We start from the raw sequence: 144,179 nt of genomic DNA, 5'->3' as shown, positions 1-144,179 counted from the left end.
ACTGGATTGGAGAATCCAATAATTGCTGGATATTGTGTTATTAAAATCATTCACCATCCCTGGTTTCCTATCTACTCAGGGTGGGTTGTTATGGGAATAAACCTACTTACTTTTTTGTACACCAGCGTTGGTGGAGGTAATATCTTCATCACTTTTTTCCCTCTTCAAAACAATTAGCACTATTATGCCATGGCACGTTACTGTTTCTCCACGGTCTCGACCTGCTTTTTCTCTTCTTCCCAAATGTCCAGGAGATCCAAAATGTGCTGCTAGGTTGCTTCTTGCCTGGTACCCCTTTCATAAGACTTTCATGAGATTCAGTGATCAAAGATTGGTGATCTGCAACCTGTTCCAGAAAGGGCTATTTCTCTCTCACACACAGCCTTAGCTGGTATGAGGAAAATTATTTTCTTCTCATTGCATCTGAAGAAGTGAGCTCTGACTCATGAGAACTCATGCTGGAATAAATGTTGTTAATCTTTAAGGTGCTGCTGGACTTCTGTTTTATTCCACTACAACCATCTAACTAAGTTACTTCTCTGGAGTTAGCTGGTAGGCCTCTCCTTGCTTAAAGACCGCAATTTAGTTTAAAACAATGGCTGCATCCTTGCTCAACAGCAGCTTAAACCCTCCCCACAAACCCTAACAATCACAAAGAAAAATAAATGCAGCAGCAGCATCCAGGGCTGCCATGGTTTCCATAGCAATGGCTCAGCTCCTTCGCCAGCCACGGATGCCCCACTCAGACAACTCCCTTAGCAACTCACCAGCCGGCAGCTGCATTACCCTCACAGGGCCTGGAAACACTTGACCTGTTTCTTTCCTCTCACCGGAATATCTCATTTTCCTCCTGTCACCAGAAGGGAAGAATATTTGTTCAGTTTGCTAAAGACGGATGTGAGCATGAAGCCGTTTTTTGGCTCGAAGAAGGAACGTCTGAAACAGGGGTGTCAAACATCAAGCCCGAGGGCCGGATGTAGTGCCCTAATTAACTTAGTTTATAGAGAAAACATATATGCTGTCACATATATGCATATTCACATAGCATAACACACACACACACATATATATTCTTATATACAGATCTAGAATCACGATGCATTATGGGTAACCTGTATTCTTTGGTCAACAGACATTTCCTACTGTAAGGGAATTGGGTCAGAGTGACCTGCAACTGTTTGCAGGCAGCTGACTAGGTGAGATCATTCCCTCTTGGTACAGGCAAGTTCCTTAATTAAGCCTGGAGCTTTGATTTAAGACAAGACATGTCATCTTGGAATGTGAAGTTGTGCCTCCTCATTAACCATTAGGCAACGCCTTGAAGAGCATTTTCTATTGGATATGCAAATAATTGCTTATACGTCCAAAAGGTTTATTGGACAGTTCAGTCTTACGTGTGTATTACGTTTCTGTAACCACCCATCATCAAAGTCTATATCCATGCTTGCAACCCTTTGATGTGCGTGGAAATTGCTCTGCGCTTTAGGCAATTTTCACCAGCATCTTGTATATTGGCCAATAAAACAACCTGCTTTGAATCTTCAGCTTCCAACTGTTTTATTGTGATTGAATATTAATACAATAAGGCAGGAAGACACTACACGGATCTGAAGGGGGTTGGCGCAGTTGCCTGGCATTCTGGGTTTCCTTGGCACCACCCATCTCCTGTGCTTTATGAGAACCAGCATGGTGTAGTGGTTACCGAGTGACTGACTCTAATCTGGAGAACTGGGTTCGATTCTCCTGCTCCTCCACATGAGCAGTGGACTCTCATTTGGTGGATGGGGTTTCCCCCCTCATTCCTCCGCGTGAAGCCTGCTGGGTAGGGTTCCCACTCACCTTCGGCGGGAGGTTTCTGTGCAGATCTTGTGTGCGCACGTGTGTGTGCACGCGCGCCGACACAGCACTTCCGGTTTGCAACCAAAAGTGCCGCCTCGCAAGGAGCCTTAGACCACTCCTTGCGAGGGCCGCAGCAACCCTTTACCACTCAAACTGGTCTAAGGCTCCTTGCAAGGTGGCACTTACGGTTGTAAACCGGAAGTGCCTCGTCGGTGTGTGCACGCACGATTGCCCGCCGGCCCTCAGCTGGTTGGCAGGCAGAGGGGCACATTACCAGGGGTTTGCCCACCACCAGCTGGCACCTGGCAACCCTACTGCTGGGTGACCTTGGGCCAGTCACAGTTCTCTCTGAACTCTCTCAGCCCCGCCAACCTCACAAGATGTCTGTTTGAGGAGAGGAAGGGAAGGAGTTTGTAAACCAGTTTGATTCTCCTTAAAAGGTAGAGAAAATCGGCATATAAAAACCAACTCTTCTTCTTCTTCTTTTCAGGTTCTGCTTAAAAATCGGAAATTGAATATAGTTACCTCATTACACTACATGATCTCCTACATTATGTTTTGTATTGCCCTCTTTAGTCTGAACCTAGATATACATTTTCTCACGGCTATTTTAACCCATTTAAACTTGAGCTAAGTGGTGCAGAAAATAATTTACTTATTATCCGATACAGATCCCTATGTAGCTCACATGGTCTTGTTCCATGCAGTGGCAGCTAAGAAAATGAAAGCAAACAAACGTTTAATTTTTGTGGTTGTTTTTAAATCATAATTTTTTATGTTTCAATTTTTTTTAAAAATCACTGTTGGGTCAACGGCGTGATGGCATTTCTAGGGAATATCCGTGACATCATGCCTCAACAGGAATATCTGGGAACTTTATTGTTTTTCCATAGAGTTTCTGGTGATTCCTAGCAAGGTGTGACATCATTTCTGGGTATCCCCCGGAAGTGACATCACACTGTCAATGAAGGTGCCCCTCATGTCCCCACCATCCCCTGGACAACCTCCCCTGCCTGGCAACCTACATATAACCCACATGGAAAAGCTGTAGACATTTAGGTGCAGCTCTTGATTCTGAATAGGCTGGAGAAGGAATAGGGTTGCCAGGTCCCTCTTCACCACTGGCGGGAAGTTTTTGGGGCAGAGCTTGAGGAGGGCGGGGTTTGGGGAGGGGAAGGGCTTCAATTACATAGAGTCCAATTGCCAAAGTGGCCATTTTCTCCAGATGAATTGATCTCTGTTGGCTGGAGATCAGTTGTAATAGCAGGAGATCTCCAGCTAGTACCTGGAAATTAGCAACCCTAAGAAGGAAGGAGTAACCAACTCTAAATTTGCTTATAACACTGAACCTTCTAGGAAAAAAGTTCAGGGGGAGAAAAATCACCTAATTTGCTGAAAGGAATTTATTTTATGCCAGCTTCTATAGTAGACCCTTTATCCTTGATGTATTTGATTTCCATAATTTTTACATGGGAAGTGTCACAAACCTTTTCCACTTCCCCTTCTGCAGCCTGCAATCTGAAGCGGTACAGCTAGGGTTGCCAACCTCTAGGTACTAGCTGGAGATCTCCTGCTATTACAACTAATCTCTAGCCAATAGAGATCAGTTCCCCTGGAGAAAAAGGCCGCTTTTGCCAGTAGACCTGCAGTAGACCTGGCATATATACTTCTTGAGAAAGACCATTTATTGTGGAGCTCTTGACTTCAATCATTGTAGATAACTACAAAGTCCAACAAAATATCAAAAAACTGTGTGTGTGGGGGGTCTTTTATGCTCATCCTGGCACTGTGTGCGAGGGTTGGGGGTACGGGCATGGGGAGCACGATGATGGTTGCGTATCTATGTCACTTTCAGGGGAAACCCAAAGGTTATGTAATGTAGTTCTAGGAATCACTGGAAACCCTATGGTAAAACCATAGAGTTTCCAGTGAATCCTAGAGCTACCCTACATCACTTCTGGGTTTTCCCTGGAAGTGATGTAGGTACGCAGCCGTTTGACTTAAAAAAATTCTCCCACCACTGCTTGTAGTGGCAACTAGGTCTGCCGGGAGGAGGCCTGGAAGCCCTAGTCAGTGAAGCTAACTGTTAATAAATAGGGTTGCCAGGTCCCTCTTGGCCACCGGTGGGAGATTTTTGGGGCGGAGCCTGAGGAGGGTGGGGTTTGGTCTATGCCATAGAGTCCAGTTGCCAAAGCGGCCATTTTCTCCAGGTGAACTGATCTCTATCCGTTGGAGATCAGTTGTTGTAACAGCAGATTTCCAGCTAGTACCTGGAAGTTGGCAGCCCTATTGATAACTGTTGTAGTCTTTGTGAGGGGAAGCAAAGTGACAGACTGAGCCATGACAATTTCTAAACTGAGGGAGAAACTAGGACTGCAAAGTGAAATAAGACAAAGGGAAGTATCAAAACCATATAATCAGGGGAACGGAGAGAGAAATGAGACAAAGAACAGAAAGTATTTTACACCTAAGGAGAAGAAAAACAGGAAGAAAATGAGGCACCACAGAAAACCGTCACAAGCAGTCCAAATTCAGAGAGTACCAGGTGTTTGAAGAAATAGTTCCTACTGGAGAAGAAATTAAACGTGAGTGCAAAAATAGAAAGCCTGTGAGGGGAACAACTGTTGATGGCGTGCCCATATTGAAGGCAAAAAAAACAGCTAGTGACTCATAAATCATAAAATAAACTCTGTTTGTGTGAGGGGGGAAGGAATTTAATAAATAAAGCCATTAATGCAAGTTTGCTGGGGTCCAAAGTACTGCACACGGTGCCTGACCGCTGCGCCCCCCCCATTCCTCCTGCAAATCCTGACTCAGGGCCAATGAGTCACAACTGGAGATCCCTTGTGCTTGAGTGGACAGAGTTGCCAATCTCCAGGTGGTGGCTGGAGGTCTTCTGGAATTACCACAGGTCTCCAGACGACAGGGATCAGTTCCCCTGGAGAAAAGGGCTGCCTTGGAAGGTGGACTCCATGGCGTTATACCCCTCTGATGTCTCTCCCCTCCCCAAACCCCACCCTCCTCAGGCTCCAACCCCAAATCTCCAGGAATTTCCCAATCCAGAGCTGGTAACCCTATGAGTGGAGGTGCCTTCTGCTTGCGTATAGCACTGTTTGGATCCAAGCCAACATCTCTATGTATATGTAGGGTTGCCAACCTCCAGGTGGTTACAATACAAAATAGGCACCTCCGTGCCAATACCAATGGTTTGAAAATCTGCAACGGAGTCTCCAATACAAAAGTAGCACCAATAAGAATTTTTTGCTACTTTTGTATTGGAACCTCCAGGTGGTGGCTGGAGATCTCCCGCTATTACAACTGATCTCCAGGTGACAGAAATCAGTTCCCCTGTTGAAAATGGCCGCTTTGGGAATTAGACTCTATGGCATTGAAGTCCCTCCTCTCTCCAAACCCCGCCCTTCTCAGATTCCACCCCTAAAATCTACAGGTACTGTATTTCCCAACCCAGAGCTGGCAACCCTAATGCATATAGCACAATATCTATGCACCCCGTAATTCTACAGGGCTGCCTGGCTGACTATACAATCCTATAGTGTTTACATTAATTAATGCAACTGTTCTCCACTGAGATTGTATTTCTTAAAACAAATAACCCAGAAGAACAGAAAGATAAAGTCCATCCATAACAAGCTTTCTTCTTCTTTTGGTCTGAACTCTCTCAGTATGAACAGTCCCCTAAAGATGACCAAAAAAGTAGCTTGTTAGGGTTGCCAACCTCCAGGTACTAAGAAAAAATCAACAAAGAATGGCTAAATCCAAACAGGCCTCGCCTGTTGGATGGCAACCTTTCCTGTCCTATGAATGACACTGTCACTTATCTGCTCACTCAGTCAATAGAACAGCGCGGAAGATGTTCACATGGTCCACAATGAGAATCCAGAGAGGTATTTTGAGGTTGAATCCTTTCTAAATTCTTTTAATCCAGGTCAATGATCCAAAATTCATTGTGACTGTTATGCAGGCACAGTGGAAATATTGAAAGAAAAGAATTTGCTCTGTAATAAAGTTTTTGAACCATGCATTGTGGTCTGTTATGGATTTTTCCCTTTCAACACTATGTCAGACTATTAGTAAAACACTCCCACATTTTTAAAACCATCCAGCTATTTAATATGTTTATGAAACGTTCCCTCAACGCTCTGCCAGGCAGCTCTCCCAGCCACCAGATGGTGCTGTGGAATAATAAGAACCAGGGTGCAAAGGAAAAAGGACTTTCCTGAATTTAAGTGTATCCATAAATTGCATGGAAAATAGGAGGGGAAAAAAACATACATCAGATGCTGTCTCCACATGTTTCTTACTAGATTTTAAGTAATCTGTTGCCACCTCCTGGAGACTAAACTGGGAGCTGGCATTTGGAGGCAGCACAAGATTGTGTGCTGCCAACCTAGTGCAAAATATCCCGCAGGCTGTTTAATCGCCCCATTTCCGAATTTGTATTAAACAGGAAGTTATCTGAAGCAAGACGAAGGGGGTGAAATCTGTGGTGCGGCAAAGGATGTCCATTAGCTTGCTGTGGAGGAAATGGAACAAAAGCTACAGAGCCTTCGTAGAGAGTCACCGCACAAGATTCCACCGAACGAAACCCAGTCTTTTCTGTCCCTGCATCCGTTCAGCACGAGGACCCTCTCTCTGTCACTGGAGTTCCCAGTACATGATGGTGATGCCTCACACACACCGTGCGTGGCCAAAAACCATGGGGAAGATGCCATCTCCTGACGATAAAGTGGTCATCTCTGCCCTGGGGTTTCATATTCAGCATCATTGCATCAAGTGCCCATAAAGTGCGCATAAAGCTTGCAGGGGGTCACTGCCTTTGATAACATTCTGTTTTGCAGACACCTCTGAATTTCAGCCCCAAGACAGGTTTCCCAGAGCCCTAATAAGCGCTGACAGAATCTTCTTGTAAGGTCCATATTAAGCATCAAAACATGGGTCAACCACAGTTGAGAGAAGGGGAAAGGATCTGAATATCTTGTCTCAAGCATCTAGCCTCTTGTAGAAACCACTACATAGCTCTTGTCTGGCTGGCACCTTTATTCTTTCTTTCTTTCTTTCTTTCTTTCTTTCTTTCTTTCTTTCTTTCTTTCTTTCTTTATTTATTTATTTATTTATTTATTTATTTATTTTTGTTTATTATTTAAACATATATATCCAGCCTTTCTTCTTGGTTTTCTCTTGGCTTGGCGCAGGCTTATTGAAATTTTGGCTAAGCACGGGCCAGGTGGGTTATTATAATTTCCCTGAAACTGACAGTGGTTTGTACAAGTGTGACTGAGGTTAGAATTTCTGGTCGTTTTCCCTCATTAAAAACAGCCTTTGGCTGGGGAGGGCGGGATAGAAATTTAATAACATAAATAAATAATTTTTGCCACCATGCCCTGATGCTTGGCCTTGTTCCACAAGAGTGCTTGTAGTCATAAAAATAGTTAAAAGGACAGGCAGACGGAGGCCTCAAACCAACAAGACAGTATGGTGTGGTTAAGAGGTGGCTCCTAAATAAGGTTGCCAATCACCAGGTACTAGCTGGAGATCTCCTGCTATTACAACTGATCTCCACCTGAAAGAGATCAGTTCCCCTGGAGAAAATGGCTGCTTTGGCAATTGGACTCTATGGCATTGAAGTCCCTCCCCTCCCCAAACCCTGCCCTCTTCAGGCTCCGCCCCCAAATCTCCCACTGGTGGCAAAGAGGGACCTGGCAACCCTAGTTCCAACTGAGCCATTCCTACCAGCAAGTAGGCACACTATTTACAATCCGCATTTTAATTTTGAATCTCAAGCATATTTCAGCACTTGAGTAATGGGAAATGATTAGACTGCTTGATGGGGGCAAGAGGAGGTGAAGGAAGTTAACAGCTATTCAGGTTAGGTAGCAGTAAAATCACTTTAAATCTCATCTGAGTGCAGCGTTCAAGGATTGTCTGAAAACAAAAGCCATGTTAATCATGGGAACCCCACACCTTATTGAATAGGCACAGAATATTATTCATTTTCCGGTGACCCTGAGTTTACCAAGGACATGCGGGGCTGACAGCCACTCTAATACAATCTCAATAATGATAATCTATACTTAAAGTTAACATGATGGCAATTTCACCATGGCGGTTACTGATTGGAGAAAGGTTAGACCTTCCAGTCCCGGTAATTGCTTGAGTTAGCACTTGTTTTAATGTATGAGAAACAGTAAGGAATACAACACACATGTCTTAAGAGGGAAATGTCAAGAAGTAGCAGGAAAGAAATTATAAGAAGTGGCATAGGGTTTAGAAGGGCAGAAGAAAAACAGCATGTGTGTTCCTGGAGCTCACGGTATATAGTTACCTTGTGAACTCGTACCTCCAAAGATGGTTCAGATACAGGGGCCCATAATCACACAGCAGTTGTATGTTGGGGGGAAACTGCCGTCAAGTAGGGTTGCCAACTTCCAGGTACTAGCTGGAGATCTCCTGCTATTACAGCTGATCTCCAGCCGATAGAGATCAGTTCACCTGGAGAAAATGGACGTTTTGGCAATTGGACTCTGTGGCATTGAAGTCCCTCCCCTCCACAAACCCCGCCCTCCTCAGGCTCCACCCCCAAAACCTCCCGCCGGTGGCGAAGAGGGACCTGGCAACCCTAGGTCACAGCTGACTTATGGCAACCCTGTAGGGTTTTCAAGGCAAGAGACATTGGGCGTGATTTTCCATTGCTTGCCTCTGCGTGGGATGAGAGAGTTCTGAGAGAACTGTGACTGGCCCAAGGTCACCCAGCAGGCTTCATGTGGAGGAGTGAGGAATTGAGCCTAGTTCTCTAGCTTAGATTCTGCTGCTCTTAACCACTACACCATGCTGGACCTCAGTTGTATGCTTAAGTCTGCTTAAATCAGGGGGTTTGAACATGCCCAAACCTGTGTGGGCTCACAACCAGAGGGTTTAAAAGAGGGTTTAAGCCTTATTTTTAATTGCAGAGTCATGACCAAATGACACACACGTTTCTACTTCAACCCTACTTTAATCAAGCTCAAAGTGGAAACTGTGGGGTGGGTCTGGGCAGAGTTTTTCATTTATTCGGGAAGTTCTCACTTTTATGCAGAGAGGAAGAATGGAAGGAAGATAACAGACAGCTTGGGAAAACCCAGAGATTGTCTCAGTAGATTCGAGGAAACAATTTGTTGCCACAAATCCAGTGCTTTTCAAGTATGACGTTTTTCTTTGGGATAGAGAGAGTGTCACTCTGCTTATATCATTCTTTCACAGAATTATTCCTATTATACTGTCTCCTTGCTGCTTTTTTTGTTAGCAGCTTTTTCAGCTGCTTGTATAGGGTTGCCACTGGCAGGAGATTTTGGGGCGAAGCCTAAGGAGGGGGGGTTGGGGAGGGGAGGGACTTCAATGCCATAGAGTCCAATTGCCAAAGCGGCCATTTTCTCCAGGTGAACTGATCTCTATTGGCTGCAGATCAGTTGTAATAACAGGAGATCTCCAGATAGTACCTGGCGGTGGCAACCCTAGTCATGGAACAGCCAATGCTTTCGGGCAGTGGAGCAGATGGCTGTGAGCATAAGTCATGGGAGGGCTTGTGAGCAGGGGAAGCATGCACTGTCATAGGGGGGACCCAGGTGGGAAGGTGGAAAGAAAGGCATGGTGGGGGGGGCTGGTGGGATAGAAGGGGGCCCCTCCCCCACAAAGCTTAGAACTGGCACCGCCCACAATTTCAGTTCCCAGTGAAAATTAATAAATGCATTTAAACTCTGCTGGCACAGAGAAGCCTGCTTCTAGTTATAGCAGAAACAGTAAATCTCACATGGATTAGGCTGGGCTTCATGCTGCATGCTTCCTTTGTTCATTCCTGTTCCCCCTCACTGTATTGCGAACGACTTGGCTACAGGCTGAGAATGCTCACGGCTGGTTGGCGTTAATTCGGTGTGTGCGAGTGGCGCTGGCGGGGGAGAGAAAAGCTTTATATAATAGTCGAGTTTACGTAACAGAAAAGATCACAGGAAGTCATTTTGCTCTCGCAGATAATTAACACGTTTCCTAGATAAAAATCTCATGGGCAAGATCCTTTGGCCGAGCAATGCAGTCGCCTTCGCAGTGTGTCGTTTTCAGACGGCATTAAACCAACGCTCACAATGCGATCCTATGCAAAGTTGTTCCAGTCTAAGCCTATTTAAAACCACAGGCTTAGACCGGGGTAACTTTACATAGTTCAGAACGGCTGCCTTTGGCTTAAAACCTTTGTCCGGGGAAATGGCTAACCTGTGTGCAGACGTTTTATAAATTGAAACGACTTTGAACCTCTGCGATTGCCATCTGATTAGTTTGATTAAGCGTCTAATGAACGATCCTTTCTGCTCCATGTTACTTATGATTGGCGTCTTATTTCCTGATTGCTTCTATAAATGGCTCGTCTCTATTGGAATAATCTACCTATTTCCCTTGCTGGTCTAGAGAAAAGAAGCAGGGCTGTCCTAAGCAGAGTTCTAAGTTCATTGACTTTGGTACCAAGCATGACTTTGCCTGTGGCAGCAGAACATTTCCACAATGTCCAGACTTTAAGCACAAGGCTTTAGAAAGCTGACATAAACTGTCATAAGCTGCAAAGGTGAACATCTGTCATTATGAATCATTATTCATTATTGGGTGTGTGTGTGTTGTTTCTCTACCCCTAGCACATATCTGTCTGTCGTGAGGTTAATGTTTTCCAGGGAAGCCCACTTCGTACCCACCTAGAGATACTTCACTTCGGTCCTACCCAAAATCGGTTTGCTTCTGAAAAATCCATGGAACGTTTTTTACCCCAATACATTACGTTGGCTGGGGTAACAAAGTACCCCTGATAGCAACATTTTCTGGTGTTATTTTATGCCCAGGTGCCAGTATAATGCAACTATACTTTAGAGCAGAGGTTCCCAAACTTTTTGAGTCATGGAGCACTTTACAGGAGAGAAATTCGTCACGGAGCACTAATTTTCACCTAGCACCTATATACTAAACCGAATGACAGTAGTATTTTCCCCCCCAATTGAGATGTTTCGCAGAGCACCATGCATGGAGCACGGTTTGGGAACCTCTGCTTTAGAGACATCGGGCAGTGAGCTATGGGCTTTTCCGCATGGTTTTTTGGGTGGAGTTCTGGCCCCATACAACTTCGGTTTGTCCTCTGATTTCTGCACACATTTTTTGTGCCTCTCTCCTCCCCCAACCTGTTTTTTTTCTGGTCCTTTTGAGACCACTTTTACCCCAATCTTTTTCTGGAAGCCGATTTCGAGTCGCCTTTTTCCTTGTGTATACTGTTTCTGTTGGTTTTCTTCGTCCCGCCCACTCCACACACCTCAAACCTACTTTTCATTGATTGGACTGTCATCATTATCAAAGCTTTCCCTCTCCTGTCCCCTTTCATTTAAAAAAAGGCCCTAAAATATTGATATATCGATATCCTGTTGTAATGATAGGTTAAGCAGGTTCTCTGAATGCCAGCTTTCATTTTTTTTTTAAAAAAAAGTCAGACTCTATCCCTTGCCCTTGCAGAGATATAAGGGAAAAGGCATATCTCCACTAGAGACTTGTTTTTTTAATCAAAGCTGGACATTCAGAGAACCTTTTTAACCTATAATTACAATAGTATATTGATATATCGATGTTTTAAAAAAAGGGGGGTTACTGTGACACCCGCCAATGATGACACCAATAACAACAGCCTTTTAACCCACTTTTCATTTTTCTCTCTCACTATGATATGAACATATATTTCTGCTGACTGAAAATCCATTTCAGAAAATGGACTTGCGCGTCAGTAAACGTGGTAATTAGGGTCGCCAACCTCCAGGTACTAGCTGGAGATCTCCTGCTATTACAACGGTTCTCCAGGCGATAGAGATCAGTTCCCCTGGAGAAAATGGCCACTTTGGCAATTGGACTCTATGGCATTGAAGTCCCTCCCCAAACCCCGCCTTCCTCAGGCTCCACCCCAAAACCTCCCAACAGTGAGGAAGAGGGACCTGGCAACCCTAGTGGTAGTCTTTAAGTTGTCACAGGACTGTTGTTTATTTCCCTTTGCTGGTCTATCTGTAGGGTCCCACGTCAGGGTTTGCCTCTCCTCATATTTGGTTTGGATTCAAATCAATTTATTTTTGAAATCAGTTTGTGATATCTCCTTTCCCTTTCTGTACTTCCAAGGTCTTATTGTAATCAGGATTTCCAGGTGCAGAGCCTAGGATGGTGTTGGCACCTTTAGTAAGCACATGAAAGCAGTTGTCCCTTCAGAAAGCAGCAGAGGGCAGATCTCCCTCATCTGTCTAACTTATTATTATTATACTTTATTACGGTCAAAGACCAGCATAAAAAAATAACATCACAGAAGCAAATATAATAAATAAAATCAAAATACAGTCTATGATATATAATTAAGTTACATTGATTTATCGTTTTAAAATCTAAGATTTATCTAAAATCAAAATTAGTATTCATCCTTCTGTTGCTTTCACCTTAGCATGTCTTATCCTTGTTGCTACGAAACAGAATTTTGCAGCAAGTTTGGTGACTTTAGGGTCATTATCTGAGAGGTGATATTTAACATAAAATTCCTCTGTGCGACCAGGTATCTTTCTTAATAGTGGCTGGATCAGCTCTCTTTGGATACCACAATAAAATATGCGGTATAAGAGAATGTGGCCAATTGTTTCAATCTCATCTGTGCTACATGGGCATATTCTCTGATCAACTGGTATCTTATGATATCTGCTGTCCCTGTGGCGCAGAGTGTTAAGCTGCAGTACTGCAGTCCAAGCTCTGCTCATGACCTGAGTTCGATCCTGACGGACGTTGGTTTCAGGTAGCCGGCTCAAGGTTGACTCAGCCTTCCATCCTTACGAGGTCGGTAAAATGAGTACCCAGCTTGCTGGGGGTAAAGGGAAGATGACTGGGGAAGGCACTGGCAAACCACCCCGCAAACGAAGTCTGCCTTGGAAATGTTGGGATGTGACTTCACCCCATTGGTCAGGAATGACCCCGTGCTTGCACAGGGGACCTTTACCTTTTTAATAAGGCTGAAGGGGGGGGGGCATTAAAGCAGCCTCGCCTGTCTAACTTCTCCTTTAGCCCCATCTCTTCTTTGTACTCTTCCCAGAAGGATTTCCAGCTTTTTAAAAAACTGGCTTCTAAGGGCAGCTTGATGGACAGACATTAGCAGGTGATAATGCTTTTCTCTATGTTGTGAAAAGCTCTGCCTGCTGCTTCGTGGTGACCACACTGCTCTTAAGCACACTGGCCTGATTTGGGGGTCATCTGCCCACACCCTTTCCTTCTGCTTCTTGTTTTTCTCAGTCCATCACCTGCTGCTATCTCTTTCCTCTAGCCATTTGATTTCTCTGTCTCTTAGGACCTCATTTCTTTGAGGTCAGCTACTGAGTGCCAGAGAATTACTTCTCTTATACTAGGGCCACAAACTCCCAAATAATCTATATTCTGAGCCTGGCCAACTAGCTTGTGATTTGTCACTAAGGTACCTATACGTTCTCTACTTAGTGCTAGGGTTGCCAACCTCCAGGTACTAGCTGGAGATCTCCTGCTATTATAACTGATCTCCAGCCGATAGAGATCAGTTCCCCTGGAGAAAATGGCAGCTTTGTCAGTTGGACTCTATGGCATTGAAGTCCCTCCCCTCCCCAAACCCTGCCCTCCTCAGGCTCCGCCCCAAAATCCTCCCGACGGTGGCAAAAAGGGACCTGGCAACCCTAAACTACTGCCTTTACAGGTTGTGTAATTTGTGAAACTGCCGATTGGCCCAGGTAGCAGATGCAGTGATTCTTATTGGTTCCAGCATTGTCATAGGAAGGGAAATTTCTTGTTCTGAAATTCACTTTTTTAGATATATAACACTGATTCCTGTTATACTTTTTAAAGGGTAACCAAGATCAAGTTAATTCATGCCATGGCATTCCCGATTACTATGTATGGGTGTGAAAGCTGGACAATGGAGAAAGCTGACAGGAAGAAAGTAGACTCCTTTGAAATGTGGTGTTGGAGGAGAGTGTTATGGATACCGTGGACGGCCAAAAAAACAAATCAGTGGGTTATAGCTCAAATCAAGCCTGAACTGACCCTAGAAGCTAAAATGACTAAACTGAGGCTATTGTACTTTGGTCACATTATGAGAAGACAAGAGTTACTGGAAAAGACCCTCATGCTAGGAAAAGTTGAGGGCAGCAAGAAAAGAGGAAGACCCAACAAGAGATGGATTGACTCAATAAAGGAAGCCACGGCCCTCAATTTGCCAGACCTGAGCATGGCTGTCAAAGATAGGACATTTTGGAGGACATTGATTCATAGGGTCTCCATGAGCTGGAAGCGACTTGACGGCACTTAACACATACACACACATACTCTTTTAAAAGAGAGATTTCTCTTTCGTTTCTGTTTGAAGATAAATTGATGCACCCTTTTGTAACTCCTGCCCTTGCAGTTGTTTTATGTTGCACACCGCAGGGTGCTCTAGCAGGAGGATAGGGAGGTTTGGGAAGAAATTGCCTGCCTCTGAGCATCTACAGAATGAAATTCTGACATTTTGCAGAACTTCCGGTCCGGCACCTCCTCTTTTCGAATTTCTCCTTTGATCAAATGGGACTGAGTAAAAACAGACTCCAAATTCAAAAAAAGAAATAAAAGGAATAGAATCGGATTTCAGGGAGAAAATGGCTAAAGAGGAATTTCTCTTAACACTAATTGGGTCTGTAGATCTCTCTTCCAGATGACCACTTTCCATAAGTTAGGCTGGCACGTGGTTATAACTATTCAGTATGGTAGGTTTTACACCAGCAACTTTGACTTTCTGAGAAGTGGTGGCGGCAAGTGCCTTCAAGTTGCTACCAATTTATGGCAACCCCTTAGGGTTTTCAAGGCAAGAGACGTTCAGAGGTGGTTTGCCATTGCCTGCCTCTGCGCAGCCACCCTGGTATTTCTTGCTGGTCTCCCATCCAAACACTAACCACAGCCAACCCTGGTTAGCTTCCACAATCTGACAAGATTGGGCTAGTCTGGGCCATCAAGGCTGAGATGGCTGCTGCTTCCCCCCCTGAAAACACAGGAAGAGCTTTGAACACATGAACACGTGAAGCTGCCTTCTACTGAATCAGACTCTGAATCAGACTTTAACTGGAGATGCTGGGGATTGAACCTGGGACCTTCTGCATGCCAAGCAAATGCTCTACCACTGAGCCACGCCCCCTCCCCAGCTTTCTCTTTCAAAAGCTCTTATTTCAGAGTCAATTCCAGCAACAATTGTGGAGCTCTGAAATGTAGTTTGCCCAGAGCTGTGTCGCAGTTGGCAGCCTGTTAAGATGATGGATTGTGTGACGTTGCCCCCAGATCACTGGGCAAGCCATGATGTGCGGAGTGATTAAAAAATAGATATTCTAATTGTTTGGAGGAGGGGGGGGGAATCGGTTTATCAACTTGCTTGGAAAATGGAAAGAAATCAGATAATGCAGGCTTCCATTTGTAGGCTAAACTGATATGATATACATACTTGTGTTCCCTGGTACCATTGATAAGCTTGCCGGGAAAGAAAGGTTGTTCCTAGCATCTCTTCCCTTGTATCCTCCAAAGCCAGAGCCTCTTCTGTTTCCGCTATCTGAAGCCATTCATGGGCTCCCCTTCTATTCTCTGCTTCCAGGAAGACCCTTTATGCCGGCTTATCTGTCTGCTGAAACGGACACGGTTAGTCTCCCTGGCTCTTTTATCCGCGGCTGCTTTTATGAGTGTGGCTGAGTAATTCACCCACTTACACTTTGCCAGTCAACGGTATCTTTCCAGACAGCTTACCCTTCTTGTAGGGTTGCCAGCCTCCAGGTGGGGCCTGGAGATCTCCTGGAATTTCATCTGCTCTCCAGGCAACAGAGTTCAGTTCCCATGGAGAAAATGGCTGCTTTGGAGAGTGGCCTTTACGACATTGTGACCTGCTGAGGTGCCCCCCAAACCTCACCACAAACTCCGCCTTCCCCAGGCTCCACCCCTAAAATCTTCAGGAATTTCACAACATGGAGTTGGCAACCCTACCTTCTAGCAATTAGACAAGAAACAAGTGTGAAGCAAATAGGGAGAAAATACCTTCTATAGACAAAGCACATCATAAAATAACAAGATCTCCATTAGCTAAATGGAGGAGGAGGAGAAGTTGGTTTTTATATGCCGACTTTCTCTACCACTTAAGGAAGAATCAAACCAGCTTACAATCAGCTTCCCTTCCCCTCCCCACAACAGACACCCTGTGAGGTAGGTGGGGCTGAGAGGGCTGTGACTAGCCCAAGGTCACCCAGCTGGCTTCATGTGGCGGAGTGGGGAATCAAACCCGATTCTCCAGATCAGAGTCCACCTCTCCAAACCACCACTCTTAACCACTACACCATGCTGGCTGGACTCTGAGTATTGACTGCTCAGAAGGATTAGCTTGCTTTACTAGTGTCAAAATTATTATTAGCATTGGGCTTTGGGACTCTATAGAGTTTGGGATTCCCAGAGGCACAGCTCCAGCATCGCTTTTCTCGGCCCTGTACAACGTATACTACGCCGTTCAATACAATGTCATTATATACATATGTAGACCATTGCTGCCCTGACCTAGATAGCCCATGCTGGCCTGATCTCGTCAGACCGCAGAAACTAAGCAAGGTCAACCTTGGTGAGACCTCCAAGAAATACCAGTCGTGAAGAAGAAGAGTTGGTTTTTATATGCCGACTTTCTCTACCACTTAAGGCAGAATCAAACCGGCTTACAACCACCTTTCCCTTCCCCTCCCCACAACACACACCCTGTGAGGTAGGTGGGGCTGAGGGAGTGACTAGGCCAAGGTCACCCAGCTGGCTTCATGTGTAGGAGTGGGGAAACAAATCCAGTTCACCGGATTAGCCTCCGCCGCTCATGCGGAGGAGTGGGGAATCAAACCCGGTTCTCCAGATCAGACTCCACCGCTCCAAACCACTGCTCTTAACCACTACACCATGCTGGCTCATGGAGGCAGGCAATGGCAAACTGCCTCTGAACTTCTCTTGCCTTGAAAACCCCACCAGGGGTTGCCATAAGTCAGATGTGACTTGATGGCAAAATAAAGACCATAGCTTCTAAGCTCTGGCTACAACCTGATAATGTGTTCCCTTTCCCCTTTCCTGGTGCTCGGCTCCATATACAATGGCTGTTATTGGGCGAAAATGCACAGTCTCTTCAGCCTCCTTTCTTCCCTGTTCCAGCCAGGATTCAGCCGGGATCGAACGCACGAACGTGCGTTCGATCCTGGCTGAATCCTGGCTGGAACAGGGAAGAAAGGAGGCTAAAGCGACCGTGCATTTTCGCCCATTGGGAGAAATTACCTGAAGTCTGTGGAACCGCTTTCTAAAAATAGCTACATTAAAAAATAATAATAATTAAAAACCGATTTTAAACACAGAGCATTTCAGGCCCTCTCATCTGTTTCAAACAGTGTGATATGAATAGATCACAGGACAGGACAGAGAAGGATAATAAATGCATTCTCATTCACAACAGGGGGCTGTGAAATGATTTTACAAATGCAGAAATAAATAATGACTCCCCATGATCACTGGAAACTGTGTTGCAGGGGAGTGGAATAACTGGGCTCTTTTAACTGTAACCTAAAATGTTAAATTCAATCAGTTTTATTGGAGGCTGTAGATAGACTGAATGATCAATCTCTATTACTTCGGGCTATCCTCTACTGCCCCCCCCCTCCACCTTTCCCGGGGCCGTTTTTCTTCATACTAGACATTTCAGTTCATTTCCCTGAGCTGTGTTGAACGGAAAGACTGTTTATGGGGGAATTCTCAGGCTTCCAGCAGGAAGAGGCAGGAACAAGATAAAGTATGGGGAGGATAATGGAGAAGGGGGGAGATTAATCTGCAGGTAATAGAAAGAACTATGATGCCCAGACGGATAAATGCTATATTTCCCAGTTTTTATAAACAGGATATTCAAGATTGAACAACACACACCTTTCAATTAAAAAGAAATAATTAACCCCCTCCCCTTTCCTTCAGGATGAGTCACAAACAGGTATTTCCCCTGAGGAACAGAACGAGGATATTGCAATGAACTGTGCAGTTCCTGCAGTCAGAGTGTTGAACATATATCCTTGGCAACCTTGGTAGCGCTCAGAATCATTTCCCACCCCAAACCCCTTTTTATGTGTCTTCATGGCTGAGGTCAGCATGGAAGTTACTCGGGCTTATGAATGCTCCATCTTTGAGGTCATCCCTCCGCATTCTCTGACAATCTGGGGCCATAGCGGCTCAGCAACATCTCCATTTCCGTTAGGGTCACCAACCTCCAGGTACTAGCTGGAGATCTCCTGCTATTACAACTGATCTCCTGCCGATAGAGATCAGTTCCCCTGGAGAAAATGCCCACTTTGGCAATTGAACTCTATGGCACTGAAGTCCCTCCCCTCTCCAAACCCCACCCTTTCCAGGCTCCACCCCAACAACCTCCCGCCGGTGGCAAAGAGGGACCTGGCAACCCTAATTTCCGTATCCAAGCTGTTTGCTTTGCAAGAACACCTTGCAAGTGACAAACGTGGTGTTTCTCTTGTGGCCATCTTTGCTCTGATAGTGTTACCTGTGAGGATGATGAAGTTCATCTTTGACCTATGGCCTCCGCGTCACAACCTTGGTATTCCTTGGAGGTCTCCCATCCAAATACTAGCCAGGGTTAGGGCCTAGAGTGGTCATTTATGCATGGCTGTTTCCTCATGGTCACCCCGCTGACTACTTCGAAGCTTTGCCTTGATTATGCATGTATTTTTCCCACAGTCAGAGGTTGCATCTGGAGCATCTGCAACCTCCTTCAGCATCATTCCCTTCTGTCATCCTTCATGGTAAATAGACACCAAGGCCATGCAGCAAAAGCACTCCCAGGACAGACTCAAAAGAGCTCTCAATCACCTGGAAGTTGGCAACCCTAACTGTTAATGTTGTAATGGAGTTCTTGGAAATTTTTGCTGCCGAGATGCTATTGGCCAAATCCAAATAGTAATGATTAAGCATCACATAGTATCTAAAATTACCAAGAAGGTGGATATGAGCAGTCATGGCAGAACTTACTATTTTTTTGGGTCTTTTTGGAGGACATCAATTCTCCATTTTCCTAATTGATTCATGTAACATGAACAATCCGAGTGCCATATACTGTTCCCTGATTGCTAAGCAAACATTATTGAAGTGTCAATATTTGCTTTTTTTCCCTTAGAGCTATCATTGCAAGAGAGGCTATAATTCATGTGGGACGCTGCTGGGCAGTTCTGCCTTTCTGGGGCATTGAAAACAATATATTTTGATTTATATCGAACATTTTAATAAAAATTGTTACTAAATTTAATAAAATTTGTTTAATAATTTAATTTACCGTAATAGTTTGTTAATTTAATAATTTGTTTAATAGTTTAATTTAATAAAAATTATTGTAATAAAAATTGTAATAAGGATTAATGTGTTATCACAGTGGAAGTAGCTGGGCAGAGAAGCAAGGACTTTGTCAGAAAGGAGAGAACTGAAATAATAAGAACATAAGAAAGGCCCTGCTGGATCAGACCAAGGCTCATCAAGTCCAGCAGTCTGTTCACACAGCGGCCAACCAGGTGCCTCTAGGAAGCCCCCAAACAAGACGACTGCAGCAGCACCGTCCTGCCTGTGTTCCACCGCACCCAAGGTAATAGGCATGCTCCTCTGATCCTGGAGAGAATAGGTATGCATCACGACTAGTATCCATTTTAACTAGTAGCCATGAATACCCCTGTCCTCCATGAACATGTCCACTCCCCTCTTAAAGCCTTCCAAGTTGGCAGCCATCACCACATTTTGGGGCAGGGAGTTCCACAGTTTAACTATGCATTGTGTGAAGAAATACTTCCTTTTATCTGTTTTGAATCCCTCACCCTCCAGCTTCAGCAGGTAACCCTGCATTCTAGTATTATGCGAGAGGGAGAAAAACTTCTCCCTGTCCACTCTCTCCAAACCATGCATAGTTTTATAGACCTCTATCATGTCTCTCCTCAGCCGCCTTCTTTCTAATCAGACAAGAACTTCTAGGGTTAACTGACATGAAAATTGACATAAGACCCCTGCACTCAGACAGTATATATCTGAGTATTCTTAATCGGCTCAAACGTGAAAAATCTGCTTTTTTAACAGAGTGATGAACTTTTTATTAAAATGGGCCTTCTTGCTGAAGAATTGCAATGTATCCAGTAAAATTCCAATTTTAAAAAAGAGATCCTGGGCTTTTGACTATGTGGATCATGAAAAGTTATGGCTTCTTTTTAAAAGAAATGGGTGTGCCACAACATCTGATTGTTTTGATGCACACTTTATACTATGGACAAGAGCATACTGTTAGGACAGAATATGGAGAAAATAATGGTTTCCAGTTGGCGGAGGTGTCAGACAAAGATGTAACTTATCTCCCTATTTCTTCAATCCTTATGCTGAACATATCATAAGGAAAACTGGATTAGATTTAGATTAAATTGGAGTGAAAACTGGTGTTACAAACATTAATAATTTGAGATGAAACGACTACTGATGAAAGTTAAAGCAGGAAGTGCCAAAGCTAGATTACAGCTGACCATCAAGAGGACAACAGTAATGACTACTTTAAGGTTGACTGTGAAGAAATATAAATTGTTCAATATTTTCTATTCTTTGGCTCCAACATCAACCAAAAGGGAGACTGCAACCAAGAAATCAGAAGGAATTAAGACTGGGAAGGGCAGCCATGAAGGAGCTAGAAAAGATTCTTAAGTGTAAGGATGTGTCACTGGCCACCAAGATCAAGGTAATTCTTGACCTGTAATTCTGGTAGAACTCTGGAAACCACCTTGAGGTTGGCAACTCTATCTGCTCATTGCCTATGGTTACATATCTCTGGGTTAAGAAATACCTGGAGATTTTGGGGGCGGAGCCTGAGGAGGGCAGGGTTTGGGGAGGGACTTCAATGCCATAGAGTCCAATTGCCAAAGTGGCCATTTGCCTCCAGGTAAACTAATCTCTGTCGGCTGGAGATCAGTTGTAATAGTGGGAGATCTCCAGACACCACCTGGAGGTTGGCAACCCTATGTATCTCCTGATGTCTAGCTAGGCCCTGAGAGTAACACTTATTGTTCTTTGATGAAATATCAACTCAAATTTTCCATTAAAAAAAAAGCATTTAATAGTAAAAAAAAAGTTATCTTTCATTTGTTTTTATAGAAATTGAGGCTGTGGATGCAAAGGCCATTAAAAGTTCTTTTCTTTTTCCACTTTGTTTCTAACTTCAGCTTGAGGTCTCCTGGGTCAAACTGATGGTGCTCTTAAATTCAAACCCTTTCGTCGCAATGGCCTAATTTGTCTTGCCTATCCTTTTGAGACAGGTTTGAAGGTATCACATTGATTTTTGTCATTCTGGCATTTTTCATCATGTTAAGTCCCTCCTTTCGTTGTGAGAAAACTTAATCCTTTGGTTATTCTTCTGAGATTCTGGAAGAAGATATAGAAAGCATTTTCTAGTTTATCTGGTTTGTTTATATGGACCATATAATTAAGTTTAAAACGCTTGTCTATCAGGCAGTCTCCATCCCCTCCCCTCCCCCGGATTGCTTTGGAATCAGCCTGCGCTTCCTTCAGATTTATGTATTCATCCCTTTGATTCTTCTTCTTCACCGTCTTCTTCATCTCTCCCGAGATCTGATGAGATCAGGCCATACCGTGCCGCCTTCCCTGCCCCAATGCCACTAAGCACCATAATAATACTTAGTGTGTTCAATATACTTCATATATATTCTTTTTTGGTATTTTCTTTCCAACAAATTTAGCAGAGTGTTATTTCCATGTGCATCTGGGATGCTGAGAGACAGTAAAATGACTTAGAGTGAAATCCTATCATTGTTTTGAAACAACTGCCACTGAGTCCAATGGGGATCATTCCCAGCTAAATATGCACAGGATCACACCCCTAGTGAACTGATGGCAGAACTGACATTTGATGTTCAGATTGACAGTGCAGGGACACAGCCAGCATGGTGTAGTGGTTAAGAGAGGCGGTTTGGGCTGGAGCAGTGGAGTCTGATCTGGAGAACTGGGTTTGATTCCCCACTCCTCCACATGAGTGGCGGAGGCTAATCTGGTGAACTGGATTTGTTCCCCCACTCCTACACACAAAGAAGTGCGTAGGAGTGGGGAAACAAATCCAGTTCACCAGATTAGCCTCCGCCGCTCATGTGGAGGAGTGGGGAATCAAACCCAGTTCTCCAGATCAGACTCCACCGCTCCAAACCACTATTCTTAACCACTACACCACGCTGGCACGAAGGCAGCTGGGTGACCTTGGGCTAGTCACAGCTCTCTTAGAGCTTTCTCAGCTCCACCTACCTCACAGGGTGTCTGTTGTGGGGAGGGGAATGGAAAGGTGATTGTAAGCCGGTTTGATTCTCCCTTAAGTGGTGGAGAAAGTCGGCATATAAAAACCAACTCTCTCCTCTCTCTCTCCTTCACGTGTTACAAAACCCAGGTGGTGGACTTGTGGCCATCAGAAGGACTTTGGATCAGGCATGCACCTGGAACTCCCTGCTGGGCACTCCCCAGTAGGACTTGGGCCTGATTTTGATCAGAACCACGGTCCATGGGGAGAATGGGTTTAAGCCTCTCTTCCCATGTGTGCCATTTTCCCAACATGAAGTGGTCCTAGGAAGACAATATTTGCCCTGTTGGGAAAATTTATGTCAACTGTATATCAATGGGCAACAGTATCTCATCAAGATCATTCAAGTTGGGGAAAAGGTGTGTAAGTGGGGAAGGCTTAAACCCCTTCTTTTAGGGTTGCCAGGTCCCTCTTCGCCACCGGCAGGAGGTTTTTGGGGTGGAGTCCGAGGAGGGCGGGGTTTGGGGAGGGGAGGGATTTCAATGCCATAGAGTCCAATTGCCATTTTCTCCAGGTGAACTGATCTCTATCAACTGGAGATCAGTTGTAATAGCAGGAGATCTCCAGCTAGTACCTGGAGGTTGGCAACTTTACCTACTTTTCACACAATATGGTCCCAATTGAAATTGGGCCTGCATGTGCTTGGGGGATTTAAGTTTCCAAAAGGGAACTCCTCAGACATGTCTGTTGAAAGTCTCCATGGCAGGAAGTGGACTTTATCACATGCGAATAGGCCCCTAGTCTTTGTGCTAATAGACAATATTAGCTCTCAAGACACTAACCTACACTAACGCAAGTAACACTACCTCAAATACAAGTCCCTGCCTGACAGTGCCGGTCTGTGAAGTCTCACGAGATCTACCGTTTCCTCACATTTCATAGTCAATTCACTAAATCTTTCTCATGGGCCTCATTTGTTGTGCTATCAATACATGTTAACCCTGGCACCTCCCCTCATGAGCGCAGCTCTTCAGATCACAGCTGCACCCATTCTCTTGTGTCTTAGAAGTAACTCCATTACTGAGAAGGAATGAATCAGTCCCATCCATCTCTGTCAGGAGATCTGTTGAAGAAGTTCAATTTTCCATTTTCTTTCATTTTATCCTGGGACCCCCTTCCATCGATCACCAGAAAGGGTTGTGCTCTCGGAGAACCCGACCAATGTGTTCTGATCGCAGGGATGACGCCATCCTTCACAACCTCTGCAATGCTCAAATTAGCCTCAGGGCCTTATGGACAGACTCTGTGCTTTTCGGGGCCTCACTGATCACAAACAGAATGTGGGCTTGGGTAGGTTCTAGCAGCATCCCGAAGAGCCCTGCTTTTCATTTCTGAGTCGTCATAGCTGCAAAAGATTGCTGATGAAATCCAAAAAGCCAGAAGGGCCAGTGGTCAGGAAGGAATGTCAGTACACCCACATAGCCTTTTTCCCGTCCCAGGAGCAGTAGAAGCTGAATAAGTACAATTATTCTAATGGATACAGGTTGTCGCTCATTTTCATGTTTCTACACAATACAGCCCTGACCTTGTCAGATCTCAGAAGCTAAGCAGGGTTGGCCCTGGTTAGTGCTGGGATGGGAGACCACCAAGGAATACCAGGGTTTCTATGCAGAGGCAGGCCATGCAACCCACCTCTGAACTACATTTGATTCCTCACTCCTCCACATGAGCGGTGGACTCTAATCTGGTAAACCGGGTTTGTTTCCCCACTCCTACACGTGAAGCCTGCTGGGTGACCTTGGGCCAGTCACAGTTCTCTCAGAACTCTCTCAGCCTCACCTACCTCACAAGGTGCCTGTTGTGGGGAGAGGGATTGTGATTGTAAGCCGATTTGAGACTCCTTAAAGTAGAGAAAAGTGGGTTATAAAAACCAACTCTCCTCCTCCTCCTCCTCCTCCTCCTCTAATCAAAGGGAGAGCAGTTTCTGCCCCTTACCTAGCACTAGCTGCTTTGCTGGTTTGGTCTTGCAAAAGAATTGTACAACTCCTGTTTTGACTGCTTAGCAGTTGTAGCCATCATTTCCATCACTTCCTTCTTGGAAGTGAAATCTCATCTTCTTCTTTTGAACTTTAATAAGCCCAACAACAATAATTTAACAAATGCAACAAGAAAGAGGTTGAAGACGAACAACGAGTTGATTGCAGATCCAGTCGGCTGCCGAAGCATAGCACAGTTATTTTGCAGAGGTCCTGCTGAGCAGTTTCGCACTGATAGTTTCAGGAACATCAAAGGGTCCGTTTCAACCCTGGAGCCTTTCAGAGGTCATTCAGATAGCACCTGCTCCCGCACGGAACTCAGCTCCTGATTAACTACTGGCATTTCCCCCCTTCCCACAACAAGAAAATAGAGTAACACAAATATTTCCTCCTCTTGTGATAAGAGAGCCTTTGGTTTCCTTGAGGATTCTGTGGAGCAAATGCCTAATCAGTGGTGACCCTTTTTTCAAGGCACTTGACCCTGTTGCTAATAGTGTAGGATCAACTTTTTCAAGTGTCGAGGACAAACTTCATCCTGGACAATTAAGGGACCATCTGGAGACAGTTGCGCTCCTTAACTCACTTTCTAGGAAGAAGAATTGGTTTTTATACCCCGATTTTCTCTACCTTTTTAAGGAGACTCAAAGACTGAGAGGGGATATGATAACCATCTTCAAGTACTTGAAGGGCTGTCACCTAGAGGATGGTGCCGAGTTGTTTTCTGTTGCCCCAGAACCAATGGGTTGAAATTAAATCAAAAGAGTTTCTGTCTAGACATTAGGAAGAATTTCCTAACCGTTAGAGCGGTTCCTCTGTGGATCAGACTTCCTCAGGAGGTGGTAAACTCTCCTTCCCTGGAGGTTTTTAAGAAGAGGCTAGATGGCCATCTGTCAGCAATGCTGATTCTATAACCTTAAGCAGATCATGAGAGGGAACGCATCCTGGTCATCTTCTGGGCATGTAGTGGGGGTCACTGGGGGTGGAGGTAGTTGTGAATTTCCTGCATTGTGCAGGGGGTTGGACTAGATGACCCTGGTGGTCCCTTCCAACTCTATGATTCTATGAAAGCGATTTACAATCACAGTCCCTTCCTCGCCCCACAACATAGGTAGGTGGGACTGAGAGAGTTTGGAGGTAACTGTGACTAGCCCAAGGTCACCCAGCAGGCTGCATGTAGAGGAGTGGGGGAAACCAACCCGGTTCACCAGATTAGCGTCCTTCGCTCATTTGGAGGAGTGGGGAATCAAATCCAGTTCTCCAGATTAGAGTCCACCGCTCTTAACCACTGCACCACGCTGAAGGTAACCTTTTTAAGTACACCATGTGACTTACTTCCAAGTGAACAAATTTAGGACTGACCTGTAAATGTCATTGGTTTTAAGAGTCTGATGTACATGTGTGACTTTGGCTAGATTATAACCCAAAATTCCAGTCAGAGCGGTGGACTTTAATCTGGAGAACCGGGTTTGATTCCCACTCCTCCACATGAGTGGCAGATGCTAATCTGATGAACTGGGCTGGTTTCCCTGCTCCTACACATGAAGCCAGCTGGGTGGCCTTGGGCCAGTCACACTCTCTCAGCCCCATCTACCTCACAGGGTGTCTGTTGTGGGGAGGGGAAGGGAAGGCGATTGTAAACCGTTTGATTCTCCCTTAAGTGGTAGAGAAAGGCAGCATATAAAAACCTCCTCCTCCTTTATACTTGAAAGTAAGATTTATAGTATATAAACAAAGTTTATAAGGCCCATTTACACACAAGTGCATTGCCCGAAGCCTCCAGTTGACTGCAGCAGCTCTTGCTTCTAACAACTGCAAAGCAACCTGTAAGTCGAAGGCTTTCACGGTCAGAGTTCATTGGTTCTTGTAGGTTATCCGGGCTGTGTGACCGTGGTCTTGGTATTTTCTTTCCTGACGTTTCACCAGCAGCTGTGGCAGGCATCTTCAGAGGAGTAACACTGAAGGACAGATGCCTGCCACAGCTGCTGGCGAAACGTCAGGAAAGAAAATACCAAGATCACGGTCACACAGCCCGGATAACCTACAAGAACCAACCTGTAAGTCCTTTCACACTTCTTACTGAACCAATAGGGTTGCTAACCTCCTGGTGGTTGCTGAAGATCTCCTGCTATTACAGCTGATCGCCAGGTGACAGAGATCAGTTCCCCTGGAGAACGTGGCCGCTTTGGAAGGTGGATTCTATGACTCTATAAAGGTGGATCGCCACGGCCCCCAGTTTGCAAGATCTGAGCAAGGCTGTCAATGATAGGACATTTTGGAGGACACTGATTCATAGAGTTGCCATAGGTTAGAAGCGGATTGATGGCACTTAACACACACACACACAGGGAGGGGCTGTAGTAGAGCATCTGTTTGGCATGCAGAAGGTCCCAGGTTCAATCCCTGGCATCTTCAGTTAAAGGGACCGGGCAAGTAGGTAGTGTGAAAGACCTCTGCCTGAGACCCTGGAGAGTGGCTGCCGGTCTGAGTAGACAATACTGACTTTGATGGACCAAGGGTCTGATTCAGTAGAAGGCAGCTTCATGTATGGCATTATACCCCTTTGAAGTCCCTCCCCTCCCCAAACCCCGCCCTCCTCAGGCTCCACCCCCAAAAGCTCCAGGTATTTCTCAACCTGGAGCTGGCTACCCGATGGACCAACCATTCCCCACCTGGCAGCATCTTGCCTTTTTTTTTTTTGCAGCTGCAAAGAGGAATAATGAATTCACAGTGCGTGGGGAGTTCCAGCAATTTGCTTGTTCTGTTTTACAGCAGCTGGTAGGAGAAGCAAGAGGGCAAATGAATTATTGGCTCAGGTTGCTGAACTGAGAGCTGCTACAGTCACCCAGAGACTTCTGGCAATGCTGAGGCTTATTTAGGGCTCCTGTGTGAAATAGCAATAGTCTGCGGGTTCTCAGTCCTTCTCTTAGAAGGTCCCAGACAACAGGAAACAACTTCAGATTTGGGGAGAAGTTAGGGTTGCCAACAAGCCTGCAGACAGAAAAAGTTGTCCCTTTAATAGAAGCTTAATTATGGAAAGGGACAGCTGAAGATTTTCAACCGGATGATGTGATAGTGTGATAGTGTGAACAAATGATAGTGTGAACAAATGTGCCTTTTTCTATATCTAGTTGCATTCATCTATAGATAAAATGTCATGTGTGAAGCAACCATCAGCCTCACAAAAAAGAAGGGTTGAACACACGAAGCTGCCTTATACTGAATCAGACCCTCAGTCCATCAAAGTCAGTATTGTCTACTCAGACCGGCAGCAGCTCTCCAGGATCTCAGGCAGGGGTCTTTTATATCATCTACTTGCCAAGTCCCTTTAACTGGAGATGCTGGGGTTTGAACCTGGGACCTTCTGCATGCCAAGCAGATGCTCCACCACTGAGCCACAGCCCCTCCTTCTTGCCTCTGTAAGAGAGTAGTAACAATGGGGTTAATAACAATTCCAGCTGAGAAGAACATACAGGACCATAGCCTTTTAAATAATTGTTTAGTAACCAATCTTCTGAGAAAAAGGAAATCAAGACTCAGCAAAAAGCTGTGCAGCTAGGAGAGTCCCGAAAGAATTGAGGGGGTGGGAATCGAGGTCACTGAAAGAGCACATTGGATAGGGAATCGCCTCATTTTCATAGGCTGTGAAAGGTCTGACCTCACACATGGAGTGAATTTCCTGTTGAGTTTCACTTCAGCTGTTAAAGCTCTCTCTTACTCTTCGGGGAATTCTCGTTGGTTAGGGAAAGTGTCCGAACTCTGGCCTCTCAGCTTGACTGCAATGAGAAACAGCCAATGCAGGAAGATCTTGCATCTGAAGTCCGTGGGAGCAATGGTTGCACACAGATGCAGTCACCAGAGTTAAACTTCCGCTTGTGTTATCCTCTGAATGAGGCGAGCATGTGGTGCTCATAGGGTTGCCAGGTCCCTCTTCACCACAGGTGGGAGCCTGAGGAGGGTGGGGTTTGGTGAGGGGAGGGACTTCAATGCCATAGAGTCCAATTGCCAAATCGGCCATTTTCTCCAGGGGAACTGATCTCTATCGGCTGGAAATCAGTTGTAATGGTGGGAGATCTCCAGCTACTACTTGGAGGTTGGAAGCCCTAGGGTTGCCAGCTGTGGGTCGGGAAATACCTGGAGATTTTTGGGTGGAGCCTGAGGAGGGTGGGGTTTGGAGCGGGGGGGACTTCAATGCCATAGAGTCCAATTGCCAAAGCAGCCATTTTCTCCAGGGGAACTGATCTCTGTCACCCGGAGATCAGCTGTAACAGCAGGAGATCTCCAGCCATCACCTGGAGGTTGGCAACCCCAGGTGCTCAGGGCATGACGATAATGAAGAAGAGCAGTGTTGGAAAAAGCTTCTACAAATGGATCATGGCAATGTAGGAAGCTGACTCATTCCAAGTCATCCCACTGGTTAGGTAGCAACTCACCAAGATTTTGAGCAATGGAAACTGGTCTTTCTTTTTATGCTAGGGAGCTTTCGCATACAAGCCAGGAATGTTTATCCCAATCCCTGGGTGTGTGTTAAGTGCTGTCAAGTCATTTCAGGCTTACAGCGACCCTGTGAACTAATGATCTCCAAACCCTCCACTATCATTAACAGCCTTGCTCAGGTCTTGCAAACAGAGGGGCATGGCTTTTTTACTGAGTCCATTCATCTAGGGTTGCCAGGTCCCTCTTCGCCACCAGTGGAGCCTGAGGAGGGCAGGGTTAGGGGAGGACTCTATGGCACTGAAGTCCCTCCCCTCCCCAAACCCCACCCTCCTCAGGCTCTGCCCAAAAAACCTCCTGCCAGTGGCGAAGAGAGACCTGGCAACCCTACCTTAAGCCCATGGGAGCTACAGTAGGCATCACTACACTAATATGACCCATGGCAGAACCATCTCTATTCTTTTTGCATAGGTGGGCGCAAAAAGATTACATCATACATAACTGTAGTGTGTATGAGAGAGATTTAGCCATTCAAAAAAAAAAATGGGAACATTTGGAAAATAAAGTCTTTCCAACTGGACTGGAGGAAAAGGAAGGAAATGAGCCTGCTCTTAATCACTGCTTGTCTTGGTAGTGAGCTTCCTGGCCTCTCTTCCTGATCGTACTCTTCAAGAATTGCAGGAAATTAGGCATTTACTGGGGGGGGGGGGGGGAGCTTTACAGCACTTAGCATACAAGCGTAAACATCTCTACCCAGGAGAGGAAGCACTTTGGTTGGTAAGAAAACCCGACAATTGAGATTATTTTGTTTACAGTTCTCACAGCGGAAATTTCTGCTTTCCCCTGTAAAAAAAAAAAAACCAGTTTATACTAGCGTTGTCAACCTGCAGGTGGTGGCTGGAGATCTCCCACTATTACAACTGATCCCCAGGCAACAGAGATCAGTTCATTTGGAGAAAATGGCTGCTTTGGCAATTGGACTCTATGGCATTGAAGTCCTTCCCCTCACCAAACCCCGCCCTCCTCAGGCTTCGCCCCAAAAACCTCCTGCTGGTGGCGAAGAGGGGCCTGGCAACCCTAAGAGTGTTAGACTAGGATCTGGTAGATTCAAGTTCAACTCCCCCCTCTGCCATGGAAGCTTGCTGGGTGACTTTGGGCCAGTCACACACACTTAGCTTCACAGGGTTGTTGTGATGATCAGTGGAGAATGGGGGTGTCGTAAGCCACTTTCGGTCCCCCATTGAGGAGAAAAGGAGGATATAAATGAAGTAAATAACAATCTGTCCAAAAAGGGAAACACACTTTCACCAGAGGGTTGTCACAGAGGGTTGCCCGCCTCCAGCAGTTGGAGATCTTCTGGGATTACAACTGATCTCCAGGCAATAGAAATCAAATCCACCTGGATAAAATAGCTGCTTTGGAAGGTGGATTCTATGGCATTATACCCCATTGAAGTCCCCTCCCCTCCCCAACCCCCACCTTCCTCAGGCTCCACCCCCCATATCTCCAGGTATTTCCCAATTTGGAGCTGGCACCCCTACTAGTCATCAGAGAAGTGTCCTGATTAGCAGTAGATCAGGCTGGGGCATGTGATTCTAGCTTGACTCCTCAAAATGCTTTGCTCTCTTGTTTGAGGGCTGAGGGAACATGGCGTGCTGGTGTTATCACACACCTTGTTCCCAGGACTGGGCCTCTCCGAATTGCCACGATTGAAGTCTCACATGGAAAAGACAGTGGTGAGGTGGACTACTGAAGAGACTTGATGGGTATTCTACACGCTTCAGAGATCCCAATAACATGTATACTACCGCTCTGCTCAACAACAGTTGAGCCTTCCTTCCACCTAAGGAGCCCCTTTTGGATGGTCATATTGCTTCTGTCAGAGAAAGACTTCAAACTCTGCTGAGCAGATACAAGCCAATGGATTAGATCCACTCAGTTTTTTCATTCCATCTCAGATAACTACCCTCCTTACTGTAGCCTCTGTGCTACATGTCTTTTGTGTATGCAGATGTCATGATCCCCTGCATTGCCTTTTTGGTGGTCTATGGGCAAACCCCTCTTCCCTTTTTCTCCAGCAGAAAAGCTGGTTGGATCCAACGCAACATATTGTACCTCTTGGTTGAGATTTCCATAAAGAAGCATGCCACCCCCACCCACCTTAAAGGGCCAATTTGCTCATTTGTCTTTGGACCTAGGATAATTCCTACATGCATCTATTGTGCTTGGAGGCACATATAAACACGTTTGATGACTAGCTCACTCAGGATGCTGGCTAGGGTTACCAACTCTAGGTGGAGGATGAAGATCTCCTGGAATTACAGCTGATCTCCAGACTACATGGATTATTTATTTATTTATTTATTTATTTATTTAAAACATTTATTCCACTTCTCCTGGAGAAAACAGCTGCTTTGGAAGGTGGACTGCATGGTATTATACCCTACCGAGGTCCCTCCCCTCCCTAAACCTCACTCTCCCTGGCTCCACCCTCACATCTCTAGGTATTTCTGAGCCTCAGCATTGAAACGATTCATGTCACTTCCAGTGCAAAACCAGAAGTGACGTCACCCCACCACAATGACAGCATAAGTCTAGGGATGCTTTGAATTTCACCATCAACACATTTGGCAGCTGAACTTACCATGTTCGAAGGTGCTGATCAGATGTGAGGCAGTCGCCTGAACTGATTTGCGCCCCAAAGACATAAATGCCTGCCAAACTGGTCTGCATAGAATTTTGCAAAACTGTGCATGTGCAAAGACTCTGCTGATCCAAACTGTTCGGTACCTACTAAAGTCACTAAGGACTACTTAGATGAAAATCGAAGGGTCAGATGTTTTTGAAACAGCGTTCATTTGTGACAGATGTATGTGATTTGTGAGATATCTACTTTTCTGTTTAAGCAATTGCTAAATCCTATCTTGCTCATAAAACAGTGCCAAGGTGTGTTAATCCTCACCTTTCTCCAGTGTAGGGTTTCCAGGTCCCCCCGGCCACAAGTGGGGGATGGGGGGTAAGGATGCCAGATCCAGGTTGGGAAACTCCTGGAGGTTTGGGGATGAAGCCTGGGGAGGACATGTACCTCAGTGGGGTACAATGTCACAGAGTCCACCCTCCAAAGCATCCGTTTTCTCCAGGGAAACTGATCTCTGTAGTCTGGAGATGAGCTGTAATTCTGGGGGATCAGAGGGTCCCACCTGGAGGCTGGCATACCCCCTCCAGCAACCCTATGAGCCATTTTTCTGAGATAGGAGGCCTGCAGGAATCAGTTGACTCCTGAATTCAGATGAGATCATACTCCATACAGAAATTCTGGATTGACTAAAATATTAAATAACCCCTCTGATATTCATTCTTCCTCTGCCATGAGTGAATTTAGGCCAGTCACTTTCAGCCTAACTTACCTCACAGGGTTGCTGGTTGTGAGGATAACGGAGAATGATGTTGTAAGCTGCTTTGGGTACCTGTTGTGGAGAAAAGCTGGGCATAAATAAAGTAACAAATATTAGCTAGACCTTCATTCTCACAGGAATTTTCTTTTTGACCCCTTCCCCCGGACGAAAACAATATCCAACACACCTTGAACAGCTTTCAGGCCAAACACATTCTACTTTTTATTACACATATTACATTCTTAAATAAAAATGCGTCACATAACTTTTTTTTTTGCATAGATATCTTACAATATACCAATTTAAAAAAGAATTATGAAACAGACCAGTAACAAAAATAAATCTTCTTCTTCATTAATAATCTTGTAACATTAACATACCACCATCATATAATACAAATAATATTTTTTTAAATCTTAAGACTTTTGTACAGCCAAAAAAATTGACAAAGTAATATATTCATATATATTTATATATAAAAAAGCTTAAAAAAAATAAAATGTCAACCAAAGAAAGGCAGAACTGAGGGCTACAAGATTGGGTACTTCTGTGATATACTAGAAATACCAGAGAAGGCCTGAGAGAATGTGACTGAAGATTTCTCCAAATGCACTCGGGCAGACACATCTAGCAAAACAAGGGAAGTTGTAGTGCAAAAATTAAACTCCTTTAAGCGCCATTTGTTGTTTAAAAGGGTGGTTTGTATTTCTTTTTAAAAAAGCAATGAACACTGGAAAAAATATTGTGTATGCCTTTAGAATAAAAAAGGACTTGGGTTATTACAAGACTCGTGGTAAGCCAAACTTTTGCTTCCATGAGAAATAACAGATGAATACCCAAATTTCTGATCCTGATATGGTGCTTTTCCCCCCTTTTATCGCTATTTTTCAACAGCTCAGAGGCAGGAAGACATTCCAGGAGGAGCAATTTTGCCTACCCAGCTCCTGAAACCACCCTTTCCTCTACATTCACTCCTGTTTCAAAGGAGGAAAGGCAAAGCCAACCAATATTGAAACATGGTTGCTCTGTTCCAGAAAGTGGTTATCCGTGCATGGGTCATGCGCACTGCAAATACAAGACGCTTTAAGGGAAGACACAGACCTTGCATCTAGTAGCCTCGCTCTGTGTTCTGTTTTGGCCCCAATCCTGACATCCAACACATGCAGCAGAAAGCTGGACACCCATTCCTACATATTTGAGTTCCTTCGTTGTGTTAGGGAGAAAGAGTACTCAACGCAGGGACTCTCTTCATAAAACCATAGAGTTGGAAAGGACCACCAGTGTCATCTAGTCCAACCCCCTGTACAATGCAGGAAATTCACAACTACCTCCCCCTCACACACACACCCAGTGACCCCTACCCCATGCCCAGAAGATGGCCAAGATGCCCTCCCTCCCATGAACTGCCTAAGGTCATAGAATCAGCATTGCTGACAGATGGCCATCTAGCCTCTGCTTAAAAACCTCCAGGGAAGGAGAGCTCACCACCTCCCGAGGAAGCCTGTTCCACTGAGGAACCGCTCTAACTGTTAGAAAATTCTTCCTAATGTCTACACGGAAACTCTTTTGATTTAATTTCAACCCGTTGGTTCTGGTCCGACCTTCTGGGGCAACAGAAAACAATTCGTCACCATCCTCTATATGACAGTCCTTCAGGTACTTGAAGATAGTTATCATATCACCTCTCAGTCTTATCCTCTTCAGGCTAACCATACCCAGCTCTTCCTTCCAACTGCCTACCATCTATATAACAAGGAAAGTGGCAAGGTTGAGGGGATGCTCTCCAAGCATTCTCACAGCTCTTAGGACTGAAGCAAACAGTGATCCTGGATTGGGGCAACCCTAGGCTATTATATAGAGCACCAGAAGCAGCCCTGTAGTGCCCTGGCACTGCCCCCTTGGGTCACCAGACTGGCTGGTGGCTCAGGGTATGCATGCCCGAGCCGCAGCTCTGGGGACATCTGCTCAGGCTGTTTGCCTGGCTCAAAACGTGCCTGCCCAGGGATGCTGGCCTGCCCAGGGATGCTGGCACAGCTGCTTCATGCCAGCTGGTAGCTTGGGGAAAGCCCAGGCTGGCCAGTGGGGGCTGTACCCAGGTTGGACCAGGGGGGCACCTAGGCAGGTGGGGGTCACCAAAAGCTCTTGGGACCAGCCCTGTCCTGGATTTCATTTTCCTTGATTGAAACCTTGTCACTGGCTTGCGCATGGAGATCTGGGCTCACCAAGTGCCCATGCTGGCTTTGGCTATTTTTACTCAGCTTTCGTTTATCACTAAAGGCTCACTAAAATGTTCTGAAGCCTGTTCAGGGCCAGACGACACACCTGAAAAACCTGATCGCGCCTGCCTCAACTCCGACAGAACAACAGGCAAAGCGGCCACCTGATGGGTCCTTTGGGCAGCCAAATGGACCTTATCGTCTGAGCCAAGGAGCTTTTCCCACACTTGTCTTTGCAGGCTTAAAGATATAACTGGCTCTATCCCGACCACTTGGCCTGCTGCAAGGGGCTCTGCATTCTCTATTGCTAGGTGCAAATCGTTTTTCCATTTTCCAGGTTTTGTACGGTAGTCAACAGAAGTACTTGTGCAAGATTCGAGTCCAGAAGCATGTTAAAGACCAACAAGAGTTCTGGGGTATAAGCTTTTGAAAGACAAAGCTCCCTTCGTCAGGAGGGACGAAGATTCGAGCAAGAATCGAAACTTGCTCTCCTATGGCGGACCAGCACGGCTACCCACCCGGAGCGATCTTCAAAGAAGTGCTTGTGAAAGCCTGAAAGTACAAGCAGGCACAAGCATGTTACAGGGAAGCAACTTTTCCCACCATTTGGTAGGATCCCAGCCGGCAAAGTCTTTTTCAGACTTTCAGTCCTCCACTGTGAGCACAAATATTTCCCACCGTCTCACAGTTGTCTCAGGTCGAACGCATTTTGTCGAGGTCTGGAGGGTTTTCCGAACCTGAAAACCCCTATTTACCCGTGAGAACAGAAATGAGTGCAAATCCCATCGGCGACGCTACTAAATTGTCCTTCAACTCTGATAAAAACACGCCTCTAGCCATAGTCTTCATTTGCTGATGATGCATGCCGGAAGTCTTTTAAGGGTGATTTCAGAGGGTCAGCCACATTGGTCTGCAGTAGAACAGCTATGTTTGAAATAGCCCGATGAAGGAAGCTTTGACTTGTGAAAGCTTGTACCCTGAAAATTTTCTTGGTCTCTAAGATGCTACTGGACTCAAATCAAGCTGCTCTAAGGGTGGTTTGTTAGAAGAGAGCAGCTTTGCATGAGTTTTGATGAAGGCTGTAGGCTTTGGGGAAGGGGGAGCCAAAAACCCACTCATGTAATTTCTATCATATAGCAAAGCCTCGATAGCAAAGTAGTGTTTGGAACTAGTCTTAGGAATTTGGCTTTCGGGAATCAGCAGATGCTGAGCTTTAAAATGCATGAGAAACAGAGAAAGGACATGCAGGATTAATACAACGGAAAAGTATATCTATCTGCCTATATAAATTGAATGTCATCTGATCCAGCCAAGCGGCCTTTCGGAGAACAGGTTGTTTGCTTGGCCACGGGCCGTAACAGATAACAACAACATAGTAAATGAAAGCACAATGTTACAAAAGAGGAAAGAAATTTAAACTCTCCTTCTAGATGGACCTCACAAATCACTTAACGCCATTTATCCAAGTAACAGTCCGTCACAGAGGAATCAAAATTTGATGTTCCAAGGAACTGTGTGTGTTTACTGTTCAATCTGCCCACTACAGCTCAAAAGATAAAGGATTAAAAAAAGACATCCCTCACTGTGTGATTTCACTGTCAAGAGTACTCCTCTGACCCACTTTCTCTCCAGACTTTGCAAGCTATTCGCTCATAGTACACGGCAAATATTTATTCCGCCACAGGCCAAAAAAACAAAACAAAAACCCTTTCCTATGTAAGCTGACACTATTTCTAAAATCCAGTGGTAGCTATTGGTACCCTCACCAAGCCAGGCAGAAAGAGGCACTGTTGGTTGAAACGTTGGAAATAGTTGGAGCTAAGTTTCATCTGTGAGGGGATATGATTTTGTTTCACTGACTGAGATACGTCTGCGTGCGCAAACATTTGCTTGAGCACGCACACTCAGGAAGAAAGTAGAGAACCTAAGCTCTGGCAGTACGCTCAAATGAAAAATCTAATTAAAACGCTTTTGTTAGTTCCCCCCCCCCTCCCCAAAGTATCCTAGCCTTGATTTCCAAAATTCAAAAGCATCAATTGCAGATAAAGTATTAAAACTTAACGTCTGCTTCTGATCATATTAAAGCAGGTTATAAATTCTTGACATAAATGAAGGGTTTTCAGTATAAACCTCCACCCATCCAATTGTTCCTGGAATTTTTTTTTTAAAATGCCTGTCTGGATGACTTCACAGCTGAGGGCTGGCCTTTGGCTTCCAAGGAATTTGTCTAGGGAAAGCCCTTCACCTATGCTGAAGAAGTTGGCTGTTCCTGCCCTGAAATTCTTTTTTCTAAAAAATCCAGTTTGCATGGGATAATGAAGGCAGGAGGAAATAGAACAAGTCTGGGAAATTCTTCAACTATTTACACATTTCTCTTTCACTTTCTTCAGTCTTCATTGCGATATGACAAAAGAAGCCCCTCAAAAAGCAGGTAATTTAATTTATAGAAGGGCAAATCAAAATCCCAACACACGAGGATGGTTTTTGAGGACACTGTCCGAAGCAACTCTAACCGTGTTTATTTGTAAGTCAGATCTCCCACCCACTTCAATAGGCCTCATTTCTTAGTAAGGAGGATTCAAATGGCAGGTTTAGAGCCCCGGTGGTGACCAGACAGTTGGTCAGCGGGAAGTTAGAAACTGCTAAAAGGAACTGTCAACCAAGGGGGAAGAAATGAGTGGTGTTGGCAGAGTGTGAGGTGGAAGCAAAGACATGAGTGCGGTTAGGTCAGCACTGTGCAGGTACATGGCAGCCAACTGGCCTGCAGTACCAAGCATGAGTTGCTGTTGCCATGGAAATAGGGCACTGTTGCCCCAATGGGGCACTGTTGGCCAGTCAGCCATGGCTACATACCTGTCCAGGTCTGACCTAGCAGCTTTCACTGTGCAAGGTTCGTCTGTAGGGGAGCTGGGTTCTCCCCGCCTTTCTACTGTTCAATTATGGGGGCCTCTTACTTCCCTGGCACACCGCTATACTAGGTGGATTCTAGACGGTTGCGCTTGGAAGCAAGTCCAATGTATTTCAATGGATCTTAGTCCTTAAAAAAAGGGCATGGTCACCTCTCCTAAACACTGGAAAGCTGTTACAGAGAGGGCCAAATCACTTTAGAGGCTAAAGTGATGATCCAGAATCCAATCTACCCTTGTAGGGCCTTGGAGACGAATTCTTTGGTTCGGGCCTACTAGGAACAACAAAGGGGAAAGCGATACGAAAATGTTCGCTACAAATTGGCTAGGATGAGCAAGCAATTGGAAGAGTACTGAAGACTTCACATTTGGCTGTTAACAAGACCACAATGTTAGCAAGACCACAAACATCAACGGGAGGTAAGTCAACATTGTTCCTTTCTAAATATTGTCGAAGGCTTTCACGGTCAGAGTTCATTGGTTCTTGTAGGTTATCCGGGCTGTGTAACCGTGGTCTTGGAATTTTCTTTCCTGACGTTTCGCCAGCAACTGTGGCAGGCATCTTCAGAGTAGTAACAGAGAGACACTGTCCTTCAGTGTTACTACTCTGAAGATGCCTGCCACAGTTGCTGGCGAAACGTCAGGAAAGAAAATTCCAAGACCACGGTTACACAGCCCGGATAACCTACAAGAACCAATTGTTCCTTTCGTTTCATTTGCTCCCCCTCGTCTTTCCTGCCACTTTCAATTATTTAAAATACGGGCTCATATTAAATCGCCACTGACTCTTGTACATGATTCACTATGAATTCTAGAGGCACAAGCATTTCACAACAGTTTGGGTGATGACACCCCATGGATACTGATACCCGAGTAACTATTGTCATGACAGATATGTTCACATATAATGTAGGTTGTTACAAAAAGAATCTCTTCGACAGTATAGATTTTTCTCAACTAGTGTCCTGCCTGGATGTTCTGTGATCTCCCTCAGTTGCAGTGCAATCCTAAGCAGAGTGACCCCTTCCTAGGGTCGCCATGCTCCTGTTTTCAGTGGCCAATTTCAGGCTTTCAGCCTCTGACCCCTGCCATCACTCAGGAGGCCGGCAGGGAAAAATGAAGAAAAAAATCAACATTGGTGCAATGGTATTGCATCACTTCCTGGGAAACCCTGGAAGTGATGTTGCACCACTCTAGGAATTGCTGGAAACTCTATGACAATGCCCCCCCCCCTATGTCCCTGTCCCCCAGCTCCTGCCAGGTGCCAGCCACTTGACTGGCAGTCTTACCCCTTTTTAAGCCCATTGACTTTAGTGGACTTATAAGGGTGTAACTCTGCTTAGGATGGGACTGTTGATATCCTGAAATTGCCGTATCATATTCAAATGCCAAACTACACAGCTGTCAAAAGCCCCATTGAACCCCTGGGTGGAATAGAAAATATGCAAACACAGATATTAAGAACTATAAGATTGTCAGCAAGCACAGCTCCAGTATCTTTTTTAAAAAAAATCATGGTTAACCATAAATCTTTGGAATAAAAACGTAGATCTCTCCTTCATCTTTCAATGTTAATATTAAATCACCCTCATGCAAGAGATGGTTAGATTTTGGTCCATTTCTCATCTCATTGTTAAAGGCCAGACCTTGCTATTTATTGTAAAGGCCAAACAACCACTGACAGTCACAGTGTGTGCAGGAACTGTGATCCCAAAAAGAGCATTATTTTGAAAACTCGGTATTTTGGTGAACACAAATGTTGGGGGTGGGTGGGCAGGAGGGGGCGGGAGCCAAAAGACGGCCCGAGTGCTAAGAATCCCTGTGTCTGCACTTACATTATACAGCTTCAGATATTCGGTATCAAAAAAAGAGTTTGTGTAAAGTTTTTGCATCCTAAACATAAATTAGGAAATTACTGAACAGTCGGCGAGTCGAAAAACAGTCAAAAAGAAGGGCAGTGAGCTAGTTGAGGGGGCGGAAGAGCAGCAGCCCAGGAAGAGTCACGTTTTGTTTCATTCAGTGCATCTCAGAGCGATGGTCCCACTTTATTCACTGTACACAATCATTCCCAATGACTAACTCTCCACCTGCATGAGAGACAGTTTGAAAAGGGAGTCTTTGGATTTCGTGCCAGCTCCAACTAGGCAGAAAGAGACATCATGTATATATAGAATGTTTCTGTGTGTGTGTGTGTGTGTGTGTAAAGTATAGGGAAATTAATCCACTCAGAGTCACTACCATCAAAGTATCTACAAGATTCAAAAAAATGAGCCTGATCCTTCCATTAGCCCCTACGATAACATGACCGCTGATCAAATTGAACCCAGATGTTATCCGTTAATAATGCTCACTTACACTTATCATTTGGAAGGAAGTCAGGACTCACCAAAAAAGCCAATCCCTTTCAGTCAACCGTACAATGTTACGAGAATGGGAAAGTTATCATCATCTTGATGAATGGGAAAGGAGAACCTCAATAGGTTCTGTCCTTTTAATCAAAAGAGATTCTCGTTTTTCCCACTCAAGATGATTACGTATTTCTACTGATCTGCTTGACCCAAAAATCTATCTTTTGCAGGTGCCACACAAATAAGTTACCAGACATTTGACTGGGGTAAAAAAAGGGCTAGCAAGAACAAGCGACCAAAGTTGCTAACCAATCGTTATTAGTTGCAACAAACATGCGTTCCCCCCTCCCCCCACTGTGGTGCAGAAGGAAAACCTGAAGTCACGCCTGAGTGATAGAATCCAAGACAGATATCCAGGTGAGGAAATGAGTTCTGCAGAACATGGAGAAAAAAGGTTCAAGCTTCCAAACAAGCTTCCCCCTCCCTCCAAGTTTTCAATAGGCAATTAAAGAGGAAGTCTGAACTATGGCAAATCTGGTGGTATACTGTGGCATTGCTCAGGAGACATTTGCTGGCCAACCACTGTGAAACCACGTCAGCAGTTTTTGCAGTCCCCAAATGCGCATGATACTTTATAATCGAAATATCAAAACGGAAGGAACCAAAGAAAAGAAAACCAATGGTTGACAAAGTCTACACCAGTTCAAGAAAGAAAGGTGGTTGGTGCACCCTGACATGTCACTCCATATAGTCTACTTGCCAATTAAGGCCATCAGGTATTGACATAAAAGTATTTTGACAGCTCAGTTCTATGAAGAAGGACTCAAACTGGAGCATATCAAAGTGTTTGTGAAGAGTCTTGATGTGTCGTTGTCCGTAAGGGAATCTCAAAACAAAAAAGAGCCAGAAAGGAACCAAGACGTTAACATTTTGGCTACCAAACTAGGATTTGGTTTTTCTAGGTCATTATTTTTCCCTCCAAAATCTATTTAAAAAGAAAAGTTAGTGCTACAAATATGCAACTCCAAAATTAGTTTTCCTTCGATCAAGCTTCATTGAGAAGCAAGTGACATAAGCTCATTCTACTCCTGTCCGCTTGCAGGAAATCAGCTTCCATATCCTTTTATTTCCATTGGCAATAAACAGGGAATACAAATTCCTGGCTGCCGAAGTGCTGTAAGCCACCGTTGTCTTACTGACTTCCCTGGAGCCCATCTTCTCTCACGTGTCTTCTGCCTTCCAGAGGGGCAAGGCGCAAGGAATGGATGTCCATCGTTGAGTATAGTTGACAGCATTTAGTGCACGGTTGTGTGTACAGAGGTTTACATGTGATCAAGTTCTTTTCTCCTGAAAGGCAGAACTCCATTCTAACCCTTTCCCCCAGGATGCTTAGGTCTTGACTGCATCTGGGCCACGTTGAGCCATCTCAGGTGCTTAGATGTGTCTCTTCATATGGAGGGCCAGGTGATCAGACCTTGAAAAACACCTGAAAAAGTAAACAAGGAAGTCAAACTGGGGTTGAACACTACACGATCTTTCAGACTGCATAAGAACATTGTCAACAGGCTGAAAAATTTCCCTATGGCAAAATAATTGCATTTATTACAAGGTGCACACGATAAAATCATTATAAACACAGGGCCTGGAATACAGGCGACATATTAAAATATCAGTTATAAAATTCTTATACCCAGTTGATATACAATCAATGTAAATGACCAATGCTAGACCATATGTGTTTTGGCCAGAACAGGCCTTCCTCAGTGGTCATAAATACAGAAAGTTAAAAAACACATCCAGCTTGATGTAAACTCTTAACCCAAATCATGGGCCTTGCCTCATGGACAGCCGCTCACACAATCTGACACAGAATTAACAATGCTTCCAGATGTTTGTACATCAACCTGGACATCTTGCAATAAATGTAATTATTTTGTTATAGTGTATAGTTTGTAGCTCAACCGTTGAAGCTCTCCCTACATATTTGGTTGAGTTCCCCCCCCCCTTTTTTGTTGTTCTATTGAAAAATGTCCCTGCCTGTGATTTTGCTGTGAATTGCAGAATTTGCATCTAAGACGTATAGGACATATTAGACGTAATCAAAGATGAATTCAACTTGCGGTTTTACAACTTGACAATCAAGAACAACTTCAAAGATATGGAGAAATTATTAGAAAGACGGTGAGGGAGGCCAACGAAGGGGGTTGTGGCTCAATGGCAGAGCATTTGCTTTGCACGTATAACATCCCAGGTTCGATCCTGGGCATCTCCAGTTAAAAACAATATCAGGTAGTAGATGAAGAGTTAAAAACAAGCATCTCCAGTAAAAAAACAATATCAGGTAGTAGACGAAATGAACTACTTGAGACCTTGGTTTACTGCCACTGAGAACCTGAGAGACCTATGGCCTGACTCGGAAGAAGTCAGTTTCATATGTTTCTATAGACAATCTCTAATAAGCCTAAACCACAACCGACTCATCGGACCATACCAGAACTATTAGGGCCATTGGAGCGGCTTTCACTAAACAAGATTATGACTGGATTGAAAGTAGGACGTTACACCACATGGGGGAACAGCTCCCAAGAAGTTAGTAGTATGTGTGAATGGGGCGGGGTGTGTGTCATTATTTGGTATTATTTTGTGTATAGCCTCTTATGCAGAATAAAATTTTAACTGAAACATTTTGAAAAGCTTATATCGCCGGCAAGAATTTCAGAATCCACATTGTGATAGCAAACAAAAATAAAGTTTGAAATTCCAGCGATCATCTACCAATTTGTTCTCCCATTTGAGGCCCAGGTAGACTCTCAGAGTTCCTAGAGATACACAGTCTCAGGTCCACCCCCCCCCTCCCCACTGTATGCTGAGCTCTGAGCGAGTCCCACAGATGATGGCCAAGGGGTTTAGGATCAAAACAGATAAAAGGAAGTATTTCTTCAGACAATGCACAGTTAAATTGTTGTCCAAGGGGAGGAGCTACCACCAACTTGTCCAGAGAGCTGAGCGTTCCTGCCCCCTTCTCCTCCCAAGCGCCAGCCAGCACGGAGCATATGTATATAAACAGTTTTCTCAAACTCTTGTTTTAAATTTAACACAATGAGCTTCTGTATAGGTTGATGAAAGATGATTACAATATTGCAAGACATGCAGAATTTTAGCAGTCTTACACCATTTATTATTTATAGTGTTATATACAACTTTCATGATGTCTAAAAGACCATTTATTATATAGAAAGAGAGAGAGAGAGAGACTGCATGCACTCTCAGTCTTTCAGGGCATTCGCCAAATCTCTTATCTGAAATCAATTTTTTCTTTACATTTCTAGCCCTTTTCGGAAATTATATCAACTAGTACCAGGAGGCCGACGACCAAGCATAGACCTCAGTACACTCTGTCACCATGTTTTTCTGAACAGGGCCAGTATGTATATTCTGCATGTGTGTACACATGATCCAATGATTAGATTTTCCAGGATTCTGGCTTGTGTGTACCACAGCTGTGGTGGTGGAAAGTGCCATAAGAGAATACTGAGAGAGGTTTTGAACACTTGACATGTGCTGTATAAATCGGAAGGGAAATCCTGGCAAAAGAGGCTCTGATTTCCATTAATCTGAGAGCCAGTGTGGTGCAGTGGTTAGAGGAGGCGGACTCTAATCTGGCGGACCAAGTTTGTTTCCCCACTCCTACACATGAAGCAGCTGGGTGACTTTAGGCTAGTCACAGTTCTCTCCAAAGTCTCTCAGCTCCGCCTACCTCACAGGGTGTCTGTTGTGGGGAGAGGAAGGGAAGGAGATTGTAAACCGGATTGAGTCGCCTTAAATGGTAGAGAAAGTTGGCATATAAAAACCAACTCTTCTTCTTCTTAAAATTGGGGAATGAGGTGAGCTTGGGAGGGAGGCTGAGGTGAGTTTTGCGGAGAGGCAGAGATGGCACTGGTATTAAAAATAAGCTTTAGGGGATTATATTTCATAGGGTGTGCAAAGATGCCCCTTGGCGCATGGAGCATTTCAAGAGAAATGCCGTGCGAAAGCTAATAACCAAATTGATTTAAGTGGTATTGGAGGTACTCCGGAGACTCTCTCTCAACCCCCTGTGGGGCTGCCTTGGATATCTCCCTCGCTGCTTCCAAAACACACACCATGAGCAGCGCCATATGCTGATGCGGAAAGGCAGCCGACCACTTTGCTAGCTTATCATGGCATGCCTCACTGGAGGCACAAGACACCGCTGAAAAAATGATTTGCTTAGGGGGGGAAATACCTTTTCTTCCATCAGGGAAGCTCTACATCTTTTTTAAAGTATATTTTATTAATTTTTATAAAGGGATCCAGAAAATAAGAAGGGAAATGAGGGGAAGGAAGAAAAAAAGAAATCAAATCTATTTCTGCTTCCGAGCATTACACAGTCTAATCTATCGTCAAATCAAAATAATATCAGTTGTCTTAAACACACAGCCATTGTTATAGACGCTCGCTGAGTAGTTTGTAGAATAGTTCTCTAAACTTCTTATTTCTAGTAAATATTCATGGCATGCAAGTAATGGTCATATAAGGGTTGCCATTTTCCCGTAAATTCGTCCATTGAGTTCATTTTTAATAGGTGAGTTAGTCTGGCCATTAATGCAAAAATCAAAGAGTTTACTGCTCCATTCTGTAGTAGCTGGTATTGTGTTGGATTTCCACTATCTGGCATAAACAATTCTGGCAGCCGAAGTTGATTATTGATCAAGTTCTTTGTTAACAGAATTCCCTTTGGGGGGGCGGTTATGCCCAACAACATATATTTAGGTTCTAATTCGAAATTTACTCGCAATATTGCCTGGATTTCTCTGTGAATTTTCTGCCAATACCTTTGGCTTTTAGTACAGGTCCACCACTGGTGAAAGAAAGTTCCTGCTGTATCTAAACAGTTAGCTTGATTTGCTTTATACCTTTTTTGAAGATCTTTTGGAGATAAATACCATCTATAAAACATCTTGTTCCAATTTTCTCTAATGGATTGGAAGATGTAAATTTTTATCTCTTTAGCCCATAGCAGTTCCCATTGTTTCGTCGGTATCATTTCTCCAAAGTTTTGCATCCATTAGGAAAGCTCTACATCAGGGGTGTCAAACATAAGGCCCGTGGGCCAGATCTGGCCCCTTGAGAGTTCTTATTCAGCCCACAAGCCAGCCAAGTCAGCCACCCCTCCAGTCTTGATCTGGGCTGGCGAGGCATAGCCTGGCCCGACCACGTGGCATTTATGTCATATCTGGCCCTCGTAACAATTGGGTTTGACACCCTTGCTCTACATCTTGAAGTTGTTTCACACCACTAAAGCATCTACCATCTAGGCACTTACAATGTATATCATCTTCTGTGCCAGACTATGCAAATTAGGACTAGAGAGGTGAAGGCTCCGGGGGGTGGGGAGAGAAACGGAAAAATGGGAGGGGGTCTTTTTACTATTTTTTTTTCCTGGGGACTTTTTAAATTTGGGTGCGGACTTGGGGAATAAAATTCCTATGCAACTTCTGTGTTTATTTTTTCCTACCTCTCAGATAGCAAAATTAAAGAAACGTGTGCTAAGGTGGTGGAAACTGCCGTCAAGTTGTAGCCAACTTATGGTGAACCCGTAGGGTTTGTCGAGGGAGCTAGCGAATTAGTCAGAGTCCCAGGAATAACCACCAGACGATCCTTGCTACATAAAACAGTGCTTGTTTTATTTACAGTGTTCAGATTCACAGCTATCACCAACACGAATTCCATCCACTATATTCTCCTACACCTTGGTTACAGAGATATATACATTTATACATTTCCCATCCACCAGCCACCAATCAGGTAAAAGCTGAGTCATGGTGCCTATTGCTGGTCATTGCATCAGCTTTGGCTAGAACCGGTTCAGGCTGGTTTCCTGAGTGACCTCAGTCAGGGACTTTCCATCTAGATGTCCATGATCTAGATTCTGACCTGTCAAATACTGATATGCCAGCCTTGCTATTCTTGACAGGGTTTTCAAGGCAAGAGAAGTTTCAGAAGTGGTTTGCCATTGCCTGTCTCTTCCTAGCAACCCTGGACTTCCTTGGTGGTCTCTCATAGAAACACTAACCAGGGCTGACTCTGATTAGCTTCTGAGATCTGACGAGATCAGTGCAGGGAAGAAATGTCCCCCAGTTTCTCATGGGCCCCAGCTTGTAGAAGGCCTGAGAACCACATATATAAATGTTTCCTATAACACCACTACCCTGACCTAGATAGCCCCGGGCTAACCCAATCTCATCAGATCTCAGAAGCTAACCAGGATCAGCCCTAGTTAGTATTTGGATGGGAGACCACCAAGGAAGTCCAGGGTCGCTACGCAGAAACAGGCAACGGCAAACCACCTCTATTTGTCTCTTGCCTTGAAAACCCTATTGGGGGGGTGTCGCCATAAGTTGGCTAAAACTTGACAGCAAAAAAACAAAAGCCATTTCCATATCTGCTAGCGCATGACAGTTTAACTTCTGTGGCTCAATACCTGATGGTGAGGAAGAGGTTAACACAGGACCTACATCGCAAGTCATTTTCCCAGGGGATACCAAGGGCTTTGATTAGCTCGGCTGGTCAGAAAGCATTCTGACTCAGTTAATCGCAGGCTTATTTTTCTTCACAAACGAGAGCTTAAGAGAGATTATGTGGTACGCTCTGGAGAATAGGGGAGGAAGAATAAGGAGAGCAAATGCTACAATCAAAAGCTGGCGCAATTATAAAGAGCCTGCTTTCTGCAAACTGGAATAAAGTAAGTTTCTGAATACGCAGTAAAACTCCCATTCCCACTGGTAGTCCTATGTGGTGAGGGGCGGGGAGAGAGACTATCTTGCATAATTGTTTCCGTAGGACATTTGGAAGTTTGGCTAGGTAAATTTGTTCCAGCTGTCTTGTGATGACTGTTACTGGGTTTAAAAAAAACCCCAAAGTTTACAGCGCAATCCTAAAAAGAGTTACACCCTTTGAAGCCCTCTGACTTAGAAGGGGATAACCCTGTTTAGGAATGAACTGTGGACTCTACATTTGCACAGAACATAAGTGGTCTTCGAGAATTAAGTCAGGCGTTATATTGCAACAGTGCCGTCAGCTGGATTCCGGTTTGTTGTCTGTCATTCGATTGGGGACATTTTAAGCTGCCTTCATCTAGCAAAGATGCTTTAATATAGCAAAGGGTTAAAATGTTCTATAAAAATACAATAAAAGACAGAAGAAGACGGCATAACTCAGACCCTACATTTTTAATAGGCCCTCCAGGCAAAACCTCCTATATAGCTAGTGTTGCTGTGTGCCTGCCCCCAGATCTCCCACCCCCAGCGAACCTTGCTTGCCCGCACTCCAGCAGTTGGTGGATTAAAAAAAAAAAATCACCATTGGCCATACAGTTTTCCATGATTTCTAGAGAGGACTGGTTTAAGTTCTGGAGAAAACCTCAGTTCTACCAGAGAGTTTCCTAGAGAGGCTAGCCCCATGTCCCCGACCCTTACCCAGTCTCCCACTGGTCGGCAGGCCTCAGCATCTAATGCAGTTTGCCACGTTGCCATTCAAGGAGTTCTAGCCCACCCAAGGTAGCTTTGAGAATGCCGATCTGGTCATGAGGTTCTATGGATCTCAGGCACTATAAAATACAGCAGCCAGTAAATTCAACGGGTGGTAATAATATGACAAGGAGTTATGGGGTGGGGAGAGAGGAGGAATGAATTGTAGCACTAAAAACTTAGAGGAGAACCCTAGTTACTGAAACCATGGGTCAATGACTTGTGTGCTTTTGAAGAAGAAGAGTTGGTTTTTATATGCCGACTTTCTCTACCTTTTAAGGAGAATCAAACCAGCTTACAATCTCCTTCCTTTCCCCCCAACAGACACCTTGTGAGGTAGGTGAGGCTGAGAGAGCTGTGACTAGCCCAAGGTCACCCAGCTGGCTTCATGTGGAGGAGTGGGGAAACCAACCTGATTCACCAGGTTAGAGTCCACCGCTCTTAACCACTACACCACACAAAGACAAAAAGAACATCGCATTCACGCCTGACCATTTGAAACCAAACCAGTACAGCTTCGCCAATATCAGTTCAAGTCCTTCCCACCCCAAGAGAGCAAAATCTTCTTTCGGTTGGCAGAGATGCAGAGAAAAGGGAAGTCAACGGGAAGACCAAGAAATTCTCCCTCCATTTTTTTGAAATCCCTCGGTTTTGAACAAACAAAAGTATTGTCTCGTAGTCCACAGAGTAAAAAAAAAAAAAAAAAAAGAGAGCGAGAGAAAGAGAGACAGAGACAGAGAGAGACAGACTAAACCAGGAGATAGAGGGGAGGGAGAATGCATAAGGGGGGGGGGGGTGAATGAAGGCCTCTGAAAGGCAGGATGTGAAAAATGATCTGATTTCCTTCCCATTAAAGAACGGGCCCCTGTTTATGTCCATCACATCCTCTCCTTGAGTGAGCCTTGCCAGTTTAATGCGCTCCGGGGCTAAATAGATCCTCGATTGTATTAGAGGCATTTTCTTATTACAGTGAAGGGTCTTGAGGCTGCTTCAGAAAAGAAGGGTAATTTTCTAAAAGCTGCTCTCCAAGTTCCACGTATCGGTTGGAGTTTAAAAGATGGCATGGCCAGATGGAAGCATCTGACTCGATTACTGCTTCAATTGGATCTCGGCTTTAGGCTGGACAAGGCCAATATCTCCAATTAGGGGTTGGACTGCTTGCCAAATGACCGCGCTATCAGGTTCGATTACTGGGAAGTCTATGCTTCCTATTTATCCGAGATTTTATTTTATTTGTCTTCTGATATCGTATCACCAGATATTCAAAAGCATATGGAGCGAAGTACTCCTTGCGTAGACTACTAAATCTAACCATCAGAGTTCAAAAGTAACCAAGAATCCAAGTAGTGTCTTACATGGGCCCAAGAGACTTCATTTTACTCATATAAAAGAGAGCCAGCGTGGTGTAGTGGTTAAGAGCGACTGACTCTGATCTGGAGAACTGGGTTTGATTCCCCACTCCTCCACGTGTGTGGAAGACTCATGCGGAGGAGCAGAGAATCAAACCCAGAAGAAGAAGAAGAGTTGGTTTTTATATGCCGACTTTCTCTCCCTTTTAAGGAGAATCAAACCGGCTTACAATCTCCTTCCCTGCCTCTCCCCACAATAGACACCTAGTGAGATAGGTGGGGCTGAAGGAGTTCCGCTCATGTGGAGGAGCAGTTCTCCAGATTAGAGTCCACCTTCTTCACTTATTCACTGGACTTGATAAACAACTGCTCAGAGTTCAAGAAACCTTGAAAGGTTCGGGAGGTCTCCCTAAGGCTGCTAGATAATGGCCTGGGTCCAGCACTCCACTGTGCAGGTTGAGTATCCCTTATCCCGACATCTGGACTGATCCAAAAACCGGACCTTTTGAGCTGGCATGCGGGCATTACTCACAGGCCCTCAGCAGTGCCACTGATGGTTCGATGTATACAAAATTATTAAAAATATTGTTTAAAATTACATTCAGGCTATGTGTATAAAGTATATATAAAATTATATGAATTACCTGTTTAGTTAGGTATATGAATTACCTGTTTAGACGTGGGTCCCATTCCCCAAGATATCTTATTATTTATATGCAAAAATTCCAAAATATTCCAAAATTGAGGGCAGCTGCGGGCATCATCTTCTGCTGGCCTCCCTATTCCCCCTCTTCATTTCTATGTTATTTTTGTTAATGGGGGGGGGGGAGAGGCAACCTGCTACTTATTCTGGACACTATGGGCTAAATTTGGCACCATTTGGAGTTTTTAAGGTTTTTTAATCGGGTTTTATTGTTTAATTTTAGAATTATTATTAATTTTATTGTTGATATTTTGGTGTATCCTGGATGATGTTACCCGCCCTTAACCTGGTCTTGGCCAGGGAGGGCGGGTCATAAATTGAAATAAATAAATAAAATACAGAAAGATCCGAAATACGGGCCACTTCTGGTCTCAAGCTGTCCACATAAGGGATACTCAACCTGTACTGACATGAGAGAAAGGGTGATTTTGCCACTCCCCCTTTCCCTTCCTTACTCCAGCCCACCAATCCATCCATTTCCTGAGACCCCAAGAATCAACTTTCCCAGGGTTGGAAGGGACTGCTGGGGGAGGAGAAAGCAGGGATGATCTGCCAACAGACGGCTCAAGACAACCCAATCCCACTGCGTTTGCCCTTCGGAGCTGAAACTCTCTGCTCGGCAGATTTTTACAGTTTGGAGATGCTTGAGAAAGCTGGTTTTTTAGAAAAGAAAGAGAAGCTTTTTATTGTGAGAAAACACCATACTGGATAGGAAAGGCAGAGTAAAGGCTTCTAGCTCTCCATCTAAGCTAGGATGGAGAGAGATTGTAGAGAGCAGGTCCAGCCCTCATGGTGGATGGAGGAAGAGCAAGACAGAAGGGAAGTGACTGGAAGGAAGGAAACCCTCAGAATAGCATTCTGGGTAACAAAGGGACAGCTGCAGGAACGGACAAAGGAAAGGTCAGGAAGCACTCTGTCTAGCCCTTTACTGACTGTTCGCTGTCCTCCCCTGAGACTCCGATGTCTGTGCTAGCATGAAGCGAAACTGAACAGTCCATTCCTTCTCAGGAACACAACTCTCCCATACGTTGAATTCCAGTTCCCAAAGAGGGCGCATAGATTTGATATTCAAAGTGCGTTCGGTGATTTTTTTGTAAGCTCCCCCTCAGGTCTCTTTAGTTGTTTATGCATGGGTACTTTCACTCACATTCGCCCCTAGTCTGAATCGGTTGTTCCTTGGAGTTATGCATGAGTTCTCCGTCCATTAGAGATGACCTTGCTGCCAGCCCTCGCAGTGTCCGGGTCTTCCCATTTCTCTGTTAACCCAACTCTTCCATCTTCCATGAGCAAAGCACGGGTGAAATCCCCATGCATAAGGCAAAGTGTGGGACACATAAGCTTGGTTTCTCTCACAGCCAATTACAAAGCACCATGTAAAGAGGCGGGGACTGAAATACTTCCTGCTTCCTGGGAGCTCATTCTGAGGCTTGGATTTCTCCCCCACCCCTTCCTTTCAGATTGCTCTTTTTTATGTTGTTCTTAAAATGCTTTTTTATGTGGCAATTGGGTTTGGGGGGGATTTTTTCACACAGTAAGCACTACAAGTAAGCCAATTACAAAGCAGCATTTCAAGGGGCGGGGATTCAAATACTTCCTGAGTTGAGTTTGGAGATTGCTGGTGCAGAGATTCCCAAAGGAAAGTGTGGGTCCGGCCAGTAACGAACCTCAGGTAAAACTCCCATGCATAAATGACCTTTGTGAGGCAGAAAGTGGGGGTGGGGATGGGAAAAACCCTCATTACCTGTCGCAGTGGTTGCACTTGAAGGGCTTTGCCCCTGTGTGTTTCCTGTAGTGCCGCGTGAGCTCGTCACTCCGTGCAAAACGCCACTCGCACCCTTCCCACGAACACTTGTAAGGCTTCTCGCCTGCAGGAGAGATTAACAAAGGCATTAGTGCAAAGCAAAGAACCATGGGGCAACAGCCCACTCCCCATCCCTGCCAACATCACACAAGTGGCTGCCCTGGCACCACAACCGCACAAAGGGATGGGGCACCCTGAACTTAGAGAGGGCTTGCACTCCCGTTCCCCCCTCCCATTTAACCCCTTGCCTGGGGAACTGATTCAACCCGTCAATGGGAAAGACAAACTGCTCTCTCGCTGTGGAACTCTAAGGTAGGAGGTCTCAAAGCAAAGTGACCCCACAGTTATTAAAAAAAAGAAAAAGAAATGTGAAGTATGCACATTTTTTAATTTGAAATTTTCAAAAACAAACATAATATTCTCAATCATTCACATACATACAGTGTAAGCAATCTTTCAGGGAATTTGTTTTGAATTGATTATTCATGTCATACTGGACATTTATTTAATCAATGATCTATCTGAATCCTTTATCCATGTTTCCACTACTTTTCAGGCTATCCATCGAAGCAATACTTGATACTTGATACGATTCGTATTTCCCATTCTATAATTTACTTTTATTCTTCGTCTGCTACTCTAAACTTAACTATTTCATATACACAATAGATCTACTGCCTTAATCTACTGCCTCATTTCCCCATTTTATTTAACGAGAAAAAGTTTCTCATCTTTAGGAATGCAGACACTCAAAATGCTAGGGTCGCCATTTCCCTGGTTGGGGCAGGGAATTCTCCACCCCCAAGTTCCATATTCCTCCGCCACTCCAAATGGAGGTGTGTGTGTATGTATGTGTGTGTGTGTGTGTGTGGTGGTGGTAAATGTTTTAAACCAGCAATTTTAGCTGTGTCGTTACATCACTCCTGGAAAAAACCCAGAAGCGACAGGTGCTAGCTCTAGGAATCGCCAGAAACTCTATGGTTTTACTGCAAAGTGTCCCATGATTCCTAGAGCTACTTTGCATCTCTTCCAGGTTGTTCCTAGAATGCAGAGATTCAGCTGACATTGCAAATTCCCCATATCCCCGCCCATAATCCTCCCACTGGTTGCCAGGTTCGGTAATGTGTGAATACCAAAAAAAATCTGACTTTAACAAACAGCTGCATAAATTAAGAGGTTCTGTGCTTTTCAGAGTCCATGGTCTTCTCTCCCAACACCAACATGTGTGTGTGTGTGTGTGTGTGTGTGTGTGTGTGTGAAGTGCTGTCAATTGATTTATGGCGACCCCAGCAAGCAATTTTCAAGGCAAGTGAGAAGCAGAGGCGCCATTGCCTTCCTCTGCAGAGTCTTCCATGGTGGTCTCCCTTCCAAGTACCGACCCTGCTTAGCTTCTGAGATCTGACGAGATTGGGCTATATCAGTGGTTCCCAAACTTTTCGGGCCACTGCCCCCTTAGTTCCACAAACTCAACCCCAGCGCCCCCTACCCTATCCTATTAAAAGCATAATTCAAAATAGGGGTTTGCATGGCACGCTAAAGAAGGGAAGAACAATAAAATTTCAAAAACAGTATCAATTACCACCTAGGTAATCCCACCGCCCCCCAGGGGATGGCACTGCCCACTTTGGGAACCACTGGGCTATACTATGCTTTCTTCCTTCCTCAACACCAACATGCTAGTATGCAAATGTATCCACATTTTCTTAAATAGATTTATTCAGCTTGCAGAACTGATCTTTTGGCACAGAATGCCACATTAAATCTTCAATCCAATTTTACAAGGCATTAAAATTAACTTTTATTATAGGGAAGCTTTGTTCCGATGCTGTTTGTTTACAGATGTGCTTTATAGTAGGCGAGCGCGCCAGCCACCCTGCCCCAAATCAAAATTTTGTGCCGAAAGAATTAAAGCAGGAATATCTGGCTCTGGAGAGTTTCCGTTTCTCACGCTGATCTCACACGCACAAATTGTTTTATTGCACGCACCAGGCAGAGTGCATCAAATGGCCGCTTGCCATGTCTAATTGTGATCATTGCAGGAACAAGCAAAGTATATAATTATGTGTTCAATCAAGCCAAAAATGTTTTAAAGTGTCATTTAGCTGAAGTGATTAAAAAAATAGATTCTTGTTTTATGTGCAGAGGGCTGAACAGCGTGTTATATAGGAGACTCATGGCCAGATATTCTGACATTTTTTCCCCTTTTGATAAAATGCAGCAGAGATTTAGGGATGCCGATCTGATTGTTCCCACCAGCCCCATCCTGATTTCCTGATCAGAGTAGTCTCTTGAGATATTAATCCTTTTTCCCTCTGCAGAAGGATTCAAGTGGCCTGGGGAGAAAGGGTTACCATCTCCTCCAGGGTTGCCAACCTCCAGGTGGTGGCTGGAGATCCCCCGCTAATACAACTGATCTCCAGGTGACAGCAATCAGTTCCCCTGGAGAAAATGGCCGTTTTGGCCATTGGACTCTTAAGGCATTGAAGCCCCTCCCCTCCCCAAACCCCGCCCTCCTCAGGCTCCAGGTATTTCCCAATCTGGAGCTGGAACCCCTAATCTCCTCCCAGAACCGCTCCTCTGAACAAACCTGGCAGCTCCCTTCCTAACAAACACACCTGCAGTTTGTTAACACACACACAGGGAGAGCAAATTGTACCTCTCAAATGTAACGTGCATTTTGGTTGTGATTTTCATCAATCATGCACTCGGATTTACATCACGTTCCATTAAAACGCCACATCTAAGTGTACCCCTTGACTAGTACTATAATACACCCACAGTGTTGATTGATAAACATTACTGAAACTGGAAGAGTGTTTCCTTCTGTCTGTCTAGAGTTGCCAACCTCCAGGTGGGGCCTGGAGATCTCCTGGAATTACAACGGGTTCCCATGCTACACAGATCAGTTCCCCTGGAAGAAATGGCAGCTTTGGAGGGTACACTCTATGGTAGGGACCCCCAACATGGTGCCTGTGGGTGCCATGGCACCCACCAACACCTTTCCTGGTGCCCAACAAGTGTTTTTAGAAAGTAGGAGGGGCCAGGTGGGGCTTTTGCCTAGCAAGGCTTCTGATGGGCCACTGGAGATTTGATTGGCTGTGCAGATTTTTTTCAGAAGCTGTCACCACAACACAAGGATCTTCTCTGGCTCCCACCCCTCTCTCCTTTCCATCCTTCTTGCCAAAGAATCCCTGGCTCTTTCAGAATCATTTGCCAAATTGAGGTAGGTTATGAAAGACAAGTGAACGAGCATAGTGGTTTTAAGCACACAGTTTGGGGTGTATCTGGAAAAAGAGTACGGATAGTTGAAGAAGAGTTGGTTTTTATATGCCGACTTTCTCTACCACTTAAGGAAGAATCAAACCAGCTTACAATCACCTCCCCTTCCCCTCCCCACAACAGACACCCTGTGAGGTAGGTGGGGCTGAGAGAACTGTGACTAGCCCAAGGTCACTCAGCTGGCTTCATGTGTAGGATTGGGGAAAACCAACCCAGTTCACCAGGTTAGCCTCCGCCGCTCATGTGGAGGAATGGGGAATCAAACCTGGTTTGATCAGAGTCCACCGCTCCACACCACCAGTCTTAACCACTACACCATGCTGGCTTTCGTTCTAACCTACGGTGCTTTGTCCAGCCAGATAATACAGCCCAGGTGTCAGCTGCTGTTGTCAGACCTTGCTATTGGGATGTGTACGTCTATCTTCTGCAAGGTACCTGAGTATTCACAAAAGCATCTGGATTTTTTTTTACAGATACAATTTTGCGGGTTCCCAATAAGCAATTTCCAGTCAAGCCGTCCCCCGTGCAAGAGTCCAAGTGAGATCCTCACTCCATTTCATTTTTTACAACCAACTCTTTCCCCTCCCCCCCCCCAACTTTCTTCTAATTTTAACCTTTAAGTCTTGTCTCCTGCGATCACTCCACTGGAGGGCTGACAGATTAATCGATAACTGTTTGGCTTCGCTGTTTCTGCTGCAGTTTTGTATAGGGTTTCCCTCTCTGCATTGCTCTGATTTTTAGCTTAGTTGTGGTCCCCCCCCCCCCCGCCTTTCATGTTGAAACCCCTCTGAGCTGAGGATAAAAGGATCCGGTTGCCGAACTACGGGAGGTATCTCTGCCCATTCTCCTCTTCGGCTTGTACCAGATTTCCATTTTATCTTTGGAGGAGCAGAGCCTGGCTCGTGATCAATAATGCTTAGTGAATGGCTACCACACAGAACCTTTTTCTTGAGCCATTTATGCAGGGCTTTCCCCCTGCGGTCACCCCTGCCGACTGCTCCGGTGCTTAGTTTTGATTATGCATGCATTTCCCCAACTCGTCAGAGGTCACCTCGCTCTCCCCATGTGTTTCTGCGGGTTTTGCCCGTGTTTTCCAGATGCAGTTTTAGTGAGTGAGAATCCAGAAAACGCAGGCAAAACATGCGGAAACATGCGGGGAGAGCGAGGCGGCCTCTGACGGTCGGAAAAAGCATGCATAATCAAAACGAAGCGCTGGAGCAGTCGGCAGGGGTGACTGCGGGGAAACAGACCTGCATAAATGGCCTTGCACTCTTTGAGATCCTTTATGGTAGTTCCATGATCATTGGGGGGACCTTCGCTGGAGATTAAGAAGAAGAGTTGGCTTTTATATGCGGCCTTTCTCTACTACTTAAGGGAGACTCAAACCGTCTTACAATCATCTTCCCCTCCCCTCCCCACAACAGACACCCTGTGAGGTGGGTGGGGCTGAGAGAGCTGTAAGAGAGCTGTGACTAGCCCAAGGTCACCCAGCTGGCTTCGTGTGTAGGAGCGGGGAAACCAACCCGGTTTACCAGATTAGCCTTCGCTGCTCATGTGAGGAGTGGGGAATCAAACCCGGCTCACCAGATTAGAGTCCACCGCTCCAAACCACTGCTTTTAACCACTACACCACACTGGCTCTCAGCGTGGCCAAGTTTCATCTTCTCACCTGCCTTCATTTGCCGAATCTTGAACACATGACTCCACCCCCACCCCGGATCTAGGCTATAAAAAGCAGTCCAATATCTCTGCCCCTCCCCTCCTTACTTTTGTTTCAAATGTTTGCTGCAAAGGCCTGTATTTCAGATTCAAGACAAACTAGTTACCGTGTGTGCTTGTCACATCCAAGACGATAGGCCTGTTCACAATTTACAGCCCATATTCAGGGTACACTCACTGTTTACAAAATATGTGCATTGAGTAATTCTCATGTTACAGTCAAAGCATGTATGGCTGAGCATGTAATACAAACCCCACATTTATCCAGGTACTGGTCCGTGGTTTCAACTGCAAAGCCAATGTATGTTGGCGCTTTCTTACACACAGATTGCCTGTGATTGGTCCACTATTATTTTGAAGCTATTTTTGTCATTCCCTGTGACAACAATTCCCTAGAGAGCCAGCGTAGTGTAGTGGTTAAGAGCGGTGGTTTGGAGCAGTGGACACTAATCCAGAGAACCGGGTTTGATTCCCCACTCCTCCACACGAGCGGCGGACGCTAATCCGGTGAACTGGGTTGGTTTCCCCTTTCCTCCACATGAAGCCAGCTGGGTGACCTTGGGCTAGTCACACTCTCTCAGCCCCACCTGCCTCACAGGGTGTCTGTTGTGGGGAGGGGAAGGTGATTGCAGCGACCCTGCTGCAAAGACTGGTCTAGGCTCTGGCTGATGGTGGGGTGGAAGTTGTCTGAAGTCCTGGTGGGACTTCCAAAAGGCCTTCTTCCCATAAGTCCAGATAATGATGTTTCCTTTGTAATCTCTCCAGATGGAATAGGGGTAGGGCTGCCAGTGTCAGGATGTGAAATTCCTGGAGATTTGGGGGTGGGGTGGGGTGGGGTGGAGCATTGGGGAAGGGAAAGACCTCAGGAGGGTATAATGCCACAGAGTTAGGGGTGCCAACCTTTGTGTGGGGCTTGGAGACCTTCCAGAATTACATCCCCAGACAATAGAGATCAATTCCCCCTAGACAAAATGGCTCCTTCGGAGGGTAAACTGTATGGACCTCCATATGACCCATCAATGATACACAAAGTGTTTCCTTTGCATTACAAGCAAGGAAATTAATAGCTGATGGAAGATGTCGGGGGCTGTTGTAAATTTAGCCTGAGCAGAAGGGAGAAGATGAGAAAAGGATTTAGGATGGGACAGTTTTGAGCACTCAGGGAGGGGCAAGCAAAGGAAAGTCGCTGGATTGGGTGTGTGCGTGTTAAATGCCGTCAAGTCGCTTCCGACTCATGGCGACCCTATGAATGAAAGTCCTCCAAAATGTCCTATCTTTGACAGCCTTGTCCAGATCTTGCAAACCGAGGGCTGTGGCTTCCTTTATTGAGTCAATCCATCTCTTGTTGGGTCTTCCTCTTTTCCTGCTGCCCTCAACTTTTCCTAGCATGACTGTCTTTTTTCAGTGACTCTTATCGTCTCATAACATGACCAAAATACGACAGCCTCAGTTTAGTCATTTTAGCTTCTAGGGTCAGTTCAGGCTTGATTTGATCTATAACCCACTGATTTGGTTTTTTTTGGCAGTCCACGGAATCCGTAACACTCTCCTCCAACACCACATTTCAAAGGAATCTATTTTCTTCCTATCAGCTTTCTTCACTGTCCAGCTTTCACATCCATACATAGTAATAGGGAATACGATGGCATGAATTAATCTAGTCTTGGTGGCCAGTACACATCCTTACACTTCAAAATATTTTTAGCTCCTTCATGGCTGCCCTTCCCAGTCTACCTGGATTAGGTAGGGGACAGAAATTTCCTGTCTCGTTTGTCACCCTCTCTAAACACCTGCCTCCTACTTCTGGTCACACATTGCCCATTTTAATCAACACTCCATCTCATATTTGTCCCCACCTGCTACCTTTTTCTCACTCAATGCATGACTTCATTTACATAGCATCCCATAATTTAAGTCTCTGAAGCCAGAATGGATAAGAACGACATGTACTCATGTCTTCCTGCGCCTTTTCATTGTTCCAGCACCCAGGCCACAAATCCAGATCCTCAGTCTACTGTCTAATTTAGGGAATCTCCATGTTCGTTGCAAAAAAAATCATGGTATAGTGGTGTCACTCCAGCATCTCCTGCCGCAAACACGTAATGTGAACAGCATCCACACATAAACACCGACATACATGTGTCAGGGACCACCGTTTATGTGCATAAAGATGTTCATATGACATTTGGCCACATACCCACAGTAAACATGTCTTTCATGCTCTTTAACTGCAAGCATGCATAGACTGAGAATGGTATCTTTTTATGCATCCTACTTAGGGGTGCCAACTCCAGTGTAGAAAACCCCTGGAGATCTGGAGGCAGAGATAGGAAGGGAGCTCAGTGGGGAATATGGTATCACTCTAGGGCTTCCTGTTTTCTTATACACTATGGTATATATACCGTGGGTGTGAAAGCTGGACAACAAAGAAAACTAATAGGAAGAAAGTAGATTCCTTTGAAATGTGGTGTTGGAGGAGCGTGTTACGGATACCCTGGACTGCCAAAAAAACAAACAAACCAGTGGGTTATAGATCAAATCAAGCCTGAACTGACCCTAGAAGCTAAAATGACTAAACTGAGGCTATCATATTTTGGTCACATTATGAGAAGACAAGAGTCACTGGAAAAGACAATCATGCTAGGAAAAGTTGAAGGCAGCAGGAAAAGAGGAAGACCCACAGGAGATGGATCGACTCTATAAAGGAAGCCACGGCCCTCAGGTTGCAATAACTGAGCAAGGCTGTTAGAGACAGGACGTTTTGGAGGACATTGATTCATAGGGTCGCCACAAGTCGGAAGCGACTTGACGGCCCTTAACACACACACACACACACACACACACACACACACACGTATCATAGACTCTGCCCTTTGAAGCTGCCATTTCCTTCAGGGGTTGAAATTTGGAACCCTAATCCTACTGACACTGTTCCCAGGTGTTCAATCTTGGGAGCTGTTTACATATAGACACATATGGTTATGCATCAGACGGACAAAAACACCATTCAGAAAGAGCAGGCCTAAATCTGCGCTCAGTACGACATACATGTTCTTGACTAGGCAATGTACAACAGACGCCATTTTGCCTAGACGCTTATATTCTCCAGCTGTCTTTTTCTTTTCTTTTTTTGGCTGGGGACAAAGAATTCACCATTTTCTACTCAGATCTTCAACACTGTGGGGTGTCAGCAGCACTGATTTTTCACGGAAGTGAGAAATTCCCTCGATGCCTAATTGAACACTCCCGATGCAGACTAACGAACAAAATCTCTCAGGCACTAATTGGGTGGCCTTCAGCTACATTAACAGGAAAAAAAACACAGCCCAAGATTGACGGTTTTCAGAATATGAAGCGTTGCGTGAGAGCCAAACACCAGCACCCAACGAAACCTTTCTAGAGGCACATTTTTATCTTCGCCTCCGATCTACCCCTAACATCTGTGATAGCCGAGCTCCGAGGGTACTGCAGGATGGCTCCGCCAAGCACGGAGGACGGCCTTCCTTTCAGATTTTCTTTTCCTTTGTTCAATGAGCTGCTCGCTGCCAAAATGTCAGACAGCGTCTCTTTGTGTTCCCAGGCACTGCGTGCTTGCTTACAGCGTGCAGGCCAAACGTAAAGACGAAAGGAGAACGTGACCTTTAAAAGCAGTGGCTAAAGGAACCCTTGACCCCTGACCTCGGCCAAGATTAAACTCTCCCCAAGCGTCTTCAACAGTAATTTGAAAAAATCAAAACAAAAGTTAAAGGTAACTAAGGTAACACCATAACATGAAAAAAACCACTGTTTATTATCATTTAACTATTACTTAAGTTAGAATTATAGATGGATTATTTATTTTACTTTCTTCATTTATATCCCCCTCTTCTTCCCAGTGGGGACCCGAAGTAGCTTACACCCTCCTCTTCTCCTCACATGAACCCATGAAGCTGCCTTATACTGAATCAGACCCTTGGTCCATCGAAGTCAGTATTGTCTACTCAGACCAGCAGCGGCTCTCCAGGGTCTCAGGCTGAGGTCTTTCACATCACCTACTTGCCTAGTCCCTTTAACTGGAGATGCCGGGGATTGAACCTGGGACCTTCTGCATGCCAAGCAGATGCTCTACCACTGAGCCACAGCCCCTCCTTTTCATCCTCACAACAACCCAGTGAGGCAGGTTACACTGAGTATGTGTGACTGGCCCAAGCAGGGTTGCCAACCTCCAGGCAGTAGCTGGCGATCTCCTGCTATTACAAGTGATCTCCAGCCAATAGAGATCTGTTCACCTGGAGAAAATGGCCGCTTTGGCAATTGGACTCTATGGCATTGAAGTCCCTCCCCAAACCCTGCCCTCCTCAGGCTCCGCCCCCAAAACCTCCCACCGGTGGTGAAGAGGGACCTGGCCACCCTAGGCCCAAGGTCACCCAGCAAGCTTCCATAGCAGAGTGGGGGGATTCAACCCTGAGTCTCTCAGCTACTCTGACACTCCAACCACTATACCATGCTGATCCACACATGGATATATCAGTTGTGAATGACTGCTAGAGTCAACAATACTATAGTATCCAATGGTGCGTGGGTTGCCAACTCTGGGTTGGGAAATTCCTGGGGATTTGGGGAAGAAGTCTGTGGAGGGGAAGGACCTCAGCAAGGTATAGAATCTAACCTCCAAACCTGCCATTTACTCCAGGAGAACTGATCTCAATTGTCTGGAGTTCAGTTGTAATTCCAGGAGATCTCCAGGCCCCAACCTGGTGGTGGGCAAACCTATGTGTGACTCCTGGGTTTAGTAGTATCCCTTGTCCCCACAACCCATCCATGTACTTTTTTTTTTAAACTCGAGGTGGGTGATTATGCATCCACTGGATTACCTGTGTCACATGAACACATGAAGCTGCCTTATACTGAATCAGACCCTTGGTCCATCAAAGTCAGTATTGTCCACTCAGACCGGCAGTGGCTCTCCAGGGTCTCAGGCAGAGGTCTTTCACATCACCAACTTATACTGAATCAGACCCTTGGTCCATCAAAGTCAGTATTGTCCACTCAGACCGGCAGCGGCTCTCCAGGGTCTCAGGCAGAGGTCTTTCACATCACCAACATCACCCCTCGTCCCTTTAACTGGAGATGCTGGGGATTGAACCTGGGACCTTCTGCATGCCAAGCAGATGCTCTACCACTGAGCAACAGCCCCTCCCCTATTGTGTCCTACTGTTTATGCTAAACATTTCTATTAAAAATTCAGTAAAGTTTAAGTAACAAACTAAAAGACAAAAAGAATACCAGATTCAACAAAATGCAGAAAGACACAAGAAACACTATACTAAACTATAGTAATTATATAGCAATTGAAAGACACAGGGAACCTTCTCACCTTAAACAGACTCCCAAATTGTAACAAATGGAATCTAGATTTTGGCATATTAATGTGCATCTGTTTTAGGCATATCCTTATATATGTGCAAGCGTGTATGCTTTAGTATTTGTGCTGTTTCTGTTATCAAATATGCACTGTCTTCACCTAGCCAAAAATCGCTCATCTCTTGCCTCAAAACCAATTTACTGAAAGTAAAAGGGTTCTAAGAGGTATATGCCCTTTTATTAAAAGAACTGTAACCTGTCTTTAACCCTACAGCTAGATGCAAATGGAAATAATATATGAAAAAATATAATATACTAGAAGAATGTGGCAGGTTATAGCCTCTAACATCTTGATATGAAATGCGCTGCAATTTTTCACTCGATTCCAAATGCATTATGTACAAGTAGGATTCCTAGATGGAAAACCTCAAAGCTCCTAGATACAGCGAAAGAACAAGCACAGCTCTTAAACATACACAGCTTTTGGAGGTCAAAGGTATAACCTCAGCTTGAAATGTTGTGCTCAATTCTTGAACCAGTCACAGTGAAACTAATTGAAAAATCTATTTCAGTTTAAGGTCCTTTCGTTCCTCAATGCGCCTCTAATTGATTTCGGCGAAAAAGGAGCCATTTCTGACTAGGGCTGCAGGGTACTGGATCATATTTTATTGCCCCCCTTTCTCTTTTCCGACATGAAAACACAACAAACCAAAAAGAGAGCAAAGTGCCATTTCAAGGCACATTCTTTGGCAAATGCCACTACGATTTGGCAAACAACTGCGGAATTTAGACATGCACATTAAGTTGAAGAAAACAAAAACAAAAAGCATAAATCTGTGAAGAACATTGTGACAATGTTTTCGCTCAATGGGTTGGACTCAACCAACTTTTCCGCTGGCGGGAATCCCCTCTGACTACTGAAAAGGCTATCACGGGACTTGCACTGACAAAGGGGAGGCGGGATGGAATAATTAGGGGAATTGAATGAGAGTAAGAGGAAAAAAGTTAGTGGGATCCAACCCAAAGTACGCACACCTACGCAGTTCTGTGTATTCCAGGGCCTCAAAATGGTTAGACGAAATCCTATTCAGAATTACTCCAGTCTAAACCTACAGATTTCAACCCTAGCAGATTGTTTTGTGACACCAACAGGCTCCTCAAGCAACAGAATTATCTAATGCGGGGAAAAGCAGGATCCCCATATACCAGACTTAACTTCTGCCTGAAAGTAATTAATTAATAAACTTTATGTATAGCCTGCCTTTCTCACTGAGGCTCAAGGGGAGGGGCCGTGGGAGGGGCAAGCAGGTGATGTGAAAGACCTCTGCCTGAGACCCTGGAGAGCCGCTGCTGGTCTGAGTAGACAATACTGACTTCGATGGACCAAAGGTCTGATTCAGTATAAGGCAGCTTCATGTGTTCATGTGAAGGGACGTGCAATCTGTGCACAGGGCACACCTGAGTTTTGGGGAAGGACTGTGGCTCAGTGGTGGTGTAGTGGCCCAATTATCATAGAGTCCAATGAAAGACAATTGAGAGGAGGTTGGATAAAACTAACAGCTCTTTATTTGGCCAAAGAACAGAACTGGATGCCCAGACTACCGGTAAAACACAGGCAGGAGACTGGCACCCCCCACCGCAAGAGGCAAGCAGTAAGATTTATAACTTTTAGGCAATTACGTCTTTTCAATAAAGATACTTCGCGAACAGGCGATGCTTCATTATTCATTGTTCTGCATTTGCGAGACATATTTCAGCGATCAGCAATTCCCAAGCACAAGCGAGTCTATCTAGTCAGTTTCACTGGCCGGTAACACAGTGTGCTTTACTTCAGATAAGAGAGTTCCTTGCGTTTGCGAACAGGAAAGCAGGGAGGGAGCGCTCCAGCCCGGGAGAGGGGAGTCTGAATGGGAGATGCGTGCGTGTGTGTGTGTTACTGCTTTCAGCACTTTGGTGATGGGGGGAGGGGTTGTGTTTGCGTGTCTACTAGTACCTGTGTGCATGTGAATGCTGGGGACTATGCGTGGGCACTTCAGTAGAACATCTGCTTGGAATGCAGAAGGTCCCAGGTTCAATCCCCGGCATCTCCAGTTAAAGGGACTAGGCAGGTAGGTGCTGTGAAAGATCTCTGCCTGAGACCTGGGAGGGCCGACTTTGATGGACCAATGTTCTGATTCAGTATAAGGCAGCTTCATGTGTTCTTAACAGACTCTCCTATATCATCATTGTTATTTTAATTTTGTCATTTATATCCCATCTTTCTCCCCAGCAGAGACCCAGAGTGGCATACATCGTTCTCCCCTCCTCCATTTTATCTTCACAACAATGCCCGTGAGGTAAGCTAGGCTGAGAGCGGGCAGCTGGCCCAAGCTTTCCTGACAGAGTGAGGATCTCAATCTGGTTTCTACACAAACGCTTCAACCACTACACCACACTGGCTCTCTATCTATTTGGGTGCCAAAGGAATACGAAGACTTGTTAGGGGCTGTCCCTTGGCTCAGTTTGCACATTATTCAATATCTCAACATTTCAAATGGTACACAGCTGGCCCAGCTGCATTGAGAAGCAGTTTGGTCATGGTGGGACACAACATGGTTAAACTGTGGAACTCCTTGCCCCAGGATGTGGTGATGGCTGCTAACTTGGAAGGCTTTAAGAGGGGGGTGGGAATTTTCATCAAGGAGAGGAGTATTCAAGGCTACTAGTTAAAATGGACACTAGTCATGATGCATACTTATTCTCTCCAGGATCAGAGGAGCATGCCCATTATATTAGGTGCTGTGGAACACAGGCAAGATGGTGCTGCTGCAATCGTCTTGTTTGGGGGCTTCCTAGAGGCACCTGGTTGGCCACCGTGTGAACAGACTGGTGGACTTGATGGGCCTGGGTCTTATCCGGGATGGCTTTTCTGATGTTCTTATGTTCTAACAATTCCATCTACGGTCGAGGATTCAGAACTGCAGTCATGGGGCAACAAACGTGTATGTTTGAGTGGAGACAGCCCTTTGCATGTAGGTATTGCTGACAGTTACGGGTTGCATCCTCTCACCCTGCCTAAAAGAATGCTTTTAGCAGCCAAAAGCAGCCTCAATTTACCTGCGTAATTTGGCATCAGGCCCTGAAGTGCTCTCTCATTCTCTCAAGCCTGTGACAACCTGTGCATACAGTAATTCAAAAGTGAAAGGTACAGCACAATACAGAACGTGTTCTCTAGCTGTAAAGATCTCTTTTTAAAAAAAGAACAAAAGGTTTCACAGAATAAAGCACTGCATCCAGAGATTCTTTTTTTCTCAAGCTCCCATGCTAGGAAGCAACGATTCACCGAATATAGTCCACTGACACAATGCAAGCCGAGAAAACGGTCCATTTATCCCTCCACCATTCTTGGAAGCCCCTCTTAAGAGGGAGAAAGCGTCCTTGATTCAGATTCCTTTTAAACCCTATTCTTGCGAGGCTTAGCGGAGGGAAAGTAGCTTGAGGCACCTGATGAGTGTTCAGAACAGAAGGATTTCACCGAGGGGGTGTGTGATGGTGGTGGAGAATGAGGGGACACAGGTGCCAGACCTTCTGTAGAATGTGTACTTCTGCTCCATTAATTGCTGACATATCCTCCCCCCCCCCCATCGCAGACCCCTCGGGATAACAGCAGAGAGGCAGGCCCAGACTGGTACCCAGCAGCAACACCACCAGCAAAAAGTAGACAATTAGGTGCCAGAAGAAGAGGGAGGGGAAGAGAGAAAGGAGGGGGAAGAGATGCAGTTGCCTAGCAACCAGACAGCAGAAACAGCTGTGCAGCAGGCTCAGGCTGGTACCCAGGCTCCAGCAACCCGGCCAATTAGCACACTGTATTTAAAGCTGATGTGGTTTCCTAGCAACAGGATGCACAAGTCCTTCTGCCGCACGTTCTCTCTCCCCGTACTTAAACCATTACCTTCCCCCCCCCCCAACACTCTGCTGCTTCAAATTGCCTTTCTTTGGTCTCTAGAGAGGCTAGGAGAACTTAAAAAAATCAGTAATAAGAGCTTTTAGTTTCAAATTCATTTCCGTACTAAGAGCTCAGGATGCATGACAAGACAACAATTGCAAAATTAGAGAGATAAGGAGATTGGGGGAGGGGGAAATCGAGGTTTCGGCTTACTGTGTTAAATATTATCTTAGGATACATAACCTCCCCTCACCCGGCATTTTATATATCTCACAGAAAGCTATTTATAACCGTGACCACAAATAAGCAACAATAAGGCTTGAAAGCAGATAAATATTGGTGCATTCACACCTGGAAACAAAGACACTGCAAAACAGCATGCAAAAATCTCATTGTTACCTAGTTAATGTGACGGTTAAAAAAAAAAAAAATTAAAGCTGGGGAAAATATATCCCCAGCTGCATCCAGTACTCATTTGTCCTGGCATAGAGCACTACAGCAGAAATACTAGTGCCAGGGGCAACTTCACATGGGGACGTAACAATATATTTAGTACATCTGTTATTTACATGTTATCACATGGATCAGATGGACTGTATGGGATGGGACTGCATACTGCCCAAGGAACTGCTGTGTGACCTTGGTGGTCACCTGCCAACAGCCGAGTTCAATCACGGGGGGGGGGGGGACTCTCCCATATCTTAAAGAAGAAGAGTTGGTTCTTATACCCCAGTTTTCTCTACCTTTTAAGGAGTCTCTAAGGGGCTTACAATCGCCTTCCCTTCCCCTCCCCACAACAGGCACCTTGTGAGGTAGGTGAGGTAGGTGAGGTTGAGAGAGTTCGGAGAGAACTGCGACTAGCCCAAGGTCACCCAGCAGTCTGCATGTGGAGGAGTGGGGAATCTAATCTGGTTTGCCAGATTAGAGGCCGCCGTTTATGGGGAGGAGCGGAGAATGAAACCCGGCTCTTCAGAGTAGAGTCCGCAGCTCTTAACAACTACACCACACCGGTTTGACCCTAGTTTAATGTGCCTAATGCCTGAACTCATGGTTTGTGATATTTGGCTGGTACAACAGTTAATTAACTCCTCTCTAAACTCTTAAGGATTCATCTCCACTAGTACACAAGCACGGGTCTGTTCCACTTACATTCTGAGCAACTATTAGCACACGTAATATCTAGCCATCCTGTTCGCATACCTTTTCCTCACTAGAATGATTTCAAATTGGAATTATTTCAAAGTCTAGTGCCTTTGTACTTCACTTTATTTATGACTTCGTGTCATGACTCTATGAGACAACCGCCCCTCCAAAGAAACAATCCGGTTACACTTTTGGAACATGGATCTTGGCCACTGGCTGGGCCCAAAGTCTTGAAGAAGAGTAGATTCTTTAGACCCTGCTTTTCTCTACCTTAAGGAGTCTCAAGGCGTCTTACAATCACAGTTCCCTTCCTCTCCCCACAACAGGCACCTTGTGAGGTAGGTGATACTGAGAGAGCTCTAAGAGAACTGTGACTGGCTCAAGGTCATCCAGCAGGCTTCATGCGGCGTGGGGAATTAGAGTCCACCGCTCTTAACCACTACATCACGCTGGCTCTCTTGTTGACATGACCAGTCACTTCAGTTTAACAATCACCAATAATGCTCTTTGATTTAATTTCAACCCATTGGTTCTGGTCCGACCTTCTGGGGCAACAGAAAACAACTCGGCATCATCCTCTATATGACAGCCCTTCAAGTACTTGAAGATGGTTATCCTATCGCCTGCCTAGGGTCCCGCTGAGCCTGCCTGGGGTCTCCTTCCTGACTCCACCTTTGCTCCTTGCCCCCTTTCAGTACAGCTGCTGTTGCGGTCCTCTGCTAAGCGTCCCTCGCCAACAGATGAACCAACACCCCCTTTCCCTCAGACTGTGCTCCCGTGTATCCCTGGCCGCCCCTCCCCACTGTGGCTCTCTCTTCCCTCGCCCACTGTTGCCTGCCTATTGCATCACCCCACCTGCTCTTCGTGCAAACACATCCAGCTGTTTTGGAGTAGCGGGAGCCTGTGCCTCAATCTGCCTTTGGGAAGGCAAAGTCTCTTCCATCTGCTTCAGCAAAAAAGGGGGAAGGGAGGTTCCCTACAAGCGGTTGCTATGGGCATCTTCCTGTCTGCATCAGGGCCAGAACTGAAGTAACCCTACGAGCATCAGCTCTCAGCCTTTAATTCTTTAAAGTCATATTTTCCCATCAAGGTGCTGTTCTTCTTTTTAGACCATGACAAATGAGAGCCAGCATGGTGTAGTGGTTAAGAGAGGTGGTTTGGAGCGGTGGAGTTTGATCTGGAGAACCGGGTTTGATTCCCCTCTCCTCCACATGAGCGGCGGAGGCTAATCTGGTGAACTGGACTTTCCCCCCCACTCCTACACACGAAGCCAGCTGGGTGACCTTGGGCTAGTCACACTCTCTCAGCCCCACCTACCTCACAGGGTGTCTGTTGTGGGGAGGGATTAGATTCTGTCGCTCATGTGGAGGAGTGGGAAATCAAACCCGGTTCATCACTCCAACAAAACACTTTTAACCACTATACCACGTTGGCTCTCTGGGTAGCCTTGGGCTAGTCACAGTTCTCTCCAAATTCTCTCAGGGTGTCTGCTGTGGGGAAGGGAAGGGGATTGTAAGCCGATTTGAGTCTCCCTTAAGTGGTAGAGAAAGTTGGCATATAAAAACCAACTCTTCTTCTTATACATTCCCTCCCCCCTACCCGTTTCATAAAGGTGGGTTTTATGTGCCCAGACAATTTTGTATGCTATTTCAGTTCTTCCTCACACCCACAAACTAGGTGCTCGTGCTCCCTGCTGCAGACCTCACCTTTTCCCGATACCTAAAGTTCCATTTTCGCACATACTTTCCTGGGTGACAAGTGACTCCTCTGTTTTACTCTAGGCCAAAATGCAGTTTCACATTTTTTGGGGGTATGTGTCTTCATCAACAGCTCCTTGGCACATCATAAATTAGCACTGCCACAAACAAGCAAAAAAAAAAAAAAACCCACCCTTCAGTTTAGGGACAAAAATAGAGGATCATTTCCCATTGTGCTCAGTAGAATTATAGCTCCCTTTCCTGAGTCTTTCAGCCTAAGAGCCATACAGCTCCAAACAATTCATATAAAATAGAGGAGGAGAAGCAGGAGAGTTGGTTTTTATATGCCGACTTTCTCTAACACTTAAGGAAGACTCAAACCCGCTTACAATCACCTTCCCTCCCCCTCCCCACAACAGACACCCTGTGAGGTAGGTGGGGCTGAGAGAGCTTTAACAGAACTGTAACTTGCCCAAGGTCACCCAGAGAGCCAGCGTGGTGTAGTGGTTAAGAATGTTGGTTTGGAGTGGTGAACCGGGTTTGATTTCCCACTCCTCCACATGAGCGATGGAATCTAATCTGGTGAACTGGATTTGTTTTCCCACTCCTACACATGAAGCAAGCTGGGGGACCTTGGGCTAGACTCTCTCTCAGCCCCACCTACCTCACAGGGTGTCTGTTGTGGGGAAAGGAAGGGAAAGGTGATTGTAAGCCGGTTTGATAGAGAAAGTCAGCATATAAAAAACAACTCTTTTTCTCCTTAACGTGTAGGAGTGGGGACACAAAACCGGTTCACCAGATTAGAGTCCGACGCTCATGTGGAGGAGTGGGGAATCCAACCCTGTTCTCCAGATTAGAGTTCGCCGCTCTTAACCAGTACACCACGCTGGCTCTGCAAGTTAAATGGCCAGTCTGCCTCTAGGAGTATGGTCACCTTTGGCAATATTAATCTGCTTTCCTTAGTCTGCTCTTCAAGGATGCCAAGAGAAGTCTTGGTTCCATGGGTTCCTCTGCAGTTCAGTGGGTCTTGGACTGCTACCCTAGTTTATCAAGTGCAGACCCCCACCATGCCTAAACTCAACTCTTACCTGCTGCATTAACTACAAGTAATTCTGCACTGAAGACCATCAGCTGTACCAACGCAACAGCCAAGCTGTTCTAGTATTTTGTTCTATTCCCCTGTATATACGAAGTGAAATGATTCTTCTGTGGCAATTGGACCAATTAATATTTGAAACAGAACACTGGGCTAGACTGGCAGCAGCTCTCCGACATTTCAGGCAAGGAAGTTGTCAACAGTCTTGATACCCAAGATCCCTTTAAATTGGAGTAGCTGGTATTGAACCTGGGATCTTCCACACACAAAGCCATGTTCTCTACCTACTAAGGTGTGACAGATTTTTTGACTGCCCCCCCTGCTGTGCTGATTGACATTTACACTGGCCAGCCATGTGGAAGAATTCATTGTGAACTGTATCATAAGAACATAAGGAAGGCCATGCTGGGTCAGACCAAGGTCCATCAAGTCTAGCAGCCTGTTCACACAGTCGCCAACCAGGTGCCTCTAGGAAGCCCACAAACAAGGCAACTGCAGCAGCACCATCCTGCCTGTGTTCCACAGCACCTAAGGTAATAGGCACACTCCTCTGATACTGGAGAGATTAGGTATGCATCATGACTAGTATCCATTTTGACTAGTAGCCATGGATAGCCCTATCTTCCATGAACATGTCCACTCCCCTCTTCAAGCCTTCCATGTTGGCAGCCACCACCACAACCTGGGGCAGGGAGTTCCACAATTTAACTGTGCGTTGTGTGAACAAATACTTCCTTTTATCAGTTTTGAATCTCTCATCTTCCAGCTTCAGCAGATGACCCCACGTTCTAGTATTCTGAGAGAGGGAGAAAAGCTACTCCCCGTCCACTCTTTCCAATGTGCCCAAAGGTCCGGAGAGCCCTCTACATGATGGGACATTTGACACATTCGGTCTCCCCCATGTCTCCTACTGGGGGCCTACTGCACGATGGAAGAAAGGATCTACCCCCATTGTTCAAGGGCAGGGACACAGAAAGACACTCACACAGAGAGAATTCTTTGTCTTTCTGTTGTATGGTACAGGCACAGTGCAATTAAGCCACAGAGAGCCTCCTCTTTGCCAGTACACAAGAGAGTTACCGGCAGCCAAAGGGAAAAAAGAATCTCTTGCAGTCTTTCCAGGTCTTCAGTTTAGCTGTCAACCGAGCCAAGTGGCTGGCAGCCATTGGCACAGCCAAGTTGGTTCACAATCGACAGCGCATTACGCCAATGGTTCCAAGAAGCTACGGCTGAGCGCGGAGACAAAGGGCCTAGCAAAATGACTGTTCCGTGTCTTATAATCTTGGATATGTGCACTTGGGACCCTTATTAATAGACCCCAACATTTCCAAACCACGCCCCTTTAATGCTTCCTATTTTGGTTTTGGAGGCAATTCAGAGCTTTTCTTGCATAAGTAATGGGAGTGTCATTGTTTAGAGGGATCAGACAGTGCCGAATGAGAGGCCACCCGTGTAAACACAAGCACAGCTGTTCTAGGATCAGACTGTGTATCTACCCACTCAATACCCAGTCTCCAAGGATGACCAGGTTTAGAAGTTTTAACTGCACAGGGGGTTAACTCCACTCCTGGCATCCAGAACTCGATAGCGTCAAGAATGCCCTTAACCTAAGCGTGGTTGTTCTGCACATCCTAAAAGTTCTTGACATTTGTTCAAGACTGAATGGTACAGGCCACAATCCAGGACCTTGCACAAGCAGCATCTTGCCCATACAATACCAGTTACACAAGGGGACACGGAAGACTTAGACCGGGGGTGTCGAACTCAATTGTTACAAGGGCCGGATATGATGTAAATGTCATTTGGTCAGGCCTCCACTTGGGGGCTCCAAAATAGGATTTATGCTGGCGTTTTGGGCCACAGAAAGAAAACACGGTGGCAGCATGCCCTTTGAAACACTAGCCCAGGGGTCGTCAAACTCATTAGTCAAAAGAGCCAAATATCAACAATACAACGATTGAGATTTCTTTTGAGAGCCAAATTTCTTAAACTTAAACTATATAGGTAGTTTATATAGGTAGTTATAGGTACACTATTTATTAACTTAATAAACTTTAATTAAAGTTTTAAGTCTTAATTAAACTATAGGTACACAGAATAAAACTTGATATCATACTTTATTGATAAAAATTAAATTGTAAGTCCCTGCCAGTTTCCCCTCCCTGTCCGGAGTCCTCGTCTGGAGGCCTGGTCTACCGCCATAAAAGCCTATTGGTAGACCTGGCCTCCGGCTGAGTCCCATTGGGAGGCCAGGTCTACCCATTGGCTTTCTTGGCAGTAGACCTGGCCTCCGGAGGCCCATAGAAGCCAATTGGTAGACCTGGCCTCTGAAGGGGGACTTTTTCCCCTCCTCGGAGTCCAGGTCTACCGCCAAGAAAGCCAGTGGGTAGACATGGCCTCCCAATGGGACTCAGCCAGAGGCCAGGTCTACCAAAGGAAGCCCGCCCCATCCAACAGCTGATAGGCGGGGGGGAGCTAGGAACCGTCGAGCCGCCCGCCCAGCAATCGCACGGCTAGAGGGGAGGGGAGGCTTTAGCATCCCAACCATTAAGGGCAAGGAAAAGGGGGACCCGGCCATTCTCGGCAGGGGGTGGGGAGAGACAGCGCGCCCGCTCTCTCTCTCTCTCTCAGGCGCGCCGGCTCTGCAGCCCGGCTGCCGGCGCGAGCGGGCGCAAGACCAGGGGCTCCGAACCAAGTTCAGAGAGCCGCACTCAATGGGCCAAAGAGCCGCATGCGGCTCTGGAGCCGCAGTTTTGAGACCCCTGCACTAGCCAGTCCCTGACTGCCTGTTAGCACTGGGCCTGAACGATATGAAATGTGAACAAGCTCCAAAACAAATGAAAACAATGGGCAACTTGCTTGTTTTGCACAGCATTTGGGTGCCTACAATGATTGTGCTACACATGGGCTCCTGATATATGACAAAAAAAAATCTCCTTATCATTTGGCAGGACAAGACAGACAGGTTATATGTATGTATATTCTTTTTTGCTGGACTGATTTTATTTAATCACTTTTGATAGCATTTAACCTACGCTGTAGCTTAAACCTGCACTGTTTTTTATCTGTAACTAGACAGGATAAAAATAACAGCAAAAAAGCTCCAAATTTATAAGGTGCTTAAGAACATTTTAAGTGATGTATATACATTATTAGGGAGGGAAGGGGGGATGGTGTAGCCCAGTCTTGTCAGATCTTGGAAGTTAAGCAGGGTTGGTACTTGGGCGACCACCAAGGAAGACAGTAGAGGAAGGCGATGACAAGCCAACTCTGCTTCTCACTGGCCTTGGACACCCTCTGTTGGGTTTGCCCTAAGTCGGCTGCGACTTGACAACCCATACATACATGCACGCATTATTATAGCAAGTCTTACTGCAGTCCTGCAAGACAGAGCAGTTTTATTGACCCAGGGGGTGGGGCTGAGACTGGGAGACTGTGGGCCAGTTCAGACATGACATCGAGCCACAGTTGAGAAGATTTAAGTATAGTTTGGCATGATGTTCCAATGGATAAAAACCAAGTTTTGTAACTGGCTGGCAAACCAGAATCAGATACCTTAGCTGGAAATGGGTTTGCAAGCCATGTGTGGTGTCAACTCGGGTTTGGCATGGTTGACGACTGTATTGTTGTGGCCACTGCTGCGCTTCCAGAGGCTACAACATTATGGCGATGAAAGTGTCACATAATACTGATAACCTGGAAAACGGTCATGTTCTGAGCCCGGCTTCAAGTGCTCCCAACCTTTTGAGGTTAGATGGTGTTGGGAATTAGTCTATGAGTTTTGTCTCTGCCAGGATTACAAAAAACAGTTAAATGTTCGTGTTTCGTTGACATTGACTCAGGGGGATGGTGCTAGCCACTTGGCAAGTGCTGACTGGTCAGATTAAGAGCTGTTGGTCATGTGATGTTCTGGCGCGATCCTAGAAGCTTCACCTGAACTGCCATTTTGGTTAAGAAGAGGCTTACTTCTTTTCTCTTCTTCTTCCTCGAGAAGATAATGTTAACTATATTCTTTACTGTGTTTTAAGCCTTAGAGCCTGTTAGCCACGTGCTGGCAAGAGTTTAGGAAACAAATTGTAGATATGAGCTATTAATTTATATTCCAAGTTTATCCTCTTTTTGATATAGCAAACCTCTATATTTTCTGAAGGAAAGCAATGTGTCTTGAACTGTGTGTGTGTAATTTATGATCCACAAGATCACGATTTATTGCAATCTATCTCAACAGATGGGCGGCAACCTGAAAACGAGCCTTCTAGGTCGTGGCAACAGAACTGTGGAATTCCCTCCCCAGGGATACTCCTCTGTATCCTTCTGTTCACTGTCTTCTGCCAGTGGGTGAAAACATCTTCACGTCAATAGGCGTTCCCTCAAGGATCCCTTCTTCCCACCTATGTTTTAATTGCTGGGCCTGTGTTTTTACATACACGTTTTACTCTTGGTTTTCAAGTGGTGCAATGACACTTTTGCAATGTCCTGAACAATTGTTAGCTGCCTCGGCCAGATGGCTAGCTCAAGATATTCCATTTCATATTTTATACATGTGTCATAATGGTTTCAATGTGGTACTTTCATCAAAGACAGTTGTGTTTTACAATAAAATGGAGGAAACTGACTCAGCAAGTCCTTGGGCAGCAAAAAATAGCACAGCATTCATGGAATTTTATCATCCTTAGATGGGAAGCTGAGAGGGACGGAAACAAGTCATCTGCAAAAAAAACACAATTCTTTTGAGGAAAATAATGAGTAAAGATAAAAGGCAGGACAAGTCAATGGAGAGAAAGCTTGGCATATTGCTCAGAGTGCCAGACTGAAAATTTGGAGACTCAGGTTTGAATTCCCCCTACACCTCTTGCCCAGGAAAGCTCACTGGGTGACCTTGAGGCCTGCCACACACTCTTATCCCAACCTACTGCATTGGGTTGTTGTGAAGATTAAAATGGAGGAAAGGAGGACAATCTGGTCGGGGGAGAAAGGCAAGGTATAAATGAAGCAAACAGTGGCTTGCCTTCAGGGTGGCGCTCAGCAGAGGCAAGATAAAGATTGGAATGGTCTGAAAAAAGGTGATATAAAAGAGAATGAAAACACCAACACCAACGCAAAACAACACAATTCAACAACACTGTGGCCTCAGAGCTCTATGCCAGGGCTCTGGAGGAGTTTGTTGGGGAAATAATTTCTGGCCTCCTTCCAAGCCCTTTCGAAAGCCAGGCTACAACCAGTGTATGAAGAAGAAGAGTTGGTCTTTATATGTCGACTTTCTCTACCACTTAAGGAAGAATCAAACCGGCTTACAACCTCCTTCCCTTCCCCTCCCCACAACACACACCTTGTGAGGTAGGTAGGGCTGAAAGAGCTCTGAGAGAGCTGTGACTAGTCCAAGGTCACCCAGCTGGCTTCATGTGTAGGAGTGTGGAAACCAACCTGTTTCACCAGATTAGAGTCCATCACTCATGTGGAGGAATGGAGAATCAAAATCGGTTCTCCAGATTAGAGTCCACTGCTCCAAACCACCGCTCTTAACCACTAAACCACACTGTCCAGTTTCCACCTCTTGCGAGGTAGGGAGACTCACAAGTGGAGGGTTTGCTGGTGCCTTCCCCAATCATCTACACTTTACCTTCAGCAAGCGGGGTACTCATTTTACCGATCTCAGAAGAATGGAAGGCTGAGTCAACCTTGAGCCGGCTACCGGAAACTGACTTCCGTTGGGATTGAACTCAGGTTGTGAGCAGAGCTTTGACTGCAGCTTACCACTCTGCACCATGGGGCTCCTGGAGTGAGACAAAGACCAGCCCCTTTGGCTGAGGGGATCCTAGCACATTAAACCCTTTTCATGACCTACCCAACGCAGAAAGGACAAGACATGCCTTACAACAAGAGCCATCTGTGCCTCAAGGAACATAATTTAGCCGGCACCAAGAAGTGGACAAAGGTAACCTCTTTATCTTGTATGTGACGAAAGAAGCTTTGATCCTCTAAAGCTTATATCCCGAAAATTGCTTATACCCCGAAAATCTTGTTGGTCCCTACAATATTACTGGACTCGAAACTAGCTCTCCTTGTCAAAGCTTTTCATGTGTAGTGACCTGGGTGATTCTATGTGTCCCTAAGAGATTCAGGAATTCTGAGCAATGAACCAAAAGTGAGGGAGTGCTGTGTTATTCGGCCAACAAACTCCCGTCCTTTTTCACAGACTCATGAAACACATCATTCCAACCCGTCTTCCTGTAACCAAGACCCTTAATTGTTACCCAGGGACTTCTGCGCTGAACACAACAACAAGCCTTCAAAGTAAACAACAAATAAAAAGAGCACATTCGACAAACGTGACCGAAAAATCCAGCACAAGTACCTGTGTGAGTCCTTTGGTGGGCTTTTAAGTGAGAGCTCTTTGTATAAACCTTCCGGCACCCGTTAAATTGACAACGGTGAACCCTCTTCTTGTTTTCGGGGGATGCATCAGCCCCTGCCCCTCCTTGCTCACTGTCGCTCAGCGCACACTTTGCTGTGCTCGCCGGTGCCACTACACCGACCTTGACTGAGCTGAGAGCAGATTTCTTTGCCACTAATTTCAGCGTGACCGTGCCATCTGCAGGAGAGACAGTCTGCGAGGTCTTTACAAGATGGCGGCTGAGCTCAGGCGAGGACGGAGGCGTTAGTGAGGTCACTGCGTTGAGTTGGGCCTGATTAACGGCAGTATAGCCCTCGGTGGAGGAGCTGGTAGGCTGTAAACTGAGGCAGGTCTCAGAGAGAAGCTTGTCCCGTGAGAGGATAACGTCCATGTTGCCATTTCTGTCACACGTACTCATATCTATGGGTAACAAGAGGGGATCCAGCCGTTGGATATTGTCTTCTGTGCCTTGAGGAGAGGAGGTATGAAGAAAGCACTCCAAGTCATCCCCAAAGCTCTCCGAGATCTTCCTGGGCTCCGTTTGAAGATAGCGTTCCAGCTCAAGGCATGTCTGCAGAGACAGAAGGAAAAGGAAACCACCGTTAGACAATCAAACCCACAGGTAGCTGCCATTCCAAGAGAAACGGGGTTGCTGCTAGGCTTGCCAGGCCCCGTAGCTCCACTGACGGGAGCTTTGCGGGGCAGTGCGTGCACGCACACGCGAATGCTGCGCACGCGTCACTTTCTGGTTTACCCGGATGCTCTAGTGATCTCGGCTGAAACTCTATGTTTTCCATAGAGCTTTAGCTGAGGTTGCCAGAGCGTCCGCGTCGCTCCCAGGTAAAGCCGAAAGTGACTCGTGCGCAGCATTCGCCCATGCGTGCACACACTGCCCGCCGGCCCTCAGCTGGTTGGCGGGCAGCCCGGTGGATTGGCGGGATTTTACCCGCCGCCACCGGGCACTTGGCAACCCTAGTTGCTGCCCATTAATCAACCTATCTGGAGATAACACATAGCCAGGCTAACAATTATCCCTCAAGAATAGAGGCAGGAATAATCTACGGCAGAAAGATTGGGGTTACTTCCTGATATCATTTTTCGCATGACAGAATTACTACAAGTACTACATTCTGCAGCGTGAAAATACTTGAATGAATACAAGAACGTGGTGGAAGGCCCAGGAGAAAGAGGAGCTCTTTGCAGTTGCAGTCTTTGCAGAAAAATACCCCCAGCCCCTAAATCCTGAGGAACTGTCTGCTTTAGAAACGCAGCCAGCAGGGAAATTTCCTTCCCCATCCCTTCCTCTGGACCAAAACAACTTCCAAATGGAAAATTAGTCATAACTGTAGTAACTGAGAAACGGTATTTCTTAGACCAGTCAAGAAAGAAGTTTATGATCAGGCCCAGACAGAGACCCAATCTTTACACAATATGCAACAACATTAACCTTTCCTCCCGTTATTTTTTAAAATAACCAACTCTTTGAAGCAGTTGGGAAGCCAGGTGTGTGTGGAGGAATGGGGGGACAGGAAATGGAGCTGAATCCTTTCCTCTCTGTTTTTTTTTTTTTAACTGCCTCCTCTCTCCAGCTGCTTTTTGAACAATGAGATAAAAAATAAGGCCAACACTGATGGTACAAAATAGGCAAAAAAAAGTAGCTAGCGTGGTGTAGTGGTTAAGAGTGGCGGTTTGGAGCGGTGGAGTCCGACCTGGAGAACCGGGTTTGATTCCCCACTCCTCCCACATGAGCAGCAGAGGCTAATCTGGATTTGTTTCCCCACTCCTACACACGAAGCCAGCTGGGTGACCTTGGGCTAGTCACACTCTCCCAGCCCCACCTACCTCACAGGGGACGGGAAGGTGATTGTAAGCCGGTTTGAGTCTCCCTTAAGTGGTAGAGAAAGTTGGCATATAAAAACCAACTCTTCTTCAACCCTTCTTCTTCTACTGATCTTATACTCTTTTTTGAAAAACCACTGCAAGACTAACAGATTTTCCTGAAGAAGCCTCTTGGGCGAAACACATAGGGAATTTTAACTGAGCAAAAACAAATATTTTTACCTATTTTGCACCATAGCCCTCGGCTTTATTTTTTATCTCCTGTGACTGGTGTGGTCCTTTTATCTCTCCTTTTGAACAATGAGGGAAAACTCAGCCAAGAACTGCGAAACAGCTATAACCACTAAACGCATCGCCTCAGAGGAATGAACACAGCATCTAATTGCCAGCCAAAAATCCAAATCCCTGGGGTCAAGTTGGTACGGCATACTGGCTACACCCGTACGTATGTACATAGATGAACAGCAAACCAGTTCCACCACATTTTGCCAAGTCTTTCTTCCCGGGTCCTCAAATGCAATTTGCATACCACAGGCCCAATAACGTGTTAACCTCTTCTTCGATTGGGGTTGCTACAGCAGGCAAAAAATGAGCAGTAAGACAGCTGCATCAACAAAGCGCTAAAAGGAATCTGTACTGAGTCTTTCCATACTTCAGGAGTTTGCTTTTTAAAAAGAAAAAGAAAAAGAAGAAGCCATCACTGGATTGGGAGTTACGATTGTGTAAAAAATCAAAACACACATCCCGCTTTACCAAATGGGAAGTCTTGGGTTCTGTGGGACAAAGTGGTAGAGCTCATCCCATAGTAAAAAGCAGGTTACTATAAGGCCAGTAACGGCCTTACCCATTTCAACTGCATTGCTTGCCACAAACCACAGACGGGGAGATGGAGAGGGGTACAAACGCCAGCCAGGTGATTGGGATTTTCAGCCTACCTACTGCTACGTTTGTCGTTTCCAGTCACCCTCTGCTTCACAGAAGAGAACAGGGCTCATTGGTCAAAGAGCACAAAACCCATAGGTTAGCAAAACTAGAAAAGGAGGGGAAACAAAAGCCAACTAAATTCAGCGCCGAGTGCGCAAAATCTCCCGTCGCGTGGATGTCAGAACGCAGCGTTTGGTCTCCTAACATCCCGTGGCGAGGACGGGGAGCGAGCTGTCCCTTTAAGGCATCGCTCCTCACACGACAACCGCAGTGGTCCTGACAGGCTTTGAGCCTTTTGTCATTAATTTTCCATAAAGAACAGTTTCTCCGCAAGCCCCCTTTTCCAGGCAAAGCCCCGACGCTTCAGAAACCTATAATTATTCTTGGGTCTCCACCCCCTGCCGTCTTTGCACCTGTGTCAGTTCAAGATACCAGCTGGACAAGTCTTGCCTTCTGCCTCTGAAATACAAAACCGCCGCCTTCGAGCCCACGGCCCCTTAAAAGGAAAGAAAACAAACCCAAAAGAGGCAATATGGGAAAAGACCGGGATAGATCTTCTTTGGGAAGAAGATAAAAAACCTACCCCCACAGCCAAGACAAGATTTCCCTCTGTAGCAGCAGGGGTGAGTGACAGAGCAGATATGTGCCACATGTGGTCTTCAAAGCACAGTTCCTGCCCCCAGCCCCGTTAGCCCGTGGGCAATTGTCAGGATTTGCAGCGTCTCGTTTTTCATTTTTGAAAGATCATATGCATTCCTAGCCCCCCGTGGTAAGATTACGCTTTAGGATGTGATGGCAGGAATGCTAGCCAATTAGAAGGAACAGGCAGAAATATTTCTTCATCTCAGTTCTTATGATTTCTCCCAAGACTGGGTCTCTCTACATTTTTCATTGTGCTGACTCCAGTTTGCCCCTATTTCAGAGAACAAATTTAGATTCCGAATGTCAAGGAGAAAGTGCAATATGCCTACTGTGGTCCTAAAAGCAATTTTGCAAGTTACCTTAATTTCACGTGGCCAACGCCTCTTCCTTTCCCATTTATAATAATTTTCCAACATAGCTCTCTGTGTTGAATAAGTTGCCCTGTATCTTTGGGGAAGATAAAATATCTGGAGATGAGAGAGAGAGAGATCCTAAGGAGAACAGCACTTTTTAAAGCACGTTACCTTCAATGGGCTTGGGAATGTAACGCTGTTTAGGGTCCCACTGATTCTCCATCCTAAATCCTAACTTGAATCCTTTTGGTACAAGAGCATGTATAGTGTGCAACTGATTGTTCTTTGCGAGTGTGCTGAGTAATTCTCATGTTACAGTCAGCGCATGTATAGCTGAATGTTTGATTCAAACTCCACATTTATCCAGGTACTGGTTCCCAGTTTCTTTCGTAAAGTTGGCTCTTTCTTACAAACAAATGTACACCCATGCAGGCAGGATGTACGTGTCTTCACTGTAACATGTGAACGGGGCTAAGGAGATGCCTTTTTTCACACACAGTTTTGCTGCAACAAGAAACTTGGCAAAACACCTTCCATTGCCTTCTATCCTCTCTATCTCCCATCATCAGGGAAAGAAGAATTTGGCTGCTGACCTTGTATGTTACAGGCTTGTTGACACAGTCATTTCACCAATGGTAGAAATTCGAAGCACAGTGACAATCCCCTAAAAGGTAAATGTGTGCTGTTGAGACACAACTGACTCTCGGCCACCCAATGAAGTTCTACCTCATGGGGTTTTCAAGCAAGAGATGAGCAGAGGTGGATCGCCATTGCCTTCTTCTCCACAGCAGCCCCAAGTTTTCCTTGGTGGTCTCCCATCCAAATACTGACCCTGCTTAGCTTCCAAGCTAAGTGTGGTGTAGTGGTTAAGAGCGGTGGTTTGGAGCAGTGGACTCTGATCTGGAGAACTGGGATTAATTCCCCACTCCTCCACTTGAGTGGAGGACGCTAATCTGGTGAACTGGATTTGTTTCCCCGCTCCTACACACGAAGCCAGCTGGGTGACCTTGGGCTAGTCACAGCTCTCTCAGCCCCACCTACCTCACAGGGTGTCTGTTGTGGGGAGGGGAAGGGAAGGTGATTGTAAGCCGGGTTGATTCTTCCTTAAGTGGTAGAGAAAATCGGCATATAAAAACCAACCCTTCTTCTCTGATGGGCTGGGATAGTCTGGGTTATTAGGGTTGCTACAACCACCCTATTAAACCAAAGTTGTTCCTTCTAGCCTCAGTGCATTGGGGCTGCTGGGTACCAATTTGCATTTGTTGATCACGCAACAAGCCAACTTTGCTGTTGCTGTTGGGTATAAATGGATCAACTGCTGAGAACCATAGGAATAACTAGAATTCACACAGAATTCAGTGCTCGTCAGAAAACAACCAGACAGACAAATCCTGGAGACAGACAAATCCTGGGAATGCACTTGGCCTAACAGGTATGATTCTAAATGGATCACATATACCCATGGTTTACAAAAACTGGACAGTGCCTGTATGCACTTCTGAAGTTACTTTTCTTGGGGGCATCTTCAACCTCAGCTCCAGGAAATCTTCACTCCGATCCCTATACGAGTTTGGTGGGAGCTGCCCTGGTTTAAGAAGAAGAAGAGTTGGTTTTTATATGCCGACTTTCTCTGCCACTTAAGGGAGAATCAAACCAGCTTACAATCACCTTCCCTTCCCCTCCCCACGACAGACACCCTGTGAGGTAGGTGGGGCTGAGAGTGTGACTCTCCCAAGGTCACCCAACTGGCTTTGTGTGTAAGGAGTGGGGAACGCAACCCGGTTCATCAGATTAGCCTCCGCCGCTCATGTGGAGGAGTGGGGAATCAAACCCGGTTCTCCAGATCAGACTAATGCTCCAAACCACTGCTCTTAACCACTACACCACGCTGGCTCTCCTTCTTAAATTAGCCTTCTTTTTGAGAACAGGTTTCTACAGCAAGAGATAGTGCCTTTGTGGCTTGGTGCTTCAGAATGAAGGCTTTATTTTTTTAATTTTTAACAAAACACCCCAAATTGACCCATGGTTGTTTGCTGGTGGATGCCCCCAGCCCCTTTTCAACCCAATGGCACAAAAGGGAAGCAAAACATGGTTTTAAGATGAAGGCGCAGCTTAACAGAAACTACAGAAGAGATGGACTGGTACTGCGAAAGCTGATACTGAACAAAAGACACTCAAAGATAGATGAGACAATACAGCTGCTACAAGAGAAACTGACAGATGTTATTCATCGCCAGAGTCACTGTTTGAAGTGATGGACAGCGCCTGAAGAATACGGTCTCTTCAAGAGAAATGAGCATTAAAACCTTGAATGTTGGAGTGTGGATTTCCCAGCTCGGAAGAAGATATTTTAGCTTTCTTAAGGCTCTGTCTCCCTGCAAAGGCTTACAATTCCCAGTCAGTTCACGCTCTGCCCAGGAGATGGAACTCTGGGGTTAAGATGGAAGTCCTTCAGGTCCTTCTGCCCACAGAAATTCTAGGTTTCCTAAGGCTCAGTCCCTGAGGGTGGAACCCTGGAAAACAAGGACTGATGCCCAGAAGATCAGCGTCAGAAACACTGGTGGGTCAAGACCAGATAGGGCTGCCAAGGCCCTAATGGGGGACAGAGATACTCTGCCCCCAGATTCTGTTGTCTGCCACCACTCCAAGCGGTGGCAGGAGAAAAATAAAAAAGCAGCGTTGCACACAGTGCTACACCACTTATGGTGAAAGTGACATAGGGGATCTTTAGGAATTGCCAGGAACTTTATCAGAGTACTTCTGGAAATTCCTAGAGCTACCCTATGTCACTTCTGGGGTTTTACTGGAAGTAAGACAGTAGCACAGCCGGTGTCATGGCAGCCACCTAAGGGCTAGAGCTATCTGGGTGGAGCAGATAGCAACTGGCCACTGAGGGGAAGAGCCTCGTTCTGCCTGGTACTTCAGGACCCTAATGGTCATGTGTACATATGTACAAGCGCAGAGAACAGCAAAATCTCCCAGGCCATGCATTCTGCCTTCTTGGTTCTGCTCCCTCAGCCTCAGAGGTTACCTCCCCCATCTCTCCATCCCATAAACTGTGAGAAGCCTAAAAGAATTATACTTCAGGCCAGACCCTGAGACCTGGCAACCCTACCGGTCACTGAGAGCCAGCGCAGTGTAGTGGCTGAGAGCGGTGGTTTGGAGTGGTGGACTCTGATCTGGAGAACAGGGTTTGATTCCCCACTCCTCCCCATAAGTGGCGGACACTAATCTGGTGAACTGGATTTGTTTCCCCACTCCTCCACACAAAGCCAGCTGGGTGACCTTGGGCAAGTCACAGCCCAATCTACCTCACAGGGTGTCCGTTGTGTGTGTGTGTGCGGGGGGGGGGGAAGTGAAGGTGATTGCGAGCCGGCTTGATTCTTCCTTAAGTGGTAGAGGAAGTTAGCGTATAAAGACCAACTCTTCTGCTTCACTGTATTCCCTCTGGCATGCAAGCCTGGCGGTTTTGAATAACCTGTCTCCTGTCCTGACTGATCGGTCTACACTACTGGTGGGTGGGCTTTCCTTTCCTCCCCTACAAGGTCCTCCAAGACACCACATCCCAGTCTGGTTGACTTTGCTTCCTGTTATGTTCTCTGGAAGCATTTTTCCCCTGGGGATTTTTCCCTCCTGATTTTTTTCCCCCCAATGGAAAAGTGGAATGCTTGGGGAGCATTTTCTCTTTTGGAATAAATGAAACGCTTCTTAAGATGTGGTTTTGCTCACTCAAAATGTGTAGCATTGGAGATTTTTTATGTAAGACAGTCGACAACATTAACAAATGGTAATTCTTGTGCGTGTGCGCTATAAATGTATATAGTATTGTCATGGTTTTTGTTTATTGTTCAAATAAGACTATTTTTGTCCACAGTTAATATGCTAATAAAGTTTATGTTGAGGAATACACTAATGAAAATTTCAGTGTTTCCAGTGTTATGAACTTTAACACAGTATTTAAACATGCTGCTAACCTAATATAATTGCATGAGTCTTCTTCTGTCAAAATATTAAACTTTCCAGTCTTTACTACAAAATCTGTGTTTTCTATTTTCAACTTTTTTTTCTACCTCTCAGATGGCAAAAGCTAAGACACGTGTGCTAAGGTAGCACAGGGTTCAGCAGATTGCAGCTCTCACTCTATAAGATTGGATGTATTCGCAATTTTGCTTATAGAAAACAATTTGAAAATACTTTTACTTTTCAAAATATGCCTACTAGTATGATCTTACATGCACAGTTATAAACAATGCATTTTCTGTTACTAAAACAATAAAAATAAGTTCAGGTTTAGCTAATAATATATGCCGCTCTCGCCCTATAATACTGCATGCATTTGCAATTTTGCTTATATAAAACAATTTGAAAATACTTTTACTTTTCAAAATATGCCTACTAGTATGATCTTACATTCACAGTTATAAATGATGCACTTTCTGTTACTAAAACAATAAAAAAGGTTCATGGTTAGCCAGCATGGTGTAGTGGTTAAGAGTGGTGGTTTGGAGCGGTGAACTCTGATCTGGAGAACTGGGTTTGATTCCCCACTCCTCCACATGAGTGGCGGAGGCTAATCTGGTGAAACGGGGTTGGTTTCCCCATTCCTACACACGAAGACAGCTGGGTGACCTTGGGCTAGTTACAGCTCTCTTAGAGCTCTCTCAGCCTCTCCTATCTCACAGGGTGTCTGTTGTGGGAGGAGAAGGGAAGGTGATTGTAAGCTGGTTTGATTCTGCCTTAAGTGGTAGAGAAAGTCAATATATAAAAGACAACTCTTCTTCTTCCCCCAGAAGGCTTCATGTAGAAGAGTAGGGAATCAAACCCGGTTCTCCAGATTAGAGTCCGCCGCTCTTAACCACTACGCCACCCTGGCTATTTCATCCTTTTTTGCAACTACACACCTGCAGAATACTACACATCCACGCAGTTCTGAAGGACATTTTTTTAAAAATCCTGTGTAGTTTGGCCCTCGGTGTCAAGAGACAGTCAAGGTAACCAAATGCATGGTGGTTTCTTTCCGAGATCCACATGTGCATACTTTGCTGTCAACCAGCATATTGTGCATACTTGGATAGCATCACTCACGTGTCAAACACTGCTCATGAAGCTGCCCTTAAGCATACTTTCATTCATTAATCGAGCTGTGAAGAGAAATGATAGCTCCTAGCAGACAACAGGAGATTTCATGCACTCATGGGAAGAGACAACCTGAAAAAGGTGTTAATGATAAGTAATTGTGCCATCAAGTCGCAACTGACTTCTAGAGTCCCCTCATCGGATTTTCAAGGCAAGAGACGAGTAGAGGCGGTTTGCCGCTGCCTGGTCCAGCATAGCAACCCCTAGTCTTCTGTGGTGGTCTCCCATCCATATACTAACCATGGCTGATCTTGCTTAGTTTTTGAGCTCTGACAAAATTGGGATTCAATATATGAACAAAAGAGCAGTCATGCTTGATCAGACCAATGGCCACACATGGACACATGAAGCTGCCTTATACTGAATCAGACCACTGGTCTATCACAGTCAGTATTGTCTACTCAGACCGGCAGCAGCTCTCCAGAGTCTCAGGCAGAGGTCTTTCACATTACCTTCTACCTGGTCTTTTCAACTGGAGATGCCAGAGATTCAACCTGGGACTTTCTGCATTCTAAGCAGATGCTCTATCACTGAGTCACAGCCCCTCCCTGGTCCCTCTAACTCCAGCATTCTGTTTCCAGCAGTAGCCAATGAGAGTCCATGTGGAAGGCCTATGGACAACACCACACACCCACAAACTGTTCCCCTGCATCCCATAATTAGATGCATTGTGCCACTGAACCCAGAAGTCACATTCAGCTATCATGGCCAACGATAGACCTATTGGTTCATTATTTGTCCAACCCCCTTTTAAATCCATTTAAACCACTGGCCATCTCCATATCTTGGTGGAAATGAGTCCAAGTCAGCAACCCGCTGTGTAAAGTACTACACCCCTTGTTTATCATGAAGTAGAACTTCGTCTGTGGATCGTTCCAAGGAAAGCCTCAAAGAGATGTTTCCTGTTTGCAAGAAACACGCTTTAACAAGATCTTTCTTGATTAATCCAAGCAGTACAAAGACTGAATGTGCAGATAACACGGAGAGCTATTTTATTCACTCAGCAACAGCAAATCACATCATGAAGGATACCCTCAAAAGAACCATAGTCAATCCTGGCTCCCTGAGCTTGCAACCAGCGGCTGATCACATATATGTGCCAGATACCTGGAGTACATGGATATCATTTGTGGTATACACCTAACAAAAAAAAGGTATTGTGCAAAGTAGGCAATAGATAAAAAAAAGAAATATTTGACAGATTATGATACACAACATACTGTCACATTTTATGTCACATTTTCACTAGATCATGGCAGGCCACCCAACTGATGGAGAGTTCCACCACAGTAAACTCGGGGGGTAACCTTGAGAGCTTTCATGAAGCCAATGGAAAATTACCTTCAACATCTGTAAGGCAAGGCCCAGGGTACACTTGGGAACACAATAAAAAAGTGCTAAGAATGAGTGCTGCAATATTATCATTTCTGTTGCAATATCTGATCCTTTTATTAATGCCCCAGGCACTAGTCAAGCAATTAGAAACGAATCTCCAGCTTTCATTAAAAAAAAAAAGTTACATTCTAGCTCTTGAGGTTACAAGAGAATATCTGAAAAACACAGCTCCCAAAGGCTTGATAGTAAAGAGGCAATTAAAAAGAGCATGAAATTCCTTTAAAATTACGCATTACACCCCCACACACACACCCCACACACACATGCAGAGAGCACAGGCTTTAAACTAATCTCTTGAAGCCGCAGCAGTTTAAGAATACTGAAAGATCAAACTGAAAATCTGTGTGTGTGTGTGTGTTAAAAAACACAAAATGATGGATGACTTTAAGGGCGAGTCATTCTTCCATATTTGGGCCCCAAATTCCATGGGGAAATATTTCCCACCCAGAACAATGATGCCTGTTAAGGCGGTTAGTGGGACCAACATGTTGGGGTATTTGGAAAGGGGGTCAAAGATCAGATACTCCAAACTATTAGTCAGCACTAATTCAATTTTCTCCTCCATCAAATAATGCATTTCCTGCCATTATGACCACATGCGGTGATACGCTAGAGCGCCGAACATCAGAAGGTAAACAAAGAAGCAAGCCTGTCGAAATGACCATACATGGCTCAGTGAAGGCAACTTATGACTTATGTAGAAGCATATTGAAAGAATTAGGTAATTGTTAACACTGTCCTAGCTACATCTAACTATCTCAGAAGAAAATAAAACAGGCAGGAAGGAAGACGGTGTTGCCTGTGGCTGAATCCTTAAGCGCAGTGGAATTTGCTACGATCCTGTCCTGCAGGCTTGGGAAGGGTTCCTGATCAAAGAGAGCAAGACATCTATTTGCATTCCAGGATGTGACCACAGGATGCATCAGTAGCAAGAACTACCAAGTTTTGTGAAGATTGGGTCGTGGGTCTAAAGTTATGGGGTCTGGAATAGGTCACCCCCTCCCACCTCCATACACAAGCAGGAAGGTAAGAGTCAGATTCTCTGGTTGTTCACTAATTGGCTAACGCTGGTCTATGGAGGAGGGAGGGGCGACCTCTCTAGAGCCCGTAACACCGGACCCCATGACCCAATCTTCACCAAACTGTGGGGTTCGTGCAAGGAGAGTCCCTGAAAACTACCCTGAAAATTTGGGACGTCTACCCCAAAAATACCCCCACAGGAGCGTCACAAAAAATCCCCTTTGCTTGCTATTGTGGGAACTTTCCATCAGCCTTCTTTCGCTACCTAGACACAATCCTGCGGAAGTAGGCAGTCTCTGCCGCTCACATGGAGGAGTGGGGAATCGAACCCGGTTCTCCAGATTAGAGTCCACCGCTCTTAACCACTACATTACGCTGGTATTATCCGCATAGTTTTGGGCCCCCAATCCATTTTAGGATAGATTTGGTATGTTGAACCTGGGACAGTTCACAAGGTTACAGGTTCAATCGTGACATCTTCTGCAAAGGGTCGACAGGTAGCAGGGCTGAGAAACATGGACCCCTGAAGCCCTGGAGAACTGCAAGATGACACCAAGCTAGATGCACCAATGGTCTAACCCAGTATAAAGCAACCAATGCTCATATTCAAACCACATACTATCATCCAGGGCTCGTTTGCTTCCATGTAATAACCTAGTCCATGCCACGCACTTGAGAAAATAGCTGATAAGAGTGTTTGTGCAGCACAGACCTGTCATCGTTACTTGTACAACTGTCACATATTGCACCACTTGTAACTTCCAGGACATCTTTAAGGGTGGCCCCAAATAGAATGCATTACAGTATTCCAAACGTGAGGGTACACTAGCATGGCCAGAACTGCTGAGGCTGGATGGGAAGATAGTTTCCACGCCGGACACAACCAAAAAGGGTTACGCGTCGCTACGGAACTAACTTGCAACTCTAGCAACAGAACGAGGTTGAGGAGCAACCTAAACTCTTGACTAGGGCTGCGGTTTTAAAGGCACTTTCCTGGGAGTAAGCCCCGGAATAACATCAGGCTTACTTCAAACAGACCTACTTAGGATTGTTCCCCAAGTTAGCAAATGTGAGACTCACTTCAATGTAGGCAGCATAATCCTTTTGGAGTGTGAGCCTTATCAACCTGTTTCACCTACACCTCATTGGGATGCTGTTCTAGCTGGTTCCCCAACCCCCACTCCCCAGCTAATTGATCACAGCCTCCAGGAGAAACTGCACTAGATGGGTGTTATTACTGCTCACCACTTTCTCAGCTGAAAGGGAGGGCCCATCAACCAGCACAGAGAACCAACAATTGCACTAGTTCTCTGGGATTTTGTTCAACTTCACTCCCAACTTGCCTTCTATGCTAAACTCTTTGCTACCTGCCAATCATCACTACCATTGCAGAGAGAAAGAGAGAAAATGAATGAATGAATATGTATTCTTCCAAGACAAGCTCTGGGACACCAAAGGCCCAGCACCAACTACAAGCATTGGGTCATTACTGACCCATGGGGTGAGGTCACATCCCGACGTTTACTAGGCAGACTATGTTTATGGGGTGGTTTGCTGGTGCCTTCTCCAATCATCTACACTTTACCCCCAGCAAGCAGGGTACTCGTTTTACAGACCTTGGAAGGACAGAATGCTGAGTCGACCTTGAGCCGGCTACCTGAAACCGACTTCCGTCGGGATCGAACTCAGGTCGTGAGCACAGCTTTTGACTGCAGTATCGCAGTTTACCACTCTGCGCCATGGGGCTTTTATAAAGGCAATAGGGCTACATTACAACAGAATGGCTCAGGAAGGTGCTTTTATAAAGGTAATGGGGATGTGGACAATACCACTATGTACACCATGCATTATCCGTCTGTTGTATGCATTATCCTGTTCTCACCACACAGCATTCTACTTATGTAATGCCATTTTCTGCATCGTTTAACATATCGTGTCTAATGCCTCATACTGTTTCAGATTTCTGCAATCCTAATCCAATTATATTGCTTACTGGATGTTTCATCCTATTGAGTGCATCGACTTGCAATGTATAATCTGCCTTGAGTCTTGGTCAAAAAGGCAGACTTACACGATAAAGAGTAGCAAGGTCCCTTGCACACACACCCTCAGTCATAGATCCCTGGGAGCTGATAGCCTGCACCGTTTTTGAGAATGAGACATAGTTGAGAAGCAACTTAGCCAGTAATTACTGTGCAAGAACAAACTGGAAAATAAAAACATGGGTTATTTAAACATGGGTTACGATCATCGATCAGACTGACCACTTCTAATCTATCAAAACTTCACCAGAACCTTCTCTTTATTAAATAACAATAATGGCCCATTCGCCCTGCTGCAGGTGTCCCTCCTTTATACCATTTGGAGGCATGCAAGCAACACAACACACATCTGCAGGATATATATAGTGTGCAAGAGACTGCGCAAGTCAAGGCAGGCCTAGCATCGCCACTTGAGCACCTTGGACAGCTGCGCGTTTGCACAAAGCTCATGTCGTACCGCTCTGTAACTTCTGGGAGGGGAGCACATGCCAAACCTTCCATCAGGGCCGGCCAGTCCGGTCTAGGAAAGGAACCGGCACCTGCAGATTCCCTTACAAACATCAGCAACCTCAGAAGTGGCTACGGACAGCCAGCCGCAATTGGCTCCAATCACCTGCCTCCCTCCCACATTCAACCCACTTGTTGTGATGCAACCCATCCGACCCGTTTATTTTCCTCAGCATTTGATGGCACCCATGTTCACCTCCGCGGACTTTAGATGCTAAGTGGAATCTGCATATCACCCCCACTCTGCAGACACTCCATTGGTTACTGGTCAGTTATGGGGTTCGGGTCGAGGTCTGAGGCCTAGAAACCCCATACTGGTACTGGACCCTCATAGAAGGAGGAGGAGGAAGAGGAGAAGAAGGAAGGGGAGGAAGAAGAGAAGTTTTTATATGCCGACTTTCTCTACCACTTAAGGGAGACTCAAATCGGCTTACAATCACCTTCCCTTCCCCTCCCCACAACAGACACCCTGTGAGGTAGGTGGGGCTGAGAAAGCGTGACTAGCCCAAGGTCACCCAGCTGGCTTCATGTGTAGGAGCGGGGAAACAAATCCAGTTCGCCAGATTAGCCTCCACCGCTCACGTGGAAGAGTGAGGAATCAAACCTGGTTCTCCAGATCAGACTCCACCGCTCCAATCCACCACTCTTAACCACTACACCACGCTGGCTCTCTACCGTTCTACATACTGGCTTCTGCCACTAGCCCTGTTGGTATTAAGGAAACAATCCTCCAGAGCCACCAGCTATCCCTTCCTGCTGAATTAAGCAGCAAGAGCTATTTTGCATGGAATGCTGGGAACCTCCGATACAAGTAAACAGCGTCACAATCTGTTCAAAAAGTGATAATGGAACGTAACCTCCTCCACCCACACACAAGAGACAGGATGCACAAAAACCCCCAACCCCTGCCCCAATTTTTAATTTCAAGGTCCAAGAACAGTTCAACTAAGGGAAAGGCTTTCGCCGATGAATAATAGCACTAACATTTTGCTCTTATGAGAAATGCCACAGATTTATTAATTATGCAGGTAGAGGGCATGGAGCCTCCATTTGCAAAGTCTCGGAGACTGTCCGCCGCAACCACGCTGGGCAAAACTACCAGACGAAATCTGAAAGGAGTCGGCAGACAGACCCTACTCAGCCTGAAGCTGTCTCGGGTAATTAGAACATTCTGAAAATTAGTTAATTGTAAATTGCTTCCTGTGGCTTAAAAAAACAAAACACCCTTAATCACTTAAACCAGACTTGTAAATAATCTCTTACCTGGTCGCTTGTGGAAAATAAGAACTTGTAATGCCAAAAATGGCAACCGTGGGTTAATTGTGGGCAGGCTCCTTGCATGTTCTCATTTTGGAGACCAGGTGAAATGGATTCTGGGTTGTGCTCTCCAAGGCCAGCATAGGCAACACACCTTAAGGGCCAATTTGGTTATTCCAGTGGCCTGGGATCCTTGTACATCTCACACCACATCTCCTGGGATATGACCGTGTACCAGTAGACAACCTTCTCCTGGTGGTACTGCAATAGGACTGTCAGTTTGGCAACAGTTTGGTCATTCTCTGTGGTATTCCTTGGAAATGCCCTACCACTTGCTCTCTTCAGGAAAGAAGAACACATGAAGCTGCCTTATACTGTCAGTATTGTCTACTCAGACTGGCAGAGACTCTCCAGGGTCTCAGGCAGGAGTCTTTCACATCACCTACTGGCCTGGTCCCTTTAACTGGAGATGCCGGGGATTGAACCTGGGACCTTCTGCAAGCCGTGCAGATGCTCTACCACTGAGCCACAACCCCTCCCAAGAAGAAGAGTTGGTTTTTATATGCTGACTTTCTCTACCACTTAAGGAAGACTCAAACCGGCTTACAATCACCTTCCCTTCCCCTCCCCACAACAGACACCCTGTGAGGTAGGTGGAGCTAAGAGAGCTCTACAAGAGCTGTGACTAGCCCAAGGTCACCAAGCTGGCTTCGTGTGGAGGAGTGGGGAAACTAACCCGGTTCACCAGATTAGTGTCCAAAGCTCATGTGGAGGAGTGGAGAATCAAACCCAGTTCTCCAGATCAGAGTCCACCGCTCTTAACCACTGCACCACGCTGGCTCTCTGTAAAAGCATGTAAATCTGTTTTATTCCAAAGGGCATTTGGTATAGAAGGAGAACTGTTCTGGCAGACTTTCACTGTGTTTTTAATGGTGCGTATTGGCTTTAAAGCTGTGTGCATTGTTTTTAATTTGTGTTTTAATAGTGGACTGTTTTTAACTTGTCACTGGGCCCTTGCATCTTCTGCTAATTTGTCTGCCATCCTCAGTCTGTGGCAACAAGGCAGGGCACAAATGTTTTAAATAACCTCAAACACTCCTATCCCCCCACTTTTGTTTTTACTTCCCTTTTATATTTTTTTAATACACCCTGACCTGGATGACCCAGGCTAATCCGATCTGGTCAGATCTTAGAAGCTAAGCTGCGTCAGCCCTGGTTAGCACTTGGATGAGAGACCACTGAGGAAGTCCAGAGTTGTTATAATGGCAAACCACCCCTGTTCATCTCTGTTCAAAACCCCATGAAGAGTTGCCATGAGTCAGATGGCACTTTCCACCATCACTTATGACACACAAAAGACACAAACAGGGAAAGTCATTTCAAAATTGGCCCTAAGAAGGAGAAGAGTTGGTTTTTATATGCCGACTTTCTCTCCCTCTTAAGGAAGAATCCAACCAGCTTACTATCGCCTTCCCTTCCCCTCCCCACAACAGACACCCTGCGACGTAGGTGGGGCTGAGAGAGCTGTGACGAGCCCAAGGTCACCCAGCTGGCTTCATGTGTAGAAGCGGGGAAACAAATCCAGTTCACCAGATTAGCCTCCGCCGCTGATGTGGAGGAGTGGGGAATCAAGCCCGGTTCTCCAAATCAGGCTCCACTACTCCAAACCACCGCTCTTAACCACTACACCACGCTGGCTCTCCCAGCGAAACTCCGAACAGGGGAAACAGCTACAGAAAGAGCTCCGTCCCTAATTTTAATATGATTATTTATAGCTTCTCAGGTAGAGCAACCAGCTAAACAACGGCATGATCAGCAGCTTCAAAACAAACAAACAAAAAACCTGCCGTGAACATTCTCTCACATGCCGTTGCTCTCCTGTTGTTTTGCTCACCTTGATCAGAAACCTCTCGAGTTCCCGGAAGAGCATGTTTATCCACATTCCAGCAGCCAAAAGCACTCACTAACTGCCTCCTAGAGGAGCTTCTCAAGGGCACAGAATCAGATCTTGCTATAATTGAGAATTATACTCGACACTTGACTAAATGCCAGCTGAAATGTACGGGAGGGGCAACCGGTACAGTCTTCGCAGAATTATATACCTTCCGCCGCCAGAACTGTACCGGATTCTTCTCTGAATATCTGAATTCGCTTAATAAATTCAACACAGGAATGATCACAGAGGGAGAGACGCCGTGCTTTCGGAGAGCGAAACCGAGACCACAGGATACCAGGGCTCTTATAACAGCGCTGCAAATTTAACACAACTTGCCTTAAAAAAAGAAGAACAAGAACAAGAGGCAGATGGAAAATACATTTGAGAACCGCACGATGTTTGAACTAAAAAACAACCAATACCTAGTGGCAGAAAGCTTGGCTCAATCAATACTGCATAAAGAAGAAAGGGAGTTCCACTGTATCTGCTCTACTAAGAATCGGCCTAAGGAGAGGCATCGGTTCTTTCTGTAGAGATAATTCCATCAGAGACATTTTCCAAAACATTAGGCGATAATGTGAAAGAAAAACCAAGGCCGTACAAGTAACAAGGTCGCGAGTTACAAGTGAATATGTTTGCAGTGATGCAGAGCCCTGGGACACAATCCTGAGGCATGTCTGCAACTGAGCCCACGCCAGTATAATTCAGAGATACTCCTGCAAACATGATCATTTAAATGGATAATCCTAATTTGCAAGGATTATCAACGGACTCAGCAGTTATAGAAAGATGCAAAGAAAAATGGGTGCCCTCCACATCCTTCCAATAAAATGCATACCCTGCAAAACAAAATCAAAACAATTAAAATCAGTGTCCTGTTTAGCCTTTAAAAAACAGGAGCCATTAAGACCATTAAGTTCACAGGGATACTCAAGGTTATTTCAAGGTAGCTCATTCAGCATTTTTGTTCTGCACCAACAATCTCTGTTTATGTCAACAGACATCCTTACAGTACAGTAGCCACCCCCTCCTGTTTACATAAGACAATGACCGCACTACTGTTTACATAGTCCTTTTAGCCCTGTGTGGAGATCCAGGCAGATCATGAGCCCCTGATGACCACAGGGCTCATTCCTCTATTTTTAGCTTCTGCCTTGACTTACTGGTTGGTTCAGTTAGGAGGAGGAAGAAGAAGAAGGAGGGTTGGTTTTTATATGCTGATTTTCTCTACCACTTAAGGAAGAATCAAACTGGCTTACAATCACCTTCCCTTCCCCACAACAGACACCCTGTGAGGTAGGTGGGGCTGAGAGAGCTCTAAGAGAGCTGTGACTAGCCCGTGGTCACCCAGCTGGCTTCATGTGTAGGAGTGGGGAAACCAACCCAGTTCACCAGACTAGGGTCCGCCGCTCATGTGGAGGAGTGGAGAATCAAACTCAGTTCTCCAGGTAAGAATCCACTGCTCCAAACTACAGCTCATAACTACTACACCGCGCTGGCTCTCAGCTTGTATAGCCCAGCTTAGATGGAACTAGTCAGAATTTGGAAGCTAAGCGGGGTTGGCCACAGTTAGCACTTGGATGGGAGACCCTCAAGGAAGAATGGGGTTGCTATGTAGAGGAAGACAATGGCAAACCACATCTTCTCATCTCTTGCCCTGAACACTCCATGGTCGGGGTCACCATCGGTCAGCTGTGAATTGACAGCACATTCCTCATTCCTCTTCCTCAATTGAGGAAGTAGAGTTTGAAGCAAGTTAGAAGAAGACACTCCACAGACACTCCATTGGTTACTGATCAGTTACTGGGTTCAGGTCAAGGATCGATGCCTAGAAACCCCGTAATGATACTAGACCATCATAGAAGAAGGGTTGTTTTTTATATGCCGACTTTCTCTGCCACTTAAGGAAGAATCAAACCAGCTTACAATCACCTTCCCTTCCCCTCCCCATAACAGACACCCTGTGAGGTAGTTGAGGCTGAGAAAGTGTGACTCGCCCAAGGTCACCCAGCTGGCTTCATGTGGAGGAGTGGGGAAACAAATCCAGTTCATCAGATTAGCCTCTGCCGCTCATGTGGAGGAGTGGGGAGTCAAACCCTTTTCTCCAGATCAGAGTCCACCGCTCCAAACCACCACACCACGCTGGTGGTTACCATATTCTTAACTGAGTGTAACCTGTTAACGTACGCAAGCCGGGGCACTTGAATTTTTGCACCGCTGACAAGATGCTTCTGCATACAATGCCAGCCTGCCTGCCTGCCTGGAAACATTATTTTGTGCCGTGCAACAGCCAAGTGTCTTCCCCTTCGACGGCTTTAAACAGCTGCTTGTACCTAACACTACCTTTCATGGCAGGTGCTTCCAGAATGTCGAGTCAGAAGCAAACAACCAGCAACCACTGAGATTTACGAGAAAGGGCCACAGAAGTCAGAGAAGCAGTGGCAATTTATACCGTTTTGAGCATCTGGTCCCATAAAACCAAGCAACCAAACTTCCCTAGATTCAGCAACCGAATCAAAGGGAGCCGCTCACCACAGGGCCCGGGATCACTGATTAGAAACTCTGCCAGACACTATTAGTGCAAGGCCATAAAGCAAGGCTGCTTTTCAACATCCCACCTTTAAATGTTTCCCAAATGATGAAGAATATACCTATTAACCAATCGATGGGGATGCGCCTAGCATGCGAATGCCATCAGATACAGCTTTAGGAGAGCAATCCCCTAAGGTGAAAGCCTCCCCAGAGAAAAACTCTCTCGCCAATCCAGGCTGATTATATTCTAGGAAACTAAGCAAGAATATGCAGGGCCGCAGAGGAGAAAGGGCAACATCCCATAGGAACCATATCCCGCGGTGTCACCGAGGCACACAACCACATTGCTTTGTATCACCGGCAATGTACAGCCTGCCACATGCACGCTGCAAGAAATGTCGGAACAGCTTGCCGATGCTTGTGCGGCCCTGGATATTTCTTTCCATTTCACAAAAAGGAACAAAGAGATGTTAATGAGACAGATGCAGTGTTTTCCCATCCTGTGGTTCCCAACCCAAGACTGGGTCGCAAAGCCTGTGAAAGTGGATCCCAGGTTCTTGCTGTTTTATTGATTTGTGCATGCTCTGTTTTGCATTGTTTTTAAGTGGAACACCATACCAAGGAAGAATTTTCTAACAGTTAGAGCCGTTCCTCAGTGGAACAGGCTTCCTCGGGAGGTGGTGAGCTCTCCTTGCCTGGAGGTTTTTAAGAAGAGGTTAGATGGTCATCTGTCAGCAATGCTGATTCTATTACCTTAAGCAGATGATGAGAGGGAGGGCATCTTGGCCATCTTCTGGGCATGGAGTAGGGGTCACTGGGGGTGTGGGGTTGGAGGTAGTTGTGAATTTCCTGCATTGTGCAGGGGGTTGGACTAGATGACCCTGGTGGACCCTTCCGATTCTATGATTCTAAGTAAATCTGGGACTTGTGGGAACCACTGCTCTAATGAGTATGGGTCTTTACACTCGGAGAGCAGATAAGACTTTATTCCACCTTTAATGGCAAGGCGGTAATCTTTTTAAGGCTCTGAGCTGGTATAATTTAAAATGAAAAGCACATGCCTTCTTGCTCAAAACACACCTTTTGATTCCCTTCCCTAACATGCTCTCATGAATAATCTCAATTAGCCAAACATATTTTCCCAGTGATTAAGCTACATCATTAATACAGAAGTAAGTAGCAAAATATGACTGATGAAGGTACATGCTTGTCTTGTTCACTATTATACAACCGAGATTAAAAATTATAGAAAAGCCATTTTGCTGAAAATGTTGGCTGAGAAACAAAAGAACAACATCCATTAAAAATCTGAGGAATGAGAAGAATTGTTTGCTACTGTAACAGACTAAATATGTATTATTTCTAAAAATTTCAATTACAATAGACCTAGCTGATATTGACAGAAACATCTGGATCAGAGGGCACCAGAGAGTAATAAACCAAGTATTACTGGTTGCTTCAAAAACGTTTATGGCTTAAGAAATCTAACTCCTTCTTCCTATGAGCAAAACTGATAAAAAATACAAGCTCCAAATTTGGATCTCTTACAGAATAGATGAAATCTTGAAGCAGAGATTGAAATCACACCAGTAGACTGGCCAACAATCCTCAAACCTCCTCAAGAATAAATGAACTATAAAGTGTGAATAATATGAAGTTATTGGTAGGAGCTACTGTAAACACTTGAATGCTCTAAGGGAGTTGATGTGTAGTCACGGGAGAGGTGGCATAAAAATTTGCTAAATAAATAAAAGCTCCTAGCTCTACCGTGAAGCTTGCTGGGTGACCTTGGGTCACACAGCCTCTCTCAACCTAACCTACCTCACAGGGTTGATGTGAAGATAAAATGGAGAAGCACTACCCTGAGCTTCTTTGAGGAAGGGAAGGATACAAATATACTACACAGAAAGGGGAGATTTGTCCACAAACACAAACTGTTGGTGGTGTACAGAGAGTCAGGCAAACCTTGCATATATGCTCTGGCAATACTGGCTTATGGCTTGTTTTTGGTAACAACCTGTAGTTTTTATTTGGGTCGTTTTTATTTAACAGACTCTGAGTTCACATTTGAAGAAGCCAGCTTAGGCGACATTTCCAGTGTGTGCTCTTTGCCAACCCACCAGAGTACCCTCACCAAACCTTATGGGTTGGCAAAAAAATAAATAAATACTGCAGGCAGGGAAGGAGTCAAATACTCCAAAAAGTCTGTGCACAGCTTGCCCAGGTTGCGACGCCAGCAAAAAATGAATTGTTGAGGTACGCAGCAAATTTGGCATCAACGTATTCAAGTCGAATGTACCGTGATCGAATGTGACAATCGGACACGAGTTGATAAGCCAGTCTGTTTGGTTCACACCAAATGATTCGAATGCCTACCGAAAAGGTTCGCACCAGGTTTTCCCCAAACCGAGCATGTGCCAAAACGCTGCTGATCAAAATAGATCAGCAACCATTAACATCACTGAGGTCTATTTAGATCAGTGGTTCCCAACCTTTTTTTGACCAGGGACCACTAGGACTTTTTTGTTTGGTGCAGGGACCCCAAGGTTCAAAATAAAAATTCCAAGAATTTGAAAATAAACTTTAATCATAACTGTTAGTTAAAATTAAACTTAGAATAATATTTCAATATATATTTTATAATAGAGAACTTTTAATTGAAAATATTAATTTATTATGGGTTTATAACTTTGTTTCATGGACCTTAATTTAGTTCTCGCGGACCCCTGGGGGTCCACGGACCCCTGGTTGGGAACCAGTGATTTAGATAAACAGTATTTTAAAACAGTATTTTAAAAAGCATTTATTTATGAGTGATTTATGATTTTTAACAGATTTACAAAAGCTGGTGATACTCTTGTGGTTGCCTAGCAATGGCCACTGAGGGCAGCTATTTCTTAAAGCTGCAGGTGCTCCTTTTATCATTTTGGGCATTTTAACTCCTTCAATTTTTTTTTTTAATTTCAGGGCTTTTCTCAGATTTGTAGAAAGATCTGTGTTGTCCCTCCATGGCCCCAGCCTCTGAATTTAAATATCCACAGATGGGGCCATAGTGAGAAATCGATAAAGTCGAGAAATAGTGAGAAATTGATGTATTCAAGAAATCGATATAAGCAGCAATTTAAAGAAACGAAATTACCATTTTCAATTATTTAGCTTATTATATATTTACCACTGTCCTGGGTAGGACACGATTTGATTTTTCTGCCTCCTGCATCAAAATGTCTTGAGCCAATCATCCCCAGACCCCCTGAACTGACTGGCATTCTGCATCTTAACCACCATATTCGGGGCTCTCTCTCCTTTTTAAAAACCAATTCTACTAATCATATAGCTGTCCTGTTAATGAGCTTCAGCCTTCCAGTTCGGCTTCTCACATTGAAAGTTTATATCTCCTCCCCCTACTTAGCACATTCTAAATCTGCCTGCCCAAAAAAAGGATGGCCGTTGTCGCCTCTCCCTCTTGCCCTTGTGTGTTAACTGTTGCAAATTCAACCGAATTTATCTTGGGGTTCAACTTGTAACCACAATGGTTCTTGCTGAGTTTTCAGATCTAGCTCGGATATTTTCCTCTGATCATTAGCGGCTGGCTGGTTTTATGGATATTTATAACCCCCTCGGGCTCTCAACTCCTCCAACCCGGTTATTAAATGGAAATCAATGTGGAGCAAGGAATGGCTGTCGCTAAGTCATGTGGGTAGCCCAGCCCACTCCTGTGTTTTCAGCACTTTCTCGGTTATCCATCCTAAAGTGTTGCTTGTTCAGCATTTAAATGGGAACGAGCGGGCTGGCCGTCGGGCAGGCCTGTCAATGACGGCTGGTAGCTCGCACAGATCCATCACGGAGAAAAGCAAGGATATAAAGAATCCCTGGGGCCAGAAGTTGTTGTTGTTTTTTTAAACCCTTTCTCAGCCCTCCCTGCTCTGATGTGCAGAATCTCTAGAATCTGCTCATTACATCGTTCAGGGTTATGGTGGTGGAAGGAAGAGAGACAGCGCAACATAGTGGTTAGGGAGCTGGACAATGGTCTGGGACAAGGAGATCTGAATCCCTGCTCCACCATGGAAGCTTGCTGCATGACCTTGGGCTCATCCTGTTCTCATCTCAGCCTAGCCTACTTCACAGGATTGTTGCTTCTGGATGTGGAGGAGGGGAAGACAATGTGATAAGCTGCTTTACAATAATTTAGTAAAAGGCGGGGGAATATTAATAAATAAAAGAATACCAATATTAAGGCAGGAGATCTATTGTGTATATGAAATGGTTGAGAGCAGCAGACGGAGAATAAAAGTAAAGTATAGAATGGGAAATATGAATTGTATCAAGTATCAAGTATTAAGTACTGCTTTGGTGGATAGCCTGAAAAGTACTGGAAACATGGATAAAGGACTCAGATAGATTATTGATTAAATAAATGTCCAGTATGACATGAATAAACAATTCAAAACGAACTCCCTGAAAGATTGCTTACACTGTATGTATGTGAATGTTAAAATTTCAAATAATTTTTTAAAAAAATGTTATAAGCTGCTTTGAGTCTTGGTCAGAAAGAAAAGGGGGATATAAAACAAATAAATAAAAATAAACTATGGTGATACAGATAGCCCAGACTAGCCCAAACTTGCTAGAGCTTGGAAGCTAAGCAGGGTTGGCCAAGGTTAGTATTTGGATGGGAGACCTCCAAGAAAGATCAGGTTTGCTATACACAGGAAGACAATGGCAAACCACCTCTGCTGATCTTTGAGGGGTTGTGGCTCAGTGGTAGAGCATCTGCTTGGCATGCAGAAGGTCACATGTTCAATCCCCGGCATCTCCAGTTAAAGGGACTAGGCAACTTGGTGATGTGAAAGACCTCTGCCTGAGACCCCGGAGAGCTGCTGCCGGTCTGAGCAGGCAATACTGACTTTGATGGACCAAGAGTCTGATTCAGTATGAGGCAGCTTCATGTGTTCATAAGCAGGTAAGGAAGATCCTCCCCACAGCCAGCAACTCCACACCGTGCAGGAGCTGTGGGAAAACCAAGCCACTGTCCCATGCTGTATGCAGCAGTAGCTGAGGCCGCACTAGGATGTCCTTTGCTTATGTCCTTAGTTGCAACACAATATTCAAGTGCGCGCACCTCATTGCAGAGAAAACGTCTTCATAAACTGGCAGTCATCCAGAAAAGATCAATAGAAAATTTCTGAGGTTGGGAGGGGGGGGGAATCTATTTATAAAGAAAACACAGTGTCGTGTATTCCTGCCTAAATGCCCAACCACAGACATCTGTCAGATGCCAGAGGAAATATCAAGAGAAATGGATCAATTTCCTACCTGAAGTTTCCCTCCAGCACTGGGGTACTAACAACAGTTCCAAAAACCTAACTCACCAATGCCAGAAAGGCACCATAAAACGTTCTAGACATATACATTATAAGACACACACACAAAAAAACCCTTCAAGTGTCATTCCTTGCCACCAATCGCCTGCTATGAATAATTTTTTTCAAGGAGCCTTGAATGAACTACAGCCGGTGATTCTTCAGTTTTCTGCAACATGCAGAAGCCACTGTGTTGTGCGATGCCCATTCACCTGGGTCTGCACAGGAGCGATTCTTGGGAGATGGCTTCCACAGTAAAAGCACAACACATTGGAATGTCAACCTGGATGATGTTCTGTCTACAGAGCAGTGGACATACAGGAAGGGAGGAAAGGGAGGATACCTGTCATTTCTTTAATGGCTGCATCTCTTAGCCTCCCATTTCACTGCGCATTCTTTCAATTGGGAACAGAGACCCAAAAAAATGTTATGAATGAGAGAATAAATGAATATACATATTGTTGTCTTGCGCCTACAGACAGTGAGACCTTTGCAGCCTGGGCTTCGTCCACATCAAACTCACTGGCCTTTAAAACTAGCAGATTTCCTTCAATCGAATCTGCACTTTCGACTGATTTTCTAGACCTGGGGAGGGGCTGTGGCTCAGTGGTAGAGTATCTGCTTGGCATGCAGGAAGTCCAAGGTTCAATGCCCAGCATCTCCAATTAAAGGGACTAGGCAGGTAGGTGATGCGAAAGACCCCTGCCTGAGCCCCTGGAGAGCCACTGCCAGTCTGAGTAGACAATACTGACTTCGATGGACCGAAGATCTGATTCAGTATAAGGCAGCTTCATGTGTTTATGTGTTGACCTGAAACCTCTCTGCAGGCCTAGATTTTGAAGCTCTCTTTTTGCGGCTAGCACTTCTGGAGGTAAGTAACCCTTTGTGAAAGCTTTTGTACATCCTGGAAAAATGAAAAGGAAAACAAAGACCGTCCCTTAAAGATGGAGGGGGGATGTGCCATCAAGACACAACCAACTTACTGTGACCCCCCCCCCAAGGGGCTTACAAGGCAAGAGAGAAGCAGAGGTGGTTTGCCATTGCCTTCCTCTGTATAGCAACCCTCATCTTCCTAGGTGGTCCAACCCTGCTTAGCGTCCAAGTATTCACAAGACCAGGCTACCCTGGGCTGCAAAGACTGTTCTTAACGACAGGATGCCTAGCCAATGTTTGCTTAGACCACAGTGGAACATCTCACACAATCCCAGGTGAAGAATTACAAGCTTCGAATCCCACTGATCTGGAGAAAAGTGGGAAATTATAATTTTTTAAAAAACGAACAAGTGAAAGCAGGGTGCTAAGTTGCTGGTATTACTGCCCCTCACCCACTGAAAGCAGACACTCAAGTTCAATAGACAATTCCAGTTTGTTTAATGGACAACAGAGCAGCAATCACCATGTAATGCTAATAATTGATTTTACCAGGCCAGATTTTGATAGGGGCCATGGCACAATGGTAGAGTCTCTGCTTTGTATGCAGAAGGTACAGAAGAACATAAGAACATAACAAAGGCCATGCTGGATCAGACCAAGGTCTATCAAGGAAGCCCACAAACAAGACAACGGCAGCAGTATTGTCCTGCCTGTGTTCCAAAGCACTTAATATAATGGCATGCTCCTCTGATCCTGGAGAGAATAGGGATGCATCATGTCTAGAATTCACAAGACCATAAGAAAGGCCATGCTGGATCAGACTGAGGTCCATCAAGTCCAGCAGTCTGTTCATACAGTGGCCAACCAGGTGCCTCTAGGATGCCCACAAACAAGACGGATGCAGCATTATCCTGCCTGTGTTTGACAACACCTAATACAATAGGCACGCTCCTCTGGAGAGAATAGGCATGCATGATGAACATAAGAAAGGCCATGCTGGATCAGACCAAGGTCCATCAAGTCCAGCAATCTGTTCACACAGTGGCCAACCAGGTGCTTCTAGGAAGCACACAAACGGCAGCAGCAGCATTGTCCCACCTGTGTTCCAAAGCACCTAATATAATAGGTGTGCTCCCCTGATCCTGGAGAGAGTAGGAATGCATCATTGTACCGAGTTCAATCCCCAGCGTCTCCTGTTAAAAAGGTTAGGCAGGAGTTGATGTGAAAGACCATCGCATCAGACAGCTACTGCCAGCCTGAGAAGACAATACAGACAATACAGACCTTGATGGACCAACAATATGATTCACTATAAGGCATCTTTTTGTGGATGTATGTATGCATGATACCACATGTGCTGTCCTGTCAAGAGAGGCCTCCCATCATGGATCAGCATGCACACTGGTCAACCCTTTGACTGGAAGTCATGGCTCCCCCACCTCATTAGTAATACCTACCAGCACATCAATGCTACCTGTTGGGTACATCTTCAATCATATTCCAAACGGCCATGATTAAGAAGAAGAATTGGTTTTTATATGCCGACTTTCTCTACCTTTTAAGGAGAATCAAACAGTCTTACAATCACCTTCCCTTCCCCTCCCCACAACAGGCGCCTTGTGAGGTAGGTGGGGCTGAGAGAGTTCAGAGAGAACTGTGACTAGGCCAAGGTCCTCAGCTGGCTTCATGTGGAGGAGTGGGGAAGCCAACCTGGTTTACCAGATCAGAATCCGCTGCACATGTGGAGGAGTGGGGAATCAAACCCAGTTCTCCAGATTAGAGTCCACAGCTCCAAACCACTCCTCTTATCCACTACGCCACACTGGCTCTAGTGAAGTGCTTCCATCTTGAGCACAAAAATATTTGCCTCAAGGTGGCAGGCACACCTAGGCTGATCAGCTCAGATACATTGAATTAAGCTCTTCTAATGTGGATAGAATCGAGCGGGTGCAGAGGAGAGCGACGAGGATGAACAGGGGCCTGGAGACCAAGCCCTACGAAGAAAGGCTGAGGGAGTTGGGAATGTTCAGTCTGGAAAAGAGGAGGTTGAGGGGGGACATGATTGCTCTCTTTAAGTATTTGAAGGGCTGTCACTTAGAGGAGGGCAGGGAGCTGTTTCTGTTGGCAGCAGAGGTTAGGCCTCACAATAATGGGTTTAAATTGTGGGAAGGAAGGTGGATATTAGGGGGGGAAATTTTTTACAGTAAACATTGTTTGACAGTGGAATCAGCTACCTAGGGAGGTGGTGAGCTCCCCCGCACTGGCAGTCTTGAAGCAGAGGCTGGACAAGCACTTGTCAGGGATGCTCTAGGAGGATCCTGCATTAAGCAGGGGGTTGGACTAGATTGCCTGTATGGCCCCTTCCAACTCTATGATTCTCTGTGTCCAGAAGAATGTGAGACTGCTATGGAAATTCAGCCTGTCTTTGGTAAAAGCAGAACACCAGTACTTAGAAGATTTTAAGAGAAGGAATAAGTATGTAAATTGGTAATAGTTAAGAACGCTTGGCCTTTTACAGTGGTGGAAAGACAGTGGACTTTCATTAATAGGGTCGCCATGAGTCGGAAGCGACTTTACGGCACTTAACACACACAATGACAGTGTGGGTCATGCCTACAGACAATAACACAATCTTCTCTAAAAAAATAAAAACCAAAGTAGCCTAGCCTGTGTTAATGAGGCAGACTTACAGTCTTGATGCATTCAGGGGAGAATACAGATTAGCTGGCAAAGTTCTGAGTAAATGATCTTGCAAATCAAGGTTGAGGTCAGTGGAAGAAACACTCCCCAGGTGTCACCTTGAAGTTATAGAAAGACCATTTCTGCCTCTGGGGCTGCCCGGAGCTTTCCAGTTAAAGAGACTAGGCAAGTAGGTGATGTGAAAGACCTCTGCCTGAGACCCTGGAGAGCCAATGCTGGTCTGAGTAGATGATACTGACTTTGATGGACCAAGGGTCTGATTCAGTATAACGCAGCTTCATGGGTTCATGTGACATGCCAGAACCAATGAGCAGAAAACAAAAGAGTTTTCGGCTAAACATTAGGAAGAACTTCCTGACAGTCAAAGCGGTTCCTCAGTTAGAGTGGTTCGTCAGTGGAACAGGCTTCCTCGGAAGGTGGTGGGCTCCCCTCCTTTGGAGGTTTTTAAGCAGATGGCCATCTGTCAGCAATGCTGATTCTGTGAACTTAGGCAGTTCATGATAGGGAGGACAGGAAGGGTTGTGTCAGTGTTTGATGCTCTCGTGGCCCTTTCTTGCATGCCCAGGGTAGTGTCGATCACCACTTCGGGGTCAGGAAGCAATTTTCCTCCAGGCCAGATTGACCCAGGGATCCTGGAGGATTTTTGCCTTCCTCTGGGCATGGAGCAGGGGTTACTGGGTGTGTGTGTGTGGGGGGGGGTGAGGTAGTTGTGAATTTCCTGCATTGTGCAGGGGGTTGGACTAGGCGACCCTGGGGGTCCCTTTCAGCTCTATGTTTCTATCTTTACCTCACAGGGTTGTTCCCATTGGGGAGAAAGGTGAGATATAAATAAGTAAGTAAATAAATAATGTTTTGACAGCGACCAAGAATCACACACTGGTCAGGTAATGTATGGCCTGGGCCCCACATAGAGAAACCACATTTTTTAAAACCCAAGACCAACAGGGAAACATTCAATTGTCAACCTCATTTTCCCTCTGCTAATACATAAATAAATAAATATTTTTTAAAATGTCAGATTTCTACCATCCCCCCTTTTTGCAGGTCACTCTTGACCCATTGAGCTATCGCTCCCCTATTCTAAAGTTTTTGTGTAAGAACGTACAAGGCATTTTATTTTGCGTGCGCTCCAACCACTGTAGCTGATGCCAAGTAATAAAATAAATCCTAAAAACATCACGGCTGACTGCAAATAGGCACATCTAACAACAACAAATATTTTAGCAGGCAAGCTCCCAACGTTATCTACCATCACAGAGGATCAATCAAAACAAGAGACAGGAACCTGTCTGGAGTAAGTGGAAAATTAGGGCCGGTTCTCTACGAGGAGAAATACGGCAGTTCAGAAACAGAAGTCAGAACTTAGGGGGTTGGGTTTTTCTGGGATCAGGTTAAACAGAAAGCCCGGGTCACATTACTGGGAACACACGTATGTCCTGCTTGTACCTGCATATATCTGTTTATGAGAAAGAGCAAACATGTGTTGGTTTTACAAATGAAACTGGGGACCAGTACGTGGGCAAATGAGGGCTTTGTTTCGCAAATGCCGCTGTACATGCGTTGACTGAAACATGAGAACTGGGGAAGGTAGGGTTTGAGGAGGGGAGTGACCTCAGCCACAGAGACCACCCTTCAGAGCAGCCATTTTCTCCAGAGGAACTGATCTCATAGAATCATAGAGTTGGAAGGGACCACCAGGGTCATCTAGTCCAACCCCCTGCACAATGCAGGAAATTAACAACTACCTCCCCCCCCCACATCTCCAGTGACCCCAACCCTCCCCCCACCTTGTAGGATCCCACAATCAAAGCACTCCCGGCCGATGGCCATCTAGCCTCTGCTTAAAGACCTCCAACGACGGGGATTCCACCACCCTCCGAGGCAGACCATTCCACCGTCGAACAGCCCTCACCGTCAGAAAGTTCTTCCTAATGTTTAGGTGGAATCGCTTTTCTATTAGTTTAAATCCATTACTCCGTGTCCTAGTGTCTGGAGCAACAGAGAACAAGCTAGTTCCCTCATCAACATGACATCCCTTCAAATATTTAAACATGGCTATCATGGTCTCCCCTCAACCTTCTCTTCTCCAAACTAAACAAACCCAACTCCCTAAATCTCTCACCATAGGCCATGGATTTGACCATTCTGGTCGCCCTCCTCTGGACACACTCCAACTTTTCAACATCCTTCTTAAATTGTGGAGCCCAAAACTGGACACAGTATTCCAAGTGAGGTCTGACCAATGCAGAATACAGTGGTAGTATTACTTCCCTTGATCAAGACACAATACTCCTATTGATGCAGCCCAGAATTGCCCAGAATCTCTGTAGCCTGGAGACGAGTTGTGATTCCAGGAGATCAGCAGGCCCCACCTGGAGGTTGGCAAACATTAGCAGGCACACATTTTGCCACAACTAGCAAGAATGGCTATCTTTCCAAATCCTGGTAAGGACACTTCCATACAGTACATAGGCCTAGCTCTTATAAACCTAAAATGAATATTTCAGAAGTCTGAATTATAATTATTTACTTTTGAATGCAATATTTTAAAAAAAACCTTGCACCACATTTTCACTGCCGGTCCAATCTGCTCAGTAATGTACAAAATTTGTCCTGCGTCGCATTCCTCCAGATTTCCGCCAGACAGTTAGCACTACTCTTCCACTAGCAATAGGTCAAAGAGAAAAAGCAATGCTTGATGATTCTCTCCCCGCTCCAATCTAATGCCCATCCTGCCTCCTCTGGCTTTCCTTCTTCCCTTAACTCAAGACCTCATTTAGCAGGCGCCGTTTTTCAGCACAATGCCCAAAGTAATTGTGAGTCTCAATGGCAGCGCACAAGTATACAACCAGATTTAAAGGTATCATCTTGGTAGCTTTCTGGGTTGAATTAAGCGAGTCCGGTGCAAGCAATGATTAGGGAACTGCAGTGGGGAAACCACATCACAACCACAGCAGGTGGACAAAAATCAAAATCACATGAGTTTGGCCTTTGCCTTGGGTGTTCAAGGAGTGAAACACCACAAAAGGAAATATGCACTCCCAAAGGCATTCATGGTGGTGGTGGTGGTGGGGGAACAGTTTGAGAGCCAGCATGGTGTAATGGTTAAAGAGCGGTGGACTCTAATCTAGAGAACTGGGTTTGATCCCCCACTCCTCCACATGAAGCCAGCTGGGTAACCTAGGGCTAGTCACAGTTCTCTCCGAATTCTCTCAGCCCCACCTACCTTACCAGGTGTCCTTGGGGGGAGAGGAAGGGAAGGAGATTGTAAGCCGCCTTGATTCTCCTTAAAAGGTAGAGAAAGTCAGCGCATAAAAACCAACTCTTTTTCTTCTCCAAACTCTCTCAGCCCCACCTACCTCACAAGGTGTCTGTTGTGGGGAGAGGAAGGTAAGGAGATTGTAAGCCGGTTTGATTCTCCTTAAAAGGTAGAGAAAATCGGGGTATAAAAACCAACTCTTCATATTGAAGGATGACACAAAGCAACCTAACGGCAACAGAGAACACCATTGACAGATCTGCCATGAGTGTGAGACACATCGCACAGAAGTCATTGGCCAATGTTCTACGGATTTTAAACAAACCAGATGCTCTACCACTCAGCCTTGGCCCCACCTCAACGTGAAATCTAATCATGAAGTTGCCTTATACCAAGTTAGAGGTCTATCAAGGTCAATGTAGCTCTCCAGGGTCTCAACAAGAGGTATTTCATGTCACCTACTATACAATCCTGTTTTATCAGAGATGTCAGCGATTGAACCTGGGACCTTCAGCATGCAAAGCAGATATTCTATCACAGAGCCAAACCTTCTCGCCTCCATATTTATTTTCCCTCAGGCAGAGGGAAGGCTACTTGGAGACTGAAAAACAAAACAGATTGAAATGAAAATCACAGAGATTTTTCTACACGTCCCTGGCTTTGAAACATCTTTGGCTTGAATCGCATTGTTCAAAGAGCATAATTTATAATTCAGGAGGATAACTGGAACATGTCAGGATAGTGTCAGCTGTTCCAGTAATTTTTCCTACTTAAGATCCCCTTTGTCTATCAAGTCTACCATGATGCATAATCTTTCCTTGTTGTCCCATAAAATCTAGCACTCCAATAAAAAAAAAAAAAAACCCAACAACTCCTTACACAACAAGAAATCCCTGGACACTTGATAAGAACCATCCTAGGCAGAGAGTACACATTTTTATATCATCCAAAGAAGCTGCATTTTCATTATAATGTTATGCACTGCACCTGCTTAAGATATACAGCGTTTGTATGCTAGTTTTAATCATCTTTAAACATCATGTGGTTTAATCTAAGCAAAACTCAGCCTGAACACCTGTCTTCAATACAAAGAATTGGCCCTGGAATCTGGGATGCAACCAAGAAGAAAGTTCCATGCTCCCACCTTCAGGTAAGCCCCAACCAGTACCCATAGTTCATTTTCCTTATAATAGTGAGGGGGGGGGGGTTTAAGTCACAATACAACAACATCACATGAAAATGTTAGAGCTGTTTCTCCAAGCAGAAATAAATGACGTTCATGGATAGCCCAGGCTACCCTGATCCCGTCAGATCTTGGACCTAGGCAGGGTAGGCCCCGGTTAGTATATGGATGGGAGACCACCAAGGAAGTCCAAGGTTGCTACGCAGAGGCAGGCAATGGCAAACCACCTCTGAACGTCTCTTGCCTTGAAAACCCTATGGGGTCGCCATAAGTTGGCTGTGACTTGATGGCAAAAAAAAAAGGTCCAGAACTAGACGAAAGTAAAAGGGGCCATTTCTACAATGAATCCTATCAATGAGGTTGCCCATTCCAACCATATCCAAGGCTAGTCCTCATAATTCTGGGATTAGGAGATTCTAGGCAAAACAACAATGTTTCCAAGCTTAATACCCTGCACTAGGAATGAGGAAATGCTCCCCATTCTTTTCATTTTTAAATACCTGCTGCTGTGAATGTTTTTAGCTTTTCGCTGTTTTTGCAAATTCAATTTGCATTTTACATGCCGGTTATGGTATTCTCAGTTTATGCACATATGTCATTTATACATATAATGAAGGTAAAATAGTACTGATTTGGAATGATGTACAAATAATATTGAAAAGTGTGTGTATCAAGCTGTGAAGACACACAAAATGGCACAAAAATCAAGCGTGGTTTTTTTTTTTTTTTAAACAATTTTGGGGCCAAAAGAACAGGGATGAGAAATTCAAAATTCCTACCTGATCTCTCTCATTTTAGAAAAAGAAGAGTTGGTTTTTATATGCTGATTTTCTCTACCTTTTAAGGAGAATCAAACCAGCTTACAATCGCCTTCCCTTCCCCACAACAGACACCTTGTGAGGAAGGTGAGCCTAAGAGAACTTTAAGAGAACTGTGACTAGCCCAAGGTCACCCAGCTGGCTTCATGTGGACTGGGGAATCAAGCCCGGTTCTCCAGATTAAAGTCCACCACTCTCAACCACTACACCACGCTGGCTCTCTTTTAGAAACACAACCCCAGTTTTCACTCTAGCATAAGTTTTCATTCAACTGCACACAGCAAAACTTCATTGGTACTGTATTCTTTTTTGCCCATGTCCAACATTAACAGTCTGAGGCACCATCCAGAAGTGGAACCACAAACAGGGAAAAGTTTGCAAAGAATTGGTCTGAAAGAAAGCCAAGCCAGAAATTTTCCTACTGTCTCTGTAGTAGGATGCATTACGTGCCCGTGTTTGTGTAGGATCGTTCCCTACTTATAGAAGTGACTCTATCAAGGTGTAAATTTAACATCATGAAGTACAGAGTTGGTTAGGACAACCCAAGAAGAAACTAGAAAAGCACTGAAAGAGTCACAGCATGGCCAGAACGTCATCCCAATAGAAGAGCAAAGATCCCCAGTCCAGTCTTTTCATACTGTTGCAACTGCAGCTGGCTGTTTACAATTCAAATCACTGGTCCCTTTGCTGGGGAAAGGGTAAAGGGCAGAGGAAAGGGAAGAAAACTTCCTCTTCCTGAAGATACTTCCTGAAGAACAGGGGACAAGACTGCTGTTATAGGACCTAGCCAGCGTGCTGTAGTGGTTAAGAGCAGTGGTTTGGAGCGGTGGATTCTGATCTGGAGAACCGGGTTTGATTCCTCACTCCTCCACATGAGCGGCGGAGGCGGTGAACTGGATTTGTTTCCCCACTCCTCCACATGAAGCCAGCTGGGTAACCTTGGGCCAGTCACGCTCTCTCAGCCCCACCTACCTCACAGGGTGTCTGTTGTGGGGAGGGGAAGGGAAGGTGATTGTAAGCCGGTTTGATTCTGCCTTAAGTGGCATATAAAAGTCGGCATATAAAAGTCAGCATATAAAAGTCAGCATATAAAAACCAACTCTTCTTCTTCTTCTAACTAGCCTAACTCTCTCCCCTAAAACCACTGACACCACTGAGATGCATTTGGTGAGATCCAAAGAAGGCACTGGATCTTGGCACTGCAGGTACAACTGTGCCTACCCACCATCCACAGTTAATAGCATCTCACTTGCCTGGAGCCGCCTGATCAATTATAGCTTACTTTACTGCCTGCCAAATGATTTCAACTACCTTGCCCTCCACTGGTCCCCCTTTCTGCAACATTTAGCGGCAGAGGTTAAATTAATTCCACCTACTTGTTTGCACTCTCAACAAACACAAACCAAGCAATCATGTACAATTTGCGAGGGGGAGGGGGGGAGGAGACAGGCAGGCCCCAAAGCTTCCGACATCTGAGAGCTGCTCCAGGTAAAAGCTTTCAGCGGAGTCTGCAGCCTCTTCGGCGGGAGCTGTCCCATAGTTTCAGCAGGCATGGGATGGGGCAGAAAGAACCAAGATGCAGATGCTGCAATGGTTACACATTATGGAGCAGATATTTAACACAAGCCTGCTGTTTAAGCCAGCATGGTGTAGTGGTTAAGAGCGGTGGACTGTGATCTGGAGAACCGGGTTTGATTCCCCATTCCTCCACATGAGCAGCAGAGGCTAATCAGGTGAACTTGATTTGTTTCCCCACTCCTACACACAAAGCCAGCTGGGTGACCTTGGACTAGTCACATTCTCTCAGCCTCACCTACCTCACAGGATGTCTGTTGTGGGGAACAGAAGGTGATTGTAAGCCGGTTTGAGTCTCCCTTAAGTGGTAGAGAAAGTCGGCATATAAAAACCAACTCTTCCTCAGCAGTTCCTCAGTGGAACAGGCTTCCTCAGGAGGTGGTAAGTGTTCCTTCCCTGGAGCTTTTTAAGCAGAGGCTAGATGGCCATCTGTCAGCAATTCTGATTCTATGACCTTAGGCAGTTCATGAGAGGGAGGGCATCTTGGCCATCTTCTGGGCATGGAGTGTGGGTCACTGGAGGTGTGTGTGTGGGGGGGAGGTAGTTGTGAAATTCCTGCATTGTGCAGGGGGTTGGACTAGATGACTCTGGTGGTCCCATCCAACTCTATGATTCTATGGCTTTTCTTATGTTCTTACAACCTTCTTCAGCAGTCTCCCTTCCAAGTACCAGCCCTGCTTAGCTTCCAAGATCTGATGATATTGGTATAGCCTGGCCCAGCCAGGTCAGGGCCCTCCAAAAGATAAGAAATATTAAATAGGAGCAGGACACAACTCCAGGGCAGAGTTTAGGTTTCAGTTCCGTTTTAGCTCTTAGATCTATTCCTGTATGCCGTCACTTGCTTGCTTTGCTTCTTCGCAGCAACACACAATGTAGGAAAACCATTATTTACATGAAAAGAGTCTGCAGCTGAGGGACTTCAAAAAGGGCACCGGTAGCACTTTCCCCCTATGCATCACCCTTTGTGCAACAGGAAGCCGTACAGCTTATTTAGCAACCCGTTCCAACACTCTCGACCGCAGAGGTGGCTGTTCTTGGAAGTCAACTCTTAATGCAAGCAAGCCATCCTCCTGAGGCTGGGTATACAATAAGCACTTAGAAAATGTGTTCTGCTCCAACTGGAACCAAGATGAAACAGCAATATTAGAGAAGATTAGTCTCATTGATGGCGTGGCCAAGTATGCCATTATTCTATAACAACAGGGAAGATGGCAAGAGGGAAGGAATGTTCTGCAGGGTGATTTATTCCGTTCCTGTAGCAGTGGAAAATTTTCAGCCAGCCAGCAAAGTGGCCCCATCTGCCAAATATAAGTCAGCATAACAGCTAACAGAGTCCGGCTGGATCAATTGCATCAGTTTGATATTGCACCGCGCCAAGATCTCAGACCACTTCACGGGCATTATCATCGCTTAATAACAACACTCAAAGAAGGGGTGTGTGGGCCTCAATGAACAGACGACTCCAACTGCCAACCAACAGGAAACAAGACTAAGAACTCCTTGGGAATTTAAGGTCATGATGTCCAAAATGTGGGGTTGTCCTTCCAGGGAAGGAATTGTATGATGGACAGACACATTTCCATTTGTCCATCATTCAACATGAGCATGAGTCAGCAGTGTGATGCAGTAGCTAAAAAAGCAAATGCGATCTTGGGCTGTATCAACAGAAGTATAATGTCCAGACCACGCGAAGTGAGGGTATCGCTTTACTCTGCTCTGGTTAGACCTCACATAAAATACTTAAGATGTAGACAAGCTGGAATGTGTCCAGAGGAGGGCAACAAAGATGGTGAGGGGGGGTCTGGAGACCATGTCCTATGAGGACAGGTTGAAGGAGCTGGGTATGTTTAGCCTGAAGAGGAGAAGACTGAGAGGTGATATGATAACCATCTTCGAGAACTTGAAGGGCTGTCATAGAGGAGGGTGGCAAGTTGTTTTCTGTTGTCCCAGAAGGCCGGACCAGAACCAACGAGTTGAAATTAAATCAAAAGAAATTCCGTCTAGACATGTAGAACTTTCTAACAGTTAGAGCGGTTCCTCAGTGGGACAGGCTTCCTCGGGAGGTGGTAAGCTCTCCTTCCCTGGAGGTTTTTAAGCAGAGGGTAGATGGCCATCTGTTAGCAATGCTGATTCTATGACCTTAGGCAGATCACGAGAGGGAGGTCACCTTGGCCATCTTCTGGGCATGGAGGAGGGGTCACTAGGGGTGTGTGGGGGAGATAGTTGTGAATTTCCTGCATTGTGCAGGGGGTTGGACTCGATGACCCTGGTGGTCCCTTCCAACTCTATGATTCTATTAACCCTGCTGACTGTATGCCTACTGTCTCAAGGCAAGAAACACACACACACGCATTCTCAAACACCCGTAAAGCATCGGTCACTCATACACGCACCTCTGAGTAAATAGTGGCAGCGAAAAAGAAAAACAGTGTTTAGTTCCCAGCCCAACAGCTCTGCGAAGTGTCTATGTGAGGATGGTTGGCAAAGGAACTGGGATGCCCTGCCTAGTGAAGTCACTGGGAGAGAGGGGCACCCCATGTGTGTAAAAGGGTCAGGGCTCTCTACCTATTAAACAGAGATTATACAGGTGGCGAACTGTGACCGCTTGACCTACTTGCAACCCTGAACCTATGAGACAGATGCAGTGGAGGGTGGCAGGGTCTCTGAGTGAAAAGGGCATCTTAGATTGGTTGTTGCTCGGTGAGACAGAGGCTGTTCCTTGAATCTTTCCCCTTCCCGCCCCAGAGTTCGTGCGCCTTAATCTTACCACGGTTGTGCGGACTGGATCATTTGCGCTTTGGGGTTAGTTAACAGGCTGCTGCCCTGACTCGGATGGCCCAGGCTAGCTCAATCTCATGGGATCTCGGAAGCTGAGCAGGGTCAGCCCTGATTAGTTCTTGGATTGGAGACCTCTAAGGAAGCCCAGGGTTGCTATCCAGAGGTAGGCAATGACACGCCACCTCTGTTCATCTCTTGCCTTGAAAAACCTGTGAGGGGTTGCCCTGAGTAGTAGGGTTGCCAGGTCCCTCTTTGCCACCGGCAGGAGGTTTTTGGGGCAAAGCCTGAGGAGGGCAGGGTTTGGGGAGGGACATCAATGCCATAGAGTCCAATAGCCAAAGCAGCCATTTTGTCCAGGTGAACTGATCTCTATTGGCTGGAGATCAGGTGTAAAAGCAGGAGATCTCCAGCTAGTACCTGGCAGTTGGCAACCCTAATGAGTAGGCTTGTGACTTGATGACACTTTCCAACACCACCACATTAACTGAGCAGGCCATTCTGTAAAAGCCACAGGCTCTTTTCAGGAGGACCGTCTCCTTTTGAAGGAGACTGTGTTGCAGAAACTCTGATTTTGTTTTCCTCCCAGGGATCCTTCCCCACTGCCTCATTCCCTCACTTTCGGTTGGACTGCCCTTCCCCTACCCCCCACCCCTTTTAAAGGAAAAAAGCAACAGCAGCTGAACCACTGGATCTCCCTAACTGGACAGGCCAGATGGATTTTTTTTGCCACGTTTCTTTAGAAGGTTCACCAGCTCAAAGTCTTAAAAAATCCTCGGGCTTAAGGACACCCAGGATCAAAAGGCCTCTGATGCAAGCCAGACCTCTGGCACCCCCTCTCCCCTCCCCCTGTCAAGCATAAGAGGAAACAAAACTTGGTGAATCATGCTGAGATACGATGAAAAGCAGGAGGGAAAAGACTTCATAGAAGAAACAGTATTCACATTTTATTTTTAAATTCCCCATCTGCTGTTGCTAAGAAGGCATGCTGTCCAAACACTTTCAACTTTTAAGATCTCAAAAAAAAAGAAGAAAAAAAGAAGAAGAAGAAGCTAAAATCTAGCAAATCTCTAAATAGGACAGGAAAGGAGTATACTTCTGCCTCGAAAACTACAAAAACCTCACACTCCCCTGGCATGACAGATCTGCACGGCCCGTACCTGTCCTGTGCTTAGGGTTGCCAACCTCCAGGTACTGGAGAAGAAAAAGGCACCTCTATACTAATACCAAATAGGTTAGGAAAACAGTACAGGGGCAACAGTCATGTACAAAAGGTGCAAATTATATAAGCTACTGAAGTGAAAACATGTACAATATTGTGCTCAACAAGGGTTGCCAACCTCCAGGTACTGGAGAAGAAAAAGGCATTTGTATTATGTATATAAATCAACGGTGTTGATTATTTTTGTAACAATTCATATTGGTGGTTTTATATGTAGCCTATATTCCAGGTCGAGTGTTTTATCTATTTTATTGTGTACACCAAATAAATATATTACTTTATAAGTATTTTTGGTTTCCAGCTCACCCCTTAGGTTCCCTGTACTTTTCTGGTTGAGTTCTTTTTCCCTTTTGTTGTTGTTGCCTATTTGTTTTTCCTGTGTGTCTCAGATTTTTTTTATACCAAGTGTTATTTAAATATTTCAAACTACATAAACATTTCTTGTGAGGGCATTAAAAATCTTCATTTATGTAGTAAGGACTTTCAGGAGGGCTCTTCTCACAAGCCCCCACAAAAAAAGTACCTTGCTGCTTCTGAAGTGACACATATTTGTGAGATGCCTGATGGGAGTAGAGGGGAACTAGCCTGCACACTTAACTTTGGGGTTTTTTAAAGGTCTAAAGCAGAGTTTCCCACACTTTTTGAGTCATGGAGCACTTTTCAGGAGAGAAATTCGTCACGGAGCACTAATTTTTACCCAGCACCTATATACTAAACCGAATGACAGTAACATTTTTCTTTCCAATATCTTAATGGAGCACTAGGATATGTTTCACAGAGTACCAAGTGCTCCTTGGAGCACAGTTTGATGTTTCCTTTACAGAGATACTATTCATATGTGCACATAGCAATTAATTTTTTATAAAAAGCAAAATAAATCTGGCTAGGACATGTTCAGACTGCATGAGATTAATTTAAATTATCCTTAACTGGGGCTGAGGTCTTCTCAGAGCAACCTCTTGTCCCGTGCCCTCCCTGGAAGTTATCTGGTCAACCACTGCTTGGGCTCATTCTTTCCCAGCAGTGATGTCGTTCCTCTGGATTGGTCTCCCTGAGGTAGCCAGGTAGGCTCTCACCTCAGCCTGGCTTTGTAAACACCGTAAACCCACTTTGTTCAAACGGGATTTTGGTTGTGACTCAAGATTAATAAGGATTTTTTAATACTGGGGCAAGCATAGTGCTGGTTTATTATTAATGTTGTTTACAACTGAATAGTTCTGAGGTTTCAAGGTCTCTGTTCCCTGCTTAGCTGGCTGTTGTAAGCCGCTTTGCACCATTGTAGTGGGTAAAGTGGGATATAAATATATTAACCAATCAGCAAACAATCCGTCCAACCAGCCACTTACATCTGTAAATACACTAGCGTGGTATAGTGGTTAAGAGTGGTTGGAGTGGTGGATTCTAATCTGGTGAACCGGGTTGGTTTCCCCACTCTTCCACATGTAGCCTGCTGGGTGACCTTGGGCTAGTCACAGCTCTCTCAGAGCTCTCTCAGCCTTACCTACCTCACAAGGTGTCTGTTGTGGGGAGGGGAAGGGAAGGCTATTGTAATCTGGTTTGATTCTTCCTTAAGCAGTAGAGAAAATTGGCATATAAAAGCCACCCCTTCTTCTAAATAAAGAACCAGGAAGTAGAGACAAAATGTTATAGCAATGCACGCAGGGGTAAGTAGAACAGCTTCTTCCCACAAAAAAAGTGTCAGTAACTAGAGGTGGACTACCACCACAGAATATTAATCAGACCAGCCAGGTTCAATACAGCAATTTACCACAGATTTTAAAAGTAAGCAATCTTCCTCGTATTTCCATCAACAGTAAGGTGGTTGTCTGGATTCCCCCAGAGTTTCACAGGATCAGAAACAAGTGACATTACTATGCATCCTTTCAGAGACTTCCTTTGATTCCTGAATATGGTAACTTAATACAAAACCACAGCGACCATCAACCGGTAGCTCCAGAGCTACATCCGGCCTCCCCTGCCACACTGCTCGATCCACCAGTTCCAAAGTACACCGAAACATGTTCTCAAGCATGCCATAAAACTTGACATATTGGATACCGCAGCCTTAGTACACCACTGGGGAATCGGCGGCTTATCTACGGAGTGTAGCAAAGCAGGTTGTGGAGTAAGGCCATCTCGAGTTCTTTTGTTCTTCTGTTATTGAGGAAACTCTCTTTCCACACCCTCTTGACTGAGCCCCAAGAACACGGTGTAATTGACAGCAAGAGAAAGGAAGGAATGTCACAAATGTTCCCACTCAAACTAGGTTTCTAAACACTGGGCGACAACAGACGGAAGAGATGTGTGTAGTTAAAATTACAGAGGAGTGACATGCTAGTCAGCAAAGAGGAGAATGTGTGTGTGAGAGAGAAAGAAAGAGCAGATACATTAGAAAAGCCGTGCTCTCATATCTGACATGTGTGTGTAAAGTGCCGGTCAAGTCACAGCCGACTTATGGCGACCCCTTTTTGGGGTTTTCATGGCAAGAGACTAACAGAGGTGGTTTGCCAGTGCCTGCCTCTGCACAGCAACCCTGGTCTTCCTTGGTGGTCTCCCATCCAAATACTAACCAGGGCTGACCCTGCTTAGCTTCTGAGATCCGACAAGATCAGGCTAGCCTGGGCCATCCAGGTCAGGATGACATATCTGATATAAGCGATGAAAATCAGCTCCAGATATGCGCAGGCAAAAGCAAAATTCGCCTGCTCATAACTTTCCTCGCAGGCCTGTTGATTAGAATCTGCCCTGAGCCCAAGAATTAGGGCAAAGAAGAAATTGTAAATGAAGAAAACGACAACTCTTGTTAGCTGCTGATTAGGATCAGTTTCGTTTATCTCCACCTCGGCCAGATTAACAGGGAACAATTTCAGTTTCCAGGCAAAATTTCAAGCATGCAGAATACAAAAAAAAAAAAAAAATTTTTTTTTTAAAGAGCATGAGGTGAACCTAATACATCGCACCAGTTAGCCCAACACTATTTTGGCTTGGTTTTTAACCTTCTGAATAGACTTACAAAGCAAAATGCACTGGGAAAGAATGCAGCAGATTTCCCCTCTAACCCTACCCCTGACCCTATTGGAAAAGAACGCTTGAGAATTTAAAGACGCACGATAACAAGCAGGGTAAAGGCGGATTCAAACCCTGGCTCGTTTCAACTAGCCTAGAGCTGTTCCTGAGGCAGAAAGAGAACAACTTTCCCTTAGACACTCAATGGCCAAGCAATTCTCGAGTCCAGTAGCACCTTAAAGGCCAACATTTCCAGGGTTCAAGCTTTCGAGAGCCAAAGCTGCCTTCTTAATGGCGTTGAATCTTAACAGCCTCCCTGCTAACGGCCTTGAATCTTGATCTTCTACTGTAGACCAACACAGCTACCCACTTAAACTATCTCCATGGCTGAGAAGAAATCGTCACCCCGACCCACCTCGCATCATTACTCTCTTGGCCTCTTCCTAGTTCCTCAATTGTTGTGTGTGCACAGTGCCTTCAGGTCACAGTTGACTTATGGTGACCCCTTATGGGATTTTCAAAGCAAGAGACTTACAGAGGTGGTTTGCCACTGCCTTCCTCTGCAAAGCAACCCTGGTATTCCTTGGTGGTCTCCCATCCAAATACTAACCAGGGCCGACCCTGCTTAGCTTCTGAGAACTGACGAGATCAGGCTAGCCTGGGCCATCCAGGTCAGGGCATCCAGGTCTCAATTGCTAATCCACCTCAAAAAAACAAACCACTTCTCCGCAACACTGGAAATTAGCTACATCGCCATTCCTTCCATTCCACAACAAATTGTGATCAGACTTGCAAGCTGTGCATAATGTACTGATTTTTACGCCAACCGGATCCAGTCCTAATAAAACCATCACCTTCCACTGTCCCTTTTCAAATACATGAGAGGGGAACACATAGCAGTTTATTTTCTCTTAAAAGGATTGTACGCGCATTGCTTTAATTCTCTCCCGCATTGCTTTAATTCTCTCCCATCATACAGTCTGCCTACTTTGCATTTAGCTCACTGGGCTGTGTAGAAATGATTCCCAATTGTAACTTTCCATGCAACTATTTATCGGAAGCAGAAGAACTTCCTGTTTCCTTCAGCTATGGGGTGGGAGGGGGGCAAAAAGGAGAATGGGTGACAGCAAACAATTATTTAGCAACTGGCTCTGGTTCAAGTGATTGCTGCTATGCTGTAGCTTTTCTGGTTACAACACTTGCCAGCCACACGCAACTTTCCCCGTTCTGTATTTATCAACCAACCACAATAGAGGAGGGGAGAGAAAGAGAGAGAGAGGAAGGAAGGATACTAAAGCCAGTTTGGGGTAATGGTTAAGAGTGTCAGACTATGGTCTGGGAGATTCCAGGTTCGAATCTTCACTATGCCACAGAAACCTGCTGGAGGAACCTGGGGCCAGTTACATACACACTCTCAGCCTAACCTACCTCACAGTGTTGTAGTGAGGATAAAACGGAGAAAAGAACAATGTAAGCCCTTTGGGGTCCTCACTGAGGAGGAAAGCACAGTAGAAATGAAGTAAATACATAAAGCTGTACAAGGATTACTGGACAGTTCTTCACGACAGCATTCGGGTTTGAATACCTACAGAGGCATTAAAAGCTGCAATCCGAACAGTCATTGTCTTCTAAGCAAGTTCTGCTGAGACCAACAAGCCCAGCTTTCCCCATAAAATGATGAAGAAGATGATGAAGAAGAAGAAGAGTTGGTTTTTATATACTGACTTTCTCTACCACTTAAGGGAAAGTCAATCCGGCTTACAATCACCTTCCCTTCTCCTCCCCACAACAGACACCCTGTGAGGTAGGTGGGGCTGAGACGGCTGTGACTAGCCCAAGGTCACCCAGCTGGCTTCATATGCAGGAGTGGGGAAACCAACCCGGTTCATAAGATTAGCATCCGCTGCTCATGTGGAGGAGTGGGGAATAAAACCCAGTTCTCCAGATTAAAGTCCACAGCTCCAAACCACTGCTCTTAACCACTCACTACACCACACATGCATTTCCTGGGTGGCAAAAGCACTTCACGTACACAGTTTCTATAATCCTTGTACCTTCCCTGTAAGGGAGGCTGATATTTATCATCAGGGGCTGGCACAAGGGCCTTATTCCAAGCCACTCCAAAGGTTCTTGGCTTTGGGGGGGTCGGGATTGGCCTTTTAACTGACTGGGAAAGTTCCCGTTGGGATGCTGCCCAGGAGAATAAAAGTTGGTTTTTATACCCCAATTTTCACTACCTTTAAGGAGTCAATTAACTTACAACCACCTTCCCTTCCCCACAACAAACACCCTGTGAGGTAGGTGGGGCTGAGAGAGGACTGAGAGGACTGTGACTAGCCCAAGGTCACCCAGCAGGCTTCATGTGGAGGAGTGGGGAATGAACCTCCCCCCCACCCCCGGGTTCTCCAGATTAAAGTCCACTGCTCATGTAGAGGAGTGGGGAAACCAACCTGGTTCACCAGATACGAGTCCACCGCTCATGTGGAGGAGTGGGTAAACCAACCCGGTTCTCCAGTTTAGAGTATACCACTACACCATGCTTAACCACTACACCACTGGCAGCCAAGAACAAGCTAAACTGAACAGTCTGAACAGTCCCTGCAATGCTGCTGGTTTCACGAGGTACTCTCAGCTTATACCCGGGCTGTGGCAACAAGCATAAGCCCACTGGTGGACTGGGACCTCTTACCGACCCGGGTGCAAACGCGGCAAGACCCTGCATGGGGGCATTTGGCTCAGCTTGCTGCAGGGCTATTTCGCTATATCTTCTCCCCCAAATCTGAAGCAAATGCTTCCCAGCTCACTCTTTTGGCTCCTACTATAAGTGGTTTAATTTCCTTAGAACTGGAGGTTTCGATGGACGACGTCTCTGTGCTAACCAACTGCAGCACTGCCCTTCAGTAACGAGAACAGTAACTTGTTCCTTGGCATGTTTCCATCCCACGTTCAGTTGGGCTGACTTCCTGGTTAAGTGTGCGCCGGACTGTGGCCTTAGGAATGTCAAAGAGAGGGGGGGAAATGGGCCAGAAAGAGAGATGCTGGAGAAAACCAGGAAGATCTTTTTCCATTGTGACGTTCCAAGCCTGGAATCAACTTAGTCAAAGCCCTGAAAGAGCTTCCTCGGCCTCTGCTGTGACCTGATCATGGCAACTGGGGAATAGGGAGAGAGCATATCTGTATCCTTTCCTTGGCTTCCACCCATCCAGGTATTTTATCAGTCTTTTGCTACATGAAATTTCAGTGGTTTGAAAAGGTGTGATTTTTTTTTTTTTAAGTTCTGACTTGGGCTTCAAATCCTTGGGGCAATTTTACAGCCTCCCTAAATCAGTATAGAAGAAGAAGAAGAGTTGGTTTTTATATGCCGACTTTCTCTACCACTTAAGGGAGACTCAAACCAGCTTACAATCACCTTCCCCTCCCCACAACAGACACCCTGTGAGGTGGGTGGGGCTGAGAGAGCTGTGACTAGCCTAAGGTCCCCCAGCTGGCTTCACGTGGAGGAGTGGGAAAACAAATCCAGTTCACCAGATTAGCCTCGGGCGCTCATGTGGAGGAGTGGGGAATCAAATCCAGTTCGCCAGATCAGACTCCACTGCTCCAAACCACCGCTCTTAACCACTACACCATAAGCCCATTGCCAAAAGCATTCATGGGTTTCATGACAGTAGCCCCAAAATGTCTAGGGCCATCTGTGAAACATATCAGCCCTAATTATTGCGGATACACTCCTAAAAATCAAAAGGGCTAGGAAAGGTAAGAAAAACAAACACACATCCGCAAATTATTTGGTATATTTGATATTCTGGGTGTTAAAAAAAAGTTTCCGGTAATATATCCATTCACACGCTTCCCCCCCCCCCCGCCCCCTCATCGATTTAACAGCTACAAATGTGAGTTGTGAAGTGTTAGGTCTCCTGTTCAAATCTCACCTCAGCCATGAACCCTCCTGGAAGACTGAGAAAAGCCGTTTTTCTCACCCCATCCAATATAACAATACTGGGAACCTTACTGAGCTCCTGTGAAAGATAATTGACACATCGTACCTGAAGTCCTTTTGAACACACACAAACAACTATTTCTTTGCTAAAGCCCCTGTCCTGTGTGTGCTTACTCAGAAGTAACCCCTGCTAAGTTTACTAGGCCCTGCTCCCAAGTAAGTGTACAAAGGACCACAACCTCAGTCTCCCAAATGTGATGTGTTCCCTTGGCAACCAAAGTGATTCTATAAAAGGGGCAGGTGCTTATCAAGCGTGAACCGAGTAAAGAATTTAGGTCAAACACCTGAAATGCTTCTTTAAAAGAAAAGAAAAGATCGCTTCCTGTCCTCTTGAAGGAGACCATATACAGGATAGTTCAAAAAACCATCAGCTTCCTTTCCTAGAGCTTTGCCATGCTAGGCAAACTCCACGCATACTACACCCCCCAGCCCCAAACTGTAACATCCAGTGCCTGCCTTAGGCATGCTGGCTATGTCAACAGATTATCTCACATTGAACAGTCTAGACTGTTATTAATACGCAACTGATTCGGCACACAGGCAGAAGCAAACTGGAAGATCTGTTAAGCGGAGGGTTTTTCTCGCCTCTCCAACCGGATCAGCGGCTCAGAGAAAGGAAACCAGAGGCGACTCTACTGCAGGGCTAACAAACTGACAAGGGAGGGCTCTTCTGGCTTTCAATAGGTTTGAAACAGCCACTTCTCTGGGATATATATATATATATATCTCTCTCTCTCTCTCTCTCTCTCTCTCTCTCTCTCTCTCTCTCTCTCTCTCTCTCTCTCTCTCTCTCTCTCTCTCTCTCTCTCTCTCTCTCTCTCTCTCTCTCTCTCTCTCTCTCTCTCTCTCTCTCTCTCTCTCTCTCTCTCTCACACGCACCCTATGCATTTGGCAAGAGAACATTCTGCACAAAGAAAAGTCAGGATACGTAAGGTCTTAAAGATCCTGCTACGATACCCAGTGGCCAACAATTCCACGGCAAATCTCTTCTCGCCAGACAGTAACTTGGCTGCACATGGTTGGTATCAAGAGGCCAGGATTCTGATCCTACCAGTACAGCACTCCTAGCAGTAAGACCCTTAAGGGGAGCTGTTATGACCTCTCTAGCATCCTGGCTTTAGTGCCTGCTTTCTTTTCTGAAAGGTTGCATGCCCCCCTAAGAGACACACTGTCCCCCATGCAACCCCCCTAAAAGACAAGCTGCAGCCTTATGCCAGCAAACGATCACTCTGATTACAAGAAGATAAAATCCAGCAGCTTGTTTGCTCGCTCTCCCTGCAACTGTCAAGGCGGGGGTATGCAAGTTACATTTGCAGCCACATGCTTTTTTGCATCCGCGACTGTCTAGTTAACTAAGACTAGAAGACAAGGCAGTGCCGTAGCTATTCGTCTACTCTAAGGACCCCCCCACTCTCCAGCACAGCTTTCCCCTTCAGCTTCATCTCAGCATCCCAGTTAATCCGTCAGTTCCTAACCATTCCCCCCTCCCCATTTTTGTATTTAGCCTAATAACAAATTTCACACATAAGTCCCTGATTTCTCTCCAGACTCCGCTCTCTCTCCTGATCCTGTTGTCAATCGCTCTGGTTTAACCTCATTACCCAATTTTCTTTCTTAAACCCCCTCTGGTATCAGAACCCGCTGCCCGGGTGTGCAGAGGCAAGCTTGAAGCGGCATTGTTCGAAGTCCATTTTAAACATTTCAGGATTTCTAAAAAAAGGGTGGCAAAAAATTATGGTTTCTCTCTATTCCAGGACGGGTTCTGGTTTCTGACTCGACCGCCTCTCCAATAAAACAGCTGGCCGATGCCGGCATCATAAAATTACCTCGGAAAATAAATTTCAAAACGCTCCTCCAACATTCCCCCCAGCTGTCAGTTGTGAACACTGCCGGTTCAAAAAAGAAACCACTGAGGGCAGAGCAGCTTTTAAACACACACACACACAATATCATACAGAAAAACTCAAAAAAGAACTTCTGCTGGAACCTCAGATGCTCCCAGATAATCTCTGAATTTCAAACAGGCAGCTTTACAGCAGACTTGTCTTTCTAAAAGATGACATTTTATGACACTTTAAAAAAAGAGAGAGAAGGGAGCAAACAGAGATTACAGCAAAAGGAGAAATAAAAGCTGGGATCGTCAAAGGTCTGCACTGAAAGAGATGGTGTAGAAATCATGGAGTAATGTAAGCGGTTCACCTGCTGCCAGTTCTCTTCCAAGGAGGGCAAAGCTGAGAAATATCCCGTGTCGTGGACCAGCTGTAGTTCCTGGAATATACTATAACTAGCCAACACATCCATGTTCTCGGTGCTGCTGCTTCTGCCGAGCAGGGGAAAATAGACAGTACCCCCAAACGGCCGCCCCCCAACCAACCCACCAACCCCCCCTCGTCCGGCTCGTGTTTGCAGTTTTGCAACGGGGGGGTTGCTGCGAGTTCTGCTCATGAAAAAATTAAAAATGTCCTTAAAAAGCAATCCATCCAGATGTCCTTTGGGGCTGCTGTTTCTGCTTTGATGGGGGGGGTTGTTGTGGTTGTGGGGAGGGGGGTTGTAGTCACAGCTGGGCCCCGAAAACCCAGGCGAGGAGAAGCGAGCTGGAGGGCAATCCCATCGGCCAGCCCCGCGAGGAAGGTTTAGAGGCGCCCAAGCGTGCACAGGGCAAGGCAGCAGAAGAAGCGGGGACTTCTCCACTCGGAGCAGGCAGCGTTGCTGACTCCAGCGCTCGCGCCGGGGAAGAGGAGGAGAGGGGGGGGTTGGATGCAAACTCACTGACAGCCGCCTGCCATCTATTTCTGCATTGCTGCTCGCTGCCGATTGCAACCGTTGCTCTTTATTTTTTGGGGAGGTTGCATTTTCCTCGCTCGCTCCAGCGCGAGCGAGCGAGCGCGCGCGCGCCCGCGCCGCTCCATCGCTCACTCTCCCCCCTCCCTTTCCAGGAGGATTCCACCCCTCCCCGTCTCCCCTTTCCACAATCCCTTCTCCGCGCAGGCGCGGGACCCGGAGAGGAAACTGTCCATTAAGGCCGCGCGTGACCATGTAAGGTAAACAGGGGGCGGGGCTCGTGAAGTCACCGAGGGCCAATCGCTGGCCCCGGCGACACCGGGGGGTGGGGCTCGGCACGGAAGAGCCGCCACGATTGGGCCAGGCCCCGTCCGGGCCGCCGCCTTATAAGGCAGTGTAAGGGGAGCTATTTTTAGAGAACTATATAAGAGGGGGACCGGGCGGCTTTTTTTTTGCGGCGCGTGATGGCAAGGTGCAGGATGCGGGCGCTTGCAATGGTCCCCCTTCGTTGTTCCCGTGCGTGCATGCACGCACGTCTGCAAGGGTCTTTGCACGGGCCAGGGCCGGGGAGCCCCAAAAGCACAGAAGCCCTAAAATAATAGTAGTAATATTAATTTTAAAGCTCCTCCAGCCGAGATTTGTGCGCCTCGTAGGGGAAAGAAAAGTCGCTTCGGTGCCGTCGCTTGCTCAGGTGCAGAACGGCCAACCCCGAATTTAAACCTAAATCCGGCCGAAGTCGAAACTCCCAGGGAGGAGGCGCGCCGAGCGATCGCCCGCTTTCTGGTCGGCTCGGCTGGCTGCGAAGTATGTCCACGAGGAAGCAAGCGCCTGCACGCGCCAGATGGAGCGTGCGACCTTGCATGCGGCTTCCCTAGGAGGGAACCCCCGTGGGACTCAACGGGGCGAGCGTCCGAGTCCACGTGCGCAGGATCCGGCCCTATTAATGGGTTTTGCTTGACCTTGGAGGAGGGAAGGAACTTTTTCCAGCCAGGAGGGGGTGGGGGTGGGGTCTCGATCGGGCGCAGCGTCGACTCTTGCAAGCCCGATCTGGGTCACGGCAAGAATCACATCGTGGGAGAAAGGAGAGGTTCTAATCGGTGGGGCAAAACGGTGCGCGGGGGAGGAGATGTGTAAGAAAGCACAGAGCCCTGAGTGCAAAAAAATAAATCCCCTCTGCGCTTGCAAGCTATCTAGCAAGCTGCTGGACAGAGCGAAGAAGTTTTCAGCAAAAACACGTGAACAGGCATGGGCCAGACGTTTTTCCTTAAATGGTTAGCATGGGCTACATCGCACATCTGGGGGGCGGGGAGGACCAACTTGCATTTGGAATGACTGCAGAGCTAAGCATTGTCTGCCTGCAGTAGGGCTGCTGGGCCACAACAGTATGCAAAAAGAAGCCAAACCACTAAAAACAATCCTGTCCTTCAGGTCTGGTCATTTCAGGAACTCTCCAGCCAGGAAGTAGCAGAAGAAAAGTAGGAATTCCCGCTTGGGCCTTTTTTTATGAGGAACTCTTGCTTGCTGTAAATGTCCCCTGCTGTCAAGCTAGTAGGCTTAAGAATAGTCGCATCTGTCCTTTTCTAGATGTGTATATTCCCAAACAGCAGTCTTGGAATACATCTGCATCTAATTGGTCACATGCTCTTTGCGACACGTCCCTGCCGAAATTCAGCGGGGTTATTGCATTGGTGAAGGTGGTTGTCCCCGGACTTGGCCTGTTGTTTTGCAGGTTGTGGAAGAAGAAAATGAATCGGGTTTTTATATGCCAACTTTCTCTACCACTTAAGGAAGAATCAAACCGTCTTACAATCACCTTCGCTTCCCTATAACAGACACCCTGCGATGTAGGTGGGACTGAGAGAGCTCTAAGAGAGCTGTGACTAGCCCAAGGTCACCCAGCTGGCTTCATGTGGAGGAGTGAGGAAACCAACCCGGTTCACCAGATTAGCATCCGCCACTCATGGAAGAGGGGGGAAACAAACCTGGTTCTCCAGATCAGAGTCCTCCGCTCCAAACCACTGCTCTTATCCACTACACCATGCTGGAAGGTAAAATTGTGTAGGGGTGCTCAATTGAAAGCTGTGGGCACACACTGGGTGAAAACGGCAGCAGCCTAATTTACCCCAAGAATCTTGACTGTCAAAAAAAAAAAAGTTTCTCTCTGGCAAAGAAATTCGGATAACATGACAGTGCCAGACGATGACAACTTGAATGTGCCCTTGGTGTTTAGTAGGTTAAATGGAGCAGGATTCTCCATGGCATGTCAAGGAAACTATTAAAAAAGACCCGGGGACAGTGCTGCTCTAATTCTTTCCTTCACAGGGACATCTGGCTTGCCACTGCTGGAAACAATACCGGATAAGACTGACATGGGATTTGCTCAAAGAAGTAGAAGAAGAATTGGTTTTTATATGCTGACTTTCTCTACCACTTAGGGAAGAATCAAACCAGTTTACAATCACTTTCCCTTCCCCTCCCCACAACAGACACCCTGTGAGGCAGGTGGGGCTGAGAGAGCTCTAAGAGAGCTGTGACTAGCCCAAGGTCACCCAGCAGGCTTCATGTGGAGGAGTGGGGAAAGAAATCCAGTTCGCCAGATTGGCGTCCGCTGCTCATGTGGAGGAGTGGGGAATCAAACCCAGTTCTCCAGACTAGAGCCCACCACTCCAAACCACCACTCTCAACCAGTACACCACGCTGGCTCTCAAAGCCACAAACTGAGCATAGAGCAAAGTGTGATCCTCAAGCACTAACATGGACATGCACACTTTAATTTCTTCTTCCAAAACCTCTTACTCCAGATGCATCACTTGCTGCTTTGGATAGTATGCCTGGCCCCTCTCCCTGCCCTGCGTTCCCATGTGTTCCAGAGGCAAAACTACGCATTCAGGCAGCCTCACAAAAACCATGTGGCACACGTTACCCCTCTGCATTCATGTCGGGAATCCTCTGCCTCAGGATGTGGTGGTAGCCATAGCGGCTTCCTTAGGGCAGACCTTGAGGTTTAGGTCTGTGACCATTTTAAAAGATGCTTCCCCACCACCACCACCACCACCATTTTCCAAATGTAGTCACCTGGACTCCTTTTTCAAGGGGAGCATAATGTGAGGAAATATGGAGATCCATAGGTTTTTTCCTAGCTGGGATAAGAACATAAGAAAGGCCATGTTGGATCAGACCAAGGTCCATCAAGTCCAGCAGTCTGTTCACACAGTGGCCAACCAGGTGCCTCTAGGAAGCCCACAAGCAAGACGAGATCAGCAGCACCATCCTGCCTGTGTTCCACAGCATCTCATATAATGGACATGCTCCTCTGATCCTGGAGAGTATAGGTATGCACCATGACTAGTATCCATTTTCACTAATAGCCATGAATACTCCTCCATGAATATGTCCACTCCCCTCTCAAAGACTTCCAAGTTGGCAGCCATCAAAGTGTCCTGGGTGAGGTGATTTTCAGTGGGGGAATAGGGTTGCCAGCTCCAGGTTGTATTTATTAATATTAATTAGACTTCTGCCCTGCCCCTTCCCGGTCACAGCCAGACTCGGAGCGGCTCACAACACATTCGACAATTAAAACATAAATTACAGTTAAAATTCCTAATGTATAAAACTGTTGGCGCCCTTAAATTATCACAATAGCAGGGGGTTCCCCAACAGAGGGGAGAATAACGGAAGGAAAAGTGTAATCACTACAAAAATTTAACAAAATATAAACCAAGTAGATGGAGGGGGGACAGGTGCCCAGCTAGATGGAAAACCATTGCTTCCCTCAACCATAGGCCTGGCAGAACATTTCAGTCTTACGGGACCTGCGAAACTGCATCAAGGCCTGGATCTCACCAGGGAGACAGTTCCACCAGGTTGGAGCCAGAGCCAAAAAGGTTTGGCTCTGGTTGAGGACAGCCGGATGCTCTTTGGGCCAGGGATCACCAGTAAGTTGTCCCCAGCTGAACGTAGCGTCCTTTGAGGGGTATATCGTGAGAGGTGGTCCTGCAGGTACGATGTTCCCAGACCTATTAGGGCTTTCAAGGTCAACACCAAAACCATAAACTTGACCTGGTATTCCACATGTGCTCTCCACGAGGTCCCTGCGAGGACCCGCGCTGGCGCATTCTGGCCCGGCTGAAGTTTCCGGATCAACCTCAAAGGTAGCCCTGCATGGAGCAAGTTACAGTAGTCTAGAGTGGAGGTGACCATTGCATGGATCACTGTGGCTAAACCATGGTGAGACAGGAAGGGTACTAGCTGTCTAGTCTGGTAGAGATGGAAAAATGCCATACTGGCTACATTTGTGACCTGTGCCTACATTGATAGGGAGGCGTCCACCCAAACTCTTGACAATTGGTGCCAGTGTTAAAGGCACCACGTCAAGAGTCGGCAGCTGGCATCTCAATCTCAGGTCGTCCCGGCCCAGCCACAGGACCTCCGTCTTTGATAGATTCAGTTTCAGACAGCTCTGTTTCAACCATCCCACCATCCCACCACACCTGGCCAATATATCTGGGTTGGTATTCAGTCGGCCATCCATCAAGTTACAACTGAGTGTCATCAGCGTACTGGTGACAGCCGAAACTCCAGACAAGCTGGGTGAGGGGGCGCATGTAGATGTTAAATAACATTTGGGAGAGGATTGCCCCCTGGGGGATACCACATACCAACGTGTGTTGTGGTGACACCCTCTCCTCTAGCGTTACCCTCTGCCCCCGATCCTGGAGAAAGAAGATCAGGCATTGCAAGGCTGTCCCACAAATACCAGTTTCGGCAAATACCAGGTTGGGAAATACCTGAAGACTTTGGGACTAGAGCTTGAGGAGGGCAGGGTTTGGGGAGGGGCTTCCTTGGGGTATAATGCCATAGAGTCCACCATCCAAAGCAGCCGTTTTGTCCAGGTGAGCTGATCTCTGTCTCCTGGAGATCAGTTGTAATAGCGGGATATCTCCAGCCACCACCTGGAGGCTGGCACCCCCAGTGGGGAAATGACAGGGGAGGAAATTGTTAAATAGACCCTCTCCTCGCCAATACACTGTTCTCTCCCTTTAAGAAAAAGTTTCCCTGGTGAATGTAGGAGTCTTTAATAATATGTTTTGCCCTGGAAAACTTTTTTAAAGGATTAGGCAAATACATATGTCTATTCAACAACTACTTCAATACGGCCTCCGTGTTCCAGAGGCAGGGTATCTTAATACTAGGGGCTAAGGGGAAACAGCAGGATGGCCATTGTCTTCAGGCCCTACTTGCCAGAAGCAAGTAAATAGTGACCACTGGAAAAGGAGATTGGGACCAGAAAGACTCCTAGTCTGACTTTGGCCCTAAAGGCTTTTCTTATTTTCTCGTACAGCAACTGAGCCCGGTTATCACTCTTCATCTTCCCCGCGTCCCCTACAAATTTTTTTTTTCTCTTTATGGATTCCAGACAATCTGAAAGGTTCCCCCTGGTGTGAAGTATCTTTCTGGTAAAGCCAAATTAATTTCCACAAGACTAATGAAAAGCCATTCAAGTCACACCTCTCTCGACCTCTTTTACGTTGTTTTTTTTAAAAATGTGCTCAGTGGTTCCTACCCAGGCGAAACCGCTGAGAAATTCTGAGTATTTTGATAAGAGTAGTGAAGTTCCTTCAGATGGCTTCACGCATCTGTACCCGTCAATTATATATGTTCCTTGAAAGTGAAATGAGAATTGGACTCTAAGTATGCTTTGCATTCCTGGGCTGCAACCTAATTTTGTGTATGTATAGATATAATCCCAAGTGAAGATGGTTTTTCTCTTTGGATCTGATCCGGACACAGTTAAAATCCCAATAAACAACACATTGCGATAAAAGGTGCAATTTCCTTTCCTGGAACCGAGGTCTTTCTTCAGGCCCTTGAAGTCCCCTAATTTCCTCTGTGCCTTGATGGCTTCCTCCCTCACCTCTCACCTCCTTGTCAAACCATATTTTCCCCCTTTCCTTACATGGCACTTTCTTCTGAGGCACTGTCCTCTCCCCCCCACACACACACACACACATGCTGTGGTATTTTAGTGACGTGTGAGACACGATATTTTGTGCCAGGTTTTCTAACGCTTCAGAGAGAAGCAAATACACTAGGCAGGTTAACAAGCAAAAGGGGGAAGAAACGGCATTAAGCTCTATTACAACAGCATTTGTATCTTCTCATTACTCGATTTGTGAAAATGGAGGAGGGGAAAGCAGCCCACCGTGAAACCTCTTTTTCTAGGGCAAGGAAGTCCTTGCAGGCTCATCTCTTTAACCTGCTGCTTTTAATTGAAAGTAATTCTCTGGGGTATTTCTCGTCAAACGTGTTTTTCACTACCGTCTAATCCTTCTTGCCCTTGTACCTATCAACAGAAAGTAATTTGGAAGGAAATGCAGTGGGTTGCAAATTTTACCTCGAAATGTGCTGCCCAAATTCCCCTGTCTTCTGGGAGGATGCTTGAGTTTAGGCAGATATCATACCAAGGCCTATTCTATATAAGGCACATGTAGGGTTGCCAGGCCCCTCTTTGCCACCGGCAGGAGGTTTTGGCGACGGGGTTTGGGGAGGGGAGGGACTTTGATGCCATAGAGTCCAATTGCCAAAGCGACCATTTTCTCCAGGGGAACTAATCTCTATAGGCTGGAGATCAGTTGTAATAGCGGGAGATCTCCAGCTAGAACCTGGAGGTTGGCAACCCTAGGTACATGCATTGCAATGTGGGGTGAGTCATTGCAGTTCTGGTGGGAAGAACTGGACTTTCCTTGTATATTTTTACTGGTATGTATACTGTTTTTGCCCTGACCTGGATGGCCCAGGCTAGCCTGATCTCGTCAGATCTCAGAAGCTAAGCAGGGTCAGCCCTGGTTAGTATTTGGATGGGAGACCACCAAGGAAGTCCAGGGTTGCTGTGCAGAGGAAGGCACTGGCAAACCACCTCTGTTAGTCTCTTGCCATGAAAACCCCAAAAAGGGGTCACCATAAGTCGGCTGCGACTTGACGGCACTTTACACACATACTGTTTTTACCTAATGTTAGCCACTCTGAGCCTGGCTTTGGCCAGGATAGAGGGCAGGTTACGAACCTAAAGATTAACAAACAAACAAATAAATCCTTAAAGAAAAAAAATCCTTTAAAGAGCCAAAAGCAGGGGAAGAGATCCAGAGCTTAGCTCTGCCCATTTTGAAGACGGGGCTTAGCTCTGTCTCCTCTCGGTGGAGCGTTTAACATAGGCGTTCCAATCCAACCCCAGCCGCCCTGCAGTTCCTCTTTTGAATTGTATAAAGTGCTGTCAAGTCACAGCCAGTGTATGGGGACCCCATAGAGTTTTCAAGGCAAGAGACATTTAGAGGTGGTGTGCCATTTTCTGCCTCTGGTTAGCAGCCCTGGACTTCCCTGGTGGCCTCTCAACCCTGTTTGTGTGTGTTTATAAAATGCCGTCAAGTCACAGCTGACTTATAGCGAACCCAGCCAGGGGCTTTCAAGGCTAGCGAGAAGCAGAGGTGGTTTGCCATTAGTGTTCTTTGCAGAACCTGGAGGGTGAGAGATTCAAAACAGATAAAAGGAAGTATTCCTTCACACGACGCATAGTTAAATTGTGGAACTCCCTGCCCCAGGATGTGGTGATGGCTGCCAACTTGGAAGGCTTTAAGAGGGCAGTGGACATGTTCACGGAGGAGAGGGCTATCTGTGGCTACTAAAAAAATGAATACTAGTCTTGATGCATACCTAGTATCAGAGGAGCATGCTTATTATATTAGGTGCTGTGAAACACAGCAGGATAATGCTGCTGCAATCGTCTTGTTTATGGGCTTCCCAGAGGCACCTGGTTGGCTATTGTGTGAATAGACTGCTGGACTTGATGGGCCTTGGTCTGATCCGGTATGGCCATCTGTCAGCAATGCTGATTTTATGACCTTAGGCAGTTCATGAGAGGGAGGGCATCTTGGCCATCTTCTGGGCATGGAGTAGGGGTCACTGGATGTGTGGCGGGGAGGGAGGTAGTTGTGAAATTCCTGCATTGTGCAGGGGGTTGGATGACTCTGGTGGTCCCTTCCAACTCTATGATTCTATGGCTTTTCTTATGTTCTTATAACCTTCTTCAGTGGTCTCCCTTCCAAGTACCAGCCCTGCTTAGCTTCCAAGATCTGATGAGATTGATACAGCCTGGCCCAGCCAGGTCAGGGCCCTCCGAACAATAAGAAATATTAAATAGGAGCAGGACACAACTCCAGGGTTTGGGGTGGGGAGGGACTTCAATGGGATTGATGTGGGGCACCTTTTTTGCCACACTTTCTGTGTCAACTGGATTTATACTTTGAGCACATCCAAGCAGGCAAAAAAAATCTAGCATAAACTGATGCAGTTCCCTATGCAGCCAGAGGTATGCTTTTAAAATCTTTTTGCAAGTTTCTCTTGCCCTCAGATGACCTGGGACTTTCCACATGGCCATGGTCACGATAGCATAATGTTTATCTAAAGCTCAGAATGATGTCAGAGATAAAAACCCTATAAGGTCACCTGTTTTGGAAAACATAGGAGGTGACCATTTTCTCTCATGACCCTTGTTTTCCGTAGGGCTACGTTTTCTTTCTTTTCCCCCCAGTTTTCACTCCAAAGTCAAGAATCAGTATAAATCCTTGGCACAGTCTATGGGTGTATTCAGCTCCAGAGGGAAGGACTTCACAACAGCAACATTTCTAATTTCATCTGCCTTTCACAAAACGAACTCCCTTCCAAGTCAGAGGAGCAGAACACAGATTAGGTCATTTTTGGAACTGTGCACATGGGAGATTTTTTTATCTTATCACAAAAACACAACTGCAGGGAACATCACCTGTTACATTACCTGTTATATTAGCTTTGCACAACACTCCCCTGTGCAGCCGGAGTCTCCCACATCGCCCAATCACCCAAGTCTATCATGATCAGGGCAAGAATCATAGAGTTGGAAGGGACCACCAAGGCCATCTAGTCCAGCCCCCTGCACAATGCAGGAAACCCACAACTACCTCCCCCCACACCCCCAATGACCCCTACTCCATGCCCAGAAGATGGCAACAAAAACCCTCCAGAATCGGCACAGACGGATGGTTTGAAAGGATCAGATGTGTGGGATCAGCGCATCTGAATGCCAACAAAATGCCAGGAGAGCCCCTGGGTTGTCAGCTACTTCTTGTCTACATGATGCTGTATTGTGGTTGGTAACTGGATGACAGAGCTTCAAAGGTTGAGCTACAAACTATACAATATAACAAAATAATTACATTCGTTGCAAGGTGTACACATTAAAATTGTTTAAAACGCAGGGCCTGGAATACAGGCCACATATAAAAATCCGTTATAAAATTCTTATGCACAGTTGATATACAAACAGTATAAAGGACCAATGGTTAACCAGGTGCGTTTTGGCCTGAGTAGGCCTTCCTCAGTGGTCATAAATGCATAAAGTTATAAAATATATCTAGAAATAAACCTTATGAAATATTTTTATCTAATATTTTGTGTGGCTTGATGTAAATTCTTACCCAAATTGCGAGCTTTGCCATATACATTTGCTCACACAATCTGATACAAAATGAACAATGCTTCTGGATATGTGTACATCAACCTGTGATTAATCTGAATTGAGGGACAGCTGGGGCCACATGAGTCTTCCTAAAGGTAAAGGTAGTCCTCTGTGCAAGCACCGAGTCATTATAATGATCATAGAATCATATAGTTGGAAGAGACCACCGGGGTCATCTAGTCCAACCCCCCTGCAGGATCCCTGGCAGGAAAATTGGTTGGGACGAAAATTGCTTCCTGACCCCAAAGTGGCGATCGGCATTACCCTGGGCACGTAAGAAAGGGCCATGAGGGCCAAACACTGACCCAGCCCTTCCTGCCCTCCCTGTCATCTGCCTAAGTTCACAGAATCAGCATTGCAGACAAATGGCCATCTAGCTTCTACTTAAAAACCTCCAAAGAAGGAGAGCCTACCACCTCCCAAAGAAGCCTGTTCCACCAAGAAACTGCTCTGTCAGAAAGTTCTCCCTGATATTTAGCTGGAAAGTCTTTTGATTTAATTTCAACCCGTTGGTTCTGGCCTGACCTTCTGGGGCACAGAAAACAACTCAGCACCATCCTCTATATGACAGCCCTTCAAGTTCTTGAAGATGATTATCATATCACCTCTCAGTCTTCTCCTCTCCAGGCTAAACATACCAAGCTCCTGTAAACTAAGATCTAATCAAAAGACAGATCAGTTCACCTACAGTGGGCATGAGGCACTTTCTAGAGTACTGTGATGTCTCTTCCAAGTTTTCCTGGGAGTAAGCACCAGCGACTAAAAGGGGACTTACTTCTGAGTAGATCTGCTTACAACCGGAGGGGAAATATTGAGCATAGATCAAATTGTCCAAGGTTTGTGAGCTATGATGTGCTCGGCTTATCAAAAACAGATAGATACAACACACATATCATTTCTTACTGATATCATTTAGAACATTGATTAATATGGTCCATTTGTTCATTGTCTGTATTTCTGCTTAACTGGAGGAGGGGGGACAAGGAATGCTGCTTTGAGCTCCTCAGATGAAGGGATGAAGTCCAGTGTGCTTAATAGTATAGGGTTGCCAGCCTCCCGGTGGGGCCTGGAGATCTCCCAGAATTACAATTTTCCCTGGAGAAAATGGCTGCTTTGGAGGGTAGGCTTGGGGAGAGATGGTATCTTAACCAGCCCATTTAAAACCCCATCATAAGGGGAAATCCGTTGCATTTTCTGTGGAACTTGGAAGGAGGTAGGTTTGCCAGGTCCCTCTTTGCCACTGGCGGGAGGTTTTTTTGGGTGGAGCCTGAGGAGGGCAGGGTTTGGGGAGCGACTTCAATGCCGTAGAGTCCAATTGCCAAACAGCCATTTTCTCTAGGTGAACTGATCTCTATCAACTTGAGATCAGTTGTAATAGCAGATCTCCAGCTAGTTCCTGGATGTTGGCAACCCTAACTCAGAGCCAGAATTTTCCTGTAACCATGCTAATCATTCATTGCATTATGTTATCAACTTTTGCTGTGATATCAGCCCTTATACATTACACATTGCAAATGCTTTTTATTGGCTTAATGTGGATATTATTGCCACTGTTTATTACCGAGGCCTATCTTGTAGTAATTGAAATACAATATGGTACCGTTAATCACTCTGCATACAAAATGTTAACGTTAAACCGGCTGGTGGTGTGTATTATTCAAGGCAGGCGTGGATGACATAAAGCTGCTTGATTTGCGGCAGAACGGTTTGGAAAACTGTAAGGCGGTTTCTCCTTTAATGGGACAGGCAAAATCAAAACAGAGAGGCCGGCTTTTGAGTAGATGTTTATGGCAGTCTCCCTTTGAATTGCCATAAAACGGTACGATGCCGGGGTTTTACATTTTATTTCATTGTAGCTGAATGGGGACATCTGAACGCTTAGCTTTTTTAAGAGCGTCTGGAATGATGGGCCCATTGCCTCAATAAAACCCCAGACAGTAAACCTGTACGCTGAGTAATATATCGGTGAAATGCCGGTTCCAGCAATATCTGTGTCAACATACTTGCTCTTTCGATGCGGTTAGACTTTCGTCCTCTATTTCTAACCTGTTTTATTGTGAGAACTTTATCCCAACAGTCTCCAGGAGAGCCAGCGTGGTGTAGTGGTTAAGATAAGTGATTTGGAGCAGTGGACTTTAATCTGCAGAACCAGGTTTGACTCCCCACTCCTCCACATGAGCAGCGGACGCTAATCTGGTGAACTGGGTTGGTTCCCCCACTCTTCCACACGAAGCCAGCTGGGTGACCTTGGGCCAGTCACAGCTCTCTTAGAGCTCTCTCAGCCCCACCTACCTCACGGGGTGTCTGTTGTGGGGAGGGGAAGGGAAGGTGATTGTAAGCCGGTTTGAATCTCCCTTAAGTGGTAGAGAAAGTCGGCATATAAAAACCAACTCTTCTTCTTCTTCAGACCCCCCCCCCATATTAAATTAACAATGCATACGCAAAAAACCAAGTGCAAAACTGGTTTGAGCATTGGAGTTGTGTCCTGGTTAGAGCACTAGGGTTGCCAGGTCCCTCTTCACCACTGGTGGGAGGTTTTTGGGGCGGAGCCTGAGGAAGGCGGGGTTTGGGGAGGGGAGGGGCTTCAATGCCATAGAGTCCAATTGCCAAAGCGGCCATTTTCTCCAGGTGAACTGATCTCTGTCGGCTGGAGATCAGTTGTAATAGCAAGAGATCTCCAGCTACTATCTGGAGGTTCCACCAAAACAAAATTACTCCTAGTTGTGCTGAGATAATTCAATACAAATTACAACAATAGGCTCAATACTAATCAAACAGTATCAAATGTATTCAAAGCAACATTCCACAGACAAGGACTATACACATAAACAATGGTGCTGAACAACAAAAGTGTACTATATACAATATTTACAACAAAAAGTCACCACCAGATGCATCCATCAAGCTGTTCAGCTTACTGATACTAATAGTGTCCGTAGACTCAAAATAAAGCGCCCAGCTTCATCTGTTTCTTGAAATTCCCTTAAAAGGGTAATGCCAAATGTCCGGTAGGGACCACAACTGAATCCAAATTGTTCAGAACTGGATCGGGGAGGACGCAGATCCATGGTATTCATTGAGTTTCACCTAAGGCTTCATCAGCCTCGATTAGTTTCTCAAGTCGCCTAGTTTACATCAGTCAATTTTCAAAAGTACATGCTCAGAAGAGCTAAGTTGGTTTTCCTCATTTGCCATGAAACTGACTGGGTGACCTTGGGCCAGTCATTCTCTCAACCCAACCTACTTCTCAGGGATGGGTTTGCCACCTCTGGATTGGGAAATATCTGGAGATTTTGGGGGGTGGAGCCCGGGGAGAGCAGGGTTTGAGGAGGAGAGGGACCTCAACAGGGTATAATGCTAGAGTCCCCCCTCCAAAGCACCCATTTTCTCCAGGGGTACTGATATCTGTCGTATGGAGATCAATTTTCTCCAGGAGAACTGATCTCTATTGGCTGGAGATCAGTTGTAATAGCAGGAGATCTAGTCCTGGGAAAGATGATTCCAGGAGCTATGGGATTAGAGTTGCTAACCTTTTGGCAGGGCCTGGCGATTTCCCAGAATTACAACTGATCTCCAGACAATTGGTTCCCCTGGAGAAAATGGCTGCTTGAGAGAGATCTCCAGCCACCACCTGGAGGTTGGCAACAGTACATCTCCCCCCCCTCAGTGCTGCCGATCGACATGGCTATTCCCCACATGGGTCCTGCATAGAGCTGCCAGCTCCAGGTTGGAAAATTCCTGGAGATTTAGAGCTGGATCATGGGGAGTGGAGGGACTTCAGTATGGTCTAATGCCATAGGGTTCACTCTCTCAAGCAGCCATTTTCTCCAGGGGAACTAATTGTCTGGAGATCAGTTGTAATTCCAGGAGATCTCCAGGTCCCACCAAAAGGTTAGCAAACCTAATCGCACAGCTATTTCCCAGGTCTAGGGTTTCCAGCCTCCAGGTACTAGTTGGAGATCTCCTGCTATTACAACTGATCTCCAGCCGATAGTGATCAGTTCATCGGGAGAAAATGGCAGCTTTGGCAATTGGACTCTATGGCATTGAAGTCCCTCCCCTCCCCAAACCCCACCCTCCTCAGGCTCCGCTCCCAAAAACCTCCTGCTGGTGGTCAAGAGGGACCTGGCAACCCTACTCAGGAGTGGAAGGTACTGCTGGGGAGAGGGCCCCGTGGCTACGGTTGCCAACCCCCAGGTAGTAGCTGGAGATCTCCTGGTATTACAGCTGATCTCCAGCCAATAGAGATCAGTTCACCTGGAGAAAACAGCCGCTTTGGCAATCGGACTGTATGGCATTGAAGTCCCTCCCCTCCCTAAACTCCAGCGTCCTCAGACTCCGCCCCAAAAACCTCCCGCCGGTTGCGAAGAGAGATTTGGCAACCCTTATCCATGGCACAAATAGGCCTCTGTCGTTAGCTTTTGCTGACGGGTTGGTGGATCCAGCCCAATGTCTATATATGAACATGGTATGTAGGAAGCTGCCTTATACATTGCCCCATCTGGCTCATATTGTTTACTCCGAGTGGCAGTGGCTCGCTAACATTTTGGGCCAGGGTTTTTCCTCCGTGTCTGCAACCTGAGATCCTTTTTAATTGGAGGCGCTGGTGTGGGGACTGACCTTGGGGTCTTTTGCATGCAAAGCATGTGTTCTGCCACTGGGTTGTCACCCCCCTGAGACTCTAGTCAGAAGAGAACACTGTGTCAGGAAAATAGATCGGTCCCCTAAGTCTCGGTTTTGCTTGCATAGATTGCTCTGACTTTTCACATTGCTGTTACAATTGGTAAATGTTGCCTGTGCGTATTCTTTGTGCGAACTGCTTGGCATGGCATGCTCAGGTGTGGAAGCCAGGACTCTGACTTTTATGCGCTAAGCCACACTACTGCCATTAAAAAGACCTGTAATGAGGTCTTTTGTTCTCCTCATTGATTAAGTCTGAAAATGGCTGATTCGGGTTAATGTACTTGTTAACTAAGGGATTTTTTAAAAGTTCACCATGCAGAATCAAGACTGTGGCAACTCCAATTTATAATGCTTATATTGAGTGAATTGTGCAACTTGCCATGTTAGAGCAGGGGAATGAATGGTTCCTGCGTCTCCCCACCCCCCATTTTCAAGGTTTCAGCTTTTGAAAATGGTGTGGGGGGCAAGAGTTCTTCATCCCCGCCCCCGGGCTGGACTTCTGAGCAATAGCAGATCCTTGCATTGATTGTATAAGTAATAATTAAACGGCTCTAAAATGGTGTTACTGGCCCAAAGCCAGTTGATTTCAGCTGATTTCAACTGGAGTAACTCTGGCTAGAATTGTACTGTCAGATGTTGACAGATGAGAAATCTCGGAAGGCACTGAACCATGGGTCTGAACTGCAGCTTGCTTGGCTTTGGATGTAATCTGGTGGACAAAGGTCATAGATGTGTTGGTGCTAGGCAGCACGGGCTCCTTGTTCATCTGTCCTCGGTGTTCTTTCAGTGGTCCTCCATCCATACATCTTAATTATCTCAGCCACTTTACATTTCACTCTGATCGGCGATGTGCAAACAAACCATTCCTGTGACATGGCAGTTGAGAGAGTGAATGAATTGGCCAAGGGCGGTGCAAATGAGCACCCTAGGAGATGAAGAGAACCATAAGGAGCACAAGGGAGAAATGGTTTTTTAAATCAAAAACAAATTTGAAGAAGAGTTGGTGTTTATATGCCGACTTTCTCTACCACTTAAGGAAGAATCAAACCGGCTTATAATCACCTTCTCTTCCTCTTCCCACAACAGACACCCTGTGAGGTAGGTGGGGCTGAGAGAGCTCTAAGAGAGCTGTGACTAGCCCAAGGTCACCCAGCTGCTTCATGTGGAGGAGTGGGGAAATCAACCCAGTTCACCAGATTAGTGTGTGCCACTCATGTGGAGGAGTGGGGAATCAAATCCGGTTCTCCAGATTAGAGTCCGCTGCTCCAAACCACCGCTCTTAACCACTACACCACTCTGGCTCCCATGCTGGAAGGCAGTGTACAAGGGGTGAAGGGGCATGACAGCCATGAACCGGTGCGGTACTGCACATTGAGTGGCCTCCTCAGTCTACACTTCGATGTTCTCAAGGGGTCAGGATCTCATGCGATTACAGGCGGAGGAGAAGAAGAGCTGATTTTTATATGTCGACTTTCTCTGCCTTTTTAAAGGAGAATCAAACCAGCTTACCCCCCCTCCCCACAACAGACATCATGTGAGGTAGGTGGGGCTGAGAGAGCGCTAAGAGAGCTGTGACTAGCCCAAGGTCACCCAGCAGGCTTCTTGTGGAGGAGTGGGGAAACCAACCCGGTTCACCAGATTAGCCTCCGCCGCTCATGTGGAGGAGCGGGGAATCGAACCCGGTTCTCCAGATTAAAGTCCACCACTCTGAACCATTGCTCTCACAGAGATTCTATCCATTGACCTCCATGGTACCGAGAACGACTACGATGCTAACAGTCCAGAAACGCTTCTGTTTCCCTTAAGTGAAATACCAACTAGACCGTTTATTTGTGCACATCAGGACCTGCGGTTTTTACTATAATGCCTCATCAGCAATAAGGCTTCTTTCAGGGAAACCTCAGGGCAAAATTCTGCTCTAAGGTATTTAAAATAGGATTTATCTGAATTATTGATTGTGTCAATAAATAAAGGCATGGAGATGGCAGAGGAAATTTAACTGGAGGAGGTTTAACAGGGCCCTTGGTGAAAACAAGCTGCCAGTGTGATATTACTGAGGGATTTGATGGGAATTGGTGGGATTCTACGAGTGGAATCCCTCCATTGACTTCAATGGACTTAGAAGAAGAAGAAGAGTTGGTTTCTACATGCCGATTTTCTCTACCTTTTAAGGAGAATCAAACCGTCTTACAATCTCCTGCCCTTCCTCTCTCCCCAACTGACACCTTGTGAGAGAGGTGGGGCTGAGAGAGCTTGAAGAGAACTGTGACTAGCCCAAGGTCACTCAGCTGGCTTCATGTGTAGGATTGGGGAAACCAACCCGGTTCTCCAGATTAGAGTCCACCGCTTTTAACCACTACACCACGCTGGATGTATTTTTGCTTTGGATTGCATTGTAAGCCCCCCTTACCTTAACTTTCTGCCTCTTATTTTCTCGTTCTTATTCATAGGCAGGAAAGTATGCGTATAGAAGACCCCTCCACCCCAAAATGGTTGTCATTCCTGTGCTATCTAGAAATAGCCGTCAGCTTTCTTTCAGGAGGTGTGTCTACATGTTTCCCACATCACCTGACAAAATTTGGAGATTCTCTATTAAGGCAGCTAAAGTTGTATAGTAGATAAAGTTCAGATGTGGAACGTGGTTACAGAGTACCAGTAAGCAGGGCCGGATTTAGGTTTGATGAGGCCCTAAGCTATTGAAGGTAATGGGGCCCTTTATATGTCCAGCTGTCCTTTGTCAACAACAAATTGTCGCTGTTTTTTGTGTTGAATATATGCTATATGGTAATTTATGGACCTAATAGGTATCTAAAGCCATTTGCACATAATAAAATATGTATTTTATCAAAGTAATTGTTGAACTGAAATACAATTAAGAAGAAGTATATTAATGGTGAAATAATAAGTTCTAACTTAAAATGATTTTTTATTCATAACAAACTTAATAATACAAACACATTGGCATTTGGCAAAAACAAAAGTTCCTTTAGAAACACAATGTTCATCCAGGTTTTTTTTTCCTTTAAATTTTTTTGGGGGCTCCCAAGAGAGTGGGGCCCTAAGCTATAGCTTGTTTAGCTTATATGTAAATCCAGCACTGCTAGTAAGAAAATGACCCAAATGGTACTTCCCATCTTATGCTCCTAGCCTCCCAAGAGAGATAGTACTGGTAAGAAATTTAACTTATTTTCACCCCAGTGAAATCTCTGCTCACCCATGAAGCTCACTGACAGTACAATCCTACGAACGCTTTCCTAGGAGTAAGTCCAACTGAATGGACTTGAGCAGCATTCCGAGGAGACCTGCTGGTTGAGATTGGCACTGTGAAGGACCATAGGCTTCTCAGCCTAACTTTCCTCGCAAGAGTTGTAGTTAGGGTGGCCAACTCCAAGTTGGGAAATACCTGGAGATTTGGGGGGTGGAGCCTGAGGAGGGCAGGGTTTGGAGAGGGGCGGGAGTTCAATGCCATAGAGTCCAATTGCCAAAGTGGCCATTTTCTCCAGGGGAACTGATCTCTGTCACCTGGAGATCAGTTGTAATAGTTGGAGATCTCCAGCCACCACCTGAAGTGTGGTAAACAAAGGTTAGCGTGCTGTAGGATACTCAGCAAACTAGAAACAGCACTTCACAAGCCAACGCAGAGAATGTTAATAACAGCCAGCGTTGGTCCCTGAAGAAGGCGTTAATCGCTGAAACAGAAAGATCATCGGGCTTCTGTTGAGAACAACTGCACTACTGAATTGCTACTCTCAAGAAGCCTATCTATGGAAGAAAGGGAGGTTGGCACCCCCTTTCATGGACTTACCTATAATACTGTTATTTGTTTGTAACAAGGCATAGTCCTCTCTTTGGTATTACTTTTAAGGCAATAATTAACAACACATGTTTTTGCCTATATACTATCAGTGGTGGATATGTTATTAAATACCACTACTTTATAATCATTGTGACCACCTGAAGGTGGGCAACCCTAGTTGTAATTATCGGGGGAAAAACCATACTCATTGGAAGGTGGGGTGCAGATGTAACGAACAAAGAAATTATTTTATAAATACAGATGTTTCTTTCAGTTTCGCCATGAACCTTTCTGAAGACGTCAGAATTCATCTTGTATGAGGGAAAGCATAAGTTGTGCTTGTAATAACTTCCAAATTCAAATGTTCTTCTAAGTCAAAAGTAGACATGCGCTTCGTTCCCTGACAATAAAGATGAAGACATCACTTGTGGCCAGTGTCAAAATACATCTTCTTGTGGATTTCGGGTGTGGTGGGACAATTCTGCAATGCTATGAATCTAAATGTATATACAAATTGTGGGGGCGGGGGGAGAAAAGGTCACCTCTCCTGAGAGACACTCTCTCACTAGAGGATGTGACGTTAAAGGCCATTGTTGCCATGTGGCTTTTGGTAACCCTTGGCAACAGCCATCCCCGTAGCAGCTGTCAGGTATTGATTTGAAGGGATAATGTAGGTGCTGCCCTTTAAAAATAACCCCCACAAGATATTTGCACGCCAGAATACAAGAGATCACTTTCCATCCTGGATATGAGATTTCCAGGGCATGGCTTTTAAAGCAGAAAAAACAATTTCCCTAAATAAACAAAGGAAGGCAATTTCATGATAGCATTATCTTGGAATAGTATTTGAATACTCTCTGGAATATTTCCCCCCCCCCTTCCAAATGTAGGTATGGCTTTGTTGACCATTAGGGAAGAACGACTGGAGATCATAGGAAGAGATTTGTTTGGGGAATTGAAATTATGGGTAATATACAAAGGAACCTGTGTATGGCATTGTAGCATTTGGGGCTTCTATGACAGCGGCCCAGTATGTACAGAGGTCAAGTGAAGGATTCAATACAAAAGAAAGAAAATTCACTGTTCTGTACTTACAAAGTTAAATGAAATGGTTAAGGTTGTAATCCGGAGAAACACATAACTTGGGAGTCAGCAACATTGCATAAAATATTACTTGCTTCTGAGTAGGATACATAGGATTGCACTATAAGTATACTAAGAGTGTGATCCTAAGCAGAGTTAGTAACTTTACATGGAGGCAGTAGTATGTGATGAAAGTAGCTACATTCTTGGGAAAGGCTCTCTGTCTGAGGTTAGTGTAATCCTGAGGTAGGGGTACTATAAGTGGGGAAGGATGTTCAGCCAACCATATTTCAGTCAACATGTCATTTATTTACTTATGAGTGACTATCTTTGTGGTTATTGTGAGGTGTAAAAATAAACACCAAATGTTCCT

At 45.7% G+C, this 144,179-nt stretch overlaps 1 protein-coding gene across 1 annotated transcript; it reads right to left on the bottom strand.

Moving 5' to 3' along the window:
• Nucleotides 1–40,786: 40,786 nt before the first annotated feature.
• KLF7 (KLF transcription factor 7) lies at nucleotides 40,787–124,229 on the bottom strand. The gene is made up of 4 exons (XM_056861428.1): nucleotides 124,116–124,229; nucleotides 75,527–76,136; nucleotides 50,910–51,033; nucleotides 40,787–41,055 (listed from the first exon to the last, which is right to left on the bottom strand). Exons 1-4 carry the CDS (start codon nucleotides 124,215–124,217, stop codon nucleotides 41,004–41,006), a joined length of 888 nt encoding a protein of 295 aa, XP_056717406.1. The 5' UTR covers nucleotides 124,218–124,229; the 3' UTR covers nucleotides 40,787–41,003.
• Between the last annotated feature and the right edge of the window lie 19,950 nt (nucleotides 124,230–144,179).

This window comes from Euleptes europaea, chromosome 15, assembly GCF_029931775.1.
Source record: "Euleptes europaea isolate rEulEur1 chromosome 15, rEulEur1.hap1, whole genome shotgun sequence".
Lineage (NCBI taxonomy): Eukaryota > Metazoa > Chordata > Lepidosauria > Squamata > Sphaerodactylidae > Euleptes > Euleptes europaea.
This window is presented reverse-complemented; position numbering and strand designations above follow the sequence as displayed.

What these genes read in the sequence shown, in the direction of transcription:
- KLF7 (XM_056861428.1), bottom strand. Translation starts at nt 124,217, where the DNA reads ATGGATGTGTTGGCTAGTTATAGTATATTCCAGGAACTACAGCTGGTC. An exon ending in CCACCAAAGGACTCACACAG is followed by an intron (nt 51,034 to 75,526) that starts GTACTTGTGCTG and finishes TCTCTCCTGCAG; the next exon opens with GCGAGAAGCCTTACAAGTGT. An exon ending in AAGTGCAACCACTGCGACAG is followed by an intron (nt 41,056 to 50,909) that starts GTAATGAGGGTT and finishes TTACTTTTTCAG; the next exon opens with GTGTTTTTCAAGGTCTGATC.